Source organism: Musa acuminata, chromosome BXJ1-6 (assembly GCF_036884655.1).
Source record: "Musa acuminata AAA Group cultivar baxijiao chromosome BXJ1-6, Cavendish_Baxijiao_AAA, whole genome shotgun sequence".
Taxonomy (NCBI): Eukaryota; Viridiplantae; Streptophyta; class Magnoliopsida; order Zingiberales; family Musaceae; genus Musa; species Musa acuminata.
Window position 1 is genome coordinate 5807535 of NC_088332.1, and position 121753 is coordinate 5929287.

The 121753-nt window shown below is 39.8% G+C and overlaps 18 protein-coding genes, 2 long non-coding RNA genes and 1 pseudogene across 27 annotated transcripts; 10 read left to right on the forward strand and 11 right to left on the reverse strand.

The window, feature by feature from the left end:
- The first annotated feature begins 3864 nt into the window (after positions 1 to 3864).
- On the forward strand, positions 3865 to 9160 carry LOC135581991 (NAC domain-containing protein 75-like). 4 transcript variants are annotated; one of them, XM_065186409.1, is made up of 7 exons: positions 3865 to 3978; positions 4916 to 5104; positions 5180 to 5366; positions 5802 to 6325; positions 6977 to 7246; positions 7561 to 7668; positions 8476 to 9160. In XM_065186409.1, the coding sequence occupies exons 2-7, from the start codon at positions 4982 to 4984 to the stop codon at positions 8554 to 8556; spliced, it is 1293 nt and encodes a 430-aa protein (XP_065042481.1). In that variant the 5' UTR covers positions 3865 to 3978; positions 4916 to 4981; the 3' UTR covers positions 8557 to 9160. The 4 variants fall into 4 exon arrangements, with proteins under 4 accessions (XP_065042481.1, XP_065042479.1, XP_065042480.1 ...); XM_065186407.1 differs by lacking the exon at positions 3865 to 3978 and adding an exon at positions 3987 to 4713; XM_065186408.1 differs by lacking the exon at positions 3865 to 3978 and adding an exon at positions 3987 to 4331.
- Positions 9161 to 11210: 2050 nt separating this feature from the next.
- LOC135675835 (hexokinase-2-like) lies at positions 11211 to 17784 on the forward strand (annotated as a pseudogene).
- A 167-nt stretch (positions 17785 to 17951) lies between these two features.
- On the reverse strand, positions 17952 to 20586 carry LOC103987036 (small ribosomal subunit protein eS24z). The gene is made up of 5 exons (XM_009405221.3): positions 20415 to 20586; positions 20278 to 20319; positions 20013 to 20183; positions 18422 to 18508; positions 17952 to 18177 (listed from the first exon to the last, which is right to left on the reverse strand). The coding sequence occupies exons 1-5, from the start codon at positions 20487 to 20489 to the stop codon at positions 18136 to 18138; spliced, it is 417 nt and encodes a 138-aa protein (XP_009403496.1). The 5' UTR covers positions 20490 to 20586; the 3' UTR covers positions 17952 to 18135.
- A 3146-nt stretch (positions 20587 to 23732) lies between these two features.
- On the reverse strand, positions 23733 to 24694 carry LOC135677657 (uncharacterized). Its single transcript, XM_065190028.1, has one exon. It carries the CDS (start codon positions 24623 to 24625, stop codon positions 23996 to 23998), a length of 630 nt encoding a protein of 209 aa, XP_065046100.1. The 5' UTR covers positions 24626 to 24694; the 3' UTR covers positions 23733 to 23995.
- Positions 24695 to 27279: 2585 nt separating this feature from the next.
- On the forward strand, positions 27280 to 28422 carry LOC135677659 (uncharacterized). Its single transcript, XM_065190029.1, has one exon. It carries the CDS (start codon positions 27392 to 27394, stop codon positions 27953 to 27955), a length of 564 nt encoding a protein of 187 aa, XP_065046101.1. The 5' UTR covers positions 27280 to 27391; the 3' UTR covers positions 27956 to 28422.
- Positions 28423 to 28976: 554 nt separating this feature from the next.
- On the forward strand, positions 28977 to 39315 carry LOC103987039 (serine/threonine-protein phosphatase 5). The gene is made up of 13 exons (XM_009405225.3): positions 28977 to 29151; positions 30508 to 30654; positions 31786 to 31955; positions 32035 to 32106; positions 32470 to 32620; positions 33984 to 34092; positions 34187 to 34304; positions 35086 to 35233; positions 35520 to 35768; positions 36201 to 36326; positions 36400 to 36500; positions 38351 to 38425; positions 38888 to 39315. The coding sequence occupies exons 2-13, from the start codon at positions 30573 to 30575 to the stop codon at positions 38945 to 38947; spliced, it is 1461 nt and encodes a 486-aa protein (XP_009403500.2). The 5' UTR covers positions 28977 to 29151; positions 30508 to 30572; the 3' UTR covers positions 38948 to 39315.
- Positions 39316 to 40793: 1478 nt separating this feature from the next.
- LOC103987040 (uncharacterized) lies at positions 40794 to 44643 on the reverse strand. Its single transcript, XR_010514034.1, has 2 exons — positions 44479 to 44643; positions 40794 to 41011 (listed from the first exon to the last, which is right to left on the reverse strand). It is a non-coding gene; the product is annotated as an uncharacterized LOC103987040 (long non-coding RNA).
- Positions 44644 to 47655: 3012 nt separating this feature from the next.
- Positions 47656 to 49522, reverse strand: LOC135677660 (protein GRAVITROPIC IN THE LIGHT 1-like). The gene has a single exon (XM_065190030.1). The coding sequence runs from the start codon at positions 49228 to 49230 to the stop codon at positions 47794 to 47796; it is 1437 nt and encodes a 478-aa protein (XP_065046102.1). The 5' UTR covers positions 49231 to 49522; the 3' UTR covers positions 47656 to 47793.
- A 1150-nt stretch (positions 49523 to 50672) lies between these two features.
- LOC108953227 (G-type lectin S-receptor-like serine/threonine-protein kinase SD2-5) lies at positions 50673 to 53776 on the forward strand. The gene is made up of 2 exons (XM_065186412.1): positions 50673 to 53516; positions 53638 to 53776. Exon 1 carries the CDS (start codon positions 50839 to 50841, stop codon positions 53473 to 53475), a length of 2637 nt encoding a protein of 878 aa, XP_065042484.1. The 5' UTR covers positions 50673 to 50838; the 3' UTR covers positions 53476 to 53516; positions 53638 to 53776.
- Positions 53777 to 54073: 297 nt separating this feature from the next.
- Positions 54074 to 54922, forward strand: LOC135675838 (G-type lectin S-receptor-like serine/threonine-protein kinase At5g35370). The gene has a single exon (XM_065186416.1). The coding sequence runs from the start codon at positions 54074 to 54076 to the stop codon at positions 54920 to 54922; it is 849 nt and encodes a 282-aa protein (XP_065042488.1).
- LOC135675836 (G-type lectin S-receptor-like serine/threonine-protein kinase SD2-5) lies at positions 54578 to 56715 on the forward strand. Of its 2 annotated transcripts, none has more exons than XM_065186413.1 (2): positions 54578 to 54718; positions 54872 to 56715. In XM_065186413.1, exon 2 carries the CDS (start codon positions 54926 to 54928, stop codon positions 56573 to 56575), a length of 1650 nt encoding a protein of 549 aa, XP_065042485.1. In that variant the 5' UTR covers positions 54578 to 54718; positions 54872 to 54925; the 3' UTR covers positions 56576 to 56715. The 2 variants fall into 2 exon arrangements, with proteins under 2 accessions (XP_065042485.1, XP_065042486.1); XM_065186414.1 differs by having other exon boundaries at positions 54591 to 54713.
- Positions 56716 to 57252: 537 nt separating this feature from the next.
- Positions 57253 to 57985, forward strand: LOC135675839 (uncharacterized). Its single transcript, XR_010514035.1, has 2 exons — positions 57253 to 57569; positions 57692 to 57985. It is a non-coding gene; the product is annotated as an uncharacterized LOC135675839 (long non-coding RNA).
- A 462-nt stretch (positions 57986 to 58447) lies between these two features.
- LOC135675837 (peroxidase P7-like) lies at positions 58448 to 59914 on the reverse strand. The gene is made up of 3 exons (XM_065186415.1): positions 59598 to 59914; positions 59312 to 59503; positions 58448 to 59241 (listed from the first exon to the last, which is right to left on the reverse strand). The coding sequence occupies exons 1-3, from the start codon at positions 59805 to 59807 to the stop codon at positions 58690 to 58692; spliced, it is 954 nt and encodes a 317-aa protein (XP_065042487.1). The 5' UTR covers positions 59808 to 59914; the 3' UTR covers positions 58448 to 58689.
- A 1051-nt stretch (positions 59915 to 60965) lies between these two features.
- On the forward strand, positions 60966 to 64481 carry LOC135675843 (large ribosomal subunit protein uL5-like). The gene is made up of 5 exons (XM_065186422.1): positions 60966 to 61122; positions 61208 to 61315; positions 61988 to 62030; positions 62124 to 62319; positions 64060 to 64481. Exons 1-5 carry the CDS (start codon positions 61120 to 61122, stop codon positions 64256 to 64258), a joined length of 549 nt encoding a protein of 182 aa, XP_065042494.1. The 5' UTR covers positions 60966 to 61119; the 3' UTR covers positions 64259 to 64481.
- Positions 64482 to 65405: 924 nt separating this feature from the next.
- Positions 65406 to 74857, reverse strand: LOC135675842 (polyadenylate-binding protein-interacting protein 11-like). 2 transcript variants are annotated; one of them, XM_065186421.1, is made up of 10 exons: positions 74346 to 74855; positions 73917 to 74027; positions 73688 to 73732; positions 66951 to 67023; positions 66756 to 66868; positions 66538 to 66597; positions 66324 to 66371; positions 66177 to 66245; positions 65765 to 65826; positions 65406 to 65688 (listed from the first exon to the last, which is right to left on the reverse strand). In XM_065186421.1, exons 1-10 carry the CDS (start codon positions 74658 to 74660, stop codon positions 65646 to 65648), a joined length of 939 nt encoding a protein of 312 aa, XP_065042493.1. In that variant the 5' UTR covers positions 74661 to 74855; the 3' UTR covers positions 65406 to 65645. The 2 variants fall into 2 exon arrangements, with proteins under 2 accessions (XP_065042493.1, XP_065042492.1); XM_065186420.1 differs by having other exon boundaries at positions 66177 to 66371; positions 74346 to 74857.
- A 2384-nt stretch (positions 74858 to 77241) lies between these two features.
- LOC135675841 (uncharacterized) lies at positions 77242 to 78873 on the forward strand. The gene is made up of 4 exons (XM_065186419.1): positions 77242 to 77728; positions 77841 to 77981; positions 78165 to 78248; positions 78321 to 78873. The coding sequence occupies exons 1-4, from the start codon at positions 77249 to 77251 to the stop codon at positions 78786 to 78788; spliced, it is 1173 nt and encodes a 390-aa protein (XP_065042491.1). The 5' UTR covers positions 77242 to 77248; the 3' UTR covers positions 78789 to 78873.
- A 3416-nt stretch (positions 78874 to 82289) lies between these two features.
- Positions 82290 to 84670, reverse strand: LOC135675840 (alkaline ceramidase TOD1-like). Its single transcript, XM_065186417.1, has 4 exons — positions 84381 to 84670; positions 84073 to 84294; positions 83099 to 83665; positions 82290 to 82913 (listed from the first exon to the last, which is right to left on the reverse strand). The coding sequence occupies exons 1-4, from the start codon at positions 84625 to 84627 to the stop codon at positions 82588 to 82590; spliced, it is 1362 nt and encodes a 453-aa protein (XP_065042489.1). The 5' UTR covers positions 84628 to 84670; the 3' UTR covers positions 82290 to 82587.
- Positions 84671 to 86497: 1827 nt separating this feature from the next.
- LOC103987048 (potassium channel KAT3) lies at positions 86498 to 90499 on the reverse strand. Of its 2 annotated transcripts, none has more exons than XM_018827213.2 (11): positions 90305 to 90499; positions 89997 to 90212; positions 89769 to 89846; positions 89633 to 89690; positions 89224 to 89541; positions 88528 to 88767; positions 88352 to 88450; positions 88215 to 88247; positions 87927 to 88112; positions 87152 to 87848; positions 86498 to 86957 (listed from the first exon to the last, which is right to left on the reverse strand). In XM_018827213.2, exons 1-11 carry the CDS (start codon positions 90481 to 90483, stop codon positions 86851 to 86853), a joined length of 2211 nt encoding a protein of 736 aa, XP_018682758.2. In that variant the 5' UTR covers positions 90484 to 90499; the 3' UTR covers positions 86498 to 86850. The 2 variants fall into 2 exon arrangements, with proteins under 2 accessions (XP_018682758.2, XP_009403508.2); XM_009405233.3 differs by having other exon boundaries at positions 89769 to 89924.
- A 4449-nt stretch (positions 90500 to 94948) lies between these two features.
- LOC103987049 (tRNA (guanine(37)-N1)-methyltransferase 1) lies at positions 94949 to 107784 on the reverse strand. Its single transcript, XM_065186423.1, has 11 exons — positions 107405 to 107784; positions 104955 to 105052; positions 104578 to 104682; positions 102010 to 102076; positions 101804 to 101894; positions 99704 to 100205; positions 99504 to 99614; positions 98763 to 98885; positions 98095 to 98201; positions 95886 to 95960; positions 94949 to 95518 (listed from the first exon to the last, which is right to left on the reverse strand). Exons 1-11 carry the CDS (start codon positions 107503 to 107505, stop codon positions 95420 to 95422), a joined length of 1479 nt encoding a protein of 492 aa, XP_065042495.1. The 5' UTR covers positions 107506 to 107784; the 3' UTR covers positions 94949 to 95419.
- A 2377-nt stretch (positions 107785 to 110161) lies between these two features.
- LOC103987050 (probable methyltransferase PMT28) lies at positions 110162 to 116819 on the reverse strand. 2 transcript variants are annotated; one of them, XR_671851.3, is made up of 9 exons: positions 115644 to 116819; positions 115427 to 115576; positions 114537 to 114807; positions 114353 to 114445; positions 112335 to 112509; positions 111972 to 112217; positions 111603 to 111797; positions 111035 to 111333; positions 110162 to 110454 (listed from the first exon to the last, which is right to left on the reverse strand). XR_671851.3 is itself a non-coding variant. In XM_009405236.3 (8 exons), the coding sequence occupies exons 1-8, from the start codon at positions 116403 to 116405 to the stop codon at positions 111135 to 111137; spliced, it is 2091 nt and encodes a 696-aa protein (XP_009403511.2). In that variant the 5' UTR covers positions 116406 to 116819; the 3' UTR covers positions 110919 to 111134. The 2 variants fall into 2 exon arrangements, 1 of the variants encoding a protein (XP_009403511.2); XM_009405236.3 differs by lacking the exon at positions 110162 to 110454 and having other exon boundaries at positions 110919 to 111333.
- A 1445-nt stretch (positions 116820 to 118264) lies between these two features.
- On the reverse strand, positions 118265 to 120850 carry LOC103987051 (uncharacterized). Its single transcript, XM_009405237.3, has 6 exons — positions 120614 to 120850; positions 120408 to 120518; positions 120214 to 120341; positions 119962 to 120062; positions 119040 to 119099; positions 118265 to 118644 (listed from the first exon to the last, which is right to left on the reverse strand). Exons 1-6 carry the CDS (start codon positions 120846 to 120848, stop codon positions 118560 to 118562), a joined length of 720 nt encoding a protein of 239 aa, XP_009403512.2. The 5' UTR covers positions 120849 to 120850; the 3' UTR covers positions 118265 to 118559.
- Between the last annotated feature and the right edge of the window lie 903 nt (positions 120851 to 121753).

The following is a 121753-nucleotide window of genomic DNA, read 5'->3' on the forward strand; positions in this document are numbered from 1 at the left end:
CAAAATTGATCTTTAAAACAATTATCACCAAATTCATATTAAACTAAGAGATGGATGAAAAACTACTATGAATATTTATATGAATGACTAATTATGTCATTTGTTTACTTTGATGATATTCTTATTTATAGTCATAACTATTGAAAAATCTTGGGGGCGGCATCACATGCGCAGCGGAAGAACAGAAAACAAAATCCTCAATTCCCAAAGATATGCTCATCATCATGCGAAGATTAGTACACAAAAATCTTTTAAACAAAAAACTACGTATATTAAAAATTGTGTTATATAGGGAGATCCTATATCCCTGAATCCCTACATATCTCTAGGAGAGGGTGAAGACGGTCAAGCACCCTCCTCTCTAGCGGTGATCCACACAACAGGGCTACGATGACGTTCCTCAAAACTCCAGGCCTGCTTTGAGGTGGAGAGGGGGAGGAGAATATGAGAGGAAGCAAAAGGCTCTTGACTATGAACTATTGAATTCCTTGTATTTATAGAAGTCTCATATCAACTTAACCCTAAAGGATCCTCCCCTATTGGGTATTGGATCTCCATCTAATTACCCAAGCCTTTTAGGTTAATGGATCTCTATCCAATAATCTCTTATAGGCTCTTATTGTATCTCATTTATAAGATCCAATAATTCATGGGCTTATTGGATATCCAATAAGATAGGGGCTCCGACAGATATATCATATCCGAACCTTTACTCATCGTAATGCCTATCATATGTATGTGACCCTCTAGGCCCAATATCGAGCTGGCCGTGAGTCATACATGTTAGAATTCTTTCTGGCTCAGTGAATTCATACAGGTCCATAATAATTCACTCGACTCATCGATTGTGGACGTACTCGGCCACTACGCTGCAGTCCCCAAACGATACAGTGGAATCCAATCCATTGGACCTGTCTGTTCTTAGTTATCATGTACCGATAGTCCCTCGTCCATCTAATATCCCAAAGATCGTATACCGGGTATGGTGCTATCAGACTCATACGGTTTCTACTCGAGTCTCGCTCTATTCAGACTCTCCCGGAGAACTCTTTCTCTCTCAATCTGAATGACCCTGGTCAGAGATTTGTTTGAGCAAAAATACATGGGACATTCCTCTCATAACATCGAGAGTGGATGATCCTCTATCGACACTCAATAGCCCTCGTAAGGTTGACTATCACTCCCGATAGCTGGATGTGCTAGATATGGGACAAAGAGTGGAGCACTAATATAGGACATCCTTGGTGTTTCAAGTCTAAGGACCAAATATGCTACTAGGACTACGGAATCACTATCTAACAATAAGGTATTATCAACTATTCAGCATTTCGTAAGCGGATCAATCAGTGAAATCATTCCCCAATGAGCACCTGTATTGTATCCCTAGCGTCCCCACACGAGCAACTATGAAACTAGTTGCATCCATTATATGGACGGGTATACAACACACCAGTCTATCCAATTATCTCGATGTCCCTCTCAAGTAATCTATGACCGAGATTATTTAGGATTTGTATTTAAAGGCGAATCGGTCTCATTATCGTGATCTCATCATGATCTGATTCCCATTGCATAAATCTAAGGACATCACTATATATATATAATATCAAAATATAATAAGTAAAAAGACTGCGTGTCAAATCACACGTGCCATCACTCACATGATTGACTTGTAGGACACATAATAAATTTGATCATATTAAACATTTGAAAACTACTTTATCAACCAATGGACACCCAAGACAAACAATAGTTTTGAACTACTAAAGGTGAAATTATCTACTACTCATATTCTTATATTACTGGATTTTTTTTTAAATATTTGAGGTTGATTATGATGTCCATCATATGGGTATTGGTAGAGTACTTAGCTAAGGACATCAACTTAGTGAAAAGTTGAATAATACAAGAAAGAATTATTTAATATATGATATTGAATTTTATACTATTGTTAAAGTACTATAATATTAGAGATCTTATTTAATTCAAAAAAATTATCTTAAATTTTGATCATAAAAATACAAATATACAAATCTTAATAGACAACATGCAAGATGGGTAGCATTTTTGCAAGAATATATTTTTATCTTAAATCATAATAATGAAATATGTAATAAGATTGTAGATGCACTAGGAAATACTTACGCTCATAACGAAGATTTTGGAATACAGGAGTTATGCACGAAGAGTGATTAAGAAAATTATGTTATCCAAAATAGTTTTCTCTTTCATAGAACTTAACTTTGTTTTCTTAAATATTCTCTAAGAGAACATGTTATAAAAAATTACTCTGATGGATTAGAAGGTTATTTTGGGAGAGTAAAAATAGTATTTTGGGAGAATATTTTTAGCCTACAAGCTCTATTAAGATGTTGCATTTGAAAAGATATAAAATATGCCAAACTTCAAAAAGATAAATTCAGAATCTCATTTATCAATTCCTAATGCTCATTTGGAAGACATTATTATGGATTTCATAACTGGTATGTAGAAAACTCAAAGAGGTATAGATTCTATCTTTATTTTTATTAATTAATTTTTAAAAATAATACTTTTATACATTAAAAAGACCATGGCTGCTTCTTATTTTGCTAACATTTGTTTGAATGAAGTGGTCAAATTTTTTCGAATTCCTAAATCTATTAATAAAGATACTAAATTTTTTAGTCATTTGTTTGATAAGTTTAAGGAAGATTTTTGGCACCATTCTATTATATAGTAATACTTATCATCCTCAAATAGATAGACAAATTGAGATTGTTAAAAGAACCTTGTTGTAAAAAACCAAAATAATATTATCTCATATTACCTCCTGAATTTATTTATAACTCTATGATTAATCGTTATATGAGCAAGAGTCTATTTGAGATTATTTATGATCATATTTCACCTTATTATCTAGACCTTGCTAAAGTACTTGAATCACTTTTATCAATTTGGAAAGGTGAGGATTTTGCTATTACCATGATAAAAATTCATGAATAAGTAAAGAAGAAGCCTTTCAGCTAGCAACTAAGCTTACAGACAAAAGACCAACAAGCATCATTGTATAAAGATTTTAAATAATGAGATCCTGTTGGAGTCTTGTTTTTTTTTTTTTAAATTTTAATAGGGGTTTATAATAAACTTAGAGAGAAGAAAATTGATCTCTATGGAGTTCTCAAGATAATTAATGATAATGCTTATAAGATTAAACTTTCCCCTGAAGTTTATACTTATTCTATTTTTAACATTTATAAATTATTATTTTATCATGACAATAACTCATGTTGTAAGATAATAAATTTCAAGTTCAATCTAAATAAATAATAATAATTCTTATCTTGAGATAATTATAAAAGTTTAAAATTATAAAGTATAATGTATCATGAATTTAGTAAGTATTATAATTTATGTTTGACTTTAAATTATGATTCATTAATTAGATGGTTAAAAAATTCAATGTATAAGGGATAGGGGAAAGAAAGTAAGATTGACGGGTATTTTAGTTTTTAAAACCTTATCAAACTTTTATATTTCAAACTATTAACTCTTAATATCTCTTAAAATATATAGAATTCTTTTTTCTCACCCGTTTATTAATTTTTTTCTTTCATATCAATTTATAAATAAATAATTTAAAAACATTTAAAAAATAAAATAAAATTATAAATAATAACATCAAGAATTTTTTTTATAAATATAAATATATATATATATATATATATATATATATAATCAATATTATATGTTCCCCCTTGGCCATCTTGTCGCTGAAGGCTGGTAGGGCTGCGGGTATGTCATGTGTGTAAAGAGATTATTATTTTATTTGGGTTACATCAAGTGTCCTACTCCCCCCTTTGCCTTGGGTACGAAGCAACCTATAGATTCACCACCTCGCCACTCTCTCTCTCTCTCTTCTCTCTCTCTCGCTCATCCGCAAGCTTCTTCAACTTCGTGGACAAAAGGATCATCATATCGACACATCCCAATGCCCATGTGAGCTCTTATTCCTCGGTTCTCTTTTCCTCCAATTCCACTGCAGGAACAGGGAAAATATCCTGTTTCCATCATTTCATGCTAGAAAATATAGAGACCCAACTCCTCCTTTATTCACCAAATGGTTCAATGTTGTTGGTACACATATTCTGCCATGTAGTAGTTCTTGATGAAGTGGGTGGTCTTCCCTTGGGGAGACAGATCAGACTTGTCTTCTCCCTTGGATCCCTTGTTCGATCCTTCTGTCGATGTTTCATAGTCTTCAGTTTGGTTCTTGGTGATGTGCAGTAACAGCAGCCATGGGCGTTTCCTGCTTTTGCTTTGGTAGCTGAACTGCCAAAATCCAAAAGCTGGTCATCTCCCTCCCTCCTTCCCTCCCTCCCTCTCACTGTAACTCTGTGTGTGTGTGTGTTTTGAGAGCCTTTTCCTTTTCCCCATGGGCTTCGGTTAAAGTGGAAGAAGCCGTAATATGTTGTTATATCTAAAGAAGGTCTTTTATAGATCAACAACCCACTCCCAGTTCCTCCTTTTGCAACTCTTAGCATATCCTCTTCTCTCTCTCTCTCTCTCTCTCTCTCTCTCTCTCTCTCTCTCTCTCTTTCTTCCCCTCCGCTTGTAGTTTTCCGCTTCTTTCCACACCTTGGCTCAGCTGTGTTTCCTGAATTGGATCTGATATTAGTTTCAGATGGGAATAGTATTATTCTTCCTCCATGAATCCCACTTTTCCTCTTGAAGGTCGTCTATTTTCTCTTTCTGCACCACTTGTTCTAATTGATGTTGTTGTTGTTGTTGTTTGCAAACGGTTGAATGAGTGTTGAATCAGACTATAACTCTTTCCTCTTCATTTACTTTTAGTTTCAGTTTCTCAATTCTGAAATCAGGAACATATTAAGTATGTTTTGATAGGCTTAATTAGCATCAAGATGACCATCGGCAGGTGATCATGAAGATATGTTCATGAGATTTCCAGCAAGCAAAATTTTGATGCCTGTGTGAAGCAGCCATGAACACAAGTCCTAAAGGCTCAGTCAGCGGTTCCAGTCTCATCGACGCCAAACTCGAAGAGCATCGGGTGTGTGGATCCAAGCAGTGCCCTGGCTGTGGCCACAAGTTCGATCAAAGACCGGTATGAATCTGTCATTCGTCTCATGAATCCTTTCAGCAATTATAAGCAAAGAGTAATTGCGGTTGGTAATTGCAGGACTGGGTTGGATTGCCGGCAGGAGTAAAGTTTGATCCGACAGATCAAGAATTGATAGAGCACTTGGAAGCGAAGGTTAAGGAAGAAGATTTGAGATCCCACCCTCTGATAGATGAGTTCATACCCACAATTGATGGTGAAGATGGCATCTGCTACACCCATCCTGAGAGGCTCCCAGGTTATACAAGTTACATGCAAAGCACTTCTCTCTCTCTCTCTCTCTCTCTCTCTCTCTCTCTCTTTGATCAATTATTATTTTATGCACTTTTCACTTGGTAGAACTATATGTAGTTATTGAGGTATACATGTTTGATTAATGTTAGTCTCTCCTCCATAAGTTCATGGCATCTACAATAGTTTTACAGAAAGTAAAATGATTTATATCCCTGGTGATCTTTTTTTCTGAATTAGATGCCTCCCTCTCTCCCTCTCTCTCTCTCTCTCTCTCTCTCTCTCTCACTCTCTCTCTCACACACACACACACACACACACACATTCTTAAGTTTGTCCAACATCTCATAGGTTGGTTGGCTGGTTTCAGCTCTCAAGATAGTTGCATCTGACAAGAAAATCTCAGCTATGGTCACACCTACCTTCACTGTCTTCTTTGCCTTGGCTTCAGGTGTGACAAGGGATGGCCTAAGCAAGCACTTCTTCCACAGGCCATCCAAGGCCTATACCACAGGCACAAGGAAGAGAAGAAAAATCCAGTCAGAATGTGACCTTCAGAAGGGCGAGACCAGGTGGCACAAGACTGGAAAGACGAGGCCCGTCATGGTCAATGGGAAGCAGAAGGGGTGCAAGAAGATCCTGGTGCTGTACACCAACTTCGGGAAGCACAGGAAGCCTGAGAAGACCAACTGGGTCATGCACCAGTACCACCTGGGAGAGCTGGAGGAGGAGAAGGAAGGGGAGCTTGTGGTGTCCAAGATATTCTACCAGACCCAACCGAGGCAGTGCAACTTGTCAGAGAGGAGCACAGCAGTTGCAGCAGCCATGGAGGGCATAGACCAAAGAAGGGATAGTGGAAGTGGAAGTTGCTCCTCCAAAGAGGCTGGTGTGTCTGGGTACAGTGGCATGGAGATGCACCAGCACATGAAGCCTGATAACTTTAGCTTTGCTCCATTTAGAGAAAGCTTCAATGAGGTAATTCCCACAGGCTTTTGTTCATATCAGTTCAGCAGTTCTCATCCATTTTGTTGAGTTCCATATGCTTCTTCAAGCAATTCATAGTCATCTTAGTTTTCTGAAGGATGCTAACTTATTGATTCTAATCTTCAACATTAAGTAGTCTTAGTAAGAGAATATCTCGGATAAGGTTCATTCACTTCACTTCAATTAAATCTTAGATAGTCACTTTGTAGTTGGTGAATTTACTGATTATTCAGAGTTTTAATTAGAAAAAAAAAGGAAGAGAACTCAACTTGGAATTCCTTTTTTTTTTCTGATTTCTTAGTGAGGCATGAAAATTCAGAAGAAATCACATATATGACTTGATTGTTTCTTCAAAATCTATACACGAATGTGGTGTTCTTTGTGCATCTAAACTTAGTTGATGGCACATCTAAACTATCTGGATAACGTAAAGAATAGAGAAGGGCATCTTAGATGAACTCTCACATCAGTTCATTCAAATCACAAGCAACACTTAAAAGCATGGCAGTCTCACTTGGTGCACCTTCCCTACCAAGAACAAGGGGGGAGAAAGAGAAGCAAAAGGGACAGAAGACACACACACACACTGAAAGCGAAGTAGGGAGGGATTTGACCTGGAATTGTTTGGTGAGTGTGCAACAGGTGGCCATGGGAGAGGCACCGAAGGCGAGAGATGAGCACGCAGAGCACGAGCGCCGCGCCAGGCCGCCACCACATTATCTGGCCCAGGAGAAGCAGCAGCAACAACGACGGCAACAACGGCAGGGGGCTCCGGCAACAGCTTTCCACATTACCAGGCCGATGAACCCCATCTCGACCGTTATCTCCGCTCCTCCACTCCACCACGCGTCGGTCGTCCTCGGAGACCCATTTCATGTCTCAAGGATCCTTTTCCAAGCTGATAAGTCTCAGGTATGGCAATTGAGTTTGGAAGATAAAATGAGTTCCATTCTCTGTTAATTATATTTATCCTCTTTTCTTTTCTTTTCCTTTTTTTTTCTTTTCTTTAATAGTTTAGAAAAAAAATCTTTTTCTTTTTGTGGGAAAGACACATTTTTTTAGTATAAATCTTTATTTTTCAGTCCCAGAAGAACTGATCTCATGAGTGGAGTCTGATAGATTCTTAATATTTATTTGGGTATTATACCCCAAATAAATTTGGTATTATATTTTACTCTGGTTTAATTTCTTTACAAGATGAAAACTAACTTAGTTATGATCATCAGCAACAACAACAGCAGCAAGCACAGAGGCAGCAACAAAAGCTGGAAGGTGGATCTGCTTCTGGCCTGGAAGAACTGGTTTTGAGTTGCACCTCAGCTGGACATAGAGGAGTAAGTAGAACCATCAATGAGAACTTATATTTCTAAAGACATCCTTTCTCTTTTTCTTATCTCATTGTGCTGTCAATTTACTACTACAGGAAGACCAAAAATACTTAGCTTAACTAGGAATCAAATAAGGGAGAAAGCAATTTGTTTCTGCTTGAGCAGCACATACTAGCCCAAGAAAATTCTTCTAGTTATATAGTTTAGATGTGAGGCAAACTGGAAGCAATTTGCATCATATCTCTTCTGATTTGATTCAGATATTAGTTTTCTGATCCTTTCTTTTTCTTTAGCAATTTGATTCAGATATTAGAATCTAGATAAGAGTAAAAGAGAAAGAGAGCCTTCTTAATCAGTGATCAACTTGGAAATTGAATCTAGACAAGGAACTTCCTGGGCTTTCTTTAATACCAGGAAAGTGAAAGAGAAAAAGCTTATGTTGTTTTGCTGCCTGGACTAAAGGAACATGTCATTATTCTGGAATATTTAATTTAAGAAAGATAAAGGAAAAAAGAAACATGAGTCTCTCTCCTACTTTTCATGTCTGCTAAACTTGAATCAAGTTTCTTTGCATCTTCTGATTGCATGTTGCTCTCAGAAAGAAGAAGATTTTGCAGTGAGATTGATATTACACTAATATTGTGTAGATAAACCAAGACATGGTGTTTTCTTTGTGTCATCAGTTAATATTTTAGATATCAGTTTGCCAAATTTACTATTAACTTTCACAATTTAGCTTATGTGTGTACAAATTTCAATTATGGAAATCAAAATGAGTCTGTCTTTTTGACCTTTGCATGCTCTCTCTGTCAGGAAACACCAATCCCACACTCTCAAGAGACAGAATGGCAGTACTCATACTGGTCATCTGACAACCCAGATCATCATGGGTAATGACAAAAAAGAAGAAAGCCAGAGAACTAACCAAACACCATCACCATCATATCTCATCAGTGTTCACACTATGCATGTTCAGGTTGGACAGAAGCAGAATACATTTATATATTATCTATATATAGAGAGAGAATGAGAGAATAGTGTTCCTTAACTCTAGTAGCTGAAGCCTCAGTAACCAAATACTAACTACACAATAAGCCAGATTGGGCAGGAACAAAGTAGAAAGAGTGTTTTGTCAAAAAGGAAGAGAAGAAAGTGATTGAAGAGAGACCAAGAAAGAAGAATGAATGCTGCTGCTGTTTGCTGACAGCAGCAGGATAAATATGCCTGGAGTGAATCAACCATGCGTTTGAGATTAACAATCTCATCATGCCCATAAAGTCTCCATCATCAACTAATACCCATGTTTTGATTGTTTTTAATTGTATTTATTACAAATGTGTCAAATTTTTAGCTTTGTTGTTCATGTCTATTTTACTTTGTATGTTAAAGAGGAAGGAAAGAAAGACAAGAATGAATGTTTTCTCAAAGAACTACTTATTCTTGTAATTGTTTATCAACAGTGTCTTCTGGGAACTGAAGGATTTTTATGTTTCTTTGAGATTGATGTCGATTTTGTTTGGTTATAAGTCATTGAATTGGCCTCAGACAGATCCTCCAATGTTATGTTTACATGCATACTCACAAGAACAATTCTCCAGGATGCAAGAAATAACTCATCCTGCTTCTGCTCACATTATATATATGTTGAAACCCAAGCCACCTACCTGTCTATCTAATCTAATTAAACCTAACTATGTTGGAAGATATCCAAACTCAATTTAAGTGAGTTGGGATGTTATTGCTCACATTACATCCATGAATCTGATGTCTTGTTGTTTATGTTCATTGAGTGACATCTTATTCTTCTCCCACTTCATGTCCGTAGTCATTTACTTGTTGTACTGAGACAAGTGTTGCCTTTAGATACAACAAATTTGAATCCAAGCATAGCAAGCATGCAGCATGCAGCATGCAGATGCGAGTGTCCCTCTCAGCAGGAGATAGAAAAGAGTGCCATGTCTTCTTCACTCCCTCCTAAAGGCAATGCTCATCTTCTTCTCTTTATTGAAGATCTTGGATGCTCTTCAAAGGGCATACGGAGTCCCATAAATAACTTGCAAGAAGAGTTGTGTAGTGGTTTGGAGAATAACAGAACATGGGCTTCCTTTATGGATTCTTGCAAATGAGCTACTTTTTAGGATGGTTCTCTTCCTTTAATGCTCCAGTGCAGCTCCAACCTATCATATTAAATACTTTTAGGGTTAGGCATGTTAGGAATAAAGACATGATGATGCCGATGATGATGAGCACCTTGTCTCACACCCAGGAATAAGCAGGCATTGAAAATGGTGGAAGAGAAAGATGAAGATGAGTTCTAAGATTCTTCTTGTGGAGTGACAGTAAGCATTATTAGCATCTCCTACATTTTGGCCTTGTCAGGTCACACCATGTTCTTTTCTACTGGATTGCAGGAAACATTCGATCAGCATTCACCTGCAAAACCACTTTGTTCAAAGTTCAGCCACATGAAGAACTCATAAAACCTTACAATGGTGAAATGGACTGAGGATCGACTTGATCCATACTGCAGTGCATTACAAAGCTCATAGTTTTTGCTGATGCCTTTAACTGAGAACACTCAGATGGGAATCTCACCAACCTACCTGGAAAAGAGGGAGACAAAGACAAGCACTTGAGGAAACTTTTGTTTAATTTGGTGATCTCCAGCAGCCTAATCCAGTTTGCCTCTGCAATGATGGTTCAGATCCTTGGATTCTCAGTGACATCAGTTTGCATTAAGTTAGCAATCATGCAGTGATGAGAAGATGATTCCTTGCTCATCAGAACAGCCGGCCTACCTTTAGCCTACCATTTGAAAGAATGAACGCAAATAAAGAAGAACAGCTGCAATACTAAACTACTACTGTTAAGGTTTGTGTGTGTGTGTATATATATATAATGTGCATGCATGTGTATAAGAATGTAATGTCATGTTTCAAGCAGGGGGGAACTTAATTTTTACTGGGCCTTATCAACTATGAAGCACACAAAAACAAGGAGCCCAATGGGCCTCTAGAATGCATTAAATCAAGCCCAAATCTAATGCAAACAAAGAAAAAAAAAAGGAAATGGGGTATTATCTAATTGTTAAAAAAAGAAAATAAAATAATACACGTTAAGCCAAATCTATTTTATAAAAACTCTGAATTTTTTTATTAAGAAAGATATAAACTTGTATTACTGAAACAGAGGAATTGAGTTGCTTGATATGTTTCAGAATCTTCTCTTTCAATTAATTCCTTGTGGAAGGTATATGAGCTTCTTGCGAGTTAATTTTGGGGGAAAAGAAAGGTTGAGATCAGTTGGATTTTGGACTGACAAATTCAAGCCGATAACATCTTTCCAATTAATGTGACGTATATGAAATATTAATTAGGGGCTATATAATTAATTACATGATATTCCGCAAATTAGAAGGATTAATTTAACCCGTTTTCTTAGTTAGGGCTCCGGACGCTGCGTCGAGATTCGCAAAGGGAAGGATCGACGGTCATCACTCGATCATCTCCCTTGCTTGATGACGTATAAATATGCCAACCGATTGGTTGGTTGACTTACGACGACCCCGTCGTAGAGGCTACAGAGGAGAGGGGAATCGTACGTCGACGACCACCTGATGCGTGAGGTGGTCGATCAGCACCAAACGGCGGCTGGCGGAGCCTGGGCCCAGACCGCTTTCTTTCCTCAGGTACTTCCCCATCTCTTGTTCCCCCGTTTCCTTGAGCGGATCAATATTTCGATGATTTTTGTGGTCGATCGGTGCATTCGGAGTCACCTGTTCCGTCTAGGGCTGTCGCCGGCGCTATTTCCTGGTTCTCGCTCCTATTGCAAACTTTGGGCGTTCTTCATGAGTGACCTCTTATGAGATTCCTCGATTGTGATGTGGATTCAATGTAAAAACCCTCTCTTTGAGATAAAATGTTCTAGCTGGTTATCGAATGATCTAGTCGGCATACATAGTGATTCACATGTATAAACCCCTAACCGTTTGCATTCGGAGACGAATTTTACCTTTCAGTGGATGGAATACTATATTTGAAATTTGCTGCAGTTTCCTGACGCTTCCATCATCACTAAATTGCGTGTAGGTTATCTCAAGCTGAAAACAAGGCCACTATCAATCTACTGTTGAATCTAGGTTTATTATTCTTTTAAGGAATATGTGTGATTCGTTTCTATTTCATTCTATAAAATTGGCTGCTTTCCCCTAAGTTATTAAGGAAGCTATTTCCTATATGCTTTGAACAAATTTAGTCAGGTGTCTTTCGATTCAATGGCTTTGGCATCCTAAAGTTTCAAATATTTTGCGCATTTCTATCTTTCAAAGAGCCTCAGATCTAGCACATATGGTATATGCTAATGCACCATTGGTCACTGAGGTTCACAAATCTAAATATGGAGACTGTTATGTCATCATTTTCATTTGTCTCCTCTGCTCATCTTGAAGTTGCTATTTGGCAGGAAAACAGACTGCCAATTATGTAAATTCTCATATTTTAAGTTTTACATGCTAAAAAGCGAAATTTGGTTGTTTAGTTTTATAAGTCATCAATTTATTGCAATGACAATCTTCTACAGAGTCTAGTGGGACAAGGCAATATGAATCATGTTCAGATTCACCTTAGAATAAGCACCTACTGACCCTACAGATTGCGGTTTTAATCTTTTAGTTTTTTCAGGACATCCAGTTTGGTTTCCTTTTCATGTTCGCTACATGCAAGCAGGTGTAATCCTCCCATGCATCAATCAAAATCTTGTGATGATAACTTGATATGTAATATTGTATGTCTTTTCTTTTACTTGCATTTAAATTATTGATTGTCAGGATTCTGGTGGTGTTACTGTGAATAAAGCCGTCTTTGATCACTGGCATCTATGATGAACCCATGACTCCTGGACAGTGCAGTCTTGTGAGGTTTGGTGATTATCTTCCTTATCAAAGATTCCGAATTTGACATACAGTGTTTGAACCATTTGAATTAGCTCATCTTAAGTCCTTATGGCTTACAGTCTACCTGACACTGCATTGAGTACAATGAATGCATAATCTGTTGCATGCTGGTAATGAAGCATCGTCATTAGTCAATTTCTTTACAAGAAGACAATGTTAATTAGACTTTTTTTTGCATGATTAATCATGTTGGACATGGTGACCTGCATGTTGAGGATGTCCAGAAAAACTTGAAGAGATGTAGGTTTTCTCTGTGTGCTGGTTATATATGTTGATGGTGTGTTAGCTTGTGCTGGTCTTACATTGTGTCTGCCATGAGTTGCTTTTCATAATTACCATCTTCGTTGAAATTGTTGCAAAGAAATAAACTTCTTTAAACAAAATGCAGACTAGGAACATGATTTCTGTTTCTCTTATGATCTTATAAATGGCAAACAGTCTATGTGATATTAGGCATGACATCACAAATCGAGCAAATTATTTTTGTGGTTATATGGAGCATCTTATAATGTATAGCTAGATATCATCTTTTGTTCTTCATCTCCAGAAATTATGGTCCCTTGGTTTAATAAATATCATTTTAAGCCAGTCATTCTAGTAAACACACACTCAGGTGTCCATTCATTCATTCACTCACATTGCCACTTTCATGTAGTAAAATGGTCTTTCTCTCATTCTATCTACTTTATAGCATGCCTCTATATAGATGCTATGTTCATGAAGAATGTCACTTTTTTTCTCTGGAAATCAACATATGTCTCATAAGTTGAAGTTTAAGACTTGATCATGTTTGCTTCATGCTTAACCAGCTGAGATTGACTTCTAGGAACAATAACAAGCTCAAAAGTTTAACATCTCAAGTCACTTTGTGTGTAGCGTACAATGGCCGTGTACGCAAAAGGTGGGGTAGGACAGCAGAATGAGATGCGGGTGCACTTACAATTGCCAGAGATGAGTTCCTGAGTTGTGGATGAACTTGGCGTGATGACTGCCGTCTCTCCTGACATCAAGATAAGGATAATTGGTAACTCCTAGGCATGGGATAGAGAGATGGCAAGCCATGGCAGCTGCCTGTTTGGTTCCATGCTTCTTCCTTCAAGACTTGGATGTATGTGCTATTGGAGGTTCACCTTCACTTGTTAATCCTATCTACTCATGTCATTAATAGTATAAGAATGTAGTTCAAAAGAAAAAGAAGCATTTTGGGTGGAAATACTTGTCAATGATGAACAAAATAAAGAGAATTCTTTTTTGTCATTGGTGGATCATTTCAAAGTCGATCCCATTTTTGGACTGGTGTATACTATTAGCTGGACATGATCCGATTTGATTTTCCAATATTTTCAATATAATATCCAAGTTGGATATTTCAATAAATGCAATCGTCCAAGTCACCCCTGAAACTTATCGGGGGTGACTCGGTCAGGTGGAAGCAAACAAAACGGCTCTTAATCATCACCCTCTCGCTTCCTTCGTCCCTCTCCATGCACGAGTGTTATCGTCCTGCAACAAACAGCCATCACAAGCCACGCGAGCGTTGCGACTCCCAAGGCAGGCAAAAACAGATACGCATGCAAACAAGGAAAAAGAAGAGGCGCGTAACTCTTCACGTGAACAGTAGCTGCTCCCCTTCTCCCTCCTGTGTTTGCCACCCCGATTGGGTCTATAAAAGCTTCGGCTTCTTGAGCCGTCTGTCGTAGTTGTTGTAGGAAGTAAGTGATGAGGACAGCGGCGGCAGCGACAGCGGTGGTGTGCGCACTGGCAGCGGCGGCGGCGGAGGTCGTGAGGCGGAGGACGCGTCGGTGGCCGCGGGCGGAGGAGATCGTGAGGCAGCTCGAGGAGGCGTGCGCAACGCCGACCGAGAGGTTGAAGCAGGTGGCTCAGGCGATGGCGGCTGAGATGCACGCCGGCCTCCTCGCGGCAGACGCCGGCGGGAGCAAGCTCAGGATGCTACCCAGCTTCGTCGACAAGCTCCCGACGGGGTACGCCCTCTCCATCCCTCCTCCCAACACATCATCTTCTTTGAGATCTGGTGCGAAAGACCGACTCTTTGAACAACTTATATCGACCACAGCTCTTCTTCTCTTCTTTTACAACCTTAGGGATGAAGAAGGACTGTTTTATGGATTGGACCTCGGAGGAACAAACTTCCGCGTTCTTCGAGTACAGCTAGGTGGGAAGGAAAGAGGTATCATCGAACAAGAAAGCAAAGAGGTTCCCATTCCCCCGCACTTGATGTTTGGAAGCTCTGATGTGAGCAATTCACCTGCTGCTTCATACTGTTCTTCCAGATTTCTTTACCATGACTCCGAGTTGCTCGTCATTGGTTTTTCTTTTAGGAGTTATTCGATTTCATCGCGATAGAATTAGCAGACTTTGCTGCCAAAGATTGTCTCATAGAAGGTGGCAGACAGAGAGAGATTGGCTTCACATTCTCTTTCCCAATGAGGCAGTCTTCAGTTTCAACTGGAGTTCTTGTCAAGTGGACTAAGGGTTTCTCTATCGATGAGACTGTAAGTCCTGTTTAACCTACTATATTAGCTGTAACAGAGGAAAGACTTCTGAGAATATTATATCATGATAGCTGACCTAAATTATCTATGAAGTGATTGATATGATTCTCACTCTTTTCACTTAAATAGACTCAGTATCTATCGTAGACCTCTTTGTTCTCCGTATAATTTGAGTTCTGTATCGATCGATCTGTTGGATTCAGGTTGGAAAAGATATATCTGTTGAGCTGACTGAAGCCATGGAGAGGCAACATCTTGACATGCGCGTCGCAGCGCTGGTAAATCCTAACATCTTTCCAGTTGATCCACCAAGAACATTAGTTGCATTCATCCATCGGATTCTGCGATTTAAGATGCATTGTGCTCTGGAGATGCAGGTAAACGATGCAGTCGGCACATTGGCAGGTTCCAGATTCTACGATAAGGATGTTGTTCTAGCTGTCATTCTTGGAACTGGAACAAATGCAGCCTATGTAGAAAGTTCAAGTGCAATCCCCAGGTGCCATGGCCTTCAACCTCAATCAGGGGAGATGGTGATTGCTTCGCTTGATGATTTCTCATTAAGTTCACCCTTGAGATGCTCTCATTAATTCTTGTGAGCTTAATGTATGGATTTGCAGGTTATAAACATGGAATGGGGCAACTTCCAGTCATGTCACCTTCCCATAACAGAGTATGACCAAGCATTGGACTGGGAGAGCATCAACCCTGGTGAACAGGCATGTATTCAGCCATGATATCCATCATCTATGTGCCGATCTTTAGGACTCATGGTGTGCTTTGTCTTCCTTGTTCTTCAGATCTTTGAGAAGTTGATCTCGGGGATGTATCTGGGAGAACTTGTGAGACGAGTCCTGTTGAGATTAGCAGAAGAAGCTGCTCTGTTCGGTGATACTGTTCCCTCTAAACTCGAAGAACCTTTCATACTAACGTATGTACTAGGCTTGCAGTGTCCCCAAATAGTTTCTGCTGCCATTTATGTTTCCAACCTTGATTTGTAATTGTGCAGGACTCCGGTGGTGTCTGCCATGAATCACGATACGACATCCAATCTCGGCGTCGTCGGGAGCAAGTTGAAGGAGATATTTGGGGTACTTGTCTTGTTCTTCCACTTGGCCACCATGACCGTGAGATCTGTTTTCATTTAAGCTTCCCTTCTGAGTTGTATCAGGTGGATGGCACCTCCATGGACACAAGAAGAATGGTTGTAAGGATCTGCGACGCGATCGCGGAGCGCGCGGCTCGACTTGCTGCCGCAGGGATAGCAGGTGTTCTCTTGAAGCAGGGGAGGGTTGGCAGTGATGATGGGAAGAAGAAGGCTGTGGTAGCTGTGGATGGGGGGCTCTTCGAGCACTACAGCAAGTTTCGGAGATGCGTGAAGAGCACGTTACGGGAGCTGCTTGGAGAAGATGACTCCGAGTCTGCTGTGATCAAGCTGGCCAATGATGGTTCGAGCATTGGAGCTGCTCTTGTTGCAGCCTCCCACTCTCAGTACAATGCAATGAGATGCGTGGAGAGCACATTGGAGGAGATGCTGGGAGAAGATGACTCCAAGCCTGCCGTGACCAAGCTGGCCACTGATGGTTCGAGCATTGGCGCTGCTCTTGTTGCAACCTCGCACTCTCAGTCCGATGCAATGAGATGCGTGGAGAGCACATTGGAGGAGATGCTGGGAGAAGATGACTCCGAGTCTGCTGTGACCAAGCTGGCCACTGATGGTTCGAGCGTTGGCTCTGCTCTTGTTGCAGCCTCGCACTCTCAGTATGAAGCAATGAGATTCGTGGAGAGCACATTGGAGGAGATGCTGGGAGAAGATGACTCCGAGTCTGCCGTGACCAAGCTGGCCACTGATGGTTCGAGCGTTGGCGCTGCTCTTGTTGCAGCCTCGCACTCTCAGTATGATGCAATGAGATTCGTGGAGAGCACATTGGAGGAGATGCTGGGAGAAGATGACTCCGAGTCTCCTGTGACCAACCTGGCCACTGATGGTTCGAGCATTGGAGATACTCTTGTTGCAGCCTCGCACTCTCAGAACAACGCAATGGGATGCGTCCAGAATACATTGGAGAAGATGCTGGGAGAAGGCGACTCCGAGTCTGCTGTGACCAAGCTGGCCACTGATGGTTCGAGCGTTGGCGCTGCTCTTGTTGCAGCCTCGCACTCTCAGTATGAAGCAATGAGATTCGTGGAGAGCACATTGGAGGAGATGCTGGGAGAAGATGACTCCGAGTCTGCTGTGACCAAGCTGGCCACTGATGGTTCGAGCGTTGGCGCTGCTCTTGTTGCAGCCTCGCACTCTCAGTATGATGCAATGAGATTCGTGGATAGCACAATGGAGGAGATGCTGGGAGAAGATGACTCAGTCTCCTGTGACCAAGCTGGCCACTGATGGTTGGAGCATTGGAGATGCTCCTGTTGCAGCCTCGCACTCTCAGTACAACGCAATGAGATGCGTGGAGAGCGCATTGGAGGAGATGCTGGGAGAAGATGACTCCGAGTCAGCTGTGACCAAGCTGGCCACTGATGGTTCGAGCATTGGAGATGATATTGTTGCAGCAGCCTCTCATTCTCAGTTCAATGCAATGAGCTCTAGCAGTTATGAAGAAGGTTATTGATTCCAAGATGCACAGTCTCACAACCCCAAATATCTTCTGCTATTTGCTGCAAACAATTTGGTGCTGCCTTGTGTTAAATCATACAAATGCTTCATGTTTAATCTGTTTCTCTAAGATGGATTTGTCAGTGCATAGGAAGTGACATGCTTTAAGACATGTCAAATAGTTCTTCAAACAAGTCGGGAGTGCTAGTTGCAAAATATGTGCTCATGACAAATCAAACAAGACATCATAATTGATGAATAACTAAGATCAGAACAGCAGAAAATGTCTTGAAACTGAACTCAACCAAATACAAAATCATCCTTCTGAGACAACTCAGAAAATGTGGATTAGGTGACCAAGAACGTCTATGATGAACAGTAGAGTACGGTAGCAAGACTTGCTGTTTGGCTTATTTCTTCTTCCCAGCCTTAGCAGCATCTCCAGCCTTTGTCTGGACATCAAGAATGAAGAGTAAGCATCTCCAATTAAGCCAATGCATGGTGTGAATTTACAAGAACTTAAAAGCCAAAGAACACTGCAGAAAAATTGCAGCCTGGACCAGAAACTGAAACTGTAAAGGTTGTTCCTTGGTGATTTGCTATACCTAGAAAGGCCTACTATTTGTCCATACAGAAAGCGCTTTTACAGTACTACTGATGTAGATTGTAAGATATCGAGAAGATCAGACAGCTTACCTTCTTAACACCACGGACTTTCTTCGCCCTGTTCTTCCTTTCCTTCATCTGTTTCCTTGATTTCTCTACTTTTGTTGCAAGTCCATTCTGTCAAAACACCATATATGTAGATCAGGATTAGCTTCAAATATGCCAAAAAAAAAAGCAGTGGTTCATGACTAGTAACATTTATTCATGAAAACATTCGAAGGTAAAAACAAAAGATAGATATACATGTAGACATCCAGGGAATTATGCATGCAGATAATAATGTCTCAGCTAAGACAATATATCCCCCCCCATCCATTCCTCTTGGCTCATTCTGGATTGTAGATCTTTAAAAAAAGTTAGATTGCTCAGACGCATTTTTAGTTTAATATAAGAAGAAACTTAGAATTTTAATTATTGTAACAATGTAAAAATATAACACTTTTTGTTTCGTCAAATATAATTAGACAGCATACCAGACGTCCAAATTTACCCAAAAGAAACTGACATTCACATGTAATTCAGCAACAGCAGAAAAAATAAGCAGAGTCAAAACAAAGCACATAAATAAGGCCAATCTGCATTAAGTATATATATCTGAAAGTTGCATCATATGCAGTTAAAAAAATTGAAAAAAAGGACATAACACAGCCATATCATATCCACAGCCTAATCATGGAACTACAAAAACGATAAAATGTGCAAGAATTTTTTATGGAATACAATGGATATTAAACAAAATCATAAATTAAAAGGCACAAAACTGTTAACAAGTATCAGTCTACAGGCTAGCATTGCATCAAATAATCTCTGAATTTTTCATGTGATAGCTCCTACAACCTGTAATAGGAGACAGGAGGATGGCAAAACATATTAATCCACCTCAAAATTTTGGGCACCGCAGATTACAGATAGCAATTCACTTTTCAGTATGCCACTTTGGCAGCACAAGTATTACAAACAATGGCCAACAAGCAACTTTGAATATAAAATAAAAAAAGAAGATAACAAAGGTCCCCAAGATGGCAATTTCTTTATGGTGTTCTTTCATGATATCATCAACTAAACGGAGATTATGCCAAGCATTGCAATTAGAAGAAATGCTTTGTAGTATTGTCAAGCAATACAAGAAAAGGCACGCAGGTAAAGAAACAATAAAATCAAACAGCAGTCTGTGAGCGAAATAAAAACAGGAATAAGAAATAAGGGATTAAAGAAAAGAAACAGACAGCAATGGACATATTTTGTTATAAATTTCAAGAATAACTGTTGCTCTATCACCTTTACTTTCTACATACATTTCCCTCTAAAAAAAGTCCATCCAAGCAACACAGAACATCTCATTTGATGGAAAATATGGCACAACATTACCCCTACATCTTCCAAAATCCACACCACGACCAGTCTTGCAACATCAGGCATCCTCTTAAAAATCCGATTTGTTACTAGAATATTAAAGACTAATCTACCAAAACAGTTCAGGAGACGAAAGACTCAATCTAATGAAAAGAGGGACCAGATCAAGCATTACCCATAAACAGGCTATTCAATACGCAACCAATATCTAAATAACCAACAAGCAACTAAACTTCTGGGCTCGCGAAACTAAAATATGGAAGCATACCCTAATAAGCCGATACTTGGGCTCATACTTCTTGGCGTTCTCTACGGTGTCGTAGATCAAACCGAATCCCGTCGACTTCCCTCCTCCAAAGTGCGTCCGGAACTTGAACACAAAGATCGTGTTGGTATCGTTCACCTCATACAGCTTCGCCAACTTCTCCTTCAATTCCGCCTGCACCATCACCGACCACAGAGCAAGCAAACTCGCTTCAGAAAATAGCAACGTGCAACCCTAAACGTGACGCATCACGTGGAAAGTCGCCCACCTTGGAGACATTTGCTCTCCCAGGATGAAGAACGTCGATGACCTGAAAGCAACCAATGAAGACAAGAAAGCGTCATCAAAATAGGATCTTTGCCCAGAAATCCAAGGAAAACAGAGGGTCAAGACTGCGGAACCGACGAATTGCTTCCTGGAAAGGAGGCGATTGGTCATGAATTTCCGGGTTCGAATAGTAACAGCCTTCGTATCTGCCATTTTCTCCTCCTAATGCAGCGAGCAGCGAGCAGCGAGTACCGAGTAGCGAGCCGCGATGCAGCGGAAGAAGGAGACGCAACCGAGCCGTTTCCCCAACCCAAACCCTAATCTCGGCAATGCCGCTTATATACACGGCCTTTGGTGCATACCGATCTCAATGGGCTCATACCAGCGAATATAGCCCAATACAATAACATTGGCCCACATAATTGGATCACAAATTGGGTCATATAATTGGGCCACATAATGGCCACAACATATGCTCGGTCGCATGGATAAAATTATTATCCATGCATAACAGATGATGATAGTATATATATATATACATATATATATATATACATATATATATATACATATATATATATACATATATATATATATATACATATATATATATATACATACATATATATACATATATATATATATACATATACATATATATACATATACATATATATATATATACATACATATATATATATATATACATATATATATATACATACATATATATATATACATATATATATATATACATATATATATATATACATATATATATATATATATATATTCTTCATGATATTATATATTGTAATATAATCATTGCTTTACCTGATGCGGATTCAACCTGTCTTGGCCTCGTGCAACACACGAATGATTTCAGGATGTGAATTTACATTTAGATCATTATTTTGATGAAAACGATGGTACCTCATGTCCACCGATTGATTTTTTTGATTGGATATACTTGGTACAGAAAATAGTGGATATAACACTTAAATGTAAAGAGACTTTGGTTTCAATTAGCGTCCACTTTCATGACCATCAGCATCAAAAGTTAAGATTTTGATTGATGATCCTATAAAATTATATCGAAGGTGTATATGATATGATAAAGTTTCTTTCATTTTTAAGTTAGTAATGGATTCTAAGAATTCGAGAGATATACAAAAGTTAAATAATATTATCGAGACTTTTAAGGCAAAGTCTCTTAGATGGTTAAGTGGGTTTGAAGGATTTGAAATATAAACAAATAGCATGTATTATGTCCTAATTTAAATAATAATATAGTAAAAAATGAACTCATTCATTGGGTAATTTGAAGAGTATGTTATAAGTTGAGGATTGAATATTTGATGATGGTATTATAAGCGGATGGAACGTCTATCATTAGAAATCTTGACTTTATCATTAATCCATCTCAAAGAGTTGATCCCTAACTTTAAAATGTAACTCAATTATGGAATATACATCTAATCATTTTAGTAGATCAAGTTCTTGATTAAGAGTATGGTGCGTAGATTACACATTATGGAGAACCTTTTATAACATTTCTTTGGATTCATTGTTGATTCTTGGTATTGGCTTTGGGGGATTGAGCTTATTGGACAAATTGGAATAAAAATGGATAATAGTATGTATAATTTTTATGAGAACTTAAACTTACTAAGTTAGGCTTCAGCAGGGATGACTAGTGTAGCATTAGCTACTGGTGAATTCAAAATAGACTTATTGAATAAGCATATAAAAGCTAAGGGTTTGGAAAGAGAAAAATCTTTCCTGGCACTCCCATCCAATATTAGATTTTTCTTCACTTTATGATAAAATCAAAATAATATTATATTTTAAAATAAATTTTTTTGATAAAAATATGGAGCAAATATATATGTGGTGATAAATCATGCATGTCGTGTATCATAAATTAATCATAAGAGTTGATTGGGATCTAGTGAGGAAATGTTACATCTATCAAACTTGCTTGTTGAATGGCATCAATATGCAAATAAATACATGATTGTTGATTATGAGAGGTGGAAAAAGAAAACTTAAATGCATGAGAGAGACCTTTTCCTAATAATACAACTCTTCCAGTGTTCCCACCTTAGTTTCCAAACCAGTCCTTAGCATGGTCACTGTCTGCCCTAGCCATTACACCACCTACACAAATACCAAAAAGCAATGACAACCATGCAATCAATTTGGATCCAAGTTTTCAAAATGATTTAGTTGTCAGCTATGCATCTCTCTCAAATACCAAAAAGCAATGCAGCAGGCATTCAAAGAGAAGCCTTTCACTCCTCATAATTGCTATAGGAAAGAGCCATCCATGGATGCATTACTTACGTAAGAAGCATGCTTAGCTGGTCCTCAGTGAGTGATGTTGATGGAATCAATGTCCTTCTGGTTGCGACAAGATGCATCAACACATGAAAAAGGACATCATTTTTCAGTGTTTCTTCCCTCTTGATGCTTATTGAATTATTGCTTGCTCTTTGGGTTTTGTTGTGCTTTAGTTATGCCATTCTCTTTGAAAGCATTCCTCTTATACACCTTATTGTGGAGTTTCATGCAATAACTGGACAAGATTCTTAGATTTTAGAGTCAGAAACTTAGAAAACTTGTTGATGTTTGAATAAGAGTTTGTGCCTTCTGTTTTCTTTGATGACAACTAGAGTTCATATATAGCTTGGTTGTGCACCGATATGATTTGTTGACCTAAAGAATTGACTCCTAAAACAATTTAAGACTTGTTCTATCAAGTCCTGAAAAATGGCAACTGAAATCTAAGATCCTCATGATTAACATTCGACTAAGTTGTATCAAGTCCTGAAAGCAATCATGAATTGTTGTTCTGGAAAGGTTCATGACTTCCATAATTCATTCATGCTGATATCAGTGAATATGTGACTGAGGTATGCTATTTCTTACTCTAAACTTACAAATATTTCACTCTGATCCTGTGGAGGGCAATGAGCAAAAGTTCATAAAGGATTTGGTGAGTACAATGTTTTTTCTTTTAGCTTTTGTTTTAAGGTTCAGAAACATGAAACATCTGAAAAGGAGCAGTTAATTGATATCCAGCATAAGTCCATCATAAGATCAACTCTGCAAGTACATTAGTAAGTGGCTAAGAGGTTAAGTGCTTTTATTATTTGATTGTAAGTGTCAAATAGGGAAATTTATGTTTATCAAGGATTTCAAGATCACAAAAAAATTATGTAGATCAAACTGCCCTTTTAGATCTAAAAGGTGTGCAGAGTATAATCCAATAAGGTGTAATCCTACAGGGGATTTTGGATGCTCTCTGTGAAATCATGAAGGTTTTTGGAATATGATCAGGAGATACTTTCAAGTCAAAGAGACAGAGTAGTAGTGCAGAATGTAATCTGCATTAGGTGCAAACCTGCATTCAGATTTCAGACTTCAGAGCTAACAATAAATCCATAGTCGAAGTATAGATTAAAGGAGTCTCTTCTACGTATATGATGCCTCGAAAAGAGAAAGAGAGAAACAAGTATGGGAAAAGAGCTTGACCAATGCTCAGATCCACCAACATCCAGAGTTACAATCTCATTTACGGCTCTACACTCGGCTCCTTTCCGTACAGAAATCAATGGTGTTGCTGAAAGAAAAGACGATGTGAGCAACACGGACTCACATTCTGTTCTGTTCTACGTGGGAGGTTTCAGAGAGGACTATATATGAAGAAGAACATGTCATGCTCGTCCCATCAATGGTTCATGGCGGTGGTGACTGTATTCTGGCGTCACCGGAATCCTTTGCTGAAGACGAAGCTGCTCGTAGAACCTCCTGATGAACTCCTCTGCCTCCTGGTCGATGTGCTGGTAGGCTGCTTCCTCATCTTCCGTCAGTGGAAATGGTGAGTCTGTAATCCTCAGTTGTCGCGCGCCCGCCGGTGATGGAGACGGCACGACCGACTCGGCATCAGATATCTCGAAGTCCAGTGTCTCAAATGCAGTCGCCACCGCCACAGCGTCGTAGTCGTAGTCGTAGCGGCGGTGGCGGTTCCTTCGCCTGATGGCATGGAGGGAAGGGTACGAAGGAGTGCTGCTGCAGCTGAACTCCACCTCCCGGGGGCTGTAGAAGGCGCGGTCTGGATCCATGGACCGGCAGGAAAAGCCCGAGTACATGGCAGCGATGCCATGGAGGTGGCCGTGGTGGTGGAAGGTGACTAGGTGACCGAGGGCTTTACCGGCGTTCTTGCCACGCTTGAGGAGGAGATGGAGATCCACCATGAGCTTGTGAATGGAGAGGTTCTTTCTGTGCATGTAGAACACAACCCTCACAATGTGCCACGGCCTCTTGGCTGCACTCGACGACTCCATTTGGAAGAATGAGAGTCTATATGTAGAGAGAGAGAGAGAGAGAGAGAGAGAGAGAGAGAGAGAGGAAACTCTTGGGTTTGAGAGAGAGGGGAGGAGGAGGGGAAGGGTATTTAAAGATGGAAAAAAACCTTTTAAGGAAGAAGAAAAAAGAATATGAATATATATATATTCCTTCCAAAGTAAGATCAAGTTTCTTAGGGTATTGTTTTTGCAATTTTAAAGAACTATTCCGAGGGTAATTAGCAACTTTAATGGGGAAATGAAGGACTTCATCGAAGTTAGAGACAAGGAGGAGAAGGAAGAGAAGCCATTTGGCCAACTTGAGAAGGTGGATGTGTACACCACAAGATCTGTGTCGAAGAACCAAACAAGAGTGGCTCAATCACTCTCAGTACGCTTTTGATGGAATCCATCCATCGAGTCAATGAAGGATTTAATGTAGATGGTGATTTCTTACAACTTATGTACCCATCCTTGTATTCAAATGATCATTTGTTTCATGTGTAGTCCGTCAAATGATTGATTGAGTCTTATAACCTAACTTTTTTTAAAAATATGTATTGTATTACACTCATCGATAATAGTTAAAAATATTAGACGTATATTATTATTTTAATTTCTCCAATGGGACGAATAAAATAGAGAAATTACATATTAAATGCACCGATCTTCAATTATTCAAAGATCAAGTGATAAAATTATATTATATATATATATATAATAAGTAATATAAAGTAATAAATGCTAAAAATATAATAAGCTAAAAGACTATTTTTTAAATCACAAGTATCATCACTCACGTGATTGACTTGTAGGGCATATATAACTAACACAATTATTTAAAGATCAGATGTGTTTTTCAATCATAAGAACAAAAAATTATCCATCATATTTTTTGTGACTAATTTGATTATCATAGTTTTTCCTCATCATCATAGTTTTTGTGACTAATTTGATCTCAAAATGCACCTGTCATCCATCCTTCAATTTGCCATGGTGTTGGAAGGAGTCCATAATCTTCATCCAAGCCTTTCAGGAACAAAAGATAAACGAAATGAACATCTCAAAGATCAAAATACTTCAGAAAGAGGAACTATAAGAAAATGGTCATTTCAGCTCTGCTGCATTGTCTCTCATGGATTGAGATGTGATTGGAGTTTCACCAGTTTGATAAAGTTCAAGAATTTTTTTGTCTTTGTGATCGCAATCTATGCCAAACTGCTTAATTCATCATGTAATCCTATCTAAAATTAATGTTCTGCCTGTGTTTCAGAAGAATCTACTACTACTGTCAAACTTTCAACAGTTTCAGCTGACAAAGAATCGAGGCCTAAGAACTGTATCTTCTCTTTGTTTCAACGATGAGCTCAAAAGAGGGTTGAGACTTGTTTGCTGTATATATATCCAACCTCACCAACTTCTACTAATTCTTAGTTCCACTCTTCTGCAGACTCGAGAAGCAGGCCATGCTGTATTACCTCATTGGCTCATATGGTGTATTAACATGTAAAACATACAGTCTAAATGAACTTTTGAAGGATGCAGCTTCATGGATGGATTGAGAAATGGACATAAAGAATTGATGCTAGAGAGTGAGGTCACCATGCTCCCCAGACTACCAGACATATAGGCAAAATCCACCTGGATCTCGATTGTTGGGTGACATATAAACCTTGATTATTTGTAGCTCATGATACTTGCTCTCCAACAGGAGCGAGATTTAGGCCATATTCAAACATATATATGGGAGTGTTCAGTGTTTGGTCTCAGCATGAAATGCTGTGCTTTTATCATGCATGACTCCTCTTTCTTCCTTCCATTTTACTTGCCTTGAAGCGGCAATTAAGTGTGTCTAGAGCTGTGGCTGTGGCAGGATCTCAGCAGAACCTCTTTCGGATGTCATCACAGCCTCAGGCTTGCATCGATAACACTGTGAATAAAGTGTTTGTGCATGACAGAGCATGTGATCCTTCGTGTGTCTTCAACCTCATCTTTATCTCCTGGTAGAAGGACTGCAACAAAACAAGTGAAGCCTTATCTCTCTGCACCCATTACTCGTAACCCCACCATCAATTCCCAAGTGATCCAGAACTCCATAGAATGTCCCCCTGATACCTTCCGACCATAGAGGAAAAGGTTCGTCCTCTCAAACTCCTTCTGTGTTCTATTGGCCCTTCTCTCCGCATGCATCGGCGTTCTCGTGAATGCCATGTAACATTCATGTACCAATCCATGGCCCGGAGGAAACCATGTCACCACGCAAACTACTGCGCCCGTGCATACATGGCTCTGGTTGATCTACACGTGAAACCTTTTGCATCAAGATTTCGACCCAAGTGTCTGTAATTTATTGCCAAGTTGAAAGCGTCTTGTTCCATGTAAGTTTCTAGCATCAATACAGTTATCCGTTCATCTCATGACGTTTCTTTGTTAATCCTTCCTGACCAGCAAATGCTTTATCATATGATAGATCACCATGATGCTGCGGTTTAACTCCATATGAAAGATTGAGGTCAGTAATGATGGGATCTCCATAGCCATGCAATGAAAAGGTGCACCAGTTGCACGAGAAATCTAGAGCTTTCAGGTTTTGCTCTCAGTGACTGCTATAAAAAGGGCTGTAGGTTTGAGTTAGTAACTCACTTTGATGCCAAAGCTGATCTCAGGCTTCATTTCTGATCTCCACATTTGTTTTTGAAGCTTCATTACTGTCTTGAGTAGTAGTGCTGATATATCTCGTTTGGCTCAACTCATTCACAGACCGCCATGGCAACCAATGGAGAAACGCTCATCGCTCCCTGCTCCAAGAACAGCTTCCACCACCACCAAAGGCCTCGGCGGATCTCCATGGAGGGCCTGCAGAGGGCGATATCCGACCTCTCCTTCCAGCTGAGCAGAGAGGGCGTGGAAACGACGCTCCCACCCGTCTCCGAGGTGGAGGACGCCCAGTGCGAGTGCTGCGGCATGTCGGAGGAGTGCACGCCGGGGTACATCCGCCGCGTGCGGGAGAGGTTCGCGGGGAAGTGGATATGCGGCCTGTGCTCTGAGGCGGTGAAGGAAGAGGTGGCGAAGAATGGTGGGAAGGAGGAGGAGGCGCTCGAAGCGCACATGAGCATGTGCGCAAGGTTCACCAGGCTCGGGAGGACGCACCCGGTGCTCTTCCAGGCCGACGCCGTGAGAGAGATCTTGAGGAAGTCCTCGAGAGGGGCGAGGGGGCAGTCCACCGGCCATGGCGACAGGGACATCGCCAAGAAAGGCAGCATCGCAAGGAGCTCAAGCTGCATTGCAGCCATTACCAAGGAGATCAACAAGCGCAGAGCAGCCAACTGAGCTCTGCATGGACTCGACGTAGGGTTTATTTATGGGTCACTCTCCTCCTTCCCTCAAACTATGATTGATGAGTTGAGTGTTTTAGTTGGATGGCCAATCCATGTTCCAAGCTCAAGGGTTTTTTCTTCTTTTGTCGGAAGGTTCACCTTCACTGACTTTGACCAATTTCACTGAAGTGGTGGTGATCTCTCCCAATATTGTTTGTACCCTTGAAACATGGCCACTTTTTCTTCTCTCCATGAAGAATGGTTTGAGTTTAAGATGGCTGTACATTGGGAGTCGCTAACCTGCAATTCTAACCTTTGTAAGCCCACTTTGAAGACATGTTCTTCCTTCGAGTCCATGCAAGCCAAGGGGTAGTAATCCAACTAGATATGGTCTTAAGTTTGTACTCCTCTCATAGTGAGATGGATGTAAATCCTAGTGTTGGCAAGACGTAATGAGAATAAATATGACTTATTGAATCCTGTTTCTGTCCATTCAATTATATATTTATTTATCTTTTTCTTACAAAGGTAATTGGATCTTTGAAGATTTACTGTAAAGTTTTTATAGCTAATTCTTGTTTCTCTTCCCCTCCTCCCTGCCTTTGATGAGATCGTATAATTGTTTCGTAAAGATCAAACATGAGTCAATTCTCAGGCTTTCTTGACTTTTGTACAGGATACATTGAACCCAATCATGAGTAGGCCAGCTTGGATGGTGATATAATAATAATAATAATAATAATAATAATAATAATAATAATAATAATAATAATAATAATAATAATAATAATAATAATAATAAAATAAATAAAATAAACATAAAAACAAAATGATTTGAACTCGCAATAAAATTATTTTTTTTGGCAGCGCCTATATATATATATATATATATATATATATATATATATATATATATATATATATATATGACGTAATGGGAACGGCGTTGCTTTCTCCACCGTTGGATCTGTTAAGCGCTGATGAGGCGGCCCCACCCACGAGACCAACGTCCTCATCAAATCTCCCTCGCCGTCTCTGCTCCACCGAAACCCTAAACCCCCAACCGCCCCAAGTATCGCCACCTTCCTCCTATTGATCCCGCCGACTCCCTCCGTTCTTTCTCTGCCCCTCGTCTTTGATTCCTTCCTCGCGTTCTCTGTGCCGCCGTCGAGCTGCCGTCGCCGTGTAATCTCATCCGAACTCCCAAAGGTTCGCCTGTGTCGCCCGTTTTCTTTAGGTTCGCGTTGGTAGTCGTTTTCTTGTTTCTCTCTATTAATTCGAGATCCGTCGTGGATGCTCCGGTCTTTGCGCGATTTCTGGTCAAAATTTTCCTTGAAATTGCCGGCGAGCAGGCAACTTGAGGAACTTCGCGGAGCAGGGATGACCGGATCAGCAATTTGGTTGCTTCTGCTGGGAAGCTAATGTTGGTCGAATTTTTTTACGTGGTTGTAAGGGGGCCACAACAGTTATCTTTAGTCTTTGGTGGCCGTTCAAGATTCGATTCTTTGAGTACTTTTGGCTGTCGTTGAGCTGATTGCGTCTTCCAATCATGTTTGTGATCATTGGATGAATCAAGAATGACATCTGTTGGAATCATTATATCTTCCGACATAATTGCCAATAACTTGGGTTGCTGTCTTGCGAATTGAGGTTGATTAACCATATTAGAAATTGTTTATTTACTGGTAGCGACTGATCTTGATCGTATGATGAGTCAATTATTGTAGATGCTTGGTCATGAGTGGCAAGATTTTTGTAAAATATGACAGTTATGTGGTTGAATGTATTGGGTTCTTGTTGTTGTAACAGCGATACACTGGTATTAAGAGGGGGAAGGCGGAAGTTGATATGGACAGTATATGCCCCATAAGTTTTGGAGAGCTATAATAACTATTTAAAGGCATAATGACAAATACATGCTTCATATGGCATTCTAAGATATAATTAAAGGTTTCTTTTATCACTGTTGCTGCCATTTGTTTAAAATTTAAGTCCTTGGTCTATGATATTCTTTAGGATGTTCTTGCACTGACAAATATGAGACTTCTATATTTGCCATTTAATGGATTGTGTTGTAGGGTACAATATGTCACTTTGTGTTGTTCATCTGGAAATGGCAAACATAAAGCACTTGCATTTCTTAAGAGTCGCTAGCACTCTAATGAAGTAGTGCCATTTTCAGTTGGGTGATATTGATTATTTACGTTACTTCATCTTTTTCTAGTCACAATTATGTTTTAGGCACCAAAAGAAATTATCCAAGGATGTCCGTCTGATCACTACAGCCATATCATCTGAGCATCCTCTTCAACTTTAAATGATCAATTGTAGGTCTAAGCTGTCTGGTCTTGGAATAGTATAATTGGTTTCATGCATTTATTTCTGTGTTGTATGAGATGATTTATAGACCCTTAGTCCATTTTTACATGGATATCTAAATTCATAAAATAGTGATATCTAAATGCATAAAATGGTGACTACCCTGATTCTTAGATGGCTCAGTGCATCTACGTGTTAGTAGCTTTCAGTTTTGTTTATTGTTCTGTTCGTTAATGTATCATACAGGGTAGATTTGGTTATGAAGTTTGGTATTTGGTGATCTTGTACAACGTGAAGCAATTTTTTTCCAAATGGCTACCATTGTTGAATCAGCAAATTCAAACATTGACCGAGCAGAAGAAATTAAGCTTTCAGCTAATGAAGCATTCAAAGGTAAATGGGAATCTTTCATTTTGCTTTTTTTTTTATCTGTATTCTTCTTTTGAATCTCACATTTGGTTATCGTAATTTCTGTAGCATGTGCATGAATGGGTTTCCAACTTTTTCCAAACACTTAGCATCCAAAGCTTTCCCAATAACAGGGAAAGTTTGTATTTAGTTCATGTGCAAAGTTAGAGCAGCTCATATACTTCACCTGGGTATTTGTGCAAATTTTGTTGTGTTAAAATTCAAAATTTGCATGAAGATCTGAGCAGTTTATGAATTCCTCCCTTTTGAAGCAATAGAAAAGGAATTCAAAGAAACACTTAATGTTGACATGTTTTTCTTACTGATTTTAAGCACTAGAACTTTTCAGGTGAATGCTACCAATGGGCACATTTTTTTTTTTTCTGATTTTTTGATTCAAAAGAGCAGATCGTATTTGATATTCTTTTATGCTCATGCAATCTTTTGTTCTCTAAGAGTTCTTTGCACGTGGGTATGAATAACTATTATGACGACACTAGAATCTGAATTTTTTTATGTGAGTTATGTTGTTATATGTTAAATTGTAGCATATGATTGTTATGTTAATTATGGTGTTATATTAACCCATTGGATCCTATAGAATAAAGTGATGGTCTATTTGGGACTGTTATTTTTTCCTGCGGTTTATATTACCACCTTCCTCATGTCTTCTTACTTGGAGATAGTGGCACCAGCTAGATTTTATTGAACAGGCATCATCTTCAATACATGACACACATGTGATGCATTATAGCCTCTGATATGTTGACCTTATATATAGTGATACTTCATTAGGTAGAAGTTTTGCCATCCTTGTGTCAAAATCTGAGGATCATTTTGGTGCTTACGAACAAGAGGAAAGCCGGTACTAATTCGAAGATTGGAATTTATATGAGTTTTATTTTCAAAAAAGTTGAGCCATTCTAAATTTTTTGTGTATGGTTCATGTTTAGAAGTTTAGCGAATCCCTAATATGGTGTATGAAGGTTTAGATGCATCTTTAGTAGTATTAAAGCATTACTAATGCATCTTTTGTATTTTGTTTTCTGTTCTCATGATGATTTGCATTTTTTGTCAGTTATCATATCTTTGATACACTTCTCTGTTTACATTCAGCCAACAAATTTTCACAAGCCATAGATCTGTACAGTCAAGCTATTGAACTGAATGGCAGCAATGCTGTATATTGGGCAAATCGTGCATTTGCACATACCAAACTTGAAGAATATGGCAGTGCTGTGCAAGATGCCACAAAGGCCATTGAAATTGACCCTAGATACTCTAAGGTGAGAAAGTTTAATAATTGTGTTCCTGTTTTTGTGTTGAATTATTCTTGGTTGTTGTCATTCTGATTTCCTTTGGCAGGGTTACTATAGGCGTGGTGCAGCGTATCTTGCTATGGGAAAATTCAAGGAAGCTTTGAAAGATTTTCAACAGGCACATTCCTTATCTGAAACTTCCTCAGTATAAGTCAAAGACATCACACTCTTGTGACACTGATCAAGTTGAATAATGTCATAGTTTTTTGTCTGAAATTGCATGATTAACCTTTTTCTTTTTGAAAATTTTCACTGCTTAATTTTCTTCTAACATCTAAATTAGGTTCAAGTGTGCAACCTTTGTTCAATGATCATCTAGCCTCATCTGCTCTGGTTTTTCTCATTGTTAGTCATGCAATGAATCTTGGTTATGCTTTCCTTCCATGGTCAGAATTGCTTGATTTTACTGATTGCATTGTGACACAAAACAACTCCTGTTGTGCGGTTGCACAATTTTCTTGACATATGTTTGCATTATTAGGTGAAAAAAATTTGTCCAAACGATCCTGATGCTACTAAGAAGTTGAAGGAATGTGAAAAGGCTGTTCAGAAACTTCGTTTTGAAGAAGCCATTGCAGTACATGAATCAGAAAAGCGCTCAATTGCAGATTCTATAGATTTTCACACCATAGGTAAATTTTCACAACTAAAATGAATTTTCTTGCTTGCCCTTTATCTGCTTTTTATATTCTTGTTTGCGTTTCTTCTTACTGTATATTTTTAGCAATTTCCTGTCCTTCAACTGTTGTTTGGTAAAGAAAGATTTTGTTTGATATATTCATATAATGTTTTGGGTCTCTTATGACATTTATTACCTTTATACTATGATGATTGTCAATTAACAATTTTTTGATGAAATTGTGTATGCTTTATTACTTCACAAATATGCTTGTAAAATCTTTGGTGAAACTTTATTAAGTTACATTGAAACAAGAATTTCTTCGTAGTATTAGTGAACAGTAGCAAGCACACAAAGAGAAAAAATTGCATTCTCAAACAAGGTTAATATTTATCAATTTCTGTTTTGTGGTTGTGATTTATATTAATGATTTTTGGCTGAGATACAAGCACTTCTAAGTAGTGATTTCAAAAGGCGCTCGGGCGCTCGTCGAAGCGCTCAGGCAAGGCGAGGCCCGGACACCTCATTTAATGTCCAGGCAGCACGCTTCAAAGAGGCGCTGCCTGGGTGCTTGCCTGAGCCCAAGCGCTGGGCCCTCGGGCGAGCGCCGGGTTTAAACCAGGCAACTGACCGAGCTTTTTAGGTCTAGTTTGGTTGCATTTGCGTTAGTTGGTTCATAGCCTCCCCCTCGCGACATCCCTCAACCCTAACCCTACTGGCGATTCCGTCGTCGACATTTCCTCTCTACTATCGGTCTCCGCTGCCGCTGTCACTGCTCTCCGCTACCATTGCCGCTACTCTCCGTTGCCACTACAGCTGCCTGTGCCTCTCTTCGTCGCCGCTGTCATTGCCGCTATCACTGCTCTTCGCTGCCATTGCCGTTGCTCTCCACTGCTGTTGTCGCTGCTCTCCGCCGTCGTTGCCGCTGCCACCCGCTGTTGCTGCCGCTGCTCTTAGACAGTAGCCTCCTGTCCACGACTCAGTTCTCACTGTGACTCAGCTTCTCACCTCGATCACCTTTTTACACTCTATTGTTAACTGTAGAGAATATTTTAAAATATTAAAATATGTATTTTATATTTTTAATATTTTAGAGCATCTCGCTTCGCTCGAGCGAGCACCTAGCGCCTCAGGCGGTTTGGGACCTTGGCGCCTTTTGGCGCCTAGCACTTTTTAAATCATTGCTTCGAAGCATGTTGATTGAGAAACTTAGATTTGGAGGCTGTAATCATTCCCTTGTTGCACTAGTTACTATAGTCATTAAGCATCCTTATCAATTAGTTTGATTATTGAGATTGGGTGGATTCGTTTAGCTTTTCTATGATCCTAATGGTGTTTTATCATCATGGTCTTCTGAAACACCATCGTGTTACCAGAGGTGGAATCACAATACATTGGTGCAAGAATAGAAGGTGAAGTGGTAACCTTGGAGTTTGTGAAGAAAATGATGGATGAATTCAAAAATCAAAGGCGCTTACATAAGAGGTGTTATGGATGTTTCTATATATACTTTTTAAGTTACTGATTTTAAGGTACTATATTCTTCCATTTAACAAATCATCTGAATTCATTATCACAGGTATGCTTACCAGATCATCCTACAAGCTAGAGAGATGTTACAAGCGATGCCTTCTCTTGTTGATATCTCTGTTCCAAATGGACATCATTTTACAGTGTGTGGTGATGTGCATGGTCAGGTAATTATGTAAACTGTTCACTGGTGTGGAGTATTTAAGCCATATTATCTCAATCAGAGGTTTCTCTTCTGGAGTTTTTTTCCTTGCTATTCATTTTTTCCCTTTTTTAGGAACGTTTTAGCTGGTTTGACAGTCTTCAATTTAATGAGCCCATGAAATAGTGAAGAAATGTTTTATCTTATTTTAAGCTGTGTGCTAGCTGTAAGGGTGCCTGTTTACTTAAGCTGTCGTTTTTGCCCACTGAAAAATTTGTGGCCAAAAAATGGTAGTTTGAGCTCAAACTTTGACCATATGTTATATTCTGCAAAATCTAGAGTTAGGCACAACATTCACAACTTTAAATATGCCCAATTGTTTAAGGTAAAACCAATAAACAAAATGGAAACAAATCTGAGTTTGAACTAGTGGATTTTCTAGCTTGGATGACCTTGTGTTGCTCTTTTCTAACCAGATATTTACCTCCCAAATGATGCATATCCATGGAATTTGCTTGCTTTTGATCAGTTCTTGTGATAGTTACAATTATAAATTAAAAGACCAGTATTGGTTCTCAACTACCATGATCATGTTAGTTTTGAACAAACTAATCACTTCAACTTGTTTGCACCTATAACCTCAGTTTTCACTAGTGTGTTTTTACTTTCTTGTGTTAGAACTATAGTTTTTCTCGTTGGTTACATTGTTTTGTAATATGTTATTCTGAATTGCATGCTTTTTGTCTCTTATTAGTCCTGGTTAAGTTGCTTCTGTCTATTAAGTTGTCTTCTTTGCACTAGTGCAGTTTTATGATCTATTAAATATTTTTGAGCTTAATGGGCTTCCTTCGGAGGAGAACCCTTACCTCTTCAATGGAGATTTTGTGGACAGAGGATCCTTTTCTGTTGAAGTTATTCTGACGCTGTTTGCGTTCAAGTGCATGTCTCCAACAGGTTAACTCTCACCATTAACTTCTCTTTATTCCCATTTCATATCTACCTTAAAACAACTTTAATTTGATAGTATAGTGCATTAACAATGCATTAACAATATCCCATCCTATTTAATGAGAAGTTTACACAAAAAGTCAATGACAAGTGATTAAGATAGCATCCATAAATCCCCGAATCTAGAAGACTCCGCAATGTATAATACTGATAGATTTCTGAATTTACAAGCTATTTTGCAATGTGGAAGTTAGTTTATTAACATAAGGTATTCACTTTTCCAAATTTTCAGCAATGTATCTCTCAAGGGGAAATCATGAAAGTAAGAGCATGAACAAAATATATGGGTTTGAGGGAGAGGTCAGATCAAAATTGGGCGAGATGTTTGTTGAACTCTTTGCTGAAGTGTTCTGCTGCTTGCCTCTGGCACATGTTATAAATGACAAAATCTTTGTAGTTCATGGAGGTTTATTTAGTGTTGATGGTGTAAAGCTTTCTGACATTCAGGCAATTGATCGATTCTGTGAGCCCCCTGAGGAAGGTACATTTACTAACTCCTTATCTTTTAGTTTTTCTGTTTCATAAATTGAACTCTGTTTCGCTCTCATGTTGACATGAAAATATTCTTTTGTAATTTTGTAACTGTTGAATCACTAGTTTTGTCTGTTATAGTGTCCTGTTTCTATGGTTGTCTCACGAGTCATTGCTGTTTTCTCTCTTCATTTATTTTTAGTAAACAATTTATGATTAAACTCAAGTTTATGGTATCAAGGGTGTGTTCATGCCTGCTTCAGAACCGATAGTTCAGATTTAAAATTACTATGCCAAAGCAGGTCCCTTAGCTACTATTTTGTTATCAGATTGGATGCAAAAACTTAGATCTATTTTCAGACATGTTTTTGCCTGTTTTCTGCTATGGTTGTCTTCTTGATTTATCATAGAAGTACATGGGTTTGATGGATTCTGTCCTAAGGTTTGATGTGTGAACTGCTTTGGAGTGACCCACAACCTCAACAAGGAAGAGGTCCCAGTAAGAGGGGAGTCGGACTTTCCTTTGGTGAAGATGTCACGAAGAGATTCTTACAAGAAAACAATCTTGGTAATGCATCATATGTTTTGGCTCTCATGTTATAGAATGCTGATATTTTGTGCTGACACTCCCTTTTCCACAGATCTTGTTGTTCGATCCCATGAAGTTAAGGATGAGGGTTATGAGATTGAACACAATGGAAAGCTTATTACTGTATTTTCTGCTCCAAATTATTGTGATCAGGTGATTACAATACTAAATTCGCAGACACCAATAAGTTTTCTATGTTTTGCTTAATATTGTTATCAAATTGACTCACTTCTAGAAAAATCCAAATATTTAATTATTTTGACATGCTTTAGAATTAAAGTTTGCTGATAGTACTGCAAATTCTGTAAGATGACAAAACATAAACAATTATTGTACTTGATTATGAAATATTGGGTAATATTTTATAGAAAGCTTCTTGATGAATATGGTGATGTAATTTTTTCATGAAGCATATGTTACTATAGTCCAATATGGTAGGAGGTAAGCTTTTCAATTATATATGTCAGACCTTTATGGCATGCCTTGTAATGTTTTCTTGATAGTGAGTGTTAATTCTCATTATGTTTTCTTATTAAGTTCTAATGAGCAAGTTTTATTTGATCTAAATACAAGAACAACACAATTCATAATGTTCTGAGTTCTAACTATTTGGGTTGGCTACATGGATCTTCTTTAGCCATTAAGTTAAATCAAAGATCATTCAAATCTAGTAATGTCTTAATAGGTCAACCTACCTTTCCTCACACCTATAATACTAATTAATTCATCTCGCCTAGTCACAATATCTATAGGACTGTTTTGAATATGTCCATAAGGTCTTAGTCAATTACCCTTATTTTATTTTCTATCAGGACTTAATCCTACTTATTTATGATTGCAAATATTTCTTTTATTTTTCTTAGTAATTCCCACATTTATGTCTATGTTCTTATCTTTGCTATACAATTATTTAATTAATATTTCTTAACTGCCTAACAACAACAGTTATGAAGCATGGTCAGCCTAAAAGTATCTTATACGTTTTTTATTTGAATCTAAGTGGCATTTGTAATCATACAAAATCTGCAATACCCCTCTTCACTTCAACTATCCATTTATGTTATAAATAATATCTTAATCAATTTCTTTATTCTGTTGAATAATAGATCTAAGATACCTAGACTAATCATTTACATGATTTCTTGACTATTTACCCTAGTTACGTCCTTAGTTTTTCTATTAATGTTTACAAAAATCAAATTTTGTATAATCAACCTTAGTCTTACTTAATAAAAAACTTTTAGTTTCTAGATTTGTCTCCTCCATAACTTCTATTTAGAAATAATTTTGTCAGGATCTCATTAATAAAGTGCTAAAATTGGTACTGCTGGAATTAGTTTGTTCAATCTGAATCTAGATCTTAATGATGTGCTAAAGCTAGTACTCTTTAGAGCTTTAAATTAACTTTAGTGATTACTCTGCATTTGACATACAAGAAGTATCTGTTAACCTTCACGTACAGTGATTGACAAACAAGGTTTATTCGTCTACATCTGTGTCATGGTATATGATTTGTTAGTCTAGCTTGAATATAGACAGTCTGGATGGAGCTTGTGTTGCTCATTCTTGGTTCATTTAACTGTCAAGCACGGTAGGTGAGTTTTCTGAGGTGTGCACAAACTGATGGGGTACACATGGTTCTCTGTATGTAATATAGTCTTGGATGTGATTGGTCTAAATGGCCTGTCTACTTATCTTTCCCTTTTTCCTATCTCGCAAATACTAGTTACCAGTTCGTTCTATACAAGCATGAGAATTTGTCTTGCATGCTGTTTAAATTCTGCATAGTTCTTTGGTTTGCTGGACTATTGTTGCTATATAGTTAGTACTGAACATCATAAACTTTATATGGTCTGGAGGAATTTTAGAAGTTCTCGTTCTTATTGGAGACATTGTACAATGTCAGCATTCCATGCTCTGTTTTCTGGTTTTAGGGTTATCTATCTTGCTATCTTGTTTGAAAGCTTTGATGGGGATATTAAGATGTTACAATTCTGATGCAGATGGGTAACAAGGGTGCATTTATTCGTTTCACAGCCCCGGACCTGAAGCCAGACATTGTTTCTTTTTCAGCGGTGGTGAGTGTGCTTTTATTGTCCCTAGTTCTTTACTGCATTGGATGATGATCTCCAGATCACACAATCTGCTTCTCACATACTTGCATACTCACCTGTACACATCCTTATATTCAGACATGTTGCATATCTCCAAACTTAGCATGCACGTATTGGTAAATTGGAACCTTGGATGATCTAGCAGAGAGCCTTGAAGTATTATTCTCTAGCATCTTGTTAACTTGCGGGTTCTGACAATATGATAATCAAAACTAGGATTCATCAAGCTCAAGTTAGACCTGATTTGATCAATGAGCTTACCATAATGTGTGTCATGGATCCGACTCATATGATACGAAAGTTGTCTTTGTTTTGTTTACTTCGATTTCATGGACTACAGCACTTATTAGTGCACCTATGAATTACCTCTTCTGCATTTCTGTTTCTGTTTTATGTACAATAACACGGGTTTGTCACAATTTGCAGCCACATCCAGACGTGAAGCCTATGGCTTATGCCAGCAACTTCCTTCAAATGTTCTCATGATCCATCAGTTGAAATGGTGCACTAAGATCAACTTGAAATTTTCCTTTTTTTCCTTGCTTTTCCTAATCGTCACTTACACTCGCCACAGCTGTGGCTGGGAGGCCTGAAGCAGAACCTCAGTGTAGGGTGCAGCTGATGTTATATTGAATATAAATGTTTTATCTCGTTATATCAGTACTAGCGATAATTGTAGGACTGCTTTTTTGTTATTATTTTTGGGGGTCTTGTCATCATTCTTTCACGAACATCAACGTCCAAACGTTGCAGAGGTGCACATTCATCAACTCCTGCCTGCACTGTAAATGTACAAGTATTTGTGTCCATGATGTGAAATTAGCCTTATGGATTTTGTGCATTATGCATTTCAATTCTTCTGAGCTGCATTATCAGAATTGGCATTTAGTACCAGTTGATGAGTTGTGAATTATGTCAATTGTTTTTTCTGAAATTGTCATGAATCTACTTTTGCTGAATCTGCTGCAACTGAACTTATATAGCAGCAGGGCTGCTATAGATTAATTATGTTCTTTTTGGGTTTTTATCAGATGATACATTCTTTTTAAAATTCTCAAACCATCGTTTCTTATTTTTTAATGTTCTAAAAATGCTTTTTTAAAAAGTTTTTTTTTCCTATCCAAATTTAATTTTTTTTCACGTATGTTTTGTAGGTTGATTTTTATCAACAAAACATTATATAGTATTTTGTTTTTATTATACAAGATTTTTGATGTTACAGTATTTTTGAAATAAAAATATTATAGAATGGTTTTTTTAAAAAAATGGTATAATATTTTTATAAATAAAAAAATAACTCATAAAATATTGCTTGAGTTAGAGAGGATATTTTCTTGGTCAATCCCCTAAATTTTTTACTTCGCTGGTGGCTTTCAAACATTGCAAATTCTTTGAATTCGTCCGTTTATATTTTAAAATTTATATTAACATCTTATACTTACAAAAATAAAGCATCAATGTCTATTATCCTAACATCATTCATTTTACTAATAAAAATAAAATATAAAAATATAATTTTAAATTATCCTAACATCATTTATTTTACTAATAAAAATAAAAAATAAAAATATAATTTTAAAATTTTAATTGATGATAGAAGATGACATCGATGGTGATGGATAATGATGCAAGGGTCACGAGTAACTATTGTAAATAAGAAGAGTGACGACAAGAGTGATTTCATCTCTCGTCGTCGCTCTTCTGATTCACAATAACTACTCGTGACCCTAGCGATGCCATTGTTCGCTACTACCTACGTCGATCGCCAATACCAATTGAAATATTAAAATTATCTTTTTATCTTTTACCTTCATATTTTCATTAGTAAAATCGATGATATTAGAATAAATGAACCCAGATTTTATTTTTATAAGAATATCAATATAATTTTTAAAAATATAAGAATCACGACGCTAAAAGTAACTAACTACATAGGATAATATATAATTAACCCCTTAAACTATCAACAACTCCTAAAAGCTATACCTCTATCTTCAATTTTTTTTCAAAAATCTACTTTATTAGATTCATAATCTCATTAACCATCATAATTCAAATAAGATTAATATTATTCTATTCTATTCTATTTTTAAAATAATTTTTTTTTCATCTAGTTCTAATAAAATTTTCTCCTTTTTTTCTTTCATTTTCTACAACACATATCTAATTCCATCCGCCCACAAATATTATAATTCTTATATATAATTTAAAAAAAATCTATTAACTACAATTGTAACCTCTTTTATAACAAATGTTCGTTTCTCTCTCTTCTTAAAGTCAGTACTATAGGTTATCTCGTCTCGATGACAATCTAACCCTATTTAACATTGGATAATATTTAATAAAATTCAATCATTCATCCGAGTAATATAACATATTGTTCTTAGTCTTAACAGATCTTAATTGCACCTTTCACTGAAATTTCTTCAAAAGCTTTAGATCATAGTCATGTAGAAATATTTTAACTTGGAAACATTTGCATCGACCACTGGAAAGACATGAAGCAGAATGGTCTTCAGATTATTAACCCTTCAGCATTCATCTATCCATCTGCAGAACAGTCATGTGAGTTGATTCAGTGATCAGCAAGCCACTCACAGTAGCAACATGCTTATACTTCTAATGACAACACTGAAGAAAAAGAAAAGAAAAGAAAACCGTAATTGATAGACAAGCATAGATAGATGATAAAGTATCAAGGGCAATCTATGATCCTCATCACCAGCATTAAATTTCATGAGGAGACAACGTGCATAGGGAGAAAAAACATCTAAGGGTTCCATGCATGGATACCCTCAAGAAGTTCAATAAGAACAACTAATTTGTTCTAAACAAGCTGTCAATTCTTGATTGGAAGTTTGGATCTGCCAATGTTATATGCTTGCACAAAACAAGTTTCCTAATAGGTATTAGCTCCGAACTTTCTTATGGTTGAGCTTTTCTCCTGCACTCCAAGCCTTTGTGGAGCCAACATTACCAATAGATATCTTATAGCAGATGCTTAATTCCTAAAACCGAATTCTACCCTCCAACTCACAATCTGCTTTATTTGTATGACATGCAACTTATCATCCAAATTGTCCTCATCTGCATGCAAAACAAAATAAAGTTCAATTTATCATCTAAGTAGCATGCAAAACAAAATCCTCTCGTGTTACTAGCTTAAGACCATATTCTTTAACTGATTTCTTTACATGTATTGCAATGGAACTAGAAAACCATCCACTTAATTAATTTGCAGGGTCTCCTATAATCGGCATTCAAAGTGAACCTATTGATCTGTTTGAAGAATCAGAGTTACTTATATGTACTGCTTAGTGACACCTTAACCCCATGTATTTGGTAAAAAGCACATAATCATGAGATCCTAAAGCATTTCATGTCCTTTCTGTGCTCACACAAAATAAGACTTCCATAGTTCAATATCTTAAAGATTGTCGCTTATAACAGAATCTCATACCATGATAAAATGGCATGAGGGAATATATAGTTAAAATATTGAAAGGAAAATGTTGAGATGGAAAAGTTGTTACACTTCTTAGAAGCGACCATCCAGACATGATAGACACCATGTTGGCTACAATCACTACCCAAGAAGCTAGTAATGAGAACATTTAACTTGCTGTGAAGTGATTAATATTTAACCATTAGGGAACCTAAACACAAATATGTCTGAGTCATGGGTTTATTTGTCCCAAAATCTGTTGTTTATACTAATGCTTATGAAGGTCGTGATTTCTGTGTTGACATCAGTTTATACAGTGATATCAAGAGGTGCTCAAGCACTTGCCTAGGTGCTTGGGCAAGGCGAGCTCTGAGCACATCGCAATTAACCCATGCAAGGTGATTGAACCTGGCAAAGCCTAGGTGGGTGCCTGAGGTCATGCGCTAGGCGGCTTGGTGATCACCTGGCCCATTCCACTCAAATTGAGCTTAGATCAAGCCAGATTGAGAGAATTGGTCTGGCCGAGCTTATCAGAGTGGATGAATTGGTTCAACCAAACCAATTCATTAAATTAACATCTCTTCCCTCTCCTCTTATCATGTGATGGTCCCCATCCGACTGTCACTTCAACAACTTTTATCCAATGGCCTACTGGTACAGCTGTGATGTTCACAAATGGACACCTTCATCTTCATATCTAACAACTCTTCTCAATAGCTATTTTTCCTGCAGTGATTTTCACCAGTAGCCACCTGTCTTTGACGGTTATTCTCCAACCGTTTGCCACTGTGATTTTCGCCTATGACCACCTGCGACAGCTCTTTTCCAATTGTTGCCATTGCTATTGCGATTTTCACCTACTACTGCCTTTAATGGCTCTTCTCTGATCATTGCCACTGCTGCTGCAATTTTCACCGATAACCGCTTCGATAGCTCTTCTCCGATCATTTCACCTCTGATAGCTCATATCTGACCGACTGTGGGTCCCGCTAAGATCTTGGTCGATGACCACCTACACCTCCACCTCTGACAGCTTCTCTTGATGCTTCTCTGACCCACTGTCGTTGTTGTTGTCCTTGTGATTTTCATTGACTACCTGCTTTTCTTTTCTGTGGTGATTTTTTTAGAATTATACTCCTTCAATCCAATTAGTATTTTTTTCAATTAAATTACAGAGCACCTCAATTAGCTTGGGCAAGCACCTAGCACCTTTAACAACACTGAGTTTCTAAGGATCCATTTAACTTTGAGAGTATTTCTTTGGATTGTGAACCATCGAAAAACAGTACCACCAGAATTGATACTAACAACTATAATTCCTCTCCTGGGGTAGAGGGCCTAATATGTGTATCATACATAAAAAAGGAAAGCTCTGAAATAAAACTGAAACACAGTTTTATAATTTATTATTGCTTGAGTTCTTTTCCTTGGAAAATCCCTACTATAGATAGAGGGGAGACATCAAGAAAAGAAAGGACCCAAATGTACAGCCAATGTGCCTATAGATAAAAGAATTACATCAAACAGGTAAATAAGAGAGACTGACAAATAGGGAATAACAAACAACAAGCCTACGGTTCAAAGTTTTCCCAAAGCAATGCCTATAGCTATTAGAATGCAAAAAAGCTGGAACAGGAGTATTAGACATCAAAAGCTCGAACTGTCTCCTTTTAATGCTAAAATTTGTCTGTCTTTACAAGTCCTTTCTGCTAATACAACTATGTGAAGTGGCCACACAAGCCCAATATTTTAGATCCTCAACATACTAAATCTCAAGCTTCAAGAGAGTTTTTTTCGCACAATAATTAATTTCATGGGATCAACTATGAAGATCATGGATGCACAAATTGTGAACAAGATATAAGAAAAAAGGAAAGTCAGTCTAGAGAAGTGCATAATAAGAATTATATGTCCAATAACACGAATTACAAATGAAATAATGAGACATAGTATAAACAAGCTTGAATTCTTCTTCTAAATACATGTTGCCACAGGTAGATGGAAGAACATACTATGACCATGAAACTGCAAAATTTCTCACCAATACAGAATCACAACATATATCAAGTATCATTACGCCAAATTTATTCTACGAGATCCTGAGTTAATGATCATTATACAAGACAGCAACTAAAACTTAATTTAATTTCCTCATCAACTCTTGCTGTTTATAAACGCAAAGCGACATGCCCATCAAAATCGCCAAGAAAATCCGATCCAAATCGCATGACCGAAGTCACCAACAAAACAAAGAGCGAGCGCGAACAGCCACAACGCCGAAGGCCAATTGGGAAGCCAGACATCGAAAAAAAAAAATCGAAAACCCTAAAACCTCGTAGCTAATCTCTACGCAATCAACATTGGAAGGGTCATAAGGACTAAGAATTGATCCAAGAACGACGAAGAAAACCAAAGCGAAGTCCTCGTTACAAGATTCGAAGCCCCAATTTATTATTCCGTCAAAATCAAATCAGCGCACAAACCCTAGAACTGAGGAAAGAAACGGAGAAGGAAACCAAGAACGAACCAAGCGGATGCAATAGAGGAGCGAGGAGAAGAATCAAAGACATGCCTCGAATCGCGGCCGGAGACTCTAATAGAGGAGCGGGGGTTGGAACGGGACGATGCGAGGAGGAAGAACTCCAACGAAAGAGCGACCGACAACACGAAACGGACACACCAACGCGCGTGATGTGAACAGCCCATTACACGATATTGGAATTACTCATTTACCCTTACAAAGTACAACCCGCAACACATCATCACTTCATCCACCTTAAATCTCATGTTGACCACAGGGCTAACTATAGTCAAATTAGTTTGAATTAGAAAGATATTTAAAATGTTTTTTTCCCTTCACAATAATCATTTAAGGAATATATATATGTATATTTATTTATTTATTTATTTACGTTCCTTTTTCCTGTTGGTTTCTCAATGATGGACCTCTAGATGTTTGATAAGAGATGATCCAACAGTGCAAGAGAAGTGCTTCTCGAGGGAGACATTGGTGTTGGCTCTAAGGCTCTCCCTCCATGAGTTAGGGGGTGTCTTCCACGCTGAATCAACCCCATCATCTGTGCTCAGCCACACAACAAATACAGCAACAACTATTTGGTAAGAAGGCATGAGGAATATGAGCAAAGGCTTCCTTGGAAGGAAGAGCTACCTGTTGTTGCTTTCATCCGTGCAGCTTCCATGAGCTGGAAGAATCTACCGATCAACTCTTTTCCTCCACCTAATGAGAGCAACAGGCACAGACTCTGTCATGGTGGTAACCAAGCCGATGCGTATAGCATTGTCCCCTCCAAGTGGTGGTGTCATGGCTGACATCAAGATGAGCTTCCCGACATCAACTTCTTCCTCGGTAATAGAATATCGACGAGAAGATGTAATGCATAGATATATCGATTTGACTCCGCGCTCTTATCACTCGCTTGTTCGTCTTGTTATCCGACTATTATTCTACGTTAGCACGCGGAGAGAGAGACATCTAGAGAGAGAGAGAGAGAGAGAGAGAGAGAGAGCACCATGTTCGTCAATATAAGCGTAGCCAAAACCCTCAAACTTTTCCTGCATTAAGACAGAGCACACCACCATGGCCTCATATTGCAAGACAATACCACTTCTTCTCATCTTCTTTCTTTTCATCTTACCATCTCTGCAAGCCAGGAAGCTGCTTTCCTCGGGGGAGGAGCAAAACGTCAAACCCTCGGAAGCTGACTCCCCCATGCAACATCTTCTCCCAGGAAGAAGCTCGCCACCGTCTTCTCCGAACAGAAGCGGTCGTGGTGCAAACAAGAACGACGACGTTGGATCAATGCTGGGATCAGTCCCCAGTCCTGGCGTCGGCCATTAATTAGCTTCGTAGAATAATACTTCTTCCTTCTTTCTTCTTCCTCAACCTGAGTTGGAGTTTATTCCATCCAAGATTTTCTTAAGGTATATTCAAATTTTCCTTTTCTTGCTCTGTTTGGCTTCAAGTAATGTGATGCATCAGAGAGATGAGAAGAAGTGTATATAAGACAAGTAACATCACAGTTGTGACACTTGAGCTGCTTCTATCTACTTGCCTGGCTGAAGTATCTGTTGCGTGCTTGTGTATGTACAACCCAAAGAATAAGAGTTGGCAACATGATTGCATCTCATGGCTGCAGGTTCTACCTACAAGCATCATTGAGATTATTAGCTAGACTAATCATTAGTTTTTCTTGCTACCCACAAAGGATTCAATCATCAAAACTTGCCTTCCTTTTCTTCTCCTCCAAAGATCTGAGACAGCTCCAACTCATAGCAAAGAGAGAGAAGAATGTAGTGAGAGGCCATTGACTTCATCTGTGGTGCGGTAACAACTAGAGAAACGAAGCAATAGATGAATGAGTTACCACAGATGCTGAGCTATCATTGTTTCCAAACAGATAGTGCCAATAAACCTGAGATCTTAAGTGCTGTATAGATGCTAACCAAAAGAAGGTTTGTATATATCCAAAGCCTAATTCTAAAGCTTGTGGGAGACTCTAAGAATATTATAGAGCTTTTGAGCCACTGAGCCTACCTAATCTTGTCATCATCGTTAGTAGCAATCTGGTGATTAAGATTGCTAGGCGTGCAACCTGTATTTATAGATTCTATCCTGCTAGTTGTTTGAGAAAAATAACAAAATACTAAAGAAAATGTCACAAAGCCATTAGTGGCATGTTCTCAAACCATAAGATTTCACACAAAAGAATCCAACACAACTGCATACAAGATTGCCTACTGTATCAAAGTGGAAACATCATCATTAACACAGATCAATAGGCAATGGAGTTCCAGAACTGCATAGTTTAATTTTTTCTGAAGGAGAAGTGACTCCTTTAGTGCTTTTGATGGTCTGAAATGTTACGAAGTTACTCCATCCATTTGCATGGTAGATGGCTTTGCTCGATATGATTGATTGGAGACTGTACAGTACCAGTAGAACGGGGTCTTCATGTCACTGGCTCAATGTCACCTCCTTCCATTCATCATGCCATTTACTCTCGAACTATCTACCACTTCGATCAGCTTAGTTCGGATAACACGCTAAATAGTGACCACTGTCAACCCACCTAAAAGCCAGCTTAAGCTGAAATCTATGAGAAAAGGGAAGAAGAGAAAACTTAAACCAAGTCATGTCACACCAAAACTTCCATTAGAAGCACCGACGGAAATGCTTCGGTAGTCCATATCGGGGCGGGAATTACACGCCAACACCGACGAAAAAGTCAACAAGTTGTTTGACCTTTTGGTTCCAAACAAGTGCATGATGCATTGGTCAACCCCTAGTGTGGCATCATTGTCGGAGGAATACGGCGACATGAATCCGATTCGAGTTGAGAAGAAGGATTTGTCGCAAGGTTTAATTGGTGGCACCGAAAGTTTCAGGTGGTGTGTCTTTTCTTCACTATTGGGTTAAAGGTGTATTTAGAGGAGACTTTTGGGAATGCCTTTAACCACATGATGTGGATTTTAGATATCAAGATCTTAAAAATGATCGATTGACGATACTAATGATACAATTAAAATTAACCTATAAAGATCTGTTTAGTATATTATTAACACCGACATCATCATCTTATTGCCATTAGAGATATTATGTTATTATTATTATTATTATTATTATTATTATTATTATATATATATATATATATATATATATATATATATATATATACACACACACTATTATCCCATTCATCTTCGTTACATGACATTTGTTCTTGTCACGTACACATGCTTTGAACAATTACTCGTCATAAACATTACATTACACTATTTTGTACATAGTCAACGTGTTGACCTAATTACTCTGCCAAAACATCCACACTGACGCTTCAGCACAGCCGTCGATGACCAACGAACTCGATCACGACCGTCCGTCCAAGTCTGGCTCGTCTGTGATCAGGTAGACCTTGCACTGGATCAGCGTCTGGCCCAACCTGAACCCCGGCTCTATGGTGAAGCCAACCGTGGTTGCTCCGCCACTGCTCTCCTCCTCTGCCACTACGCTCTCCATGTACACATCAGAGAACCGGGTCCGTCGTCGGACCTGGAAGATGGACCGCTTGGTCTCCGGCTTGAACGAGAAGAAGAGGCAGTGGAGGAGCCACACTCGTCTCGCCATCTCGGCGAACCCGGCGAAGAACTCGGAGGCTGGGAAGCCCCACCCGGAGCCCACCGTCTCTCTGTGGTCGAGATCGCCGAAGAAGGAAGATTCCATCTTCGGATGCACCAGCGACAAGTACTTCGCCCTGCATAGCTGCGCTGCCGGCGACGGTGGACACCCTGGATTCTGATCCAGTGCGATCGACTTCAGCCGGGTGAAATCGTCGAAGAATTGCCGGCGATCCCAACCCGAGCATTCTTCCAAGGAAGAAAGGCCGAAGCTTTGGTGGCTGAATCCAGAGAACATCCTCCGGCAGACGTAGGATTCGAAGGCGAAGACGCGGTGGCCGGGGATTCTCCGGCGGAGCATGTCTGGTTGGATTGATCCTGCGGCGGCGTCGAGGTCCCATCCGGCGGACTCCATCATCTTCACCATCAGATGGACGAAGGATCTGATCGATTTGTAGGTGAACCGCAACGCGGTGAGGAAATGGGTGGGGTTGAGGCCGGAGAGGTGGAGGGCGTCGATGGCGGCGAGGGAGCGGTTGGGGTGGAGTTTAGCCTCCAAAGCCCGGACCTTGCTCTCGGATTCGAGGAGCTCGGCTCGGAGGGCGACGATCTTCGCGTCCTTGAGCTCGAGCTCCGCCTTGAGCTTGCGGATGGTGATCTTGTAGGTCTTGATGAGGTTGCGCAGCTCCTGGAGCTGCGCGGCGAGGGCAGGCAGTGAAATGCGGCTGGTCCGAGGGTCGACCTGGTTCTTCAAGTAGCACTGCTTGAGCTCCGAGATACGCCTGAACTCAGCGACGACGACAGCGTCCGCCGACTCTATGGAGTCGGGATCGTAGGGGTACTGCGCCACCTGGAGCTGCGCGTAGGCGGCCTTGACGGCCGAGACGCTCGCGAAGAGGTTCGCGAGGAGGAACTCCATGGCCTCTCTATCACTGGAAGAAGCATCACTCTTCCGCTGCTGCTGCTTAGTCTCCGCTTCAGCTTTCTGTAAGCTATCGCCGTGGCAGTCAGAGAGACTGCCAGAGTACCCACCGAAGTCCCGCGTGAGCTTCAGCTTGTGGATCACATCGTACTCGCCACCAACAGAGCGAGCGGAGGAGAGGCGCGGGCGAAGGATCTTGCTGAGCGTCCGGGCAACTGTCCCCAGATCGGTCGGCGGCGGCGGTGGCGCCCCCTTGGCAGGCTCCATTCCCTCTCCAAATCTACAGAGAAGTAGCCGCAGCAGCAGCAGCAGCAGCAGTAGCGACGATTCTCGAGAGGGGAAAAGTAGGTGCAGTGACAGTGTAAGGCAGTGGGAACAGCCAGAATTGACAGCACTAGTCGAGGAAAGCAGCGGCGACAGAGATACCTTTCGATAAAGAAATGAACACACCTTTAACTACTGATTTAGATACAACATATAAGATGTATATTGCATGTATGTTAAAGGGATCATACAGAAGAAATGTAGATGTCACCTGCAGAAACATAGAATAATAAACATGTTGATGGAAGAATCCAAGGCCATGTTATGCTCACATGTCCTGTTTTCTCTTTGATTGATGTGCCAAATTGAATGATCAAGCATCATCTGCTGCTTTGTAATCCACACATATCAGATGTATAAAGTTCCTGCTAGTGAGGAGCCAATGCCAAACCAGTGATGATCTAAATGTCACAAGCTGAGGTAGGTTGGTGAAGCCCAAGTAAAATACAAGTTGTTTGGGAAAGGTGAGGGTTTGGGGGAAGTCTTAATGGTGGTGAAGCCCAAGAAAAAATGTCTTCAACTCTGAGTCTCTGAATGATGAAGTATATATAATGTTATCTAACACCATTAATTTTTATAGCAACTGTGTGTCACTCTCAGATCACAGCAATGGCTGATTCGTTTAGAATGAACTTTAATTAATGGAATCACTTGTTTTAACTAATCATATTGTTAATGCTTAATTTTATGTTATTTTAGAATGAATTTTTGACTAATGGAACCACATTTAATATCAGTCAATCACTTAATTTATCCTCCTAGTTAACAACAGACAGAATCCTCTTGTTTTCCTAATAGCTAATGGTTGCACTTCTTCTTATAAGGATAAACTCTCTCAATATTCTTTCAGGCCGGAGAATGATTTCTACCGATAATATTCATGAACTTGGGAGGCCATTTATGACTGCATTAATGAGAACTACCTTCCTTTACTCATTCAATAGATCATCGGAGGTAATTCTTATCTCGGATCTCTCATTAAATGAGATCTGATTGGATAGCATGGACAAAATTGGTTCTTCTATCACATCAGTTTTTGCGAGTCTATTATCATTTCTACATCTCCCTTGGTGCAACAGAGCCAACCTCATCGATGTTCGAAACCTTAACGCTAATCTCGTGATTCCAACATAACATTTAATAATGACTCTATTAATATTTTTTATTTTTTTAAAGTTAATTTTAGTTTTATTTATTTCTAATGAGAGATTAATTGGAATGTTACAAACTTCTTCGACAAGAGGATTGTATGTTGTGATGAATCATCTAATTCTATCTTATGAGTAACTCTTTTTTATTTGTATCATGTAATAGGAAATGTGATAACTATATATATATATATATATATATATATATATATATATATAGAGAGAGAGAGAGAGAGAGAGAGACGTCAACGAAGGAAAGCGTTGCTTTGTTGACCTGGTTTTGGATCTGCATCTCAGCTTCTTTAGATCTGCGTCAAGGCTTCGCCATCCGTCCGGCTTTTCATCACACACCAAAACCGCGGCGGCGGCGGTCCAGCCTGCGTTGCTCCATAGCTAGCCATGAATGACCAAAGATCTCGTCCCCGATTACTGCTTTCTCGGTAAGAAATCCTCGCTTGAACCATTCGTAGCTACAGATCCCTCCACCATGCTGTCGGCCGGCCACCACCTCCTCCTCCTCCTCCTCCTCCTCTTGGCTATTCCTCCTCTTCTTCGAGCACAGTTGGATTACCCGTCCGCCAATCTCTCCACGATATGGACCAACGACCCCTCTCAGCTGTCGCACACCGTCAACTTCATAGACGGCTCCCAGGTCCGCTCCATCCTCCTCCGCATCAGCCCCAGCTTCTTCGGGCCCACCTTCGCCTGCGGCTTCTTCTGCAGAGAACCCTGTGTCGCCTTTCTCTTCGCCGTCTTCGCCGTCTACACCAACGGCGGCGGCGGAATCACCCTGCCCACCTTGGCTTCCCCCCAGGTCGTCTGGTCCGCCAACCGAGACCGCCCCGTGGGCGCCAACGCCACACTCCATTTCACCGCAGGCGGCGACTTGGTTCTCCACGACGCCAACGGCACCACCGTTTGGTCCACCGGCACCTCAGGCAGGTCCGTTGTCGGCATGAACATATCAGTGTCTGGAAATCTCGTACTTTTCGATCAAGATGGCAAGCTAGTCTGGCAATCCTTCGATCATCCAACGGATTCGTTATTACTCGGGCAGACACTCAAAGAGGGGCAGAGGCTTGTGGCCAACACCTCCATGACCAACTGGACGCGAGGTCAGGTATACCTCACCGTTCTTTCCGATGGCTTGTATGCATTTGTTGATTCTACTCCTCCTCAGCTTTACTACCAGAACAAGATTAGTAGCAATAAAGCAACCAAAAATTCAACGCATATCAAGTACCTCAATGGCAGCCTTGTCGCCCTGTCTACTGAATCGAATAATTCAGACCAAATGATTTCATTGCCTTCGGCACCGTCGCTTCAGTTCTTGAGGTTTGAGTCCGACGGGCATCTTAAAATTTATGATTGGAGGGATGAACCGAGCCAGGGATGGCAGGTGATAGATAATCTTCTGCATTTGGATGATTGTGCTTACCCGACTGTCTGCGGGGAGTATGGAATTTGTTCTAATGGACAGTGCAGCTGCCCTAGTGGAGCAAATGTGAGTTCGATCTACTTCCAGTCGGTCGACGATAGGCAATCTAGTCTCGGTTGCTTCCCTGTGACTCCTCTATCTTGCCAATCCATGCAACAACATAGCCTTTTAGTTGCTGACAATGTTTCTTACTTCAATTACATCGACAGTGATGCTGCAGCACTTGAAAGAATCGATGAGGAGCGCTGCAAACAAGCATGCTTGAAGAATTGTTCTTGCAAAGCTGCTCTTTTTCAGTATGCTGCAAATGTTTCAAATGGCTACTGCTTTTTGCCATCACAACTTTTTTCGTTGCAGAACAACCAGCCTTCCGTATCTCACTATAATTCATCTGCATACATTAAGGTGCAGATGACCACTGCATCTCCTACACCTGATAATTCAGGCAGAAACACCACCCCCGGAAATCGGAGCTATAGCGTTGGTGTTATATTAGGCATTGTTGGAGCTGTGCTTGCGGCATTTCTCATAGGAGGCATCATCATTGTGTTTGTTCGAAGAAGAAAGTCCACGGAGGAAGAAGAGGATGACTTCCAGCAAGTTCCGGGAATGCCAACACGATTTGCTTTCGAAGAGCTGAAATTGGCGACAGATAGCTTCTCCAAAAAGATTGGCCAAGGAGGGTTTGGATCTGTTTACGAGGGGAAGATAGGAGACGAGAGGATTGCAGTGAAACAATTGGATGGAGTCGGCCAAGGGAAGAGAGAATTCTTAGCAGAAGTTGAGATAATTGGTAGTGTTCATCATATCAATCTTGTAAGGCTAATTGGCTTCTGTGCAGAGAGATCACATAGGCTCCTGGTTTATGAATACATGTGCAATGGATCGCTCGATAGGTGGATCTTCAGCAAAGGCCAACGCGGCACTCTCGATTGGCAAACAAAACGCAAGATTGTTGCCGATATAGCTAAGGGATTATCGTATCTTCATGAAGAATGTAGGCAAAGGATTGCTCATTTGGATATCAAGCCTCAAAACATTCTATTAGATGAAAAATTCAATGCCAAGGTCTCTGATTTTGGACTGTCCAAGCTCATCGACAGGGATCAGGAGGAAGTGATGACCAGAATGAGAGGGACACCGGGGTATCTCGCACCTGAATGGTTAACGTCAGTGATCACTGAAAAGGTCGACATATACAGTTTCGGTGTCATGATCGTTGAAATAGTTTGTGGAAGAAAGAATTTGGATTACTCTCAGCCAGAAGAAAGCATTCATCTGATCGGTCTCCTGCAAGATATGATCAAATCAAATCGATTGGAAGACATTATCGACAGTCGTAGTGATGAGATGAAGCTGCACAAGAAAGAAGCCATTGAGATGATCAAGCTAGCAGTATGGTGCTTACAGGGTGACAGCAATAGAAGGCCTTCCATGTCGACCGTGGTAAAGGTTTTGGAAGGTGCAAGGAATGTTGAAACCGATCTGGACTATAATTTTTTCATGAATACTTCCATAATGCCAAGAAACGGGGATCATTATGATCACCATTTGGATGCTTCGCCTGCACCATCTGCATCCCTTTTATCAGGTCCAAGATGAACATTGACGTATTCAAGGCAATTTAACTTGTGTTCAGCCATGTAATTTCTCATTGAAGCCTGTCTATACTGTGTTTTCTTTGAATTAAATGGGTATTTTGGTTGTTCTTCGTTCATATCTGATACTACTGGTTTTCAATCGATTTTGTAATTGCCGTAGCAGTCAAACCACGAAATTTCCACGAAGTCAAACTACGAAAGCTCCTTGCCCCCACTCGGTCGGATGACGCGAGGTGACCGGCGAGGGTGGGGAGATCGACAAGAGGGGATTAGGATAAATGGGAAAGGATGCGAGGAGGAAGACGCGTTACGGTGGTCGCTGGCTATGCTGACATGATGTGAACAGAGCATGTGTAGCAAAGAAACGAAGAACTCCACTATCCATCTGTTTATCTTGTGTTCCTGACAAGCCAAGACCATGTCTTCCCTTTCCTTCCGGTGTTCGGTTTCTTTAGATCTGAGTTGAAGGCTCTGTCCATCAATCCACTTCTTCCGCCGCCGGTACTACGTTGTCTCCTAGCCATCGCTGCCTGCATTCACTCTGGTCAACTCTGGGTCAAACCTCGCCCGATCAGTTTCTGGCTATATTTCCCTCGGCCATGCCGTCGGCAGATCATCTCCTCCTCCACCACCATGGACACCACCACATCCTTCTCTTACTGCTCTTGGGCTTCCCTTCTCTCCTTCGCGCGCAGCTGGATTACCCGTCTGCCAACCTCTCCACGATCTGGACCAATGACCCCTCCCAGCTGCCGCGCACCGTCAGCTTCGAGGACGGCTCCCAGGTCCGCTCCATCCTCCTCCGACGCAGCCCTAACTTCTTCGGCCCCACCTTCGCCTGCGGCTTCTACTGCAAAGATGCCTGTACCTCCTTCCTCTTCGCCGTATTCGCCGTCTACACCAACAGCGGCGGTGGTATCACCATGACCAACTTGGCTCCTCCCCAGGTCGTCTGGTCCGCCAACCGCGATCGCCTCGTCGGGACGAACGCCACACTCCACCTGACAGCAGGCGGCGATTTGATCCTCCGTGGCGCCGACGGCACGGCCGTCTGGTCGGCCGGCAGGTCCGTCGTCGGCATGAACATAACGGAGTCTGGAAATCTAGTGCTTTTCGATCAAGATGGCAAGCTGGTCTGGCAATCCTTCGATCATCCAACGGATTCGTTGGTTCTCGGGCAGACGCTCAAGGAGGGAGAGAGGCTTGCGGCCAACACCTCCATGACCAACTGGACGCGAGGTCAGGTATATCTCACCATTCTTTCCGATGGCTTGTATGCGTTTGCTGATTCTACTCCTCCTCAGCTTTACTATCAGAACACAATTACTGGCATTAAAACAACAAAAAATTCGACATATATTAAGTACCTCAATGGCAGCCTTGCAATGTTCACACAGTTTGGTACGCCGGACGAATCGATCTCATTGCCTGTAGCATTGTCACTTTAGTTTATGAGGTTTGAGTCTGATGGGCATCTCAAACTTTACCAATGGAGCCAAGGATGGCAGGTGATTGCTGATGTTCTTCACTTGGATGTTTGTGCTTACCCGACCGACTGTGGAGAGTATGGAATTTGTTCGAATGGACAATGCAGTTGCCCCAGTGGAGTGAATGGTTCGATCTACATCCGGTTGATCGATGATAGGAAATCCAACCTGGGTTGCTCCTCTGTGAATCCTCTGTCCTGCCAATCCATGCAAGATCGTGGTCTCTTACCTGCTCATGTTGTTTCTTACTTCAGTTATGCTTACGGTGCTGCGAACTTTCGAGGAATTGATGAGGAGAGTTGCAAGCAAGCATGCTTGAAGAATTGTTCTTGCAGGGCTGCTCTTTTTCAATACTCTGGAAATGTTTCAGATGGCAATTGTTTTCTGCCATTGCAACTCTTTTCGTTGCAGAACAACCAGCCTTCCACATCTCATTATAATTCATCTGCATATATTAAGGTGCAGAACATTGTTGTGTCTCCTGCATCTAATAATACTAAAAAGAGGGATGTCGGTATCGGAGTTTCAATAGGTATTATTGGAGCTGTGCTTATTGCATCTCTCATCGGGGGCATGATCATCAGATATGTTTGGAGAAAAAGGTCCACAGAAGAGGAAGAGGATGACTTCCAGCAAGTACCGGGAATGCCAACAAGGTTCGCTTTCGAGGAGCTGAAATTAGCGACAGAAAATTTCTCAAAAAAGCTTGGTGAAGGAGGGTTTGGGACTGTTTACCAGGGGAAGATAGGGGATGAAAAGGTTGCAGTGAAGCGTTTGGATGGAGTCGGTCAAGGGAAGAGAGAATTCTTAGCAGAAGTTGAGACAATTGGTAGCATTCATCATACCAACCTGGTAAGGCTAATTGGATTCTGTGCAGAGAAATCACATAGGCTCCTTGTCTATGAATACATGTGCAATGGATCAGTTGATAGGTGGATCTTCAGCAAAGGTCAACATAGCACTCTTAATTGGCATATGAAACGTAAGATAATTGTCGATATAGCAAAGGGATTGTCTTATCTTCATGAAGAATGCAGGCAAAGAATTGCTCATTTGGATATCAAGCCTCAAAATATACTCTTAGATGACAGATTCAATGCCAAGGTCTCTGATTTTGGACTGTCCAAGTTGATAGACAGAGATCAGGAGCAAGTGATGACTAGAATGAGAGGGACACCGGGGTATCTGGCACCTGAATGGTTGACATCAATAATCACTGAAAAGGTCGATATATACAGTTTCGGCGTTGTGATCATTGAAATTGTTTGTGGAAGAAAGAATTTGGACTACTCTCAGCCCGAAGAAAGTGTTCACCTGATCAGTCTCCTTCAATTGGAAGACATCATCGATGCTCATAGTGATACCAAGCTGCATGCAAAAGAAGCCACTGAGATGATCAAACTAGCACTATGGTGCTTACAGAGAGACAGCAACAAAAGACCTTCCATGTCGACCGTGGTAAAGGTTTTGGAAGGCGCAAGGAACGTAGAAACTGATCTAGACTACAATTTTTTCGCAAATACCCCCATAATGCCGAGGAATAGGGATCATTATGATTACCATTTGGCTGCTTCACCTGCACCACCTGCATCTCTTTTATCAGGTCCAAGATGAAAGACCAAATTCGCAAGGGCAGCTCATTGTGTTGGCATGTTCAAAGCATGTTAACTTGTGTTCAGCTATGTAATCTCTCATTGAACCCTCTGTAACCTGAGTCATCTTAAAATAAAAAGGCATGCAGTGGTTGTTCTCCATCCATATGTGTCACTGTGAATTTGAAAGCATGCATGTGTTTGACATTGATGAAAGCATTTGCTCTTCATGAAACAGAACACTTCTTTTAATTGCTTTCTGTTCCTATGTGATATTGATGAAGTCACTGACACTGTAAAGAATGCTTGTTTGACAATGATATATGCACAAACCTGAAACAAATTTGTGCTACCATCACCCATAACATTTTACACAGCAATCTAATCCATTTAAGCATCAATTTCCTTTTGCATTCTTCTGCAACCGATCTGTCCCACACCCTGAAAGGTAAGTAGGATGATCCAATCCACAACAATACTGGGATTCAGATCTGAGACAGGAGCAAGAGAGCCACATATCCCAATCCAGCTAAACCGAAGCAGGAGATCAGCACAAGATGAACAGAGGGCAGAAAAGCCTCAGCCTTTTGCCATCAAAGTCGATCCACATGACTGAAGCTGACGACGACCACGTCCCTCTCATCATTGAACACATGCACATACCGACATCCACGTCCTTTTCGGTCTCCATCCCTCCACCTCTACGAGATGGAAACACCACAACTCCTCTTGCATCCGCTTCCCCCATCGGTAGTCCATCGACTTCGCTCCACCCCATGTCGAGCCCATTCATGGATCAATCCTCGCCCACTGCCAATGTCCAAGCGGTCTCAAGAAGGGTCTCCGACGGCCTGCTCACCAAATTCCCGGACACGTCGGAGTTCGACTTCGAGTACGAGAAGAGCAGCCTGTGGTCGCCTCCGGTGCGGTGCGCCACCTCCCTGAGCTCCGAAGGTGAAGTGCTTGCCGAACTGAGGGCCTCTACTGCTGGGCGCCGTCGTAGCCCATTGAACAAGGTCAGTAGAGAAGCGAGATCTCTAAGACAAACAGATTCATCATTGGATTAGATTGCTCTCAGAAATCAATGTGAAGATTACTTTGTTCTAACAGCTGGTCTTTGATCTGTTCATGGCTGTAGGTCTTCCGGTGCTTCCACAGCGAAGAAGGTCGGTGGCATGGAGGTCGATGAGCTTCTGAACATAGTTTGCATGCGGTCAATGATTTCTTTAGGCTTGATCTCAGATGCTTTTTTTTTGGACTCTAAGAAACATCTCTATCCCCAAAATCATCTTTTGATTTTGAAACCTATCAGACTTCAAAGGAATAAAATATTTATATGTGAATGTGAGTCTCAATGATGTCTCTGTCTCCAGATACATTCTTGCTGGATGCAAGATGCAATGATTATAAACGTCTAACAATTAGAGTTGTATTCTGCTTGTTGATTCTTAACATTCTTCCATTTTGCTTTTTCACATACAGGGAAATCGAGTGGGTTGACTTGGTCAACTACTTCATGCACAAAGTAATTAAATATCACAGTCAATCTAAGTGCATGGATTACAGTTGACTATTAATTTGACCGTTAACACATTAAGATTATACTGCAGTTAGAGAATGAACACATTAAGATTGCTCTTCCGACAATGTCCGGGAGTTCCTGTCTTCCCAAGTAGCTACAGAGCTTAGAAGTTCGTCCATATCCATCTGTGCAGCATCCATCAGCTGCATGGCATCCGCAGGGCCACCTTGATGTGTTCTTTGATGTGCTTCTGCATTAATATCTAAGCTAGCAAAAATGACACCTTATCTTCTTCCGATCAGTGGTTGGTAAACATTGACAGCATCAGTCATAGCATACATTGAGTTTACTCTGGACCAGCGGTGAGCGATAGAAAGTAAAGGACAGCTTCATTCTCAAGGCATCATATTGTCTGTTCTCTTGCATGCAATCAAACAACAATAATAATACAGTCTCAATTATTTAGGATTAACTACATGAATCTTTTATCAATTGTTTACCTCCATGCTTGATCTGAAAGCTAATGACCGAGGATGGATGCAATTGAAAGATGAAGGTCATACAATTAATTGTTGCAGTTTTCTGGCAGAAGAATCACTGCATCAAATGATTTCTCAGTTCACCTTCCTGCAGTCCAATCTGATCTCCCCGTCCGTCCCTGTCAGCGGGCTGATGTTTCCCATCTTCACCACGGCCGCCGCGAAGTCCTCAGCAAAGGCGTCCGGGTCGGTGCTGTACTGCTGCACCAACGAATCTTGCATCCCGTTGTTGAAGAGCTCCTGGTCCGAGTGGAGGAGGCCCCTGTAAGCGACGAGGTTCTCGTAGTAGGCGTTGTCGAAGGAGTCCGCGGTCTGGGTGTCCAGGGGGGCCAAGCTGTCGTCGTCGCCGGAGGAGGGGCAGCTCTGCTGGAGGTCCGACGCGAAGTCGGCGTCGACGTTTGTGTCGTTGTAGATATGGTCGCGGAAGTTGATGCACCGGGCTTGGCCGATGGTGTGTGCGCCGGAGAGGGCGGTCATGTCGCTGGCGCTCAGGCCCTTGGCAGCGAAGGAGGATATGAGCTGGGCGAGGCTGGAGGCAGGGCTGGGGAGGTCGTTGTTGGCCGCGCTTAGGCTGGCGGTGGTTGCGTCCCGGCGACCCAGCGGCACGGTCCAAGATGGTCCACCCAGCTGCAAGGAATTCGAGAGTTGTGAGCACAAAGTGTGAGAGGATGTCCACGGTGGTGGCAATAGAACTTACCAGACCGACACCATCGCGGGCGGCGAGCGCTAGAATGTCGGCACATGAGACTGTGCCGGGGCAGAGTAGCTCGACTGCGGTTTTAATGGTGTCGATGACATCGAAGCCACGCAGGGAGTTGGCGTTCGGCCCTGCGTTCTTTTCTCCGGTGAAGGTCGCCGTGTCATCCAGCAGAACTGACGCGTCACACCCCTGAGAAGACAAGGAATTCATCTTTCTTTCATCAGCCCTGGATCAAATTCCTACAGTACTGTTCCACCAGCAAAGCAGGGGAAAAGAGTTATACGTTCACGAAGCAGTCATGGAAGAAGAGCCGAAGAATGGACGCCCCCATCCGCGGCTCGAGGAGGACAACCGGCGTCATGGCCAGAAGCACCACCGTCTCCAGGGTCGGACATGTCTCGCTGTAGAACGTAGGCGACAGCTGCCCGCTGGAAGCGGAGACAAGCAGGAGGAGAAGAGCCATCCCGAGGAAGCTTCTGCAGGCGGCGGCCATGGTTGAACGAAGGGTAAACCTCGAGGTAACTTAAGAAAGAGAAGCTTGGGATGGCCTGCTACGTATATATTGCTCGAGGTTGGATGAATGAGTCTGAGATGCTCCGATCGACGGTAGACATCTCGATGCCCGCATGCATGGCCTGTCATGAGATGAGAGGATGACCAGTCTTCATCTGCCACGACTCGTTGCAGAAGGGAGGTTGAGGTGTCAACATTTCTCCTTGGACCATGGCCATTTATTGCCCATGTTGTTTAGCTTGGGGACGATGGTCTGATGCGTTTGAGGATGACAATTTTACGTATCTTCATACGTTAAATTACGCGTGGAATTTGGATTTCTCGTGATGAAAATGATGATGGTTTCTTCAATATCATCAAACTATCACATATCATTCCCTAACATTTACGCGAAGTCGATGAGACAAGAGGTAGGGCCCAGTTAGGCAAAGTTAATTGAAGGTTTATGCCGACAACAACACGATCAAATGTAATCTTATCTTTTGCGAATCTTGCAGTGAGTGTAACAGTCAACCGCCATCGACGACGTTGACCGTGGTCGACGAGGGAAGGCAACCCACGTCAACTTTAAAGCTCATTTATGAAGCAACCAAAATGACTAGTTTGAAGTACAACATGTTATTATGATTCAACTGAGTTGATGATGGCAACCCAAACAATTTAATCTAATAATGACATTTCCTAATAGGCGAAGAATGGTCAAAGCAACATGACTACGTGTCATCGACATTACGATGGATTAAACGCATGTGTTACATGATAAGCACACGTTGTTTCGTGTGATGATGATGGGTCGGTTCATAATTAGTTTGACTTGATTTAACCCGGTCAACTCTTGGGTCGAGTTGGATTGGAAATCTTGACCCGAGAGCGGTCGGGTTGGGTTAATCAATGATCCGGCAAATCCAATTCAATAGAAAATTAATCTAAAACAAAACCTATAAATACTTTTTTATTTAAACCTTATATATAGGTTTATCGTAAAATTTATAATCCCATAAATTCCCATGAATCTTATCCCGCCATTAAAAATTGACATGGGCCTTATTGGGCCGAAATCTTTCATGGCCAATTAAATTGGCCCATTCGTTAACTAATACCTTCGTTTCTTGGTAGTGGCACTTTCGGAGTTTTTGGTCGGGTCAGAGGCAAACACAAAACCCTAAGCAAGATTAGGGTTTCAGAGAGAACTGTACGCGTTATATTTAGGGTTTCGTTTGGTCGATCCCCCGCCGCGCGAGCTGTTCCTGGTCGGCTAGGCCGTGGTTCCCGCTCCTGATCTCTCGTTCGCAATGGTTGTGCTTCTCGGTTTATCGGCGCTTCGCTTCCCCTTTTTCGCTCCTCTTCTGATGGATTCGTTCTTCTCGTCCTACCCCGCAGGCTTCCGAGAAGAAGCTGTCGAACCCGATGAGGGAGATCAAGGTCCAGAAGCTCGTCCTCAACATCTCGGTCGGGGAGAGCGGCGATCGTCTCACCAGGGCCGCTAAGGTTATTTCTTTCTCGATCAATTCATTCTCAGGTCGAAATCACTTTGCGAATTACTTCATTCTTCCTCTTTCTAGATTGACAATTTTTGGTTTCTAGGTAGAAATTTAGATTTTGATGGCGTACTTATGATTTTTTATTAGGCTGAGGTGAAATTGGTGCATATTTGAAATTAAAGCTAATTTTTTTGATCTTTGTGTTTATATGATATCTTTTTGCTTCTCCAACACCAGTCCTTAATAGCCATATAAATCTGCTCTCTGAGTGCCAGGTATAATATGAATGTGTCTCTGTAATGCATATGTAAAATTTACTATCTGCACAAAATTTTCTAAAATTAGAAAATCTCGTCTGCAATTGCCACTATAATGTCGGTTTTGTGTGGCTATCTTTTAGCTTTCTAGTTCGTGAATAGCAGGGGATACAAACTGTCCTGTTTGCCATGTATCATTGCTAACTGGACTACACATTGTCTTTTTCTCTATCCTGTGTTTCCTGCTCGCCAGACTGTTAATGTTGGTTTGAAGTTAATGAGTATTGTATATGTGCTGCATTGTTGATTGCGTTGATTTCATAATTAATTGTGGGTTGATATGCATACAGAGTTTAAATTCTTTGTCTGTAGAATATGCCGAGTTCTTTTGCTAATGGGTCTTGTTTCCTTTGCTTATGTAGGTTCTGGAGCAGCTGAGTGGACAGACACCAGTTTTCTCTAAGGGTAATTTTGTTTTGCCTAAAGAGTGCATAAGCAGAATAATTTTGAGATTCTTTTTCTGATGGGCCTATGCCTATGGTTGATATAATTCTGCAGCGAGGTACACTGTCCGGTCCTTTGGAATCAGGCGTAATGAGAAGATCGCGTGCTATGTCACGGTCAGAGGTGACAAGGCAATGCAACTTCTGGAAAGTGGACTAAAAGTGAAGGAATACGAGCTGTTGAGGAGAAATTTCAGTGACACTGGCTGCTTCGGTTTTGGAATTCAAGAGCATATTGATCTTGGAATTAAGTAAGCAGTTTCTTAGTTGTTTTTTTGTTAATTTTGCTTTGAGAACCACTGAATATGAACTATAAAGATCTGAATTGTCTGTCGGTGTTTATATTTATAATGTGAATCTGTAAAATCATCTGTTAGAAGTTAACACCTAAGTTGATCATCATTTCCATCGCGGTACAAATTTGATGATGGGAATGTGTTTGATTTAAGATTTAACTATGAAACTTTGTATAGGCAATCCACCTGTAGCTAAATCAGTGTTTGTATATGTAGATTTCAACTGTTACTGTTCTGTTGTCATGTGAAAGGCATGGGAGATAGCGTTTTTTGGCATTTTACTCGTGAATTTTCTGAGTGAAGAAATAATAAACGTTAAAACAATTTAAAACAATTTTACCTGCCCTTTAGTGCAATTTGTTTGCCGTCCTTTTTAAGGATAGATATAGATTCACTGTTTTGCTTTTTTATTTGAGCATAGTCATTCAAAAGTGAAGAAATTATAGGTTTTCCTTTGTATCCAACCTCCCATGATAGTTTTACTGTTCAACTGAGTTTGGAAGTTTACCTTTTGGCTGTGAGCATAAGTTTCTGTAGCATTCTCTATTTTTATCAGTGCATTGGTAAGTTGTAATCAGGAATTGCTGATTATAAAGAGTGTGGTGTAGAAAGGAGAAAGAAATTTGAGGATAGATCATAAAAATGTGAAATTGATGAACATGAATATTTTAGTTGCTTGTATTATTAAAAGCATGACACTGATTGATTTTTGCCTTGGCTTTGGCGTGCATCATGACCTGTGTAGTGTTGCACTTGTCATGTTTCAACTCAACAAAGTCGTGCTATGCTGATCATGTGCATATCATGTTGACTGTTCTCTGTATTTGGGCATCATATTGAAATTGATGGGTTGCTTTGTGTCAATGCCCCATTGGCATGGTACATTTCATATGGTTTAGCACCATCGTGGTGATGTTACGTAGCATTCAAGAGGCTGATGACTAGGTAAGGAAGAAGTTTATGATCAAGGGAAACTACAGCTGCAGGCACTGAGACTATCACATATCAAAACTAGGAACCTGTCAAGAAGATGAAAACTCAGGTCGTAATGTGCTTATCATATGGCGTTAATATGGTAGATCATTGATCTATAGCTTTTGTGAGGCAGATTATATAGAGGTCTATTGTTTTACAGGATGAAAAGTTTGTTAATCAACAGACTCCATGATCTGGTTTAGGTGAAGAGACCACAAGTTTTTTCGCTGTTGGGAAAAAAGCATGACTGCCCATGTTTCCACGGAACATTACATACTTGTATGTGATGAACATGTCAGAGAACGACCAATTTTTTATGATTTGGATTTTCTTTGATGAGCAGAGGGCTTGAAGTTTGCTTTCAATCAGACTGTCCTGTGAACAAAATTGTTGGGTTTGAAAACCTGATAGCCCATCTTTGTTATGCACTGTCAAATGTTACCTAGTTCCATAAAAATCATAGCAGAGGGGCACATAAATCAAATTCAAGTCATTGTGGAAACTAGAGTAAGAATTCGAAGAAAAATTGATATGTTAAAAGTCTTCAAATAGGATTATAGGTTCACACCATGGCTTGCAGGTCCAAATTAGGAATGGGATAAGCATGGTCACCGATGGCTGTGTGTCAAAAGGCATGCTTAGAAAGTTCATGTAAGCCTACTTGTAATTAATGCTTATTTTGTTATTCTTACTGAATGTTAATTTATTTTACTTTTACAGGTATGACCCCTCAACTGGTATCTATGGTATGGATTTCTTTGTTGTCTTGGAGCGTGCTGGTTATCGTGTGAGCCGTCGTCGCAGATGCAAGTCCCGTGTTGGCATTCAGCACCGCGTCACCAAGGAGGATGCAATGAAGTGGTTCCAAGTGAAATATGAGGGTGTCATCCTCAACAAGTCTCAGACAACCACGGGTTAGGGTTTGGTACAACTGAAACTTTGAACTTGTTCTAAGCCAAATTAGCTCTCATCTGTTTTTTTTTCTTTTTCATTGTTCCAATTTTGTGTTTGGAGAAAATTTTATGCTATTTCCTATATGTTGCTGTTAGTGTTGAAATTGGTCATAGACCCACGGAATCATACTTAGGTTTTTACGAAATACATGGCAGTCTTGACAATTGGACTGCGTAGCTTAATCTCAAGATGAATGTGTTTTCGAGTTGGCGTTTCAAAGTTGATTTTTCACTAGAGTCAGTTGATTCTTCACAACTCTAGTGTTAGATTGCAAAGCGAGGATCCAAAAAGAGGACTTTTGTAAAGCAGTGTTATTTTGGATCTCGGAACGAAAGGTCAAGAGGAATTGTCTTTGAATGAATGATATTTTTCCCTCCAACCTGTGTTGATGTGGAGTTGATTGGATTTCGCATAGGGAGTTTTGAATGATATATCGAAAGCAGGTGTTGGGCAAAGCAAGTGCATTCTATCAATTCTGTAGTGAATACATTTGGCTCGATGAACTCAGAACCAGTGATGTATCAGAGACAGAAATCCCATAACCAGAAAAGGAAGGAAAACCTGTTCATTTATCGAGGTATTATGAACACTATTTTGTTGTTCCAAAAATAAAAAAAATATATATATATAGCATTTGATTAAAACATAAACATGTTACAATATTAGTTAGGATGATTCTATTGAAAGAATTTCTCATTTTTAATTTTTTTTCTATCATATGATGCTCCATATTTTTGTTTTTTCTTATATAGGTTCCCTATTTTTGTAATTTTGTAAATGCCCTTCCCCGCGCCACTGTGCCTTTGCTCATCGTCTTTTTCTCTCTCCCTTTACTCATTCTTCATTTTCGCTTTCCTCTCCTCTCGTCCTTCTCCATCGTATTTTTCGTTCTCTTTGTTTCCCATCTAACCCCTCGTCTCCTTTCGCCCATCCTTCCCTTCGTCCTCAAAGGCAACGAGGCCTCCTCATGATGCGAAGGGGAGCAGAGGCGAGAGACGATTAGTGGCATCACCTCGTGCCACATCACGTGGCGGGCTTGTGAGAAACCAGAGATTGTGTGAGACACGTGTGCACTAAGAAAAGTTCAAAAAAAAAAAAGAAAAGAAAAAAAAGAGGATAATTTTGAGGTTAGTTTTTTTGTAATAAAAGCTCTAACACATTCAACATGCACCAAACCATAACACGGGCACGCAGCCAACCTCCTACCGATCCAAACAGATACGATTAGCTAAAGAACTTCCAAGTTTCTTGGGTTGCTTCCAGCCAACAGGCACAAAGAAGAAAAGGATCATGCCCCGGTTGCCTCGGACCAGAAGTCCAGAACGGCAGATCACCAGACCGACTTCTCCACGTCAGGTTGATCGCGGCCTCACCGGCGTCTTCGACGGACTCACCCTGAAGCAAAACACACAGGGATTCATCATATAGTCAGCATGCGAACCATCGGTTGCCAGTGAAGAACCTTCGGTACCTGATCGGGAGACCCCCCAAAGCCACGCCGCTACAGTTGAGAGCTGAGATCGCGCTTTCTGCCTGCCATTCACATCATATACGTGTTCATAGTTCCCAAGAAAACCAGTTCAATAAATATAAGCAATTGATTTCAACACGCACGCCACCACTTTGTCAAAAGGAAAGATTGATTTCAACTGATGATTTCCTCTCCTTTTACATAATTTACTTTTTTATGGTATTAAATTTGATGCCTGAAGTCTGGGGAGTTATTTTGGTCTACAACGAAAAAAAAAAAAACAATGATAATAGAAAGCCTTAATGTCCCAACTAATATGAGGTTAACTACGTGGATCTAATCAAACGATTAGAATTCGAATCGACAGTTCAATAATGAACAATCACAAATGACGACACTCGATGGTAATTACCTGGGCAAACTCGACGAATGCAATACGTGTCGAGTGTATGTTGTCACCAAGAAGCCTCAGACGAGAAACCTGGAGATAAAAACACTGATAAGAACTGCTTTGAACAGTTAACCAAAGCAAATTCCAGTTTGATGATAGTTGGCTGACCTCACCACAGGATTGTTCAAAGAAAGCTTTGACTTGTGGCTGAGTAACCTGCAACAGAAGGATATGCTCATGGGGTAGTATAACAATGCCGAAACTAGTTCCATTATACATGCATAATTGCAACCATAAAATCAGCTTTCGCAAAGTTATTGTTGTAGGATAATCATAATAGCACACCAAATATAAGGATTAAAACAAGCAGAAGACGGTCTACCTTTTTATCGATGTTTGTACAGTAAACTGTTCTTATGACCATTTCCTTTTCGTCTTCGGACTGCTCCATTCTCAACAATTAGTAAGATTTTAAACAGATTAAACAATAGTATGGAGGTCATAAATAAATCTCTATATTGTAAAATTTTGGTTATCCTAAAATGATATCAATAAGCTAAAACCAGTAGGCAAGGCAGGAAATGAAAAAAAGGAACTCACCCTAGGAAGAAGTTTTGGGTTCACGGGCATAATTGCAGTCTTTGAAGGTAAGACTTTGACTGGATAATAACCAAGCATAGTTCCACCAAGATTTAGAGCTGTCCTTGCACCATCTATCAGCATATATCAATTGTTAGAAAAAAAAAAATCAAATGATACATTATCCAGAAAAGAGTAGGTGTCATGTGCAGTTACCCTCATCCGAGAACTCTATAAAGGCAAATCGCATCACCGAGTGAGGGTCACCGCAAATTCGGCAATCCACCACCTTCGGTACATAAATTTTACAATGATAAGAGAAATGACAATGGATATGAGCAATACACTGTGACTTTGTGATTGTAGAATTTGCAGGAAGGAAACTAAGCAAGATAGTTTGCCATCATCAAAAGAAAAAGGTACTTCGACAAAAATCTAACTTATGGACACCCTTCTCCTTCTCCCTGACACCAAGCCAACTTGTTTCGATATAGTCTTTTCAACTTCTCTTCATGTACTGGGAGACAAGTTTGGTTTTTCATCAACATAGCTGCTGAGGGTGTTCAATTTGTTAAATAATTTTTTGTGCAAAAGCTAAGAACATTGTCTTCAGATTCTTTTAAGCAGAATTTCACTTTGAGAACTGCAGGGTTTGTAGGATTTAAACTCCATTTATTATGACGAGTAATTCATTGTTTTATTTTACTAGACCCAAATCCCCAAAACAGGCAAGAAATAGTAAGTGATGCAGTCAAACAAGTTGTTAGTCAAAGCAGATACAAGCAGGAAATAGTAGGCGCTATAGTCAAGCAAGTTCTTATTTGAATTGGATGCTAATATGTTTTTGTATAAAGTACTTGGTCCAGGTCCTTTCTTCTATGAAATTATACAAATACAGAATATACAATCATTACAGTCTTACACAAATCTAATAATATGATTGCAAAAGTGTTTTTTGGCTAAAACATAGACATACTGATTGAATAGAAGGGAAAAGGGAATGATGTGATTGGAAGAACAAAGGATATCAAAGCAAAATTGTTAAGAAGAAAAGAAAAACAAAATGGTTTGTTCAAGGGATGCCTCTCCGGCTGTGAGGATCTCCAGCCAAATCTTTGATATTGAATCTATATCATTGATGAGTGGATCACAGAACTTTTGATGTTTCTTCGACTAGGTCTAGTATGTATATATTAAGCCTTTGAAATTATTTCATACAACATGCTCCTATTTGCTGAAAATCAAAACAAGCCAATCAATTCCTACTTGCTTCCCATGTGAACAAAATGTCCGCATGTTTCTTCCTTTTGGCACCCAGATTATGTTAAAGATATTAATATTCATTTTAGGTATAGATGATACCATCACCTTGTGTTATAATCTAACTCCGCTTATAGAAAGGTATAGGAAATCCCATAATTAAAGGGTTCTGAATCCCATAATTAAGGGATTTATAATTTCATAATTAAGGAAATGAATTAGTATCAAATCAGCATCAAATCAATTGGTATCAAATTAAGAAAATGAATTAGTAACATAATTAAGGGATTCTCAATCAGTATCAAATAAAAGCCCATATTATAGGAAATGAATTAGAATGAAATATTGTATAGAATCAATATAATCAATTTTCTTAGTTGTACAGGTTGTAATAAGCTTATATATGTCTTCCTTTGTATACAGAAAAAATTAATGAATGAGAAATTATATTCTCTTGTGTTCATAGTATCAGAGCCTAGCTCCTGTAGGAATCATTTTTCTTCTTTCTTTCAGTCTTAATTGCTGATAGTATTTTCCTCTATTCTGCCACTCTTCGGATCAGCCCCAACTATTTCTTATTTTTGGTTTGCTTGTGAGGAACCTACACTACTATGTCTGGAGGAGAGAGGATGAAACTAATGCTTCCATCTCCGACAAACGACTTAGGTGACAATCCATCCTCGCTAATTACAACGCATAAACTTAACGAACAAAACTTTCTTTGTCAGTTTGTTGGCCCCAGTCTGTAAAGTTGCATATCCGAGGAAGAGGAAAGATTGACTATTTGATGAAATCAATAATGACACCTACAGAGGATGATCCTAAGTTTGAAGTATAGGATTCTGAAAATTCCATGATCATATCATGGTTGATATACTCTATGGAACTAGAAATAAGCTAAACATATATATTTTTACCAACAATAAAGAAGTTATAGGATGTTGTGGTCGAGACATATTCTGATATGGGGAATCCAGCCCAAGTATTTGAGATTACAAGCAAGATCAGAGAGTGAGCTTAAACAAGGTAATACTAGTGTTACAAAATACTTTAATACTTTGAAAACACTGTGGCAAGAGCTTGATATTTTTTCTGATTTTGAGTGGTCATGTGCTGCTGATAGTTTTTGATACATAAAAATGCTTGAGAGGGATCAATCCTTTTAATTTTTGGCAAGTTTAAACAAAAAAATAGATGAAGTTCGAGGATGAATATTAGGAAAGGATCCATTGTCATCTCTCCAAGCTATATTCTCCAAAGTTATGAGGGAGGAAAGTAGAAGACAAATCATGATGGGATCTTCCACTCCATTTATGATTGCAGAAAATTCTGCACTTATTATGACAGTTAAAATTAATTCTTTTGTTAATGCTGTGCAACATAATCAAAGGGAGATGATAAAAGCAAAGTATGATGTGATATTTGTAATAAACCAAACTAAGACACACAAGGATTTTAAGTAGACAATCAATTTGCCACCACCTCTAAAGGAGACGAAATGCCTTTGTTCAATAAGGAACAAATCGAGCAACTGTTTAAGTTTCTAAACCAGTCCCCAAATCCTAATCCTTCTCCTTCATCATCTTGCTCTTTGGCCAAGAAAAGTAATTATTTCATAGTTTTGTCTACTTTTGGTCTTAAGGCTCCTTGGACCATAGATTCTAATACAACAAACTATATGACTAGCCTTTCACACTTGTTTTCCTCCTACACACCTTCTCCAATAAACTCTAAAATAAAATTTGTTGATGGATCACTTTCTTCTATGGCAGGAAAAGACACAATTGCAATTTCAAATTCCTTTGTATTAAATTCTATGCTTCATGTTCTCAACTTATTTTGTAACTTGTTGTATATTAGCAAACTCAAAGGATTTACATTGTGCTGCTAAATTCTTTCATTCTGACTGTGAATTTCAGAACTTATATTTGGGGAAGATGACTGGTAGTGGTAAAGAGGGCGAAGAACTTTATTATCTTGAAGATGACACTACTTGGAATGGACAAGCTTAGTTGACAATAAATAGTAACACTCCTACTAGTAGTGAAATAATGTTGTGGCACTATAAACTAGGCCACCCAAGCTTTCCTTATTTGCAAAAGTTTTTACCTTCATTGCTAAAAAAAAATAATAGTTCTTTATTTTAATGTGAAATTCATCAATTTGCTAAACACCATCGCACTGTTTTTCCTTCTCGGCCATACAAAGAATCCAAACTATTTAGTCTTATACATAATGACATTTGGGGTCCTTTTAAAGTGAAATCTGTTCGGAACCAAGTGGTTTAAAACATTTATTGATGACCATACAAGAGTATGTTGGGTTTACCTCTTAAAAGAAAAATCTCATGCTAAAAAAACTTTCAAGAACGTTCATACCATGATCCAAAATCAATTCTAAGCAAAAATACAAGTTTTGAGAATACTTTAATACTATTCTTGGTTCTTACTTGTTAGAGTATGGAATAATCCACCAATCTTCATTTGTAGATAGCCCCCAACAAAATGTTATTGCCAAACGAAAAAATAGACACCTACATGAAGTAGCACACTCTCTTTTATTCACTACTTATGTTCCTAAATATCTTTAAGAAGATGTCATTCTTACTGCTTCATATTTGATTAATCGAATGCCTATCATAATATTTAATTTCCAAACACCTCTTGATCGTTACTCTCTTCCACCAAAGGTATTTGGGTGCATTGCTTTTGTCCACATTCATAACCATCATTAAAGTAAACTTGAGCCACGTGCATTAAAGTGTGTGTTCATTGGCTACTCCCCGAATCAAAAAAGCTAAAAATGTTATAATCCCATATCGAAAAAATATTTGTCACTATGGATGTCACATTCTTTGAAAACTAAACATATTTCTAAAAAAATCATCTTCAAGGAGAGAATTCTACCCAAGAAGAATGTTTTTGAGAACTGTCTCTACCAATCTCTATTTCTTGTCAGATTCATCTCCTACTTTCACTCTATCAAACTTACCTAGCCAACAACTAACTAGTCCTATTGATACTCTTGAATCCAAATCTCCAACACCATAACATGCTATTGGACAATCTAGTTCAGGGGGAGATATCACTGTGATTGCACTTGAGCTTCATGTGTATTCAAGACAGCAAAATCTAGAAAAAGTTGATGTTCACCCTCCTGAATACTGCCAAGAGTCTAAACCGATAGCAGATCTAAACATAGACATAGGTAACTCTATTCCTTCCTCAGATGTTGATGTTCCCATTGCCATTAGAAAAAGAATTAGATCTTGTATGATGCATCCGATCTAAATATGTATCCTATCATAGATTGTCTCCAACCTTCAAAGTTTTTACACCTCACTTGTCTGGTTTAGAAATTCAAAAAAATATACACGATACTCTATTAATTTCAGAATGGAGAGAAACAGTTATGGAGGCGATGAGATCTCTTCAAAAGAATGATACTTGGAGTGTGGTGCATCTGCCAAAGGAGAAGAATCCAGTGGGATATAAATGAGTGTTTACTATTAAATATAAGATAAATAGTTCTATTAAAAAACACAAAGCCAGATTGGTTGCAAAATAATTTACTCAAACATATGGTATTGACTACCAAGAAACATTTGCTCCGGTTGCGAAACTAAATACTATTCAAGTATTTCTATCTTTTGCAGCTAATTTTGAATGGCTTTTACATCAATTAGATGTGAAAAATACCTTTCTTAATGGAGAACTAGGGGAAGAAGTATACATGGATCTACCACCCAACTTTGAAAATTTGTATGGCTCGAATAAGGTGTGCAAGCTAAGAAGATCTCTTTATGGTCTTAAGCAATCACCACGTATATGGTTTGAGAGGTTCACAAGGTCAATTCGTGGCCATGGTTACACTCAAAGTCACTCGGACTATACAATATTCTAAAAACACGTAGATAAGGGAGATATTGCTATTCTTATAGTTTATGTGGATGATATTTTCCTAATAGATAATGATGTCTCAGAATTGGAGAAATTGAAGTATATCCTAGACAAAGAGTTTGAAATTAAAGATCTTGGATAGCTAAGATATTTCTTGGGCACGGAAATAGCAAGATCAAATAATAGGATATTTTTTTCAAAAAGAAAATACACCTTAGACCTTCTAAAAAAATAGGGATGCTTGGTTGTAAACCTTGGGACACTCCAATATATCTTATCATAAATTGGGATGTCCTTCTCAAAGAGCGATGGTAGATGCAATCAAATATCAGAGATTGGTCGGTAAGTTGATTTATCTAACTCATACTCGCCCAGACTTGGCATTTGTAGTGAGTCTAGTGAGTTAATTTATGCATTCACCACATGAAGAATATTTAGAGGTAATATATAGGATCCTTAGATATCTGAAAAGGACTTTAGGCAAAGAATTATTATTCAGAAAGGTCAATCATATGAGAATTGAGGCCTTCACTGATGCTGATTGGGCAAGATAAATAAGTGATAGGAGATCAACTTCAAGACATTGTACATTTGTTAGAGGTAATTTGGTTACTTGAAGGAGCAAGAAGCAGATAGTTATTGCTAGAAGCAATGCTACAGAAGAGTTCAGAGCAGTAGTACAAGGTATTTATGAACTCTTATGGCCAAAAAATGCCCATACTGTGACATTAAGACTATAGTGTGACAATAAGACTGCTATCAACATTGCTCATAATCCAATGCACCATGATCGAATAAGCATGTTGAAGTAGATCGACATTTCATAAAGGAGACAATTGAAGAAAGAATTGTCTGCATGCCTTACATTCCTACAAAGAAGCAACTAACATATATTCTTATCAAAGAGCTTCAAAGATCTTCTTATGAGGATCTGACAAGCAAGCTGGGAAAGATTTACATCTTCGAGCCAGCTTGAGGGGGAGTGTAGAAAATCTCATGATTAAAAGATTTTGTATCCCATAATTAAGGAAATAGATTAATATCAAGTCAGCATCAAATCAATTAGTATCAAATTAAGGAAATGAAATAGTATCATAATTAAGGGATTCTCAATCAGTATTAATCAACCCACATTATAGGAAATGAATTAGAATGAAATATTATATGGAATCAATAGAATCAATTCCCTTAGTTATACAGGTTATAATCCACTCATATAGATCTTCCTTTGTATATAGAAAAGATCAATGTATATAGAAAAGTTCAAAAGTCATAGATGCTTAAGTTAAATTTTGCTTCAACAGACTGCATTACCTATGTAAAATCAGTTATTTTTAATAATTGTGATACAAGGAAAGACAGTTTAGCATGCATATAAGAATAAGATTTCTTTTTCCTAAGGGAAAATGAAACCAATAAATTTGCAACTGTTACTCCCTTATTATCTAACATGGCTGCAAAGTTAAAACAAAATAAACCTTAAATTGTCTGTCGCCTCTTGGCCAGAGTACTGTGCCCTCATCAGCAAGCCAACAACTTCATAGTCAATTAAATTATCATTCTGAGACTGTACTTTGGAGAACAATGATCACAAGGTTACTTAGTTGCTTCTCCATTTCTTACCAACTTGAGAAGATATAAAGAAATTGCATCAACTCTGAACTCCTTTAACAAAAGATGCAGAAAATAGGAACTTGGATTGAAGACGAATAGATGCAAGAAAAAAAATCATGTACTAAATGAACAACCAGCATATCATAGAAAACCTTGGTGAATGAAGTTTGGGAAACTTACTTGTCCACATGTAGCAAATATTTCAGCAAGCTTCTCTTCAGTCACCTGATGCAGTTTTTACATAATTAATATCAATATAAGCACCAAGCCAGCTTTAGCCTTTAGGAATGATGACAAGAACAAGAACTAGAAGAAGATTATAACACTAATAAAAGACAAAAAGAACACAAATATATATATATATATATATATAATATAATATAATATAATATAAATTTAATGGACTCACATGACGATCAACATCAGAAATATATACAGTTCGCTTAACGCTTTCCTCCCTCTCAGCTTTCCAAAGTCTATCGTTCATCCTCCTCAGCCCCTGGTTATGACCATATCTTCTCTGGCATATAATAACATTACAGGACAAATCAATCACACAAATCGACCAAAAGCAAACAAAAAGAAGTTAAAAGAGAAAATTAACAACGAAAGTTAAACAAATCGAGATGTATTGCCAACAATTGGACAAAAGAATGAAGTAGATCATGATACGCTTCATCCAAATCACACATTTTTCTTTGCTTCCTTCATTTCTTTCTCGTAGATGCAATGATTCTGGGATACATTAAACCCAAAACCCCGATATACCCATCAATCATGCGATCTAAAGATCAACGGGAAAAAGACGCAAATCCAAAAATCAAGACAGAGAAGTTACTCTGCGATTCGGCTGATTATTCGATGACCCATCGCTGATCGAATCCATACCACCATCAAGATTGCAAAGCAGACCATTACTATAGAAACCACCCGAGGCCATAAAAAAGGGCGTCACTGCCGACAGCCGGGCGGCGGGGGCAGGGTTAGAAGAAGGGACGAACTCCTTGGCGGCTGGGTTCAATTTGGAGAGCAAATCCACCAGCTCCCGCACCTCGCTCTGGTACTCCGCCTCCGCCCCGTCTGCCGGCGGCGGCATCTGGTGGCGCATGAACTGATCCTCCGACCCGATCGCCTTCTCCGCCACCGCAGCCATTTGTTTATTCCCCCCCCCTTTCTCCACGAGAAGCACAAAACGGCTGCAAGAATCACCGATGACCGATCGAATCCCAACAATTCGATCAAGCAAAGTAAAAGGAGCAAAACTCGATCTTTACTCGCTCGCACTCCCTTTCGTTTGATGAGGCGAGAGAGAGAGAGAGAGAGATGGGATGGGATGGCGATCGGGCGCGACGAGACACCGCGATAAATAGAGACTTCTTCCGGCATATGCCATCGCCAAAACAATAATAAAAAAAACAATAATAATAATAATAATTATTATTATTTTAAAATTTACGTTTTCCTCTTCTTTATTTATTCCAATTAATTAAAATAAGGTATACTTTTTTTTTATCACGAGAAGCAAGGGATTTTTTTAGGGTTTATTATCTCAATAATCAATATAAACCACTAAGTTTTCTTAAACTCAAAGGAAGATTAAGCAATATTTTTTTTGAGAGGAAAAGGGGTTTTGATTATCTCCATAATTAATATAAAAAAATTCTACTAAATTTTCTTAAATATAATAAAAATTCATATCGTTATATTTTTATTTCAAACACTAAGTGATGAAGATAAGTTTTGATGGATCTTGATTATTAATTCTTGATATTTTTATCAAGATACTCGATTTAAGATCGACAAGTTGGATATGCCATTACTAAATTTATCATTAGGTGAAATATTTTTTGGCATAAGTTATATTCTTGTAATTGATTGGCAAAGAAATTGAGGGGTCGGATAAGATTAGGATATAGGTAAGTCTGTCACATATGTCTTTTCCCGTTTCATGCACCCATGTTACACGTTTAACATGTTTATTTAGTGTGTCTGCGTTGGATGACAATTGTGGACTCATATTTGTTTATGTGGTGCATGTAATGTAGATTTATCTGATTGGAGATTTTTCTTACGATTTCTATATGTTGAGGGCAACGTGGAACATCTATTTCGTTTCGTACACTCATTTTATATGTAGATCTTGTTTATTTGGTGCATGTAATGGAATTATTTGAATGGGATCATCCTTTTTCACTATTCACGCACTTAATTTGCATGCATATCTTTGTATTAATATAGGTTAAATATAGCAGAGAGATGAGAATTTGAACCCAAGAGAGAGAAAGTAGGTGGCGATGCATGAGGAGTATAGGGTCAAGTGTACGATGGACCACATCATCTAAGTTTCCAAGGTGAGTCTATCAAGATATGAGCTAATGATGATGACATGTTATATTTCCTTTTCACGTTGGAATCGAAGAGGGTGGGGGGCCAAATGTGTGACACGTGAGTAATGGTCGGTAGATGGTCAATGTCAATGCATGTAGGTCTTTGATTAATATGAACTACGTATCAATGAGAGAGAGAGAGAGAGAGAAGGATCACATGGGCACCCATTACCTGTCCACCTCAGTCAAACATCACATCTTATCCTTGGAGAATAATGAGGATAATTGGATGGAAATGTTGGGAGTGTGTAAGAGATATCTAACTAATACAATAAAATTTGACTTGCATCTACTTGTCTTGTCTCTGGAACAAGATGAGATTATCATCTTTCTTATGTGATCATAAATCTTGACATCACTAACATACCTACCTCTCATAATTGTAGGGTAGAATTCTAAGTTTTGAGAGCCATGAGAAGTATGTTGATATTTCAGCATGTTCTTAAAAATGATGAGATTTTGTGTAAACCCTCAATGAAAAGAAATAATATTTGAATTATTCTTGTTGGGATATCTAGTTATCATAAAATTATTGAATATATAATATTTATTTCTTGGATATCTTTCTTGCTTCTTTGATGATGGCCTGCATAGTAGGGATGGATTGAGATGGGATTTCTTTATCGATCATTAATGTTGTTTTCTACTTCGTTATTCCACATTCACATTTGAGAGTCCTCCAAATGAATTTCTTCGATGTAAAATTTATTATTTAAATAATAATATAGAATAATATGGTATATATATATATATATATATATATATATATATATATATATATATATATATATATATATAGCGAAGATGGTATTAGATCCTTTGATCTTGTTAGACATCATCATCATCATTATTGTTAACGTAAGCTTGTGGGGTCGGAGTAAGGTTAACTTTATAGTCCAGCCCAAGAGGCCCAATCTTATGGGCCCAAGCAATCCAGCCCATCGGACAGGATCTAAGAGCGCTGAACCATATAATGCAATGGGATTTGCTTGGATTCTTCCTGCTCATGTAGTGCTCAAGTAGCAATATACTTAGGCCACAAACTTGAGTTAGGCCAAGTTCTGCAAGAGGAGTTTTGGCAGGATTCTTGCTGCTGAGATGCACCCAAGAATCACATCACGGCTAGACTTCACACCATGCTAACTTCTGAAGCTTTCATGGAGATCTTATGTCTCTCTCTCTCTCTGTCTCTCCAAATAGAAAGAAAGAACTGATGCGTTGCTTTCGCACACAGCCTCGTTCCTCGTCAATCATAAGACGCCGCCGCTTTTCTGTTTCGCTAAGCAAGAGATCAATCTTGTTTGTTTATGAATGGCGGCTCGGCTCCACTCCAATCTTTGTGGGCTATCTCCTTATGTCTTCTCTTACTGCGGCCATGAACGACAAGAGCAATACTTACGTACCGATAGGACACGTCGACCAGCTTCCCCGAGGCGAGAAGGCAAGCGCAGAGGCTCCCCGGTCTTTGGCTTCCGTGGCCAGGCACGTCGGCGGGGCATGCCTTCATGTCCTGGCCAGCCCTGGCGCCGGGACGCTCGTCTTCGCGTCCGTGTGCCTCGTGTTGGCTTACAAGCATAAGAAGAGTAAACTGACGGCGTCGAGCACTGCGGCCGCCGCCACGATTCCCGAGGCCCCGCAGCAGTCCCCGCCGACCCCTGTTACCCCTGTGTTGTACCGGTCGGTGTCGTTCGGGATGCTGTACGGCGGCGAGAACGCGATGCAAAGGATCATGCACGCTCACGAGGCGCGCCTCGACAGCACGAAGCTGAACAAAGCTGTGAACGACTTGAGCGCGGAACTCACCAACGAGCGAAAGGACTACAGTAAACTAAACGTAAATAGACTACGCACACCCTCTCTCTCTCTCTCGCACGCTCGCCTCGAGTGTTTGATGGCCAGGTTGCTGTCCTTCGAACGTTCTTGAGCCGTTTGAGCGTCCATGGCAGGTGCTCGCAGCAAGTCTTGAAATGAGCGGAAGGGAGAAGGAAGCGATCAAAATATTGGAGGCAGCTTTGGAGAAGAGCGCAAACAACAAGGAGGAGATGCACGAGATTGAGATGTTGTTGGTGGAAATGCTGATATACGAGGTGCAATCATCTCGCACTCTTTTACGATCCATTGCTTAGATTGCTGGTCTATCTTTCATCCACACGACATAAAATCAACGATGATTCTGAACATGAAGCATATTAATGTTGTCATTACAGCATCATTTATTGATCTTTTTGAAAGATATCTTTGAGCCAACTTTGTTCTGTCATATTTGCAAGGGCGACTATGTAAAAGCTTTAGGTTACACGACCCTCTGTGGCGAGGAAACTTCGGCTGCGGATCCCCGAGTTCCTCTCTATAAGGTGGGTGAGAGATTGCCTATATCCCAAAGAAGGTTGACATTAATCTGACAAGAAGCGGTTTGTCGCACGTAGGCGGCAATCTTCGCCTTGATGGGCAAAATGTATCGTGCTAAAGAATGCTACGAGACGTTTAAAGAGATCCAGAAGAACTACAACCGGCAAAAGTTCTACAAGGACGGATCAACAGTTCATTTTATAGTGCCTGAGTTCGACCAGTTCATGACGATCGTAAACAACATCAAGAAAGAGATTAAGGATGCTCATTCAACAACAACAGTTGCCAGCAAGGGCAATCAAGGGACTCAACAAGTTCAGCCAGGAGGAACAGCGGTCGACCAGGCCAAGGCGACACCACAAGCTCCGCAAGGAGGAACCGCTACCGATCAGGGGACTCAGCAAACTCAAGGAGGAACTCCGCAAGTGGGGACTCGACAACCTAAGCAAGAAGGAACCGCTACCGATCAGGGGACTCAGCAAACTCAAGGAGGAACTCCGCAAGTGGGGACTCGACAACCTAAGCAAGAAGGAACCGCTACTTGATAAGTAGATGAGATTTCCCTGACTGTTTTAGGAAATCCTCCTCTCTACTCTGTTGAGGGAAATCCTCTAATATGAGGAAAATTCTCGGGATATATTAATAATAATCAACTTCTTCTACAACTTATTTATCTATTTATTTTTTAACATGGTATGCGACCACACAAGCGGAGTCATTGAAGAATCACAAGACAGATTCAGAGCCAGTGCTAACGAGCAACGTCTTGGCTTTGCTCATCCACTCCTTCTCTTCCTTCATCGTCGGTCTTGCTTTTCTTCGCCGGCCTTGCTCCCTCTCCTATTTGTTGCCTATAGCATACACTCTCCGTCGCCATCACGCAAGGAGGAAAACATTCTCTCACTGCCTCCTTAATAGCGGTGAACGGCGAACGGTGGTGTCTTCCTCGCTCAGTCTTCCTTGCTTAACGACGGCTGCCGCGTCTTCCTCCTTCACTATCGCAGCCACTTCCCGGCCAGCAGTCTTCGTTCACTTCTTCTGATGTTTCAGTTCCTGTAGGGACTCCCACTTCTTGTTCTTCTATAGGGCTTATCTCCATCAATGCTGCCACGCTGATCCCCTTTAAGTTATCAAAGGGTGGCAACTATGCGTCCTGGCGAGCTCAATTTTCTAATCTTTTATTTGGATACGACTTGTTAGGTTACATTGATGGCTCTTTCAGTTGTCCTCCGGCCATGCTCAACATTCCTGGCGATCCCAGTCCAGTACCCAATACAGCTCACAAATTGTGGCTACGTTAAGATCGTCTCATCCTCCAAGCTATTTAAGCTTCAGTTGCTGGATCTGTTTCTCCCTTGATATCTTCATGTGTGATAGCTGCCGATGCATGGTCTACACTGCAAACCACCTTAGCAAATCATTCACGTACTCGCAAGCTCAGTCTTCTATCCAAGCTTATGGTGACAAAATAAGAGGAAAGTACTATCTCTGATTATCTACAACATATCAAGGTTATCATTGATGACTTGACTTTGATAGGTCATTCCCTATGTGACGAAGAGGTTGTCATTCATACCCTCAATGGTTTCGACACCGACTACAAGGAATTAGCTGCTGCAATTCGGGCACGCGACTCGCCAGTCTCTTTTGAAGATCTCTATGATAAGTTGACTAACTACGAGATGTACTTGAAGCGTGCGGACAAACTGCCTGGATCAACTGTCACAGCTCAAGTCAGTCACAAGTCTAAACGGAAGAGCACTCGGTACTTGCCGAACATCACCGAAGGTTTGACTAATGCGCCTCTTGATTCTGTGAGTTCCATGCAACACCCCTCCTATCCTCCTAGTCATCACTTCTCGCAAAGTGACAACTTCAGCCATCATCCGTCTTGGCGTCCTGCCCTACCGAGCCATCAAAGACGGGTCGTTTGCCAACTGTGTGACAAAGTCGGCCACTCCGCTAAAGTTTGCCGGTCTTGTCCCCACCTCCCTTCTTCGTCACACTGGCCTCAGGCAAATCTCCTAACTTCTCCGACACCTAGCCAGTCCAACTGGATTGTCGACTCTGGTGCCTCTCATCACATCATCGCTGATCTTCAGAATTTGTCTCTTCACAATCCCTATGGCGGCGATGAAGATATCATCATCGGTGATGGTAAAGGACTTCCTATAACTCATACTGGTTCCACAATGCTTAATTCTGGCTCTAATACATTTACCCTCGATGATGTTTTATGCGCCCCTCATATTACACGCAACCTCATTTCTGTTTCTCAATTTTGCAAACATAACAATACTTCCATTGAATTCTTTCCTGATTCATTTCTTGTTAAGGACTTGAGTACGGGGGCATCATTGGTCCAAGGCCCGAATAAAGACAACATTTACGAATAGCTGTCAACCTCTCGAATAACCCAGCCCATTGTTCATTCTTCTGTTGCGGCTCCAGTTGATGTGTGGCATCGTCGGCTTGGTCATCCCTCGTCTTTTATTCAGCGGAAGTTATTATCTCGTCACTCTCTTCCTCTTTTTAAGTCCATTAATTCTATGATGCATTGTGATGCTTGTCTTAGTAATAAGAGTCATCGGCAGCCTTTTGGCTCATCTTCTATTTCCTCCTCTAAACCTTTTGAAATTATATATACTGATGTTTGGGGTCCTACTCCAATCTTATCTTTTGATATTTCTTCCGGTCTCCTTTTATCACAACGCAAGTACATTCAAGATTTATTATTAAAGATAAACATGCAAGATGCAAATGTAGTTACAATCCCAATCTCTACTAGTGGTTCTCTCAAATTATTGGATGAAAGTCCTACTACGGAACCCACTCAATACCGCCAAGTTGTTGGCTCTTTACAATACTTAGCTCTCACGCGTCCAGACATCTCATTTGCTGTCAACAAATTATCACAGTTTATACAGCAACCATCTACTCTACACTGGTCTGCGGTCAAGAGACTTCTACGATATCTTAAAGGGACCCTAAATCATGGACTCTTTATTCGTAAAAACTCTCCACTTCGTCTTCATGCCTTTGCCGATGCTGATTGGGCAGGTAACCTTGATGATAGAACATCCACATCGGGTATATTATCTTCCTTGGTGCTCATCCAATCAGTTGGAGTTCTAAGAAGCAAAAGACAGTCTCCCAGTCTACAACTGAAGCTGAATACCGTGTCATTGCCGCTACCACTGCAGAACTCAATTGGAACACGAATCTACTCCAGGAACTCAACATCGATTCCACCCCTACAATATATTATGATAATATTGGAGCTACCTATCTGTGCGCTAATCCGGTCTTCCACTCCCACATGAAACATATTGCTATCGACTTCCACTTTGTACGGGATCAAGTTGTCCGTCGTCAGCTTCGTGTTTCTCATGTTCATACGACTGATCAATTGGCCGACTCATTTACGAACTCGTAAACTTTTTACATTACATCAGTCTAAGATTGACATCCTTGATCGGAGTACCATCTTGCAAGAGCATGATAAGTAGATGAGATTTCCCACCCGGGAACTCAGCAAGCTCAACAAGGAGGAACTCAGCAAGTGGGGACTCAACAACCTAAGCAAGAAGGAACTGCTACCAACCATGGGACTCAGCAAGCTCAACAAGGAGGAACTCAGCAAGTGGGGACTCAACAAACTAAGCAAGAAGGAACTGCTGCCAACCAGGGGGCTCAGCAATCTAAACAAGGAGGAACCGCCGCCAACTAGGGACTCGGCACGCTCAGCAAGGAGGTACAACTACCAACGAGATGATTCGCCAAACACCAGACTCACGAATGTCTCTGCCGCCCTAGAATGAACACATTCTGCCTCCTCTGCTGCCGCTTACTTAATAGTAGTCTTGTGGTATGAAGTTATGCGAGTCGCCGGTGACAGCAAATTGGAGCCTCTGATGCCAAACTTCTCTTCTTCTTCTTCTTCTTCTTCTTCTTCTTCTTCTTCTTCTTCTTCTTCTTCTTCTTCTTATCTCAAACTGTCGAAATAATCCAATAAATAATATTTGCTTCTTAAGAATCGTATACGCTGTCAAAATGACCATGTCATTCATATCCTTATTTAGCTGATGGAACAATTATGTATGTCATCATATCAGTTATCATACATACATGGATTGATTTTGAGACTTCATCAAATGTAGTCTTTGACGAAGCTGCTAAGAAAAGAATCTAACCAATCGACTCTATGCAGAAATCGCTAATTGTAGATGGATTCAACACATACAACAAATCAGGCCTCCCCCAGTTATGTACAAGAATTATGTACAGTCCGAAGCAATCAACTCTGCCATATCCCACAGCGCAGGTTTCATGTGTGTGTGTTCTTTAGTCGTTGGATTCTCCCCACATCTTTAAGAGGTAGGCCTCGCAACTGCTACCCTTTATGTCTCGCGAGGAGGCTTTCTTGATCGTCGACGCCGGCGCACCGGCGTCGTGGCGCTTGAGGTTGTGCCTGTACTCCATGGCTATGTGCTCGAACACCTCCGATTCGAACATGTTGATGTCGATCTTGGGGATCATGAAGTCTCTCACGTAGGCGAACGCCAGCTGATCCCTGGGGTTGAAGGCCTCCAGCTCGTTGAACAGTAGGCAGGAGAAGAGGTTGCTCTTAAGTCCATGCCTCCTTATTATGAGTGCAGTATCCGGAACATCTGGATCATGACATAAATGACACACCTCCTTGTCAGTGCATGGAAACAGGGATGAATCAGGAAGAGAGACATCAGTCCTGCACTCAAGACGTCCTCTGGTTGGTGCATTGTTTGCATAAACATCAATTGGATGTCTCTTCTGCAGGAAGATGAGATCAAGATGCCAAGATTTGGGCAATGAGCACCTGTTGTGTAGGGATGCTTTCTAGGCGACCATGGCTGCAGCCCCATCTCGCAGTAGGTCTCCATTTGCACCCTCAAAGACTTGACGTCTGCCCATTTCTTCCACCTCGCAGTCGCCATCGCCTCCTCCATGGTGTGGACGTTAGACGGGTGCTTCGAAATCGCCATGTCTGCGTCCTTTGAGACAACAAGAGAATGAATCAGCAGCAAAGGATCCACCGTGAGCTGCAGCTTCGCGTCCAACCACACGCTGAACATGGAGTTGGGGAAGAGCCTGTGCACTAAATGCTTGGGAATCACCCCGTTCATGGCAGCGTTGTCATAGGGCAATTCGCTGACCGAGACACTCACGATTCTCCATGCTCCTATCATGTCCACTTCCCCGTTGATGTTGGTGAGGATGTTGTGGGCCGCGAGACCTCGGAGAGTTGCATCATCAACGAACATGAAGAAGCAAACAGTTTCCAATGTTTGAGCTCCTAAGCCTTTGGGCTGGCGGATCTTGTCGTGGTCGCCGAAGATCGCCGATGCTACGACCACGCCGTCGCATTTCTCCATCGCCGACCTGTCTGGATTCGAAAGCACAGCAATGTTGCCATGTCAAACGTAGGAACAGAACAGAAAAGATCGATTCGTACATGAATATATCGATGGAAAAGATGAAAGGGAAAAGGATGTTCTTCGTCATGATGACAAGGTAGCGTATCTTCAACGCAATGAAACCTTTTTGACACCCACAGAATTCTCGGTATTCATCGGTCGGTAATGGCTTTCTAACTGCATTTCTCCAAGAAATGGGAAATAAGGATCAAGGATCGAGCAAATTACACGTCAAGAAACGATTTTTTTGGGCGAATTATTCGATTAATTGCTGATCCAATCTAGGAATATCCAAATTCCACATTCAACGGCATCAAATCATAACAAAAACATGGATTATTCTTTGATCTTGTAGATGTGTTCAGAAGGAACAGACCAGATTCTCTGATGGGGAATTCCCGAAGGAATCCACACGGGACCTCCACCCGATCGCCGTTGGTATGGTTGAAGAAAGACATCCTCTTCTTTGCGGAGAAATTTCCCGCAAAGCTGTCGCCTTTACCCTGAAAATACCGCAGAACAGGGGAACGAGGTGAGGCGGCCGTGGCGGAAGAGTTCTGGCAGAGATCGCGAATCTCCTGCAGCACCGTCCCATACTCTGCACCACGGATCAAGGGAAAGGGTTTAAAATCGAATCTTGGATGTAGAAACCGGATAATTCATCTCGAAAAGACCCTAACGGACCGGAGAAGGGAACAGGGGAGGAGCACGCGGATCGGGTGGTGGGGAGGGCGTACTTGTGCTCGCCGTAGGAGGGCGGGTAGGCAAAGAGGCGCGGCTTGGGGATGGGCGGAGGGGTGCGGAAGAGGCAGCCGGTCTGGGAGAAGGCGACGTAGAGGGCGAGGGGGAGGGTGGTGAGGAGGTAGAGCAGGGAGAGGCAGAGGATTTTGGATTGGAATAGGAGAGGGGTTGTCAGGTACACACGTCCCATGGGGTCAACAACCTTTCTCACATCACACACGAAGCCTTCGGTTGGCATTTGTTGTGTTACTTATACCCCCCTCTCTCTCTCTCTCTCTCTCAAATTAGCAAAGCTTTTCCTCTTCTCTTTTCTCCATTGTTGTCTTCTATGTTGATCCAATATGAACTGCAAGATAAAATCTAGATGAATTCGGAACGTATTTCCTTGGCAGCACCACAAAAAATAATCCATTATATGATCATAAATGCATGACAATACGAGACTAACCCACTCCCCAAGCATTCTACTTCTTCGGAGGGCAATATGAGGGAGACACATTTCAGATGCCAAGTGCAGGAGGAGGTCGGAGTGTTGTTAGTTTAAAGCTGTAGCCCCGGAAGAGGAAGAGGGCGGTGGGTTTTGGCTACGTTAACTCCTTTTTGGTGCCAGAGAAACTTTTGTTTGGAGTTGCATGGTGACAGACTGGAGGTTGGCCATTCCAGCCAGCAGAATTAAGTTCCTCCCTACGAGGGACAGAGACAGCTTTTGCATCTTCTTTGAAGTGCGTGCAAGATTCTTTATTTTCTTGAGAAATGATCATTGTTGCATGTTAATCTGACAGATCTATTTGTTATGCTTAAAATAGTTCTTGGAGTTCACTGCGGAATGAATGGCAAATCAATCCATGTTAGAGTAGTAAGAACACATGCAAATGAGTCATATGTTATTTGACAGATCATATTCATTTTATCACACATAGATACTAATCAGTCCCAATATATAAACATGCTAATTATATGACTTAATTGGAATATTTTTGTATTAAAATATTTAATCTTTTATGGCTGAGAGCAGTTATAAACAAGCGATATGTTTTTATTCTAAACTTTTCTAAGTTAATTATGAACTCTCAAGCTTTTTACTTTTTTGGTTTTTCCTCGTAGTATCGAGCAAACACTAATTTGATTGTCAAATGAGTATCGACACACCTTTAATATGGAAGTTTTAAGAATTCTCTAAAGTAGGATTAAAACGATCAAATCTTTTACGACTACGAAATAATTTCTCTTTCGATCAAATTGTTCAATAGTCCCGAACATAATCATTTTACTTTGACTCTCGGATCACACTTCATCTAGGTCAAAAGACAGGATGATGAGTACTTGGAAACCCCATAAATTCTTTGCACAAAATAAAAAAAATATAAGAAAAAATAATTTAATTAGGTTTTAATTGGTTTATATATAATTTTTAATTGATTTTTTAAAGGTAATAACGGCACCAACATTGATGTGATATTAACATGATCAAACCGTTATAATTGCCGTTGCAAACGTTACAGTGGCCGTTATCGGTGAATTCAAATTAAGCGGGCGCGAGAGCGCCAAATCGTCGTCTCCGATCGTCCCCTCTTTCTCTGTTTCTTCTCTTTTACGGATCGAATACCTCGCGGTTGTCTCCTATATCGATATCTTGTCCCAGATCGCGCCGCTGATCTCCTCTTGAGGTTCTCCTCTATCATCATTTTATATGCTTTGTGCGTCGTTTCGGAAGATTTCTGCTCCTGCGATATAAATGATTTGAGATTAGGTCATGTTTCGCCCTTTATTTTGAGAACTCGATCCGTTCTAGAGGTCAGCGCTGCTGTTGGACCAAAATATCCAATCCCTTAATCTGATTGTTACTGCATCTTATTTCAATCTTAACATTAATGGGTAAATACATCACAATGTAGGCATTGTAGTTTTATTCCTGTGTTATTGATCATTGTTAGTCCTTTACTCTCCTTTTTTGGTCTGAACTTGTTCTTAGCATTCTCATACAACAGATTTACAGATTCAGTGACCATAATGGATGCAACCTTGAAGTAGGTAGAAGAGCTGATATAGAGACTTCCATGTAGGGGTAAACACTGGACCATCTGTATCCCTTTGTTTGGAGATAATAAACTTCTTCCTTTGTATAAGTTGTGCTCAACAATACAAATAAAATAAAATAAAATAAAAAAAATATCAAAGAATAAAATTGTATTCTGCATAAAGTGCCATTCTCAGCTGATTATTTCTGCAGCTTGCAACTTCTGGCACCATATACAATTAGGGACTGGAAGAAAGATTTTGCTTAATGGTTTTTGACCTTCTCTTGGCACAAATGAGGTCTACTTGAGGTTGTATATGTTAAGGTTAGTGCTAAAATTGGTGACAGAAAATTTGGAGATCATGTTATGTTACTTGTGTAGACATCATCAACCTGCTATAGGAGAAATAAATGGTCCCCGTCTCGAATAACTGCAATTTCATCTATTTCCGCGTCATCTTGATTGACGACCATTGTAGGTTGATCAACGTTGAACTTCTGGCCTGCACTTATACGAAATTAATTTTAGATGACAATGAATGATCTTAGTTCACATGCAATAGTTAATCCCCTATTCAAGGTATGAATAATTTCTGCTATCTTCTGATCTGTAGTAGCTTTAAATTAGAAAGAAATACTTAATGTCAAACTTTCAGGTTTTGCATTGCATATCTTAGCTAAGTTAAGGAATACTTACTAGTGATTTTGAAGAGCTCCTCAAGAGAATCAGGTAAGTTGATGAGTTTCCCCATAAGTTCTCTTGAACTTCTCGACTTTGTTTTATGCATATGAATGACGACTCTTTTGCTGACGGTTTGTCTTGTATCCGTATCAACTGAACTACAACCACTCCTTGAAGATGCATTCTTCATTTTGTAAGGTATCTTTGAGTGCATACATATCTGGCTCTGCTCTTCATAGCTTTCAATTGCACTGTTTGTGTTATTGATGTTTGCGAACAGTTGATCCTCTGTCATGGACATTCCGTTGTTGTATCTAAATGACAATTTGCAGATATTATTATTTTCGGCATTCTCTGCCAAATCCATTGGTGTCCGATCACTGACGTCTAGTCCATCCCTGTTTGCTTCCTGATCCAGTTCGACAATTTTGCTGTTTCCCATTTTGTCACACCTACGCAGTGCTGCATGTATGTGTGTATGGGTTAAATTTACATCAGTCCCATACAAATCATATGATGTGTCCCATCTATCATTCCCTGATACTGTGCATGGGTTGTTTCTTCCTTCCATTGATTCCCACGATGGTTGTTCTTGGAGTTTGTAGTCCTGGTAGCAAGAAGAGAAGCTCCAATTTTCTCCTTTTAACATCTCTTTGAGCAAATGACTGCTCTCTTCTACTCCAGCAGATGGGCTTTGTTCTAGTTTCAGCTTCTGCAAAATGGTATCAGAAGCATGAGCTACCATTTCTGTTAGATGAGGCATGTTTAGGATGTAGAGTCCAAATAATACCTGCAAAAGATTGTTCATAATGATGATTCCATCTCCTGCATTTTCCTGGATCATGTTCATGAACGTGCTGCTGCTCAGCCTTAGAATTTGCGAGAGTTCAACAGTGCGTGCAGTATATGGTTGTGGCGTGTGACATAGAACACCTATCTCCCCAAATACTTCCCCTGCGGCAACCCTTTTATGAATCTGTTGACACAGATGCATCATATTTAGAGACATGCTTTTGTTATGTATACTTTTGGCTAAAAAGGAAAAAGAACGAATTAGTAAAGAAACATAGTAACATACTTGCTCATTCCCATGAATATTCGATCTCAAATCCTGTTAAGTCAAGTTAGCAATTGGATCAGCATATTGCTTATTACTGTAAATAACATGACATGAGCACCATGATTAGTTCATGAAGCAACGAAATCTTTGCTTACCACTGCTCCTGTTACCAATATGTAGAGATCTGTTGGTGTCTCTTTGTGCAGGATAACATCTTCCCTTGGTGGAAAATACTCAGCCTGCATCTCTGTCACCTATTTCATACAAGAAAATAGTATAAATATCTACAATATGGTCAAGATGTTTATGTCACTGGAGGCAAGTTGCATACCAGTTGATAAAGGAAGTTGCGTGAAACTCCATGGAAGAGGTAGACTTGTTGTACAATTGGATAGAACAAATAACATGCTATACTTGTACGAACACCCTTGGGGAGACTATTCAAGGTTTCTTGCTGTTTTAGCCCCTCTGTTTTGAATCTTAAGCATATGTGAGAGAGCATTTGACACCTTATGTTCTGGGACAAATGATTTCTTGCAGCAAACTCAGAAGCAGCTTGGATTGTGTCCCTCTGTTGCATCAAATGATCGTCAGAAGCAGATGACAAAAGACAGCAATTACCTCTTAAGGAAACCTACGCATTTATCCTTAGAGCTTCTCTAATCTAACTTTTGCCTAGCATTCTTTCTGATTCAGGTAACACCTTTTTGTTGACCTATATATGGTTCAATCGATTTCATGTCTGACCTTGTTTCATACAAAGTAATATACTTGGCTGAACATTCAAATACAATATTGAATTCTCTGTTACCTACTGCAAATAGTTAATTTATTGACATTCCTGCAGGTAGAACAACAGCAAAAATTGAAGTTAAATTAAGAATCACGTAACTTATTGACACTTGATGATCTTCGCCTAACGAATAGAAGCTGCTAGTAGAGAAATGAACTTATCTTTGTACCTTCCTATCTCCTATCAGGTAACATGACATTAGAAACCAGAAACGGAAAGAAGAGCAACACGTACGAAGTTTCGGGTGCGGTTGGTTCCATGAACAACGAGGTTCGTCATGTTTCCTATGAGGTAAGCTGTCAATGCCAAATTAAACAGCATGTAGAAGATGTAGAACAGCATTTCTGTCGAGTTCTCAGCATGGATGTCTCCATAACCAGTTGTTGTCAGTGTTGTAATGGACCAGTAAATTGCAGTGACATATCTGGTCCACAAGCTTTCTGATTTGAAGTTGGGCATTACTGCTCCTATTGATGTTCTCTCTGGATTCGGGTACCGGTCAGCGATTAGATAATTGAAGCATCCAGCACAGTGCACAGCAAAGAGAGTAACCTGAAGCCAGACGAAGAAGTTGCAGATACATTATTTACCCACCATTGTTGTTTGGACATGGAAAGGAAGAGAAGAATACAGATGAACTTACTAAGATGAGCTTTGTGCATCGAGTCCAGAAATAGTTGAATCTGATATCCTTCTCAAGCCTATTGAAAGAAAGCAATATAATGATCATCCGTTTTCACTGTTCATCCTATTCTGAAGATACCGAAAGCATTGCAGACCTGGAGAAGAATGAACTGATTCGACGTAGCCGCCATAGTCTGAGCATATTGAGTATCTTAAAACCAAGGCCATTCACACTGCTATCAGAGAGAAAGCTGATTAGTTGAAATGGAGCCGTGGATAAGATGTCGAAGATGAACCAGGAGGATAGATATCTGCATGATAAGGATCCCAATGAATTATATGCTTCTGAAGGAGAAATAAATAAGTATAAATAGCTTACTAACCTGGCTGCAATTTTCTTTGGATCATCAGTCAGGAGATATGATTTACGATCAAGATAGGCAACAAAGAAGGTGAGTATAATATCTACTGCAAAAAAGCTATTCAGGATGTTCTCAACCCAGAGAAGTTTGGCTGGGTAGTGTCTCAGAAACGCAAGTTCATATGGGCAGATCCATGCTGAATAAATAACCAGGGGGATCAGGAATATCTGCCATGCTCTGAGGAGAGAACATGTAACAGGTAGATCAGCAAAGTTTATCCTATATATGCATGGAAGAAAGAAAAGTCGGACGTGCAGTGGAAACTTCACCTGTACCGAGGATTATAAGGTGATATTATGAACTTTCTTAGCTTGACTGATTGGTTAATGTTTGCTCCCAGAGATGGCAGGAGGTCGCTGGAGAAGCTGTAGCTGCTGCTGCTGCTCTCCTGGAAGCCATCATAGCAGAAGGGCTGGAAGTAGGACTTTGCTGCACAAAAGAGGTCCATGCTTTCTTTGGGACGGTATGTGAAGCTAACCGTGTATGGTGAGGAGTAGTGGGTTGATTTATATGCAGAGGCAACACGGAGTTGACGGTCTAAAAGTTTTTCTTTGGGTCCCAGATAATGGGCAAAATAAAACAGAGGACTGTTCTATAAAGAAAATAAATGGAACTCGGTTGGTCTAGACCATGGAGGACATCAACCACTAGACACCAATATAGACCACTGACCATTGCAAGCGTGTAGAGTTTCACGTGGATATACAAATAGGATCTGACTTTAGAATTCAAGTATTATTAGGATTCCGAATAGTGCTAGGATTAGTAGTGGAATAATTCCTCATACGACTGGCAATAGCAAATGGATGAAACAGATTAATGTGTGTTGGGATTAGGTTTTAATTATGTGTGTTCGAGTATAATTAGGATTCCAAATTGTGCTAGGACCACAAGTGAAATGATTTTCTAACTGAACATGTGTGTGTGACTCATTTTGACTAGTTGATACTTAGCTCCAAGGACCGTAACGTTGGACACAAAGACCAGTCTAAAGAAGCCAGCTATAAATGATGTCTTGACTCTTTCTCAGGATCTTGAGAGAAGTCTATATGATTCAATTACTTCAGGCATTTAATTGAACCCTGATTAGTTGTGCACCTTATGGTTGAAGAATGTGGTCCAATAAGTGGTTGATTAGATTTGCCTCCTGATCGAATGCTTTCATTGCATAGAGGACACTGTAGTAGGTTTCAACTGGTTTTCTCTAAACAGTTGTTTTAGATTTCTATATGTTATTTTCTCAAAGTTGGTTTGTGAATTTGAGTGGATATTGATCAACCTAATGTAAACCTTTCATTTTGGATAGTAACTTGCAGGACAAGTGGCAGGAAGAGGACTTCTTTGTCGGACCATCAGGTAAGATTTAAAAGCTACAGGAGCCACAAATGGAATGGTTGAATTGCAAGTCTTGTACTTGGGATGTGAAGAAGAGGTTTATTCAACTGGAGCTTACCTTGTGGGTCAGCTTAGGTTCTTCTCAATCCACAATGGTGTGAGTTGGTTCAGAAAGCAGATAAGTATTTCCAGGACCCTCGATGATGCAGAAGATTTTTGATGTAGAATGACGGGGGCCACAAAATGGTTGGATTTTGTTCATGAAGGTTCAGGACGGCAAAAGTCAGAGAGAGAAAGAGCAGAGGGTTGCATTGTGTGGATGCTCTTTCGAACTGCTCACGGGACAAGTCATATGATGCAAGAGCTTTTAGTTGAATCTCCCCATCTTTCTAGCCCAGAAATTTCCGGAATCAGCTTCTTTGCTTGTTATTGAATGCCGTGGTAATACGATCACTTGATTTGTTGTCACCTTTTTCATGTCCATTTATTAACCAGACGTGGTTCTTCTTTATGTAGAAGTTGTTCAAAACTGAATCATTCACATGATCCACACACACCAGGAAAGAGAGAGAACAGAAAGCCGTTCATGCGTAATCTGCATCATTGAGATGAGCTTCTTCTCAGAGTCACATCCATTTCTTGACAGAGATCAAGCTGGCTTACTGGAGGAGTTAGTCTTTGGAATCACGCAATGGATATTCCTATTTTGTGGACAATGATCTGGTATTGCTAAACTAGATTGCACTGTCAATAAGGGGCTCTTCTGAGACAATATTTTGATCTTGCTGCTGCTGACATATATCCTCGTGTTTTTTCCTTTTGCAGGTAGCTGATACAACGTCTCCATGGATGCAACTTTTCCATCCATATCCACTGTGAGTAGACCTCCCTTTGAACTCATCAATTTGGTCCTCCATCTTAGAAGAATTCCAAATAATTGCTCTCTCTCTCTCTCTCTCAAATGTCATATTCTTCATTCATTTTGCATTCCTGTTTACTTCCCTAGTCGAAATCACTTGCGTGGTTTCCTTGCACCTTCTCTTCATCATTATTTGCATCTTCTCTTCACCTAACGAAGAGTGATTTCAAAGGTTACTGGAATTGACAATAACACTGAGTGCTCACAGGTAGACACACCACATGAGGGTTCCCTTCTTGTAAACTACCTACTCATAAGAGTAGTTTAAATCAAGATTTGCTTAGGTTTGTTCAGTGAGGTGTCATGCGTCGGCAAGCGCACAGACTACATGTGACCGAGCTGTTACTAAAACGACCAATGTTGTTGGTCATACCACGCGTTTCTTAGATTCTGTCCATCTGCAACAGAGTTTTGTCGGCAGGCGTGTGTTGGATGCGCTGTCATTCTCTGCCGATGTCGTTTGTATCTAATGGACTTCCACAGCAGCACCTGTCTCTTAGTTCTTTTTTCCTTGTCTAATTCTGTTCAGCAATAAAGAACCATCCCACCTGGCTAATTACCGAGGTCAAATTTTTGGACACTCTCAAGATTTTCCATTTGATCCTCATAATTTTAAGATGGATGGAATAGTCGATCTCAATCATTAGGCATCTATTTCCGATTGACCTTCACCATGAAGTATGTAGCAGGGCACTTTTTACCAACTCCTACATGAGATTAAGTGCTGTAAATAGGTCACGAAGAGAATGGCTCTTTTCTTAGAAGTTATCTACCTTTTCATCGAGTTTTAGGAGAACTAACTTGCACCCAGAGAGATCTTTCATTACCTTCGATATCTTTGATTTCAAATAGCAGAAAATGACCTCTCATCTCACATGCGTAAGACCATCTTACATGGACTGATAGGAGCCTGATGAATCAATCATTTTTTAATGTTAATATCTCTCTCCAAACTTTGCCGTACTTTAGGATTCTCATTTGATGACTTCTCTTTTATCCCCCCCCCCCCCCCCCCCCCCCCCCCCCAAAAAAGTTAAATCTAATTTCCATTCTCTGCACGTGGCTGCTTTGATTAATTTCAATTGCATATGACATGTCGCAACTTGATTGATGATATGGTCAAGTGGCGGTGACCCCCTTGTCAACAACCAATGAGACAGCCCCAGCCATGCCCTCTAGGGTGGTTGGGTAGCTGAAGAACACGGAGCCTTCCTCTGTCCCTTGTGCCGGTTCTTCGAGTGAGATTGCGATAGGAAGTAGAATGTGGACAAAGAACAAGGCACTCTAGGAATCCGACTTGTCCACCTAGCTTGAACTTTCCTTATTGATTGTAGGTTCCCAAGAAGAGGCCAAAAGAATGGCAACTAGAGATTGGAAAATTGACCATCTCTGTGGTTATAGTACGAATTGGCTAAAATTGACCATCCTCAAAGTGCTATAAGACCCCTAGATGAACTTTCGAGCGGCCTACGCTGTCCTTCTATAGAAGATAGATGCTTGGAATTTCCACACACACACAGTTACTTTTTATTCATTTATAACATGTGTTCACATTGTGGAAAGTCCAAATACTCGAAGGGACTCATCTTCTACAACGCATATTCCATAGCTCAATCAAAGATTCTCATTTTGGTCAGATAAATCCAGAGTTTCTAAGATTCGGTTGCAATTAAGTTGGTATCTAAGACCATGAGCAAAAGAATGGTAACGAGATTGGTGGGAGGGATTGAGAAGTCAACCATCTTTGTGGTTATGGTGTGAAGCAGAAAAAGTTGACCATCTTCAAAGTGATATAAGACCCCTTACTGACCTTAGGTGCAGCCTATGTGGTCCTAATATAGAGACTAAGAATACCTGGAACTTCTACTTAAACTTCTATGGTGTTTTATTTCCTTGTAGCACGTGTTCAAATGGTGGAAAAAAGTAGGGATATCTGGAGGGATTCCTTTATTACATGTCGTCGTCTGCATCTTCTATTACTCAATCAAAGCTTCTCACTGTGGGCATCTAGATACATCTAGAGTTTCTAAGATTAGGTTGTGATGAAGCTGCATATGAACCATGAGTGATGAAGCCAGAACCAAGTAAAATTGACTCCTCATGTTTTCTCCAATGGCAACTGTCTCTGTTGGTGAAAGACTGTGTAAGCAATCAGGGCAATTCCATGGAGCAGGATCTCCCCACATGGTGTGCTGCATAATGATTCTTGACCATACATTGTTGATATCGAAAAGCAAAAAAAGTTCATGGGTGCATCTATTAGACATCTCATGTGCCACATTATTTCTTGTTTCATGGCATTGTGCAAAGCAATGCAGATCGAAACATGGAATGAAGACGTGGCGCATGAAATGTTTCAACAGATCCACTCTTTAACATGAGATGAACCAAAAATATAATGAATTCCGACTTTAGACAAACACAAGACGATTAAAACAATCAGTGGTTTAAAAGTTCATAATGTGACTTAAGAGATTTCAAGTTTAAGATTTGAGAATCCATCTTTCAGAAGAATAAGCAACAAAAAATAATTATTACGTTGAAATCTGTATGCATATATGGATAGAAAGACTATTTGACATCATGATCACAGAAGTAGTGAACAACTTCACATCTCTTGTTTCTCTCCTCCAAGAAGCTCTTTAAAAAAACAAAAATCTAAAAAAACTAAGAACTTCCTGGATGAGTTACACTGTATTAAGATACATATGTTGTCTCCTGGTGACATAAAATAACATATGGGATCCTTCCTGCTTTATCCCTGATGCACTAACAGATGCTCTTGAACAAGTCCTCACATTGATACAACCCATCAATTATGATTTCAATATCTTGCTCTGCACAATGTAGATAAGAAAATAGTTTCTATCATGTGCAAGAGTTATTCTTGAGCTCTACAAGTTTCGAAGTCACAGAAACATGTCATGTCTGCTTCTCCAAGTTTCAAAGTCACAGAAACATGTCATGTCTGTCTTTCCTCGCTCAATTCACACACAAAAAAAAAACACTAAATCAGAAGTGATATCCTCATGTCGAAGTTAGAATTCATGGTTTTCCAATCATAGTAGTGACTCAAAGATACATCCGACATTGTAAGACTGCGTATAGTTCTCAACCTCAACCTTTTGTTTCAACACAGATATATATCCGACAGAGTTGACTTGGTGACATTATTAACATCTCGGAAACAGGTCTCTATTGGTAGCTTGAAGCTTAAACAAAACATAGCCTGAAAACATAAAAAATAGGGAGAAAAGGTCATCAATTCAAAAATAATGCAAAAGACGAGGAAAAATATCAGGCTCTTTGCAGGTTATCATAAAGAAATATGATCGACAGGATAAAAGAAAATAAATAATGGAAGATTTAACTTCTGATAATTAAAGGTCATCACAGTAATTAGAGCATGTTACTAATTACTTTGACTCTATGGCCTATGCTAGGTCTCGTGCCCTAGGTTGCCTAGGTTATGTGACCACCGACCACAATAAGAACTGGCATTGAAAACAACATACATGAAAGCCTGATCTTTTTAATTCCAATCTTCCATAACCTCAACAGCTATATTCAGAAAAATAAATAATGTTTGTTTGTACCTTATTGGGGGCAACATCCCTAACCCGATGGAAAATTGGGTCTGTTATCTTAGTACTCAAAAGAGACTCTGCTTTCTGCAAAAGAGAGAGATAAAAACTTACATAATTGCTAAATATGACAATCACAGAAACTGTTACTGCAGCAATTTGGGAGGGATCTTTAGGAAACAGAAACAATGCTACTGTTACTGTAGATTGGCCATCCATTTCAAACAAAAAATTGAAACAACCGGAAGATTGCTTTCAACATGTTGAATAAAAATGAAAACAAACATAATGCAAATGTATTGTGTAAGAAATGAGAAATTATACAATTCCAGGTATGCTAACATAGGCAAATCATATAATGGCAGCAAAAAGGCAATGATCTCGTTTAGCCACAAAGATTATCTCAATGTAGCTTTTTTGACAGCCACATCGGAAGACAACCCAAGGCTCGTCACATTTTTCACTATTATTTTTGATCAAGTCCTCTTAGCTTCCGCCCCCTCTCTAGATAACCACCAATCCGAAGGCTAAACCAAGGATTTGAAGTTATCAGTATGTCCCTGCAGCAACATACTCAGTACATCATGGGCTTTCCACCAACCAACACAAGCCAACTTTGATGAAAGGGGGTGTGAATACAACTGTAGCACCAAATGGAACTCCATGCCAAGAAAATATGGCATGCTTTGTGCACCTCAATATGGTCAATATAAGAACTATATTAAATCGTTTGCTTTAATAATACATGAGAAAAAAAATACTTTTGAGCTTTATATTCTTGTTCAATGCCGAGAAAAGAGACCAAAGGCTTTTGCTTTCTGAATTTTCTGAACTTCAATTTTTCATCCACTTCAAATATTTTTCAGATAATGGTGGAACTCGCCCTTTTTAGCTTTCTTTGAGATCAATGAATCAAATCATGCTTTATGTTAATAGAATCTGCTGCTGCTTTTCATTGATATATCATAATCAGCTGTGTTTGACATTTGTGAATTTAGATCCTCCCATTAATCAAATAATATTAGCAGCAGATATACACTACGAAACTTATTTTGAATAAGAGCATTAGATTCATCCACTAATAAAGCAAACAGATAAGAGATTAATCTGTTGTGCAGTGCAACATGCAGTAATCAAAAGGTCAACTGTCTCACCCTATATCATATTATCATCCATATACAAACTGTTCCATTATAAACATTCTAAATCAAATTAAAGAATCTTTCCAGGCCTTCTTACTTTCTAAAATGCAACATATTTTATGATGAACTTTCAAGTGAACAAAAATTATGCAATCCTTTCTACTTTTCTTGATGTCCCTTTTATCAACTGTCCATTAGGAAAAAGTTAAAATTCTATGGCGGTCCTCCCTAACATGAAGCCAAAGTAGTTCTAAGGAACACTCACTTGACATCTTATTTGTTGCTTAACTGAACTCTTCCCTAAAGCTTTTTATGGCTGAGAACTATAATTTCCTAAAAATTTGCTCCTGATGTAACATTTGATTTTGTATACATGTACCAGCAAAGCTTTTCCTCGATATATCATTTTTCTTGGTTACCTTAGATTTACGATTATGTCAAACAGAATTATAAACCAAATTTAGATCTTTATTTCACAACTTCTATATATACATGTATATCCAAGGTTGAATCAAGATGATGTCTTAGGATCAGCTATCAGATTTTGAATTATTAGATTTTAAGGTTTAGAATCCACCTGAGATCAATAAGAACCAACTGAAATTTGCCAAGATCAATCTCAATCCAACTTTTTTATTTTCTGGATGAGTGGCTCGATCACCATCCCAATCCCCAAAACCAAACGTAAAGGTGACTGTAACTTTCTATGTAGATCCCTTGACTGTAACTTTCTTATATAACTAAAAGTTAGTTACTTCCTTTGTTCCTTATTTGCATGATTACATAAAAGTGAACATAAATAGCATGGAAACACTAAAGAAATACTGAGTTTTGACCTACAAGCCCCTTTATGGCTTGATTAAGATGTCTGATGTAAACTGTAGTGTAGACTTTGAATGATTAAGCCTTTGAGAGAGCTAATATCCTGAGCTTTGAGGACAAATAAGAAAGAAAAGATATTTTAGTTTATTTAATTTGAAAACAAAATAATCTATTGGAATGTTTTCAGAATTAGCTTACACAAAGTACAAGAGCACAAACAATATGAGATTATCTGTAACATGTGGGAGAGGACTCACAGATAATATTGATCCTTTGGTTTCAGTTGATCGGATGAAGCAATAGCAGTGTATCCAAGGTAAAGACCCCCTCCAGTGTTCTCTTTGAATGAGGCCCTTAAAGACATCTGTTTGGTCATCAACCATAACTCAAGATGATTACAACAAAACTCGTCATACATTTGTCATGTTTCACATGTAACCAAATAGATATAATCCAAGTAACAGTAACCTTATTAGATATAACAATGATAAATTCATTAGAAATAAACCAAGATAAAGAAATAGCTGCCTAGGAACCACATGAGCCATTGAGGATCTGTCAACTTGTAATTGTTGGAGATTTTTCTCCTCTTACCATTAGTTAGATTGTCATAATTAGCATTTTGCTTTATTTGAATAAGGCATTTAAAACAAAAAACTAATTATGATAACTTTGATAAATGGTAAGAGGAGAAAAATCTTTGATGATTACACAACTTGATCCAGAACCCAAATAGGTTCGGGTGTCTTCGTCACGGAGATGGAGGTAAAATACATCAGACAACCAATGTAGATACACATTTGTTACTCGAAAATTTGAATCACTGCACCTGGAATGGTACAGCACCTTACAACATTCTGTATATGCTAACTGGCCAAAACATTGCATTCAGATTCCAGGGAAAATGATAATAACAAAAGTTCACCTAAAAATTCCAAAGCAGAAGCTGGAAGATTCATGATTACATGGTCAACATGCTCCCATGGCCTAGACACTGTTAAATGGAAGCCTCTGATTCTCTTGTTGGTATTCCCATTTCCCTGAAACACTGCATTTACAAGTCCACCTTAGCAATTTCATCCGAAGAAGAAACCATAATAATATAACAAGAATCAGAAAGCCAATTGGATGGTAAATATTTCTCAATTGTAATTTCCAGAAGTCACATTATAACATACTCAAGATGCCAGAAGTCAGGCAAGCAGACATGTGATTAGACTCCTCAGAAAGGGTCTCCTTAATTAGACTGCTCTTGAGGTAACGTTTGTCAAACTTGTGTGCTTACTATGTACAGGCAAAACGAATCAGATTTATCCAATCTACATGAAAGAAAGTATTTTCATATGAGATGTTTTCTAATTACAGGCAAATTGCCAATAGAAAAAATTTCCACTGTTGTTTCTCTATAGCAATATTTATCAAAATCTCCACAGTATTCTGAAAACTAAATATTAACAATAAGAGTCCAACACATAACGATACAGAGTTTACTATGCAGTTCTATTAGTCTAAGTTCAGTAGAAAAGTAATTACTTCTGTTTTAATATTGACACCAGTTTGACAGGTTGGACAGGGACTGTTGTAGCAGGAACATGGAGTTATTTAACATAAAAATTTCTATGCTGAATTTAAATGAAGAATACTCATGCACGTTCGGCAAACATACCATTGCCAGCCTTGTCCAGCTGTCTTTTAACAGCAGTGTTTTCTTTTACAGATGAACCATTTAGAGAATCTTGATGATCTTTTTCAGCATTCAGCATTTCTTGGGTAACAACTACAATGGGTTAACAGTTATTGTATGAGTATAGCAGGAAAAACATGCACATCATTTGACTTAGTTATCAATTCTTCCAGTCTCCATACCTTCTTTTTCGTTGGTTGCTAATTCCTTAGAATGATCATCCTTTGAAACAGCTTCTCCAGTTTTTTGCTTACTATCAGAATCGGGCACTGTCATTATATGGTGCATGAAAGCCCTTGCATCCATGTTATATGTATAAACACGATCCTCTACCTTGTTAATCTGTGCATTAATCCGTAGATAATGAACACTATCAGGATTTAAGTCATTTGCATATACAAGACAACCTTTTTGTGCTGCTGGAATGGTAAAAGGACCTATTCCAGCAAACATATCACAAATTGTCTCTCCTCTCTGGAACAGTGAAACCAAACGAGTGTGTTCATGTTCAAGTCTTGAGTTCCAATAGACCAAGCTATAATCAAGTTTAAATGTAGCACCATACTGCTTTACTTCAGTGACCATATCATTTTTTCCTGCTAGAACTTCAAAAGTTGGCACTCGGAACTCATTTGTTATGGTTCCAACTTTATTCACCACTGTTAGAATTCTTGGCTGGTTTTTCTGCATATAGGAGCAATAAACGAGAGATTAAACAGATCATAACTTAAATTTTGCAAATTAATCAAAGAAATGATGCTATTAGCATTCAACACAAATAATTCCTATTGACGGGAAAGAAGCATTTGGAATATCATGTTGTGCATATATAACAACACTTGAAATGATCAGATGAAGAAACACACAAATACACCAAGAATGAGAAAGAGAGAGAGAGAAGAATCTAAAGTTAGTAATTTCCAGTAGAAAGCAGGAAGGACAAGCAATAAATTTACTTTTGAAAACAAGTATCAGTTGTTCATCCAGGTCAGATCATACATTTGCTAATGTAACTTAAATGCACAAAACTTATATATCAGGGATTCACTGTTTTATGGTGCTCACCAGCCTAGGAGCATACATAAGTACATATTAAGACTTGCAATTGAAATGGTCTTTAATCAGATAGTCTAACTCCAGCAATTCTAGGATTCATCATATCTAACATTATCCACCGGCAAGTCTGCTCTTTTGTTGAGAAAAACAAAAAGAATGATGCCCCACTCCATTATATGGGTGTACCTATGTATTTTTGCAATTAGATATTGACTTTTGATGCATTTACTTCTATCGAGTATGGTGCAACAGAAAGAAAGATATGTTATAGTTACACTAACTAGTATGTGGTTCTGCATTGTATCTGTTATCTCACATCACATTATGCCTAAATAATCTAAGAACAGTAACACTTATTGGTCATCTTAGTTAGCTCACTAGTGAGTGGATTATTTAGCAAAAAATAGCTCCAGCATTGGCACACTTCTTGGATGTTTCTTAAGAACAGTGTTATTCGCACCTAATTTGTCAAACATCCACAAGCTTAAGCAAGAATAAGAAAATGTTATTGGTGGGATCATGTTGGGAAGATAACTTTGACCCTATCAATGGGGTTGGCTGGTGTTGCGAACTGGATTGACTACAACAATGGAATGGTCCTTAGCTGGGAATTTGACAAAGTCAGTTGGGGGGTTCTAGGGTGCTGAGATGGCTGATGTTTCACACCACTCATCGCAGTCCCTGCAGCATGTGAAAACGACCCAAAAACTGCCTAAAATAGGCTATTTTTGGTCGCGCAAGCGAGCGATGAGCAATGGACAACGAGCGAAGCACGGGGCAGCACCTTCCCTGATACCCCAGAGCACCATCCAGCTTTGTGCCACCCGGGGGTTTCCAGGGTGCTGAGAATGGCTGACGTTTCACACCGCTCATCACGATCGCTGCAGGACGTGAAAACGGCCCAAAAACCACCCAAAACATACCATTTTTGGCCATGCAAACGAGTGATAAGCAACGGACAACAAGCGAAGTATGGGGCAACACCTTCCTTTCTACTCGAGAGCCTCATCTAGCCCTGTGCTACTCGAGGGGTTTCAGGGTGCTGAAATGGCTGACGTTTAGTGTGTGTGTGTATATATATATGTGATTATAATTTATAACCCCTAAACTTATGACACTGTGAATGTTTACAACTCCTTAGACGTATAGCTCTCTACTGTTGTATGATGCAAACAAGAAACTCTGAGCTTACTTATGAATACAAGAAAAAGTTCAGTAAGACATACATCATAAATAACCTTTGCGATGACATCCTTGTAAGGAAGTTGGTCTTCTGTCAAATTCAAATGAGCAACATGTCCTGTAGAATGAAAAAGTCTATTTTGTTAACATAACAAGCCTTACCAAATTAGACATTGCGAATAGAAGGGTTGAATTAGAAAATAGAAGAGGTAAAGAATTTTTTGATAAGTGAATGGATATCAAAAGGAACTTAACTACTGTTTCAAAAGAAGTTGGTACCTCCATTCCACAGGGTAGTATTTGCTTTAAAATATGATCTGCAACAAGAGAACAAAGACTTAAAACAGATTATTGAAATATGCATGTCAGGCAACCAGAGATTATCAACAGCTTATCATTCTAGGTTTCAAAATTTTCCTTTGGTCCCCTATATGATTGCTATATGAAAAATGTCAAAGTATCATTCTACTTTCCTGATGGTTCACCCCTCATCTGGAATAAACAGGTTACTAGGATGACAGAAATGGCCTAAAAAAAAAGAGTACTTGTAGCATTGTAGGTGCAGAAGACGATGGAGGCTGTAGCAAAGGCCTAGGTGCGATCACAAGGAGAAGAAGGCCATGTCGGCAATAATGATGAATTGATGATACACTGGCCAAAATGGTGATGTATTATGTGATAATCGAGGTTGAGACTAGGAATATGATAATGATGAGTAAAAACATGCACTGGGTGTAGAAGGCATCATCATTGATTTAGATGGAGGTGGTGCTGCAAGTGGCAGCAGCTCGAGTTGTTAGAAGCGATGAAGATTAATGAAGCGGAAGTAGCAATGGAGGTGAAGTAGGGAAATTTTGTGAGTGGTTGTAGAGGTTGTATCTACCAGGAAATAGCATTGGCTGGAAGAAATGTGGTATATTGGTGTGAATTTTGCAAGTAAGGTCAAATGGTCAATGTACGAATGGAAAAGATCAAGAATTACTGAAAAGGAGGTAGAAAGAAGGCCATGGGTGGTAAGTGACAGTGGTGGTGATGCAAGGAAGAAGCAGTGTTTTGAAAAGCGCTAGGCCCGAAAAGGTGCCAATGTGCCAAAAAGCTTGAGGTGTTAGGCATTTGCCTGACCAAAGAGAGGTGCTCGCAAATATTAAAATTAATATATATAATTACTGAGAAGAGGTAGGAGGAATCATGTAGGTGGAGGCTATCGGGGTCCGAAGAGGCTTGGTGGCTATCAGTTGGGAAGGGAGCTATCAGGGAGGAGGAAGAGGAGAGGAGCAGGAGGAGGGAGGGGGAAGGGGCAGCGGTGAAGGAGAAAGAGGAAGGGAACAACAAGGGAGAAGGAGAGGGGGAAGAAGCAAAGAGAAGGAGAAGAGGGAGGAGGAGGAATCAGGTAGGAGGAGAACAAGGGTGGGGTGGACGGGGAGGGAGAGGGGAAGTTTGATGAATGTCAATTGTGTAGGGGTGTTGTGAGGGAGGAGGAGAAGGAACAGAGATGCAACAACGAGGAGAAAGGAGGGGACAACAAGAAGGAAAGAGAGGGGCAAGCAACAAAGAGAACAAGAGGGAGGAGAAGGAATTGGGTCGGAGGAGGGAGGGGGGTTCTCGGGGCCCAAGGAGACTCAACGAGAGGGCCCAAGGAGACTCAACGAGAGGAGGGGTGCAACCGCATGAGGGAGGGGAAGAAGAAAAAGGGGGAGAGTGAGATGTTAAGAAGAAAAAGAGAGTTACCGCAAGAAGCAAACACTATCAAAGGGCCGTTATGTGTGAGGAAGCAACTTGTGGTCGCCTAAGGGCCACTATGTGCGAGGAAGCCACCCATCGATTGCCGAAGGGTCACCTTTGCCATGAGAGGAAGTTGTTCGCCATTGCTATGATTACCATTTGGCCTCGGAATGCAGCTGCAATGGTGCATAGGGCAAGGAAGGCCATGTTTGATGGTGTATGGTGGAGGAAGAGAGTCGATGGTGTGTGGCAGAGGAATGAATGATGATGTAGATTTTCTCTCTTTCGCTTGCATGAAGGGATAGAGGGGGTGAGAGTGGGAGACTTTAGTTGGTTCAGCAAAACCAACTAACTCAAATCGACTAAACCCAAGCAAGTAAAACCCAAACCCAGACTTCAATTAGGTCAGGCGTGCGCCTAAGTCATCTAAAGCCTAGGCTCAAGCGCACGCTTGAGTCACACTCATTTAAATCGCCTTGCCTAAGCCTATTGAAAACATTGGGAAGAAGTATGAGGTATGATGTTGATTTTGGTGGAGTATAAAAAAGGTAATAGTGGGTCTCATAATTAAGGAATTTTCTAGGTCGCATTCTAAAATTTGGGGAAAAAAGCGATCGGGTTGCACAAAGATATGAGGTAGTGAGTAATGTACAAATTTTCGTTAGAAGGTCCATAAAATTAACAGACCAAACATTAATTACAGAAAGTAGCATCTTCACTTTTGAGATGTATGAGATTTTGCAAAAACAAAAGTTGATGAATTATCAACCATGCAATTTTCAAGTATAGTAAGATCTCCGAGCTGTGGTAAATGGCTATAGTTTTTAATGCTTCCCTCATGGTGGCCCCTAGAGTAACTCTTACACAAGGCATTCCAAATTTTATTTTTCTCATAGGCTTAGGAAAACCGCTAATAGAATGTAATTTGGTGGGATGAAAACCTGAAATTAAATGTAAGGATGAGACTGTAACAATTGTAATATTTCCATGATTGCACAACTGTTTGAATATCCTCAACGAAACAGGGCAAAAAGCCATAGCAAGGAAATACAGTTAATAAGGTGACTAAACATGAAGAGTGCCAAATGCAACTAACCTGCACCCCAATAAGAATATCCTAGTGTTATTGAATATGCCACTGCTTCAATGTTGCATAGAACCTTTAGTTCATCCAACACATGACTTGGAATTTCAGATAAATCTGTAGCAGAAACAAGATAAATTTGTTAGCTGAAATACATGCAAAAAGATGCTCAAATTACAATAATGAAACAGCATAAATTAAAGAAACAAATATTGCTATACTTTCAGGCGACTAAGTTCCTTTGTTTAATTTTTTCCTGACTATTGTTACTCCGAATAATTATTGCAGATATACTTGCAAAAATAATAAACACAAGAAATAAACAAGAGCTTGTAAGCTTTACAGCTGTATGAAATACCAATTTCTAATATTTAGGCATAAAGCCTCACCAGAATTTTGTATCTTTTCAGAGAGTATGACAAAACGATTTTTCTCACTAGTTGGATCTTCAACAATGGGTTTGATACGAGCTCTGTCCAGCATATATCTGCAATGGAAGAAAAACAATGTGTACAGTTTTAGTGTAATAGTAGATAAGTTCATCCATGCTGTAGAAGTATGGAATTTGATAACAGATAACATTTCCATAATTTGGAAGTGAGGAAAGCCAGATTGGCAAGCGCAGGTGCATTCTAGATATTGGCCCAAATAAGCAAAAAAGACAATAAATTACATGACAATGGATAATGGTAGAGAGGATGACAAGTATATCAGATACTACAAAAGGACAAACAACTATTCCAAAATAAAATGTCCTCAATTTTGGCTCTCTTTGTCTCTCTGTCTCTTGCTTTAAAGCATTTAAATTACAGACTGACACCAGTTTTGGCAAACGATTGGTATACCAACCTGTACTGCCCCATATCAGTTAATATAATAATAATAAAAAAGGAATGTATATGTATTTTATCAAGCTAACAAAATTCAATGAAACAAAATATTAAAAAAATGGCATCAAACTATAAGTCTGATACCAAATACTTGGTCAGACTGGTAATGTTGATTGATATTTAAGTCCTTGCTTGTCATATAGTGTCATGAAACCAAGGGTTGCCTAGTGAAATTTATATGGCCAAATTAAGTACATTAATTCTTTAGCAGCTTTGTTTTGGCTTAGTTAGGTGAGCATGTTACTAAACATGAAACCTCAGTACCACAGGAAAAGGTAGGCTACTTATGCTAACCTTGAGGCTTCCAGATTGATCAATTATAGGATTCCTCTTTACCTAATTCTAAAAAAAAAAAAACGTAAGACTTGAACGTGATACATAGACCAAAATTCTACTTCAGTTTCCACTATTCAACTTGGTAACCAACTTAATTACCTAAAATTAAAACTAGGAGACTACTGTGAAAAAGAAAGATAATATAGGATGGAAAAAGAAACATGTTTTGAGATAAAAGATGGATTTTTAAAGCCACCGAAATGGATCTGTAAATCAAAGTTTTGAATACCATACCCTACCGATGGCTCGGTACGGGACAGACCGGTACATACTGCCAATAATGGGTGGTACGGTACGGTTTTAAAAACATTGCTGTAAATATCCACCTCAGTGGTGCAGTACTACTACTCCACCCTTATGCAGTATGTCATTAGGATTCAGACCACATAATAGTCGTATAGGATAATATTGGGCTATATTTGGAGGAGCACTGTAAAATTAGTGATTAGACATTCTACTAACATTGAGTAGAAAAGCACCATAAATCAACAAAACTGGGCAAAACACCGAAACTGAATTTTTGAGGTTAAAATTCAATGTCTCAATTTACACCAGGAATTTAAAACTTTCTTGAAAATCAACCTACTAGAAGAACAACATTATGCTAGTGGATAAACAATTGTTATTGGCTTTATAAACACCAATGGACCTAGGTAGGTCCTATCAACGGCTCACCAACTTTGCAGGGATGCTCCATCTCGGCTAATTACTAAAGTAAGTGACCTCAAACTGGTAATACACAACAGTAATGTATATGCTGTATTCTCCTCATATGTGATGCGCCAGCTCAGCTTTCCACACACACACACGTGTGTGTTTATGTATGTACATGTATAAATATATATATATATATATATATATATATATGTATGTATATATGTATATGTGTATGTATATGTATATGTATATATGTACGTTTGTATACATACATATATGTATATATGTACGTTTGTATACATACATACATACATATATATATATATATATATATATATATATATACATATACATATATAATTCAGCACCTCAACTGAGGAAACAAAGTCATTCTAGAAAACCTTGCAATCCACTGCAAGATATTGTTGTGAGGTTCCTATTCTTGACTTGGTATCACCAACGACAATAACCAACAGTAATGTAAATGTCGTATTCTCCTCATATGTGATGTGTCAATTCAAAGTGACCATGCATCATCTCTTACGATATTGATTGAAACTCAAGAAAGACATTGATTCCCTAATTCTTGTCTTCTTAATGAACGTTGTCACATTTTATTTCTCTAACAAGATGCTCTACAGTACAAGACTCCTTTCAGGAACAATTGATCCATCCTTAGGTGGCCTCTAACTTTGTATGCTACACTGTGTTCTAGATTTTCACATCTTAATAACTAATAATTCATTTAGTTATTCCTAAAAAGAAATCTTCTTAAAAAATTTCCACCTAATTAAAGTTCTTATGCCTTGCAATCCTGCCGGCCCATGTGATGATTCCTCGTTCTTTTCTTTCTTTAAGCTCATAAATGAGTTATTTCTTGAGTTCCCACATACCATTCCAAACTGATGAAACTAGTAAAGAAGAAAGAAGCATATCTCAATGGAAATGGCACTTACCCGTGGAGGAGGCGGCCGACGGACGTGCAGTGTTCCCGAGGGATCCGGAGAGCCCAGAGTTGGAGATTCAAGTCGAATTTGCTTTCATCCAACGACGACATGCCCCCGTCTCTTCCCCTATGCTCCTCCGCCTCTGAGACTGGCTTTGTGGATTCTTGACAAGAAAGGAACTCGTCTCGGCTTGTTGGATTCGTGCCGTCGTCTTTATATTCCGGACGAAGAGCCTCCCGCGGTGGGCCCAATCAATCGTCCCCGGCTAACAGAACGGCAGCGTCGGCGCCACAAGCTTCGCCGGTAGAAGCAAGTTCGGCCGCCGCATCCATGACCTACGGAGGACTACCGACCCACCGCAGAGATCCGGGTACGGGTTTTCTTAAACCACTACCGAGCTCAATTCTTGAACCGGTCTCTGATTAGTTCTCGAATGTGTAACCGAACCAAGGCGGTTCATTTCGGTTGATTAACCCTAGTTTTTAAGGACCAGAATTCGAGTTCTCACTTTAGGTCGCACCTATATATGACTTGTGATTGGACATGGAGTGATTACAAGACTTTTCTTTTACTTACCCTTTTCTTTCACCTGATCATACTCCAAAATTATAAGTGAATAAGAAAAGAGTAAAATAAAAGTATAGCTTCTTTCCATAGTATATTACTTTATAATATCCAAAATATCTTATTATTTATTGTATTTAAAAGTATTGATGAACAAATGCTCCGAGGCTGATGAGTCAGCACGGCTCAATTCACGGGTCAACGTCGGGAGTTTACGATCGGTTTAGCGGATTGTCGAGGTTGATCACACTCGCGGGTTGGGATGCCGAGTTCGTCTGAGGGAGGTTGTCTCTCGGTCGGGACGGTTGCGCTTCCAAGGGTGATCGCACTCCTGCATAGAAAGCCATCGTCGAGTGGTTCCCGACTTTGACCCCTCGACCATTAAGTTAATGCTTGGTTCTATTTTTTTTCGTCTCTCCTGGCCAAATGTCGGTCAGGGGCTTTTTATGCTACTGTGCGAGGATCGATCGTGTGCGGGTTTGGTGTGGCGATCGATCCCTGAGGGGCGAGATGATACCTTTATACGGTCGTCGTCCCAGAATGCACGAAACGACACCATACAACGTCATCCCGAGCTTTCCGAGATGGGATGTATCGAGGAGTGCCTTGGTACGGATCCTTTTTGGTGCGTGGAAGGGATCCTCGTACTGAGTTGGCGGGGGCGTGGTGCAACGTCGGATGGTCACGTGGTTGGGTCCAGAATATACCTTATCAAAAATATATATTTTTGTCTTAAATCTACCATATCTACCGGGATTATTCACGACCATTCGAATTTATGGGTGATGTGGTACGTGACACTGACGCCACGTCACCCTATAAAATCTTAAGACCGATTCACCTTGCTACATGAATACCCTTCATGATATTGCTCCGCCACTGCCTCCCTCTTCGTATTCTTGCGTCTCTCTACTACTTTGGATGAACAGAGCAACAGCCGGAAAGAGTTGCTTGAGATCTAAGCTTCGGTTTTCGTCTGCGGATAGCGATTTCAAGGAAAGGACGTCATCGACAGAGGACGAAAGCTCGTGTCTGTACATAAATCGAATCAGTCTTGGCTTTTCGTCTAGCGATCTGCGACAGGAAGAAGCAAGAAGATTGGATTTTGATTGCTTATGGGGAAGAAGAAGAAAGAGATGGAGAGCAAGAAAAGATCGTCCATGTCGGTTAACGACCGGGAAGCATCTTTGCGAGCCAAGTGGTTGCAGAGGAAGACAATTGAGAAAGTGAGAGGTGCTGAGGATGAATCAAAAGGGCGTAGACAGCCTCCCAGAAGTACCTGAATCCATGTTTGTTCTGTTCATGGCCTTATCCATATCCCTCGCTCTCTTTTGCATTTGCTTTTCATGTTGGAGTTCCAGTTATTTAGTTTGGATCAAAGCTTCTTCTTTGTGTGCTAATGGACATCGAGATCATGAGTTCGTCGCCTGTATTTGTTGCCGAAGTAGATGGTCACATGATTGGTCAACATCACTATCAAACTGGCCTCCTTAGTTCATCAGATCGAACCCATAGTGAGATTAATTTCTACTGAAACAGTCAAAACAAGCCATCTCATCTGGCTCAAAAGGGAAGTTTGATCAACACCACTCTTTTCTGGGTCATCTGCCATTATGTTTTCTGCTTCAGTCTCAGTCAAAGCTTGGAACATGAAGAAAACATTTAATATATTTCAAGCATATTAATGTAAACGTCTGACCCAAATGACTAGCATAAAGAACTCAGGCACATAGTTGGAGGCTTAAACCTCACTCAAAAGTGATGAAGGTCAAAAGAAGGTGGTGGTTGTCACAACTCACATGCAGTTCCATATGGGGAATCATATGTGCAAACCAGAAACAGGTCACAAGGCAGTGGAGCTTTCAACACTATTAGACACTGAAAAGTTTGGAGTTTATATGCAGTTAGATTGCTGATCATTTCTAACACAGCTTCTGGCAATAGGCATTGACAACCAAGTTTTCAGATTTGGAGCAATCAGATTGCTTTGGCCTGCTCATTGATCCAAGTAGATGCTTGAACATATTTTGAACTGCTGCTAATTGATCCAAAAACTACTCTTTTTACCTGCTATTATTGAAGAATTCCTCTTTGGAGGGCAAAACATGCAAAAGTTTAATCTGACCAGATGAGCAAATCATAAGTTCAAGATGATGGATGTCATCTTCTTGAGAAAAATTTTCTGAACTTCTACAGACTGCATAAACAAATCCAAGAAACAACATTTGATACTGCAGAATGCAGATGGAAACACTAATTTTCTTCAAATTGTCAGAAATTACAAAGCACAGTGTGAGGTCTTACCACATCAAATGTTTCCAACTTGAATCAATACATCCAATTCATAATAATGAAAATTATCACCACATATACTTGATAGATAGATAGATAGATATAGATTGTACCGTATCAAACATTCTCCATCTTGAACTAAGACATCCAATTCATCATGGAAAAATGTTTCTCCACATCGCCATGTTAAAGAGTGTTGCTTTCTGCAGAGTAAGACCACCATAGTTCTATTTCAGAAAAGGCCGCAAACAGTACGAAGCTGCCTATTTCATTTCTTTTTTTCTTTTTCTCCTCTGGAACTCACCTAAGCTAGCTAACACTTTTTTTTCCTCTCAAAATAAGATGTGGCAGATACATCAAAACAGCTGTTACAAGCACAAGAATGTATCGTAGACACATTTCATCTCCTACGACATAAGCTCCGACACCATCGCATGAACTAGATTTAAAATAACAACTGAAATTATACAGGCTAGTAAGATTGGAACCTTTCCAAAGGAAGATTTGTCTAAGGTTCAAATCAAATTCACACACCACAAGCATAAAAGAACTAACAAAGGAAAGTTAGATTTAAAGGGACTCCTCTGGAACCTGATTGTACTTCAGATGATGCAAACAATGAAAGAAAATCTTGCTTGAGAAAATTTTAATTTCAGTCCAAATAGAATGATCAGAAGAAAAAACTATAATAGATATTATGCATTCCAAAGAATAAAAATAAGCCTATCATAGGCACCAAAATGTTCTGTGATCGACAATGAAGGACCAAGGTTGTACTTGTACCTCATGTAAAGACAATGAATAAACATCTGGAAACAGAAGGCTTGTGTCCTCCAAAATAGAGTATCTTTGACTTGAGAATCACAAGGTAAAGGATATCATCTTATGGTCTCCATGTTGTTTTCTGTGCACATAGCAGACCTTCCTTGTCTTTGCCATATGTCATTCTGATATCCCAGTGTAGTGATCTCAAAATCGTCTCTAGAGGGTTCAATATCTCCAACTTATCACGGATGATGACCCAACCACCTGGCCTTAGTATCCGGTCCATCTCAACCACGATAACAATAGGCTGCTTACACCTGCATCAAAGCAAAATTGCTATATAAACTTTCAAATTGCATTCCGGATATACTTGGAATCAACTGAATTGAGCTTTAACTTTAGAAGAAACATTTCAGATCTGGCCAACATGACAAAAAATATTACCTTGAATCTTAATAGCTACGTTATGCTTGACATCACATACTACTGATTTTGGACAGCAAGTAGAGATTTTACAGGCAGATAAGTTGTAAGAATTCACATCAAGAAAGAAAGCACATATTGCCCAGCTACTGAAAATTTTTACCTGTTCTTTAGACGTGAGAATAGATGATCGGCATGCAAAAGATCATAGGATCTTGGATACGTGCTAAATGGTTCACACCAATCATGATAGATACCAAGAAGCCCACGCTCGAAAATGATGGGGAGAGTATTTGGAGCATGAACAAGAACTACATTCATCACCCAGACCTTCTGAGATGCTAGAGCAGCAGCAAATCTGCATGTCCATATGTTGTATTGCCTTATCTTAATGGAGCATCAAGAACTAAATGCAAGTGGTCAAACTTCATGAAATCCACACTGACTGAACTGAATTTTTATGACATGGAAATAATGAAAGAAACAAATCAGAGCACCAAGAAAGTTTTTAGTTTGAGAAAGTCTTACATACCCTCCGTATATTGCTTTCATGTCCATTACATTCCGAATATTTGACCAATCAATTCCCAGCCCAGCAAGATAAGATTTGTCAATTATAGCTTTCCAGTGCTCATGATCTTTAGTCAACTTATCCTCTGAATCAGCTAACCATTCTGGAAAAGTTTCAAGTCTCTTAGGCCATTCCTCAGGCCAGTCAGTTCCACGTTGTTCGATAGCTGCTGCAACTTTGTGAAGACATGCTTTTACAGGAGTGTACCTGTAGGTGGAATGATAATAAAGGTGCATTCCAAGAAACTTGAAATTCAAATCTACAAATTTTCAGAAAAGTAGTAATAAGAAAATTTATGATAGAAGAAAATGATTCCAAGCTTACCAAGCAGCATCTTGGTTTTCATTTTCCCTGCAGAAAGGAGGTTCTTTTGTTGCTCTTATCTCATATACATCATTTGATGTTGGCCTCTGATATATTCTGATATTTGTTTCACTGACTTCATCAGCTTTGTGTGCTAGAATATTCCAACAGACTGATGACAACAATGCTGTCATGCCTGAATGGAAAAAAAAAAAACAAAAATACACACAGCACGATGTTAAAGCCAAACATAGTAGTTTAAAAATCAGTCTTGAAAGATAACATCAACAGAGATATCAAAGATAGTTGCTTTACTTGCTTATACCATCAGTCAGTTAAAGCATATTCAAATAATAGATACTTAAGAGACAACCTGGTTATTCGCTATTAAAAAACAATTCCAGAGTTTGCTCAATTTAAGAATAACAAAATGAACCTCCACTAGCAGATGATACACAAGCAACGATAAAATCAGCACACAAGAAAATAGACTGGCATAAGGCCATAGAGATGTTTTTATTTAAATAAACATCTCGGTGATAGGGAGAAATTTCCATACAAGGCAGCAACAAACCATTGGAGTACCAATATGATGGATGTCCATAGAACTTAAAAGCTCAAGAAAACAAGCAAGAGACCAAGAAAGATAGCTCAAATTTAATTCTTAACCACATTGAACTAATGATGGAGAACCATTTAGTTTTACAAAGGATTTTAGAAAAAATTATTCTAGACAAAGAAATCAACAAAAAAAAAATCATCAATTAATTGGCCTAGAATTTATAAGAGTTGTGTTAAGAATTGAAAAGTCTCTTGGTTTTTATAAGGACTCATTTTCTATTACATGCACTCATTTACTATTTAGTTATCCTAGAAGTCATAGTAATTCTCTAAGAGATTACTCTTGAGAATCATTGCCTTCATTTATTGTACCAAGGCTCTTAAACCCCTACAAATAGTGGAGCTTTTCAATGTATCAAACATTTCAATTTGAATTAAAAAAAATGCTTGCATCTTCTCTCTCCTAGTCTCTTACACTCTTCTCTTGCTATCTTGCTCTCTTGCTTTCTCTCGACTTCTGTCTTCCCTCTACTTTGTTCTACATCAACTAATCACTCATGTCAGTCCAAACATTAATTCATGAGTAAGCTATGCAGATCCCCATTAAGCCATGCACAGGATGCTATCAAATCAATCACACAGCCTTGGAAGTCAAATAGTTTCCACATCAAGTGACTCAAATGAGTCCATGTTATAGAGAATCAGACACCAGCTTACTGGCTTGGAGTAACCACTTGGGACACAAGCCATCTTGTGATGGTAACATTGCACACAAAACCAATCACATACCTTGACTCAACCAAATTTAAACCGACAAATCCATGGAAGTCTCATTCACAAAATCCAGGCCAAATTAACCCCTGGGTTTCAATACTACTTTGTTGGGAATGGGCCAACTGACATATATCTAACCCTAAATCTTTTAGCCATATAACTAATCACTCTCATATTTCCAAACACCAAGAACTTCTATTTTCTCTATGTTTGATTGAGATCAAGAGCAGACTATCATGCCAATCTCTTGCAGTTGCAAGTGCAAATTATCATTCTCAATTGAAAAAAGATACTCAGTTTATAACTAAATGAATCTTAATTTCATTAATGATTGATCATAAAACTAGGTGACAATTTAAATTTCAGATTTTACTATTTAGGATCAATGGAACCTAACAAGGGTAATATTGTTTCCTTAAGATGAATTAGCCAATGTCTGCTCATCACATTTCACCATGAAAATACCAAACTAGATCATACACCTGATAGAAATTTGAATATTGTATAGTGGTGTATACTGCACTAGCCCTCAAAGAGATTTAATCATGGAGTTGTTTTCAGAGAAGACAAAAACGTATGTTGTGGTCCTCGTGTTGATAAGAAATTTACTCTGGCAACACAAAAGTCTGACCCTTCTATTTCCATTATTATTCTCAGGGAATATGAAGATTTTAGGAAGGAATAGATTGATCAATATATGGCACCTTCTTCAGCATCAATATCTCCATGTTTGGTTGACGTGATGAAGTATCCTCCAGGGCGTAGAACTCTGTTTATCTCAAGAAGAAGCCTACCGCCTACAGGACACACAAGTAATGTTTGAATGCATGCCCAACGAAAGTGACAAATTTTGCTGATTTTAGAAATGCATACACTATGTATACAAACCATTAGAATGCCATGGTATGCCACATTCACCACAGTGGATAACATCAAAAACACTACTTGGAAAAGGAAGCCTTCTTGATCTCAAATTCCCTACCACTGCAGGGATACCCCGTTCCAGGGCAAGTTGGGCCATATCTGTTTGATCACTCATTAGACCCAGCGATAATGTCGCCACGTCCTTCTTCAGAAGAACAGCTCCAAAACCAGCACCTGTACACCCAATGTCCAGTACTACACGAATGTTCTTACCCCATTCAATGTCCGGAACCATCTAAAATAAGGAAAGAAACATATTGTATTAAACATGAAAAGTTTGTCTTTTAGAGATAATAGGTGGTTAATCCCGTAACGTGTGAACCAAGACAAGCAAGATTCATGCTGCAAAATACATGAAAAGGAATGCAAATATTATATCCTTCAGTGACAGAATTAGCAAAATCGAAATGAGACAAACCAATGGAACTACCCTAAAATAAGAATATGGGAGAGGAAGACAGGATCTAAACTTCAATTCATATATAAGTGATGAACCACAGGCAGAGGTTATAAGAATATCTAGGCTCTGAATGAATCACTCAAGCTACAATTTTCGTCCAGTGTCATACATTTAGGAATCCACCATGCTGATTCCTTCAACACTCAAACAACAAAATAAAATAAAGCAAAAAATATTATAGAATCTCCTATTTAGATTTGAACATTCATTTACTACTCTAAATTATAGGTTTTGTTCCAAAGCTAATTCCAATATCCTTTTATGCATATACAAGAATGAAATTTTTACAAACCACAATGGCAAAAAACTATTAGCATTGTGGAGTTGATAATGTGATTTGGATGATAGCGCATTCACTATGACATACAAGAAGGCAAAAGTTGAGTTCAGTTACCTCTTCAATTGAACTGACATAGTGTTGAGCACCTCCTTTGAACTCAGATTCCTCCGAAGGAATGAAAAGATAGTCGCCAGAGAGATTCAACCAACTGTGAGTTTTGATGGCTTCTGATAGTTTTGGGTGAGCCAAATTTTTGAACCATATCTACAGCAACAACTTACATCAAATTTTGCCGGAACAAATCAGATAATAAGGAACAAGAAGCGCTCACCTTTGACTCCCTCTCGGGCCATGCCTCCGGAGGTTTATAATCTTTAGGAAGAGACACCAAACACGTAATTGGAGTCCGAGGGCAACTCCTCTCATGGTGTCGGTGGCCGCCTTCCATATCCACACAGGGAATGTAGTTATGCCCGGTCTTTCCACTGCAAAGCTTCCAGGTATATCGCGCCTTTGGATCAAACAAAGGTCCCAACTTTTTCTTCTTCTTGCTCCTATTCTTCAAATTATCTTCACCGGCATCGTCTACGGCATTCGCATCAACACCCTCTTCCATGTCTTCGTCGGTTGCATTCTCGCTATCGGTGACCTCCTCCAAGCCCTCCACATCAACCTTCTCCTCGCTCTCCTCCTCGTCTTGCTGCCCTTCTGGCTTGCTCGTCTCGTTCTTCGCCGCCGCCACCTGCTCGATCTCTCCTCCTCCTCCCTTCTTCTTCTCCTTCTCCTTTTTATCGTTTTTAGATCCAACTGCAGTTCTCCTCGAGTTTTCATTTTTGGGCAGCGAATCGGGAGGCTTCTTCTGATGGGCCTTCTTCCTGCTCTGCTCCTTCCCTTTCCTCGGCGCCGGAGTGGCCGGTAGTGCTTCGATGTCGTCAAAGCTGCTCCTTTGGGAGGAGACAGCCGAGGCGGAAGGGGAGGAGAAGGTCCACCAGGTGACAACAAAAGCCAGACCCAAGAAGAACACCAGCGACACCTTAGTGCCGAAGCCCAAAGGTGCTCGCTTTATGCTCCGCCCCAATCGAGCGCTCGCCATTGACCTCCGACAGCCACCAATTAGTTATAACATCGAGCTCCGAAGCCCAAAGATCTGAGCAAAGAAACCCATCGAACAGAAATAAAAGAGAAAACTGGCGGATTGACGGCACAACTACCAACCAATAGCTGGTGAGTGTCTTTTCAGTGCCCGGAGGGGGAAAGAGAGAGCAGAAACGTCTGGGTCTTCTGCGACCAGAAGGAAGAACTGTTTTCCTGACAAAATAAGAGATTTTTATTGCAACTGCGGTAAGCAAGAGGCAGATGCTCGTGTCGGTGTTACGGTGATGGTAGAAGGGGAGCGCGCGTCTTCTCGAGGGAAAAGGAGAGATTTTGCCTGCTACATTGGTGGGTGGACATGGGACCGAAGCTGGTGAGAGGTCGTCCTCGTTTTTCTTATTAGTTTTCTGATAAGAGTATTGTTTTTGGTGTTTGGTGGAAGAAAGGATGAGATGGAAAGCGTGGAACAGAAGCATTTATATCGAGCTTATATGGGTGATTTCCAAAAAAACACACATTCATTTATACCAAATGATGTCTTCTATACATAAAAGGTGTAGCAATCATGATAGATCTCATTTCTTCTTCCTCAAGTGTTTTACCATATGATGTCAACCACCCTCGAGTACTTCAAAAATATTCGACCCACCATCAACTATCATGAAATTTATCCTTCTTGGGATTGAATTTATCATTCGATTTCAGCGTAGGCATTTGACCTCCAGAGATTTAGGAATAAACGACACAATCTAAACCCTCCAGAATAGATTTTATTCTTCTCTCTCGATAGCAAATATTCCAGCACCAGCCATAGGTTGTCAGCTAGCAGCCACCATGGAGTAAGTGTGGAAGAGAGCTCCACTCTATTTTGATGCAGAAAAGGATCGAGACAGCAGGCGACGATCTCTTGGTTGTACTTCGTCAATTCCATGCCGCATAGGACTGCACCGATCGATGCCGCGCTACAAGAGCCCGAAGAGGCTGACTCGCATCGTAGAAAGTGTACAGCTCAATCGCCTGCCCAACCACATCGTAGGATAGACAAGCAATCCTTACCGGTTGTAATCCACTCCCGGTAGCTCCACAAGTATAAAAATGGATCCCCCTATACTCTGAACCCCCCTACTTTCATTACTCCACGGATAGTAACTTTATCATCCAAGATTGGAGAGATCGGGTTGACAAATCCTCCCAACATTAACCTCTTGTATAGGGTCCTCGACAAAGTCAAAGCACGCCTCGACATGCCCCAAAGATCCGCGAGGAGATTAGAACCTACCTCGGCCTAACCTCCAAGCCATCTCGGATACCTAAAGTCCACCTCGGCTAACACGTCCCCAATAGCAACCCCCTCGCTCGATCGCTGCAAGAGTCGTTTGGATGACTTTGCACCTTCAGGATAGAATCAAGTCATGTTGATTCATAGTTGATGATCTTCGTTACATATCTGTTAGGTCAGGGATCAAGACGATAAACCTCGATTTGAATAAATGCATTCCTTATCATTCTTTGACCAGTTAAATTACTCATATGATGGAATTTAATTCTCTAAAATTTAATTCTCTAAAATGGAGTCTGGAGAATTGCCCTTCTTGGAACTTATTTCAATTTGATAAGTGAAACTTCACCTGTTATGTCAGCTAAGTGGATGGATCATTACCAAGACATGTCGCTATAGAAACTTAGAAATATTAGGGCAATCATGCAAACTACTTGCTAGGAAAGGCACTTCAACATAAACAGAAGCAATATCATCTTATAATTCTGAAGATGCAATGTACAAAGCCAAATAATTTAAATGGTTACTTTGAGCTACAAATGCTAAGTCGATCTTCTTGATACTACTTTTTGCAAGGAATATCACATAAGTCATAAATATTCATTCATTCATCACAAAAAGGATAAACAAAATTATTAAACAAAATGTACAATACATATATGTATATTGTACCACGGAACCAAAACGATTATCAAATCAAAAGAAAATAAACAAGAAAATGAGTAGAGTACTTTGGACTTGTGCAGTGGAGAATTCAGAGTTGGAGTTGCTGGAACAATTGTTTCGCTGCAGCGACCACCGTGACGTTTGTCCAAGTTATTTTGAAGAATGAGATAGCACTCAAATCATCAAAGATTCTCCTTGATGATGCAATGATCAAACACCTAAGCATTCCTTTATGCCCTGCTCAAATTTATCGAGTGAGGAAATTGTTTTGGCCAGCCCATCTTTCACCTTTTCTCTGCAACACACAGGAAAGATCAATACAAATTAGTTCTTCCGAACTTATTTAGTCAGCCAAGCAAGCAACAAACCACAAGTCAATTATCAATTTTCATGTCCAATGTAAGAAGAAACTAGTAGTATGATACAGATGAGAAACAAAAGTAAAAGTCAGGAAAAACCAAAACACTTGCATATCATATCAGCTTGACATAGACAATACAGATTAAATCTTCCTAAATATTCAGTCAGCTATGCCAGCAGCAAGACACACACTAGCAACATAATTTAAAATCCTTCATTCAAGAAGAAAATCAGTAGCATGAGACAAAAAATCAATAGTCAATTCCATAAAAAGAAAAATTTTGTGTCTCAATGCTCTCTTTTTCATAAGCCTCGACGAAGATAACATACCTATCTGCTTCGACCTGAAAGTTGCCATCAATGATAACATCACCAAGCAAGGAAAATGATCTGCATTGATAATGATATTTCATCATCATGAAAATGTAATTCTGCTTAGTATAATATGGTTACATAAACTTGTCAAAACTAGAAAGCACTGCACTCCAGTCGGAGTTATGATGAAGCAAAACAGATAGTTGCATCAATTTCAAGCAAGGGCGTTTGCTGAAACATTAGACGACTACTAATAATGCATAATGAGAATGTTGAGGAGGAAAGAGCTATCCTAATTCCATACGCAAAAAGGTTGATTTGGACATGATCAAAATTTCTTATATTTGAGCCAATAGTAACCACTTAAAACAAAAGACATAACATATATGTAAACAAATTGCAACAGTTTGACGTTTGTATGATCTTATATCATAATAATAGCTCAGAAAATTTGCAATGAGTTTAGAGTTGGCACAAGTGAGCATCAATTTTAACACAACTTGAACAGAAAATCAAGTAAAAAGCATGTTGACCAGAATATAATGCGGAAACTTCTACAGGAAAATAAGTTTAAGGGACCAAATGACCTACAAAATATTCCTCTGTGAGACAGACTCTTTATATTATAGTTATGAAAGTAAATAACTGATGGGAATCACAATAATTCAACAGCAAATGTGGTACAAAGCTTGTTGGTAACAATATCATATCTTTTGCTTTTCTAGTATTCTGGCCTTCACTACAGACCACACAAACTCAGTAGCTAAGTGACACAACTTCTTACCCAATGCATTTAAATCCAGCACAAGGTCAAGATCCTTGATCCTTCTAGATGTAAAACAGCTTGACTGTTTGATCCTTTTAGATGTAAAACAGCTTGACTGTAAATGCAAGATACAATTACTGAACCACCATTCTAACCACCAAAAGTAGATACCTTATTAGATCATCAAGAGCAACTTCTGCCTCCAACTTGACCGGATTGTTCTTATCAAGCAAAGAGGCAGCATTCTTTACAATCAACCGGAAAGTGCAAACCTGCATGGAAAAAATGTCTAATTAATTCACTGTTTCATTTACTCATAAATGAATGAGTTTAGGCATCTTTAAGATTTCAAAATCATGACTTTTTTTTTCTTTTACAACAACTTTCCAAATAAAAAAGGAAGAAAGCAACAGTTACGCAAACCTCCACGCCTGTTTGAGACTGAAGTTGCACAAGCGAGCTCCTTTGCAGTGGCACGCAATCCCTCGAGGCCAAGTTCAGCAGCCGCCTCATCTCCTCAGAATTCACCGCTGTCGATTGCGAATCCGGTGCTGCCATCAACAATCAAACATCACAAACAGACTAGAAAAGATCAAACTTGATAGAAAAGAATAAACCATTCAGCAGGTCGAAGGCGGAGCGGAGGGTGTTCCGCGAGGCTTCGATTGGAGCAAGAACGAACTTTGCGGACTTCTTCTTCTGTTCTTTTAGCCACTCCTTTGGCCCAGCTTCGGATTGTACACAAAAGATGAAACAATGGAAGCTCGAATTAGGAACATCTAACCCGGGGCTTGTGCCAAGGGAGGAGGAAAGAGATGCGCACGAATGCCAATGGATAGGGCGGCGGCCGCAGAAGGTGCGGGGACGAGAGCGGGGAGGGCGAGCAGCAGAAGCGCGTTTCGACGAAGGGATTTAAGAGGACGAAGTGCTCCTTCTACCTCTTCTGCTACAGCTTCTTCCACCTCGAATGGGAGAGCAGATGGTCGAGAGGGAATCCGCCACGGAGGGTGTCGAGAGACGAGCATTTGGATAACTCCACCACCTATCGCGGCCGCCATCTCCCCAGTGCTTTCATCCTACGTTAGCACCCGAAAATATATAGAAAATCCGATAACAAACACGAATCCGATCCGAAAATATTGGATATGGATCTTAGTTTTGGATCTCCTAAGTGGATCTGATACGGATTCGACCCGAGATAGAGCATCCAAGAGAAAATGCAGCTCGATCAACCTGATGGACGGTTATAAACGCATCACGGAACCGCCACGGCTGGTGCTCCGCAAAGGAGGAGACGGAAGCGTGTAACGCCGTGTCGGGGCGACGGAGCAGTGTATTTACATCGCCGCTTCCATTTCCACACCTCCACGTCGGATCGGGCTGCGGCGCTCCTGTCCGTGTTAACCCCCTTCTCTCTTCTCCCACTCTTCCAGGGCGGCGGAAATCTTTGCTCGACAAGCTCTCCAGACTTTTCGGGCGAGGCAAATCGGTACTATCTCATCTCCTTTCCTTGTCTCTAACCCCCATCTTTCTTAAGCGACATCCGTCCAAGATCTATCGAAAGAGGAACAAGGATGCTCTTGCTTTCGGTTTTGGTCGGATGATACTATAGGTCTCGAATCATTTTGTTTCGGGAAATTTCTGTTCTGCGATCGATAAATTAACCAATGCTAAATTTTAAAGTAACCAATGGATAAAACATAGTGACTATTATAAATTCATATCTCAAGATAATCGCAGAAATTATACAGTAGGTAGGGAACTGGGAGGGAACAGATCAAAAGAGAAGAGAAGAGGCATATAAAAGCTACTGGTCTCTCAATACTTTTAACTTGTATTCCTCAACTCAAAATCAAGGAGAAGCAGTTTTATGCCCCTCTTGTTCTTAACAAACTATCAATTACTTTATAGGCCTCCATCTAATAGAAAACTATGAGAAAAAGCTTTGCTTTTCTAGAAAAGT

Excerpts from the sequence above, each read along its gene's own strand:
- LOC135581991 (XM_065186409.1), top strand. The coding sequence starts at position 4,982 with ATGAACACAAGTCCTAAAGGCTCAGTCAGCGGTTCCAGTCTCATCGAC. Across the intron at positions 7,247-7,560 it reads TCCAAGCTGATAAGTCTCAG|CAACAACAACAGCAGCAAGC; the intron begins GTATGGCAATTG and ends TATGATCATCAG. Across the intron at positions 7,669-8,475 it reads CCTCAGCTGGACATAGAGGA|GAAACACCAATCCCACACTC; the intron begins GTAAGTAGAACC and ends TCTCTCTGTCAG.
- LOC103987036 (XM_009405221.3), bottom strand. The coding sequence starts at position 20,489 with ATGGCAGATACGAAGGCTGTTACTATTCGAACCCGGAAATTCATGACC. Across the intron at positions 20,320-20,414 it reads TCCTTTCCAGGAAGCAATTC|GTCATCGACGTTCTTCATCC; the intron begins GTCGGTTCCGCA and ends GGTTGCTTTCAG. Across the intron at positions 18,509-20,012 it reads CCAAGTATCGGCTTATTAGG|AATGGACTTGCAACAAAAGT; the intron begins GTATGCTTCCAT and ends GTGTTTTGACAG.
- LOC135677657 (XM_065190028.1), bottom strand. The coding sequence starts at position 24,625 with ATGGAGTCGTCGAGTGCAGCCAAGAGGCCGTGGCACATTGTGAGGGTT.
- LOC135677659 (XM_065190029.1), top strand. The coding sequence starts at position 27,392 with ATGGCAACCAATGGAGAAACGCTCATCGCTCCCTGCTCCAAGAACAGC.
- LOC103987039 (XM_009405225.3), top strand. The coding sequence starts at position 30,573 with ATGGCTACCATTGTTGAATCAGCAAATTCAAACATTGACCGAGCAGAA. Across the intron at positions 34,093-34,186 it reads CAAAGGCGCTTACATAAGAG|GTATGCTTACCAGATCATCC; the intron begins GTGTTATGGATG and ends TCATTATCACAG. Across the intron at positions 38,426-38,887 it reads TTGTTTCTTTTTCAGCGGTG|CCACATCCAGACGTGAAGCC; the intron begins GTGAGTGTGCTT and ends CACAATTTGCAG.
- LOC135677660 (XM_065190030.1), bottom strand. The coding sequence starts at position 49,230 with ATGGAGCCTGCCAAGGGGGCGCCACCGCCGCCGCCGACCGATCTGGGG.
- LOC108953227 (XM_065186412.1), top strand. The coding sequence starts at position 50,839 with ATGACCAAAGATCTCGTCCCCGATTACTGCTTTCTCGGTAAGAAATCC.
- LOC135675838 (XM_065186416.1), top strand. The coding sequence starts at position 54,074 with ATGCCGTCGGCAGATCATCTCCTCCTCCACCACCATGGACACCACCAC.
- LOC135675836 (XM_065186413.1), top strand. The coding sequence starts at position 54,926 with ATGAGGTTTGAGTCTGATGGGCATCTCAAACTTTACCAATGGAGCCAA.
- LOC135675837 (XM_065186415.1), bottom strand. The coding sequence starts at position 59,807 with ATGGCCGCCGCCTGCAGAAGCTTCCTCGGGATGGCTCTTCTCCTCCTG. Across the intron at positions 59,504-59,597 it reads TCCATGACTGCTTCGTGAAC|GGGTGTGACGCGTCAGTTCT; the intron begins GTATAACTCTTT and ends TTGTCTTCTCAG. Across the intron at positions 59,242-59,311 it reads CCCGCGATGGTGTCGGTCTG|CTGGGTGGACCATCTTGGAC; the intron begins GTAAGTTCTATT and ends AATTCCTTGCAG.
- LOC135675843 (XM_065186422.1), top strand. Across the intron at positions 61,316-61,987 it reads GTCTCACCAGGGCCGCTAAG|GTTCTGGAGCAGCTGAGTGG; the intron begins GTTATTTCTTTC and ends TTGCTTATGTAG. Across the intron at positions 62,031-62,123 it reads GACACCAGTTTTCTCTAAGG|CGAGGTACACTGTCCGGTCC; the intron begins GTAATTTTGTTT and ends ATAATTCTGCAG.
- LOC135675842 (XM_065186420.1), bottom strand. The coding sequence starts at position 74,660 with ATGGCTGCGGTGGCGGAGAAGGCGATCGGGTCGGAGGATCAGTTCATG. Across the intron at positions 67,024-73,687 it reads TATTTGCTACATGTGGACAA|GTGGTGGATTGCCGAATTTG; the intron begins GTAAGTTTCCCA and ends TATGTACCGAAG. Across the intron at positions 66,372-66,537 it reads GTACAAACATCGATAAAAAG|GTTACTCAGCCACAAGTCAA; the intron begins GTAGACCGTCTT and ends CTTCTGTTGCAG.
- LOC135675841 (XM_065186419.1), top strand. The coding sequence starts at position 77,249 with ATGTCTTCTCTTACTGCGGCCATGAACGACAAGAGCAATACTTACGTA. Across the intron at positions 77,982-78,164 it reads TGGAAATGCTGATATACGAG|GGCGACTATGTAAAAGCTTT; the intron begins GTGCAATCATCT and ends CATATTTGCAAG. Across the intron at positions 78,249-78,320 it reads CCCGAGTTCCTCTCTATAAG|GCGGCAATCTTCGCCTTGAT; the intron begins GTGGGTGAGAGA and ends TGTCGCACGTAG.
- LOC135675840 (XM_065186417.1), bottom strand. The coding sequence starts at position 84,627 with ATGGGACGTGTGTACCTGACAACCCCTCTCCTATTCCAATCCAAAATC. Across the intron at positions 83,666-84,072 it reads ATTCCCCATCAGAGAATCTG|ACAGGTCGGCGATGGAGAAA; the intron begins GTCTGTTCCTTC and ends TTTCGAATCCAG. Across the intron at positions 82,914-83,098 it reads AAAGCATCCCTACACAACAG|ATGTTCCGGATACTGCACTC; the intron begins GTGCTCATTGCC and ends GTCATGATCCAG.
- LOC103987048 (XM_009405233.3), bottom strand. The coding sequence starts at position 90,483 with ATGGACCTCTTTTGTGCAGCAAAGTCCTACTTCCAGCCCTTCTGCTAT. Across the intron at positions 90,213-90,304 it reads CCTTATAATCCTCGGTACAG|AGCATGGCAGATATTCCTGA; the intron begins GTGAAGTTTCCA and ends TTCTCTCCTCAG. Across the intron at positions 89,925-89,996 it reads CCAAAGAAAATTGCAGCCAG|ATATCTATCCTCCTGGTTCA; the intron begins GTTAGTAAGCTA and ends CTTATCATGCAG.
- LOC103987049 (XM_065186423.1), bottom strand. The coding sequence starts at position 107,505 with ATGTCGTCGTTGGATGAAAGCAAATTCGACTTGAATCTCCAACTCTGG. Across the intron at positions 105,053-107,404 it reads GTCGGCCGCCTCCTCCACGG|ATATATGCTGGACAGAGCTC; the intron begins GTAAGTGCCATT and ends CTTCCATTGCAG. Across the intron at positions 102,077-104,577 it reads ATATTCTTATTGGGGTGCAG|ATCATATTTTAAAGCAAATA; the intron begins GTTAGTTGCATT and ends CTCTTGTTGCAG.
- LOC103987050 (XM_009405236.3), bottom strand. The coding sequence starts at position 116,405 with ATGGCGAGCGCTCGATTGGGGCGGAGCATAAAGCGAGCACCTTTGGGC. Across the intron at positions 115,577-115,643 it reads GGCCCGAGAGGGAGTCAAAG|ATATGGTTCAAAAATTTGGC; the intron begins GTGAGCGCTTCT and ends TTGTTGCTGTAG. Across the intron at positions 112,510-114,352 it reads AGATATTGATGCTGAAGAAG|GCATGACAGCATTGTTGTCA; the intron begins GTGCCATATATT and ends TTTTCCATTCAG.
- LOC103987051 (XM_009405237.3), bottom strand. The coding sequence starts at position 120,848 with ATGGCGGCCGCGATAGGTGGTGGAGTTATCCAAATGCTCGTCTCTCGA. Across the intron at positions 120,519-120,613 it reads CGCCCTATCCATTGGCATTC|CTGGGCCAAAGGAGTGGCTA; the intron begins GTGCGCATCTCT and ends TACAATCCGAAG. Across the intron at positions 120,063-120,213 it reads AGTCTCAAACAGGCGTGGAG|GTTTGCACTTTCCGGTTGAT; the intron begins GTTTGCGTAACT and ends TTTTCCATGCAG.